The sequence below is a fragment of the Gymnoscopelus microlampas genome (assembly GCF_963454915.1).
Source record: "Gymnoscopelus microlampas genome assembly, chromosome: 3".
Taxonomy (NCBI): Eukaryota; Metazoa; Chordata; class Actinopteri; order Myctophiformes; family Myctophidae; genus Gymnoscopelus; species Gymnoscopelus microlampas.
In genome coordinates this window covers 21889329-22028031 of record NC_139940.1, presented here as the reverse complement: position 1 = coordinate 22028031, position 138703 = coordinate 21889329, and the positions used below count along the sequence as shown (strand labels likewise).

The 138703-nt window shown below is 40.6% G+C and overlaps 7 protein-coding genes across 12 annotated transcripts; 3 read left to right on the top strand and 4 right to left on the bottom strand.

The window, feature by feature from the left end:
• Positions 1 to 21845: 21845 nt before the first annotated feature.
• On the bottom strand, positions 21846 to 66700 carry crppa (CDP-L-ribitol pyrophosphorylase A). Of its 4 annotated transcripts, XR_014600435.1 has the most exons (12): positions 66457 to 66700; positions 65127 to 65403; positions 63040 to 63189; positions 60738 to 60842; positions 60406 to 60451; positions 58492 to 58589; positions 53430 to 53507; positions 53205 to 53297; positions 46876 to 47007; positions 25034 to 25597; positions 23496 to 23604; positions 21846 to 21872 (listed from the first exon to the last, which is right to left on the bottom strand). XR_014600435.1 is itself a non-coding variant. In XM_084052133.1 (10 exons), exons 1-10 carry the CDS (start codon positions 66690 to 66692, stop codon positions 25493 to 25495), a joined length of 1320 nt encoding a protein of 439 aa, XP_083908259.1. In that variant the 5' UTR covers positions 66693 to 66700; the 3' UTR covers positions 23686 to 25492. The 4 variants fall into 4 exon arrangements, 2 of the variants coding, with proteins under 2 accessions (XP_083908259.1, XP_083908260.1); XR_014600436.1 differs by lacking the exons at positions 21846 to 21872; positions 23496 to 23604 and adding an exon at positions 23686 to 23837 and having other exon boundaries at positions 24056 to 25597; XM_084052133.1 differs by lacking the exons at positions 21846 to 21872; positions 23496 to 23604 and having other exon boundaries at positions 23686 to 25597.
• An 838-nt stretch (positions 66701 to 67538) lies between these two features.
• sostdc1a (sclerostin domain containing 1a) lies at positions 67539 to 70948 on the bottom strand. 2 transcript variants are annotated; one of them, XM_084052997.1, is made up of 2 exons: positions 70556 to 70948; positions 67539 to 68702 (listed from the first exon to the last, which is right to left on the bottom strand). In XM_084052997.1, exons 1-2 carry the CDS (start codon positions 70791 to 70793, stop codon positions 68257 to 68259), a joined length of 684 nt encoding a protein of 227 aa, XP_083909123.1. In that variant the 5' UTR covers positions 70794 to 70948; the 3' UTR covers positions 67539 to 68256. The 2 variants fall into 2 exon arrangements, with proteins under 2 accessions (XP_083909123.1, XP_083909124.1); XM_084052998.1 differs by having other exon boundaries at positions 67539 to 68699.
• A 4819-nt stretch (positions 70949 to 75767) lies between these two features.
• ankmy2a (ankyrin repeat and MYND domain containing 2a) lies at positions 75768 to 87087 on the bottom strand. 2 transcript variants are annotated; one of them, XM_084052493.1, is made up of 10 exons: positions 86434 to 87087; positions 85973 to 86037; positions 84986 to 85124; positions 84027 to 84125; positions 83023 to 83183; positions 79759 to 79973; positions 79070 to 79205; positions 78775 to 78903; positions 78275 to 78404; positions 75768 to 76878 (listed from the first exon to the last, which is right to left on the bottom strand). In XM_084052493.1, exons 1-10 carry the CDS (start codon positions 86498 to 86500, stop codon positions 76757 to 76759), a joined length of 1263 nt encoding a protein of 420 aa, XP_083908619.1. In that variant the 5' UTR covers positions 86501 to 87087; the 3' UTR covers positions 75768 to 76756. The 2 variants fall into 2 exon arrangements, with proteins under 2 accessions (XP_083908619.1, XP_083908618.1); XM_084052492.1 differs by having other exon boundaries at positions 75768 to 76881; positions 86434 to 87082.
• Positions 87088 to 87530: 443 nt separating this feature from the next.
• On the top strand, positions 87531 to 90444 carry tspan13a (tetraspanin 13a). The gene is made up of 6 exons (XM_084053338.1): positions 87531 to 87669; positions 88419 to 88586; positions 89047 to 89127; positions 89799 to 89912; positions 90020 to 90136; positions 90338 to 90444. Exons 1-6 carry the CDS (start codon positions 87607 to 87609, stop codon positions 90410 to 90412), a joined length of 618 nt encoding a protein of 205 aa, XP_083909464.1. The 5' UTR covers positions 87531 to 87606; the 3' UTR covers positions 90413 to 90444.
• An 8193-nt stretch (positions 90445 to 98637) lies between these two features.
• Positions 98638 to 114822, bottom strand: bag6 (BCL2 associated athanogene 6). Its single transcript, XM_084051347.1, has 24 exons — positions 114654 to 114822; positions 113320 to 113407; positions 112658 to 112775; positions 112034 to 112248; positions 110805 to 110876; positions 110588 to 110710; positions 109852 to 110051; positions 109600 to 109729; positions 108786 to 108989; positions 108363 to 108585; positions 107606 to 108048; positions 107019 to 107091; positions 106533 to 106909; positions 105214 to 105487; positions 104490 to 104659; positions 103825 to 103878; positions 103592 to 103700; positions 102768 to 102892; positions 102093 to 102227; positions 101753 to 101809; positions 101430 to 101630; positions 100688 to 100795; positions 99814 to 99960; positions 98638 to 99293 (listed from the first exon to the last, which is right to left on the bottom strand). The coding sequence occupies exons 2-24, from the start codon at positions 113398 to 113400 to the stop codon at positions 99198 to 99200; spliced, it is 3735 nt and encodes a 1244-aa protein (XP_083907473.1). The 5' UTR covers positions 113401 to 113407; positions 114654 to 114822; the 3' UTR covers positions 98638 to 99197.
• Positions 114823 to 115254: 432 nt separating this feature from the next.
• glrx3 (glutaredoxin 3) lies at positions 115255 to 116897 on the top strand. The gene has a single exon (XM_084053352.1). The coding sequence runs from the start codon at positions 115301 to 115303 to the stop codon at positions 116288 to 116290; it is 990 nt and encodes a 329-aa protein (XP_083909478.1). The 5' UTR covers positions 115255 to 115300; the 3' UTR covers positions 116291 to 116897.
• Positions 116898 to 117206: 309 nt separating this feature from the next.
• On the top strand, positions 117207 to 123381 carry apom (apolipoprotein M; the record flags this gene model as incomplete). The annotated part of the gene is made up of 5 exons (XM_084052260.1): positions 117207 to 117278; positions 119230 to 119372; positions 119794 to 119864; positions 120173 to 120307; positions 123269 to 123381. The coding sequence occupies 5 exons, from the start codon at positions 117207 to 117209 to the stop codon at positions 123379 to 123381; spliced, it is 534 nt and encodes a 177-aa protein (XP_083908386.1).
• Between the last annotated feature and the right edge of the window lie 15322 nt (positions 123382 to 138703).

The following is a 138703-nucleotide window of genomic DNA, read 5'->3' as shown; positions in this document are numbered from 1 at the left end:
TTCAGGGGGATGTTACGGTAATATTTCCTGTTTCGAATTTATTAATAACATTTAAAAGAGAAATGCCCTAAAATTGTGTCTAATTTTTGATCCAATGACTTCAGTACATTCATACTGCAGTGTAATGCAAGTCACTAAGGAAACGGTTCAGCTCTTAGGTGGCCATTTTCTGTCGCTTTAATGGCCAAAGACAGCCAGAGTGAGATCATCATCTATAATGGGGGTGGTTGGAGCTGCCTTGTGGATAGCGTGATGGTTCCCCTCTGCCTTTAGCGTCGAGGCATTGGAGCCTGGGTAGACGTGTGTGATACTGTACAGGACCTAGCACCAAGGCAGACCACACCTCAAACAGCCCAGGGTCCCCCCACTAAAACCTCCATTTAATTCTGGACCTGGTACAACCACCAAAACCAAAAGGCCCCGGCTCCAGCCAGCCATGCACATTACCCAACAGCGCTAAGCCTGTTTCCTCCCAGACTAAATTTGTAAATGCCCTCCTCCATTTTACCCCCCTCACACACTTTGCTGCCTTCAAGGGTCTTGTGTGTGAATGGATGCCAGGCGTTGAGCGGCTCCAGACTCCCCTACTCCCCAATCTGTGAATGGGACCATTAGTGCTTTTATTTTTTCGATTGCCTCACCCCCCCACCCCGGCCCCCGAACCCATGCTATGCCTCCTGTTTCACAATGCAATTTGTTTCGAACGCCCACAAGTCGGGGTTCCGTCCAACAGCTTTGGAAGAACTCTGACCATATTGCATCACTTCAGCATCTCTCTGATGGTCCTGCCTAAACATGCTGTTTCAATAAGCCTAATAATTCTGAAGAGTGAAGTCAACCTTTTATGATTTAACGGCTTCCTTCTCTCTTTAGGTTCCTGGGGGTTTCTGGATGATTCCCAGAGGGTTGATTCCCTCTAGTTGCTGACTGTGTGTCGGACCAGCCTATAGGCACTCTGACTAACGTTAAGTCAGAGGGTTGGGGCTGGTGAAGCTCATTAACACTCAATTCAGACTCGGCACCATTGGTTTGATCTTGAGCAACTGTCATGCTATAGCACCATAGCTGTTCAATGACAACGTAACACTTAGAATGTGTTTGGTATGTGAGAGATTTGGAAGTTACCTTTTATAGTCACTGGACTTGGTTTTTTGTTATCTGTTGCTGAGCTCACAACTAAATCCGGCTTTTGTGTTGTTTTTCTGTAACCGTCTTTTGTTCGACACAGCTTTCTTGACCAGGAGCTGCTTGAAAAGGTGATCTGCAATCACACAGGGACTAATAAAAACATATCCATGGATGTATGAACTTTCCCCAAGCTGCAAATGACACCATGGCCCAAGCAGTCAGGTCTCAGGGCAGGCCGTTCTACTGAGACTGCACTCTTTTGCTGTCAGTGAAGCTCTCCACACCATGAGCCAAGGCCCCAAGGCGCTGCATCTCGCCTCTCACAGGTCACTGAGGTATGCAGGAGAACGCTGACCTCTGCTGGTGGGTGTTGAAAGGGGGTAGGGTGTGTAAGCACACAACATAAAATAGCAATACTGCTGTTGATCCCCACTGACCCAGCTAGCCTATGACTGATGTTGTACATGCTTGACCTCTGAGGTATGGCGGGTCATGATAATCTATCTGTCTCATTCAAATATTGAGGGGATGGACGGGACCGGAGACATACTTTATGTATCAATTTCATGTACGTTTAACTGTATGATTAAACGTGTCATAATTGATACCTTAAGAGAATCGGATCGTATTAGGGATCAGACAGATCAGAGCAAAATAATACCAATGACAGTCAGATTTTATTTATATTGTATTATAAGTCATTTTTTGAAGTGTTTGTTGAAATTCTAATACAATTCCTCTGATATTTATCCCTCTACAAATAGTTGCATCTCAGAACAGCTCCAGAGTCAAAGTTTATTGCTGCCTGGTGTCAGTCAGATTTAGCTCTTTGCCCAATAGAAACCCAGTGACCTCTGCATACTTTTCACTCAGCGAGGTCACTGGCTGGGCCTCCGGGGAGCTGTTGTGCGCTCCGTCTACTCTCACGCTGGGAAGAGGAGTTCCCAAGCATTTCCCCTACCATGGTCCAGAACAATCCCATGTCCACGTCAGGAGAAGACCAGTATCTGGCTTCAGCTGAAGCGTCCATAGTGTGGACATGACGCATGGCCAGAACAATAGGAGGATATAAAGGCACGCTGTACTGGGTGCAGAAATCCCCCTTTAACGAGGACAGGGTTAGGATGGGTTGTTATGAACGATGAACTGAACCTGTGCCGATTTCCTGTGTTTCATGTCTGGTGACACCAAACAGAGAGCTGCCGTGTTTGTTCTGTGCAGGACTGATTCATAATGGATTCATTCAGTATGTCACTAAATGAAATACAAAACGTTACCATGTTTTTAAAAAAAACAAAAAAAAACATGCCTATTGTCAAACATTATGTATGTTTTTTTTCTTCCATGGATGGCTGAAATATTATGTGTGAGGGAAGCTAGAGACTTCTGCTACATCCCATTGACATCTGTTGAAATCATAGTTGCATTTAAAGGCGACCCTACGCTGTCCTGTGTGTAGTAGTAGCCATGGTGACAGTGTGGTGTGTGCAGGACGTAGGGTTTGGTCCAAGACCGGCGGAATGGGAGAGGAGGTGGTGGGGGGTGGGCTTGGATGGGACGGACAGCATTCGGTTCCAGGGCTTTCCGAAACCTCCCAGGGGCTTCGTTAAAACAGAAGAAGAGGAGGAGGAGGTGGGACTTCCTGCTGGAAGGCTACAATCCACCCATGACCCCATAGAAACAGCAGCACACAGGAACTGACAATGCAGTGATGTAAATGTAAACCATGAAGATACATATTAAAGCCTGATTTATACTTTGTGATATGACTGTGTGGCATGCCAAAAAAATAGCAGATCTACTAGCTCACAATGCCTCGCTGTATCGTGAACGTCTAGATCTGCTATTTTTGGCACACGACACTGCCGTACAACAGAGTATCACCATAGAGGTTGAGGGGATCATTGCGATAGCCTCTTCAACCCTTTTTGTTCTCACTTCTTGCGAAAGATCAGAGTAAGTTATCATAATTCACTAGGGTATACGTACAGTACGTATCTCTGAAGGTTACCAGATGACTCAATATTCCTTCCAAGTGCTGGGAGGAGCATATCATTTTAGCTTCTCAAAGACTATCTCAGGAGTATAGGGCCGCCGACCTACAGTAACAAGTTCATGCTGCAGCTTAAAAGCAAAAGCGTATGTAACAAATAGCAAATGTGCAGAATATAACGCAAGATGTGACTACTGGGGAAAGAAACACAACACCAAGACACGATTTATAGATTCAAGAGAGTAAAGATAGGAACCAAAGGAGGTGTGAAGGTTGGGAAAGGCCAGCGGTGTGACAGTTACTTTAGCACCGTTAAGTCATTCAGCAGGAAACAATAGGGAGGTGTTCAGTGCGGGGGAGACAGAACAACCCCACTCAGGAAACAATGCGGTAGACAGACACTTGGATCCAAAAAAAATGTTTCCCACAAGAAACAATATTGCAGCTTCATACTGACAAAAATGCTCAGGCAGAACTAGTTTGAATTATAGAGCTGTGTTTTTGGAGATTTAGTCGATTTAGTAGAAAATATCCTACATTTGGATCTTGTGATGTCTGATGCACCAAATGACCAGAGCACCTTTCATAGGATAATTGTATGATATTCAAAAGGTCTAATAATAAGTCAATCTTGGTGTAAGATTCCAAAAATCAGACTACATATAAAACAAGTAAGCTATAAATGCAGGTTTTATTCTAATGTTGTCAGTAGGAATATTAATTTTAAGATTAAGTTATGAGAAGTTTGGTAGTTACCATTGATTACAAACAAGGCAATTTGGTTAAACAATATAACTGCAACTTTTATGACCCCAATCGACCAGACCTCAATCTACTCTTCATGTGGCTGTATTTGATTTTTGATGTGAATCTTCTTATTTATAATTTTTCATGTTGCAGCGTGTATAACATTTCCTGGTGCTGTTTGGTGTAGACCACATTGAAAATAATCATCTTTTGATGTTTTAATGTGTTTTGTTTTTATTGTGAATGTATGCAAAATACAATCCAACTAAACTGCTGAACAAATAAACACTGGACTCTGTTTAAAGTTTTATTTCGCACACTCTGTGATCCATAACATACAAATCAGAACTCTTTATACTGAAACCCCCCTGTGGTAACTCTTGTTTTTTCAACGTCCATCAGACAAAGCATTTATTATGCCGACTCTCCTGACCTGTAACATATTTCACTAACATGGAACCACTTTCAATTAGAGGAGAAAGCACACAAACAATTAAGAGGAAACCACCCCATTGCTCATTCTGACTCACAGCAGTGGCGGTACCGACGCTCATCATGATGCCATTTTCCTCTCTCTCTTCGATAAATAAACCTCATCAGAATCAGAATCATCTCACGCGCCAAGTACAATAAATGCATAGGAATGTCTTGGTGGCATAGGTGTATAGAGTCAAGACCTGATAACTTACATAGTGATACAGGAAATACATACACAAGTAGAACGGGTCCTCACACTGCAATAGGGCTTGTGCAAGATATAGACAGGAGACTGATACGTGTCAATCTACACACATAGATATATATTAATTTGACATTCAATGGCCAGGGATCCTGATGTAGGAGGATGGGAGATATTTCTGGTGGGTGGTGTAAATACTACCGTGCCTTTCTGCCAAGCAGTGATCAGGCAGAGCAGACATCTCCATTTTCATTCTTAATGAAGTGTACAGTATTAGACAACTTTGCCATGTTTACCTTACACCTGATTGACCTTTCATTGGAGGCTGATTACAATGTGATAATTACACAACACTGAGTAGGGAGTGGAACACACACACACACACACACACACACACACACACACACACACACACACACACACACACACACACACACACACACACACACACACACACACACACACACACACACACACACACACACACACACACACACACACACAGCGAGAAACAGAACACACATTTGAAGGCAAGAAAACACATACAAATACACGGACATGCACACTGGCATAAATACACAGATTCACAGTCTCAGTCTCACACCCACACAAACACTAACACATACATTCCTCTTATCCAGCTTGCATGTGGTGTGTTTACATGCCGCGGTCTGGCATGAGGTAGTCAAAGTGATCAGAAATTGGACTAACAAATGCCTGGGCCAAGCCGGAGAGTAAATAGGTAATAAATCTGTACCACATTAGTGGGACGTTTCACTGTAAACACATTTTAAAATCGAGTATTTGTGGCGTCTTGTGCTGATGGTAAGATTGCTGACATTCCTGGGGCTCTCCACAAGAAAGAGCTGTCGGAGAAACAGAGCTGTGAGTTTATGGGTTTGGTCCTTTTTTCCCCTTTTTATTTTTTTTTACAATGCTCGCCAGAGCATCTGGCGGCTTTAATCACAACGAATCCCAATTAGTCGAACAAGGAGAAATGGTAAAGAGACAAGGGAGGGCCTGCCTCAGAATTACATGTCACCCAGAGGAGACGGAGCAAGGTAGCCCTTCACCTGCGTTTCCTCTGCTTTTATTTGCTAATTAAAGTATCTCTGTTTGATCCCATGTTAATTTACTGTGTTGAGCTATTGGTTTCTTCAATATGGCAAGCAATTTTCACAATATTATTCATTATTATTTTTAATAGTGCTTTACAATGTGTAGTATAGATCACTGTTTCCCAAACAGTGGGTTGGGACCCATGTTTGGGTCACGGACCAATTTTTATGGGTTGCGAGCAAATATCCCTTTTTTATTCCTACATTTAAAAATGTATATATATTATTTCAAAAGATGTAAAAACATTTAAACAAAATCACAACCTTTCATCAATTAAAAACAATATTAAAAACAACATTGTATTAATTAAAAACAATTCTAAAAAAAATGTCAAAAGTAAAAATACAAATACATTTTAAGAAGTAGTGAAAATAGCAGATCTACAACCTCGCAATCTGGTCTGAGGCGACACGTTGTGAGCATGTAGATCTGCTATTTTCACTATAGTTTGGGTACCGGGCAAACGTAATTGTTTGGGTCTCGAGCTAAAAGTTTGCGGGAACCACTGGTATAGATAGTTCTGTGGGATTGAACGTTTGCGTTCCCAGTGGGTACAAAAGGTCACACCTAAAAACACCCACTGATCGTTTTACTGGTCAACACCGGGTTCGCTCTGCAGAGATGGAAAGAAGTCGGGGTTTCTCAGGGGGTCTGAAACTGATCTCTAGCCCTTGTAAAAGTTGCACACTTAACTGGACGCATGCAAGGTGAAATTGATCGTAGCATGAAGTGTGTGAAATAAATGCACAGCTCTTGGCCACCTGGAGGTCTCTGTGTGTGTGCAAGTGTGTGTATGTGTGTCTGTCAGTATTTCTGTGTGTGTGTGTGTGTGTGTGTCTGTCAGTATTTCTGTGTGTGTGTGTGTGTGTGTGTGTGTGTGTGTGTGTGTGTGCGCGTGCGTGCACGCGCCTGCGTGCGTGCGTGCGTACGTACGTGTGTGCAAATGTGTTCAACAGCAGACACCAAACTGCTAAGACACGGATCCCTTGTGTGTGGTGTGGGGTGATAAGTGCAATAACTCCTACGCGTCAAATTAGTAGTGCTTTTTTTAATGAGGCCCCCCATACACTACTATCAAAGCATTCACGACTGCAGACCTCATTATCAACTCAGAGAGCCCAGGGTTCAACTCCAAAGACAGAACCTAATATATCATATACAGTACTTAGACAGAGACCCCCCCCCCCACACACACACACACCCTTTTTGAAGAACGGGAACTAATCATAAAACGGCTTGATGACATAAAACAAAACCATTGGCTTTGACATGGAGGGAGAATTTAGCTCATTTAGGATTTTTTATATTATAATTTTTTTCAAAGGAGCCCGTTCAGAATTGATCCTGTGCTTTACACAGGATGTATGTCCAGCTTCACTCTCTGCACAACACTGCTGGATTTATTTCTGTGTCTACACAGCAGGACATAAATCATGCCCAGGCTCTCTTTCTTGCCCGCAACCCCCTCGTCTCTCTCTCTCTCTGAAGTCAAGAGCAAGGGATGTGGCCGCCTGCAGGACAGAGCCCTGTTCTCTCCCTCCTCCGGAAGAATTAGGTCCTCAGACATTACCACATTGTATTTTGCGGCGCTTAGTTTTTCAGAAGGGGGAACCACTCCTGGCTCCACCGTGGCCCCAGTCCTGCGGGCCTCGTGGGCCTCTTTCCTTCACTCTCTAATTAGATTAGCCGGGTCCCCAATCTGGCAACCCAGCACTCCAATCTGGCAACCCCCGGCTACCTTCGCGGCACCGTAATATCTGGTCGTAAGAGGAGGAAATGACCTAAATGTCGGTTAGCATGGTATTCTGTTACGCCCAATGGTGTGCTGACAAAACGACTTGGGTAATGGAGACGTTATAGAGGAAAGGGAGAGGGAGATTGTAGGAAAGGGAAAGAGAGGATTTACGGCCGAGCACTATGAAAAGTGCTGGGCAAACCTAACACACCGCAGCGTTGTGGCCGGGCAGCCATTTTGAGGGGGTGGCAGCTGAGAGAACCATCATGGGTCGGGTCAGCTCCAAGACAGCCAATTAGGAGCCCGGGGGCTGTTGCAGATCAATAAATCTCACCCGAGCATGGCACCACTCAGAGGCCTCAAGTTAATTTGCTATTTGGAAAAGCGAACGGGACCTCTCATTCAGGATGCATATACTGGAGTCACAGAAATACGACTGGCCTCACTCCCACTCTCTGTTCTACTCCCTTATTTTTCTTTACTGCAAAACTCTCGCGCAAGTGAAATTACAAGATCTTCTGTTGTCTGACCAGTAGGCAGTAAAATATCGCTGTGGCATCAGGAAAGGCTTCATCAAGGGAAGCCCGGGCCAACTGAAGAAGCCAAATTCGAGTTGAAGAGTTTGACCAGTTGTGCAGCATGAAAGCCTGTGTACTTTCAGTATAAACCAATTCAAGTCACAGACAGAGAGAGATGACCAGGCAATTGGAGAGGCGATACAACATAAAAACCCCTTGCAAAAGCCGTGGTTAAAGACTAAATGAAGAGTTCAGATGGCACAGAACTTCCCGCAGTGAAACACATGTGCGGACAAGGCTTGATCCAGCCGCACACTAAATTCCACAGCCAGCCATCTAGATGGGACGTGACAGTATAAAACAGAGGAGGACGTCTGGAGATTTCACTGACAGGAAGTGAGCGCTATGAGTGATTTGGCCTCATAAATCATCTCAGAGAAAGATCCAGGGATCTCCCAAAACCCGGGGAGATTTCTTCTCGTCCAACTGATGAGTCGGCCCTCGAAGGGTTATTGTCAGCTGTCGGGTGGAAACCTTGTATGTCCAAAAGCGTTGCTTTTCAGGAAATGAAGAAAAAAAATAACCCGTGTTCCAATGGATTCAGTGTAGTTATTATTTAGTCATAAGCTTCTTGTTAACATTGTTTAAATATTTATTAAACCCACAGACGTGGTTAAAGTGGTTAAGTCTAACCACTTTCACTTTCATTAAAGAAATATTCGAAAATAGCAAATATAGCAGATCTACAAGCTCACAGCGTGAGCTTGTACATCTGTAGAAAAAACACATAAAAAGTTAAAATATGGAGATACAAGGTTTCTGCCCAACAGTAACGGTATGCTCTCTGCACAGTGTGGTGCTGGAATAGATGGCTTGTGTGTGTGTGTGTGTGTGTGTGTGTGTGTGTGTGTGTGTGTGTGTGTGTGTGTGTGTGTGTGTGTTGCTCCTATGACACAAATCAAGATGTTATGGCAGACCATGATGACTAACTTACAGTTGTTGTGTTTGAGGTTTTGCTGTAGAGAAAATTGATACAATCCTTCAACGTGGTCCAGTGGGAGCACAGGTCCATAGCTCAGGCCTCGTGAAGGTTGTCCTGAATGGAGGATGAATGATCATGGGAAAGATCATCTGGGGAATTTGTCTGCACTGTGTGTGTGTGTGTGTGTGTGTGTGTGTGTGTGTGTGTGTGTGTGTGTGTGTGTGTGTGTGTGTGTGTGTGTGTGTGTGTGTGTGTGTGTCGTGTGTGTGTGTGTGTGTGTGTGTGTGTGTGTGTGTGTGTGTGCGTGCGTGTTGTATTTTCATTCTATTTCTGCACTGCACTAAAGTGCCCTTGGGTCATTATTCTGTATGTCTGCATTAATTGTGCAATAAATTGTTTGTGAAGTATAAAGTAAGCACTGTGTGTAAGTGTGTTTGTATGATTCCATGTGTGTGTGTGTGTGTGTGTGTGTGTGTGTGTGTGTGTGTGTGTGTGTGTGTGTGTGTGTGTGTGTGTGTGTGTGTGTGTGGTTGTGTTTACACCTGCAGGTACTTGTGTGGGTGCGTGGCATAATTCTCACATGTCTTCTCTCACCCACTGATGGTGGGCGTGATTGACTGGCATCTGAGGAGCAATGAAAATAGTCCACATAAGATTACAGCCAGTGGTGTGAAGTAACTAAGTACAATTACTCAAGTACTGTACTTCAGTACAATTTTTAGGTACTTTTACTTTACTGGAGTATTTCCATTTTTCAGTACTTTTACTTCTACTCCACTACAATTATTTGAAAACTTTAGTTACTAGTAACTTTGTAGATTTGGATTATTATTACAAAACATACATTGATACATTGTATGTTTTCAAAATGTATATATTTCATGGTTTCAAATATATACATTTTGGCTATTTGTAAATAGCCGATCTGCAAGCTCACAATGCGTCGCGATGCGATGCATTGTGAGATGTACAGTAGATCTGCTATTTTCAAAAGATTTTATACATTTGAAAACTTGTGAAACGGGACATTCTGCATAATAAGTACTTTGTACTTTTGGTAATTCAAGTGCATTTTGATACCAATACCAAATCCAGACTTTTACTTGTAACAGAGTATTTCTACATTGCAAGTAAAAATGTTAGTACTTTTTCCACCACTGCATACAGCCTCATGAAGCAGAGTCGTGATCTCAAGCGCTGTTGATTTTTCATGTGCAGATGAGCGTCATGGCTGTCAGCAGGGTTCGATTTGCTGGGGGGGATGGGGAGGGGATCCATGCCTCTGCTGTTGATATCCCCCTCTGGTCATTCATTTTTATCGCCTGTCGGGTTGTGTTTTATCCCTGCTTCTGGACAGACTGAATTAAGTACAGCACAGGCCTTTCCTTTTGGGAAATGTAGACTGTCTTATAGGTTTGATATCAAAGGGAAAAAAAGTTTAATACAAAAATGTATGTCAACCACATTAGCCCTGGTGTCACTATTTTGGGCAAATGTGTCAAAATGTGTCAGAATTTGTGGGCTTGTAGATGGGCTATATTAGCTATTTGTCGTACGATGAAGTAAACAGGGCTTAAGTGGTTAAGAAAATGTCCACCCCTCTGTTTTTTCTTTTTTTTTTACAAATCGAAACCCTGGCTGTCAGTAAGGAGCTCTTACAGGCATGCTGCAGCCAAATCCACAGCTGCTTCCAACTAAACCCCCTTTCTCTCTCACACACACGCTGACACGCACGCATGCATGCACACACGCAAACACACACTCCAAAGCACCTATCTATCCCTACAATATTCAGGTTTCTAGCTAGAATGATCCAAATCTATATATCATTCCAGTGAAGCCTTTTCTTTAAATAATGATTACATCCATTCTTCCCTAAATACGTTTACTCTGTGAGGATTCATGACTGTTGAGTTTTCTGTGATCACTGTCATATGGTTCTCACAGGTTGCATGTCCTATCATTTATACAGCCCACTATGGCATCATTGGATGTATGCATACACACAAACTTGCAGAAATGTACTGTATACGCACGCACGCACGCTTGCACACGCACACACAGTATACAGTATGAGTCATTTTCTCCATTCCCCACCTAAGATGAAGCTCCCATAGCACCCAGCCTGTCCAAACACAAATAATCAGCGTTGATGAGCGATAGGACTAACCAACCCACCATGGTAATTATAGATAATCGCTGGGCTTAATTTGGGCCAATTCACACCATTACTAAATTCACTATTACACATCACTGGCACGTGACGTACACACAGTTTGTAACTGTTGATGTTGTGGGAAGTGTGTGTGTGTGGGTGGGTGGGGGGGAACAGTATAACAAATGTCTCTAATGAAGCTGAAGCTCAGTCTTTCAATCTCACACTCTGTCCTGCCATTCCTCTGCATTTGACTACTATCCCGAAGTTTACCATTCAAGTACTGTACTCTACTGATTGTCTTGTCCTTGTGTCTTCTCTCATAATTATACTCTCATGTGCACAGGTCAGGGCAAGTTCCTGTCAGTTTCACCGGGAGGGTGTAATATATGCGGAGGAACACGCCATCCCTCCCAGTTGCGCTCCCTGACGACCAACCTGTAGGAGTCACTAGTGCAGCGACAGAGGTCGCCCTCCCTATCTGGCGTCCCACCCGCGAACATGGCCAATTGAGTTCGTTGGAGTGCCGGCCAAGCCGGAGGCACTGTGGAGATTTCAAACCACAGTCTCTACAAAGGCAGGAACTTTACCCCAGGGCTAACCAGATGGTTTATTGTCTGTTTATTGTTTTCCATGTTAGTGCAACAGACACAGTGTATTTGTTTCCTGCTGAGTTTGACAAGTCAAAGACTGAAGTGGAGGTCAGTATTTGCAGACCCAATTTTGACCACATATACATAAACGTAGAGTCTACGTTTATGTATTATGTGGTTGAAATTTACGGATACAGATGTTTACGGATATGGTACATTTGATACATATTTACGGAGATGTCGAAATGTACAGGAAAAAGACAGTTTTTCCCATAAATGGCCTTTTTTCTTTTTTTTTTTTACATCAATTGTTTGTTTATTTAGACGCAATGTTTAAAAGGTGTAAAAAAAGAACCTCACTGTGAGACATGCCAGGCATCGGTACTACTGGTACTACAAGCTGAACGAGCCACTGAGCAAGATTTTAAGAAGGATGAAAACAAAGAGGAATCAACGTCAAGTTTTAGCCAAGATTGACTCTATTGACTCTTCTAAAAGGTAATAAAATATTCAGCGATTTACTTCCTTGGCCAACTATCAGCATGCACAAGAAATGTGGTGCTGATCGTGTAATTGTTTACATTGGCCGTGACAGATTGACTGATGGGCGGACACAAAAACACACATACATTTTGGCGACATACATTTGGACGAACACTCTTCTGGACGGCTCGCCGCTTGGAGTCACGCTGTAAAAACACCATAGTATACTGTCATCAAATAATTCATTCAAAAAGTCATATGTGACTGTCATCATGGTTCTTTCCATGGTTTCAGGGTTTATAGTGCTCTGACGATGATTACAGTGACAAAATACCAAAAACATAATTGCTGTTCCTGTGAATAAAAACATGCAGCCAGATCCGTGAGCATGAGGTTTGTAAGATAGAGCTGCTGTACCCATAATAGCCACCCATAATAGCCACATGACAATACCCATAATAGCCACTGTAACTGACTGAGTTCTTCATTTGACTGCAATGATAATCAAAAGTCTAATGACCGTACAACCACATGCTATCATGAAAGATCCTCCTGAACTCATGAATTAGTTAACTACTAATTTGTACCAAAATATCTAACATCCTCAAATTAAGAAGGAACACTATTACAACACCACACAGGTACTGTAAGTACATATATTTAGTAACACATGATATGACAGTTAAATCCAATGTTAACACAACACCAAGATGCAGTGTTGTAGTCAAGTCACTGGATCTCAAGCCCAATTCAACTCTCAATTCCCTGGTGTTCAAGTCACCAAGCTATGCCAGAGTCAAAGTCACCAGTCCGTATCTGCGTCGATTTCCAAGTTGGGATCCAGTACTCCCCCCTCTGGTAGTCCAGGCCCTCGTCTTCAAGTTTGATAAGTAGGCCTTTTATGTCATGTTTATGACAGGTTGTGTAATGTCAAGTTGAAGACAGAGTTGCTATTTGCATTTTCACTCATACAGGTAGCCAATACTTTATGTATCACATCCACTTAAAATGACACTTTGATATTAGTCACATTACTGACACATTTCTTTAAGTGGATGCTCTCATTTAAGGGGTATTGCCCAACCGGCAGGGCGGAGTGTGCACTTGATTTAAAACTGACTGCTCTCACTCTAAATGCGTACTGGAATGTTTCTCAACCAATCAGACCAAGCAGTGTGTCAGGGAATTCTCACATTGTGATTTCCTGAATCTAAACTAGCTGTTGAAGCTCTCACCCTCAGTAGGTAAATCAGAGAGGTCGAATGTTTGATCGAAAAGGATGAGAAGCAGAGAAAGACAGTGAGATGTAAAGGTTAGGTAGAACAAAGGATGATTCAGAACAAGTGCTGGTAATTAGCAACATCGTATGCAAATGTAAGGATCAATAACTTTTCACTTATTATTGTAAACCTGTGATGTGACAATAAACCTGATTCTGATTCTTTTTGTTGGAATTATCTTCTAATTTGTTCAAATTTTTGTTAAGATTTTTCTGATGACTCACAAATGATTGTGAACTTTTACTGATGAATTAAATCCATTAATAATTATACATGTCATTTGTTGCCATTTGTACACCACAACTTTGGGATATACTGTAAATATGGGAGGCCTACTGTTTGTGTGAGTTGGGGGGCATGCTGGAGAGGGGAGTACTGGCAAGACCTTCAATTTATCCCCACTGAGAAGGACTGGAGGATAAGAATTAGGAAAGGATTACACTCCTGTTAATAAACAAATAATCAATGATCATTAGGTAAACCCTGTCCAAATTTGTGACTTGCTTAGAAGCTGGGTTTGGGAAAACGGAGAACTATTAATTCACTCTGACAGCCTTCTCAACAGCACCACCTCCAGCCATGAACAAACGTCTGGCAGTGCATGGGTGGGTGAATGGTTAGTGCGCCAACCATATGGTTGCCACATCTCCGGTCCGATTCCAGCCCAAGTCATGTGTTGCTCATCTTTCCCTCCCTACCCTCACTTCCGGTCTCTCTACACTCTCCCATCAAAACAAAGCAATAATTGCCAAACAAATAAACAGTCTGAACAACAAGGAAATGCCTGATTAAGTGAAGTGTCAATGTGAAACTCATGTGTTCAAATGGGATCTTACTTCATAAAGCATGTATGCATGTAAAAATGTTTTTTCAGGAAATTCTGTTACACCAACATTGTTTTTGTGATGCCCTGTTGTACTTGATATGTGAAGCATTATAACAATCGCTATTTGTCCAAAGGAAACAGACCATCACTGCACTAGTCAACATGCCCACAAGCCGCCTGTTTGTCAATGCTGAGTATCACCATATTATTTTTCAAAATACATGTACAATCCACTATGCCATGGTCTAGAGTGTTCGTGTCTGTGGCTAATGTCACAAACCACTGGACTGATCAGTGCCATATTTCTTATGCACGCTGCCAGTAGGCCAAGCACAGTACATCGAATACCAAATATTTGTCACATATTATGAACTTATTTTTTGTGTGAATATTTTTCACATTTTGTGAATTCATAATCTCAGTTCCGCCAACCTCAACATGATGTATGAGATTCACAGGGAAGCCACGCTGTTATTAGACCCCATCTCAGTGTCACTCACGCATTAACTGTTACGTTCCCATATCCTACAGGGACGCCATGTAGTGTTAAGAAAAACAACACAACATGAAAAAACACATTGAGATCTTATCGTGAAATACTGTCAGATGTTGCACACGCTTTATGGTTTTCGTTCCCATTACCCGGAAGGGGCTGCCCCATCAGCTGTTAATATTTTAACCCAGAGGGACTACGCTGGAATTGCAAGTTGGTTGTCTAACAGCTGGGCAACAGCTGATTGAGTAGGATAACTTTACCATAATTCAATGCTATTTCAAGGGGGAAATCCTGCTCTGTTAAAATATCAGAATGATGTCTGTTTTAATGTTTACATAATACAGAGCAACTGCGTTCATCAACTGCAGGTCTCCTCACTTAACTAACAATGAAAAGCTAAAGATTGAACAGGGAAGGCACGCCGTTAGACTCTGTTATTCTAATTTTGTCCAATTTAATCATTGGCAACTATCAGTGCCGATTTTATAGGGGGAAAGGTGGGTGGGGGATTTCACTCAGCTTTTAGTTTTTTGTCATCTTTATTTTTTTTTGTAATTTTGTATCTTTACATTTAGCCTAATTAACAAAATGATTGAATAAATGTAATTGTGATTTGAAGTAAAAGACAGGGTCAAGTAGTTCAAGTTCATACGGATTAGATTTTGGCATTTGGCATAGGCCTACAGTATGCAGTGGCATTACTGTAAATAGTTCTTGCCCCCTTCTGCTAGCAGAGGCTAAAATCGCAGATGCCAATTACCCCCCATGTGTACTGTGGTACCTATCACTGCTGTTGTCGGGAGAGTGTATACAACCACATGCCTCCACTGATACACACAGAGTTGACAGCCACTTCTTTTTTACGTGAATTTCACCAGGAGAGTGTAACATGGAGGTTCACAGTATCTTCCCCAGCTCCGTTCCCTGCTCAACAGGCACCCTGATCAATCAGTAGGAATCACTAGTGCAGTGACAAGGACACAGTGTCCTACCGGCTTCCCACCCACGAACACTGTGTTTATCGGAGCACCCAGCCAAGGCGGAGGCATCACTGCCAGGAATCCTAACCCTAAATGGTGGTGGGTGACTGATTTAGTCCAACACCACCTGGACCCCCCTTTGCATTTCTACACTTAATGATTCCTCTTTGATTTAGCCATGCTGTTATCTTACTAACACAAACTGACTACAATACATAGCAGGGGTTCAAACTGACAACCTGGTACAGGTGAACAGGTGTACAGTAGTACTTCATGGAAGTGCATTTAAAGTAGTTTTCTTTCCAGTCCTCTTGCTCAACTCTCCTTCCCACTGTTGAATGTGCTCTCGTAACCACTTCCGCACAATGATGCATGTGGACGAGACATCAATATATAACACACTTACTTTGCTAAAAGAGCTTCATGAATACATTTGACTTGATTTCACTCTGCTGAACAAAACCGTGATGCAGCCACAGTAAACGAAGGCAACTCTTCAGAACTTGCCACTCATCAGAGGGTTGCTCACCGCACAATTGTGGCTCACCACGGCACCACTATGGGCCCCCGGCCCTATTCACTCTGGACACTATGGGTACTGGGTTGAACCAGAACCAGGCATTATGTCATATGAAGCCACACACTGACTGACTGGATGGCTGCTTGACTGACTGAGTGATGGAGTCTCCATTTCCAGCAAGCTGTTTCAGGCCAGGCTGTCAGCTCAAGAGCCCACACGTCCTGCTGTGTCCCATTTATAAGGATAGACTCATGTGTGCAGACCAATGACAGCACAGGAGGGGAGAAAATGTGGAATTCATTTGGCCAGCACGAGTGGTCAGGTTTAGGGGACGAGAGAAACATGTGGGTTAGCAGGGGGGACCACACAATAGAAAATACAATAGAAGGTATTCTGCCAGGTTCCGTCCGTGTGGTATGGGAATGCTGCCTAAATCAACAGATTACTCCACACGGGAGAACAGGTCATTGATGACTTGTCCATCACCCTCCGTAGCTGACAAGCAGACAGCCGGCTCCCACACTAGTGTCCATAAAATCTTAACCAATTTCGATCACAAGTACAGTAACAGCATTCACTCTTGCCATCAAGACAGATGTATTGCGGTGCAGAAAACCTTCCTTACCAGTCTCTTTAACAGCTACCAGAAGACAGAGCTTGAATTAAGTAAGATGATATAGCCTACAGAGAAACACAGTTCACCTAAAATGGCAAAGTGAAACCCACAAGCCATTAATGTGACATTAACATCAGGTCTGCAGTTATAGGTTGTTTTCTTAGCGATTATTCTATCCATTATGTTTTGGTTAACTGAATAATCTCTTTTATATAATTTAAATCTTTCTATTTATATATATCTTTGAATCGACACAAACCATTCAAAATTATGATATTTTTTTTAATAGACTTTGATTACTCCGATTAACTGTTGCAGCCCTACTGGACTTAACAGTGCATTTATTACTGTACTTTGTTACTGTATTTAAAGACATACAAACAATATAGGATGTGTACGTCTGTGTATCGTGTGTTAGTGTATATATTCCGTAGAATGTCAGTACTAAAGTCTAGAAATAATGACTAATAATAATCGGGGACACACAAAAGAAATGCCACATTTGTTTAATAATGGACTGTGTCTACCCCTTGCACGCAAAGCTGAAGTGATAAGCAACTCAAAAATGTTGTTTCTCTAAAGCCCTTGAATATAGTATGGAAGACTGTGTTCATATGATAAGGTAACATTTCTATTCACACATCATACTGTATGTACTCCTGTAACTTTCACCTAAAGATACAATGTTTTTTCTAAATTGATTAATGTTAAAATCGTTTATTTAATATTTTTATAATTGATTGGTTTGATTATTGTAACAGTTGGAGTATGTTGCTCCCCCAAACCCCTATGATATTATAGGAGTTAGAACTTTATGCAAAGCACCTTCAAGCACAATAAGGGTTAGCACAATAGTAAAAACTGTTCTATTTGTAATACTTTTTATTAAGTGTGCCTACCATGTTAATGGTAGTGGCACACTTATTGAGATCCGCCATACTTATTAATACATATTCTATCACGCACCAAAAGTTTGCCGGAGCGTACAGGCCGCACGGTTTACACTACCGCAACAATATATACATCAAAACGTGCGGCCTGGTCGGGAATCGTGTGCTCGGAAGTTTCTCGCCGTTACGCGTTACCATGGCGACGTTATTAGCAAAAAACAGCGAAACTCCGCCCCTTTTGGCCGCACGTACCGCGCAAAACGCTTCTCCTCCCACACGGTTTACTCGTTAGTCGCAATGTATATATCAAAACGTGCGGGACGACCGTCCCACTTACCGCATTACTTTTTTCGCCGTTTCGCGTTACCACGCCCACGTTATTAGCAAAAACATGTAGCCGCGCCCCCTTTCAGTCCCAAATTCAGACTCATTCTGACTTGACTTACTCTTCATCATCATCCTCCATTCACACCCATGTTAACCATCATCATCCTCACTCCCCCATTCACTCCCATGTTAACGGTTACGGGGAGGGGGGGAAACCACCCAGAGACTCTAGGGCTCCTGCTATAATCCATGTGGCAGCTGTAACCACCAATGAGCTTCGTGTGTTGAAGCTCCGCCCCCTCTGCCTTCCTATTGGCCGAGCTTTAAATGGCCGTAACTTCTGTTTGCAGCATGGTACCGCCCCCAAACTTTGTCAAGGACTTTATTTTTTTACGAACTTTTTTTTTTTTTTCAATTTTTTTTTTTTCCGACATTTTTTTTTTTTTTTCTTAATTTTTTTTTCCCGAACTTTTTTTTTTCGATTTTTTTTTTTTTACACCAAAACACTTTTTGTAGGGTATGCAACTCGTTGGTCCAACCCGGACTTGGACCTCTTCACTTCCGGTTTGTAAAGTGCCCAAGATTATCTGAAACTTCGCCTACCCCCCCTAAATTGGGGTCTGCCAACACATCCGTCACAACAGGAAGTGGATATTTCACTTCCGGTTTTGAAAAGTGCCCAAAATGCTCCCAAACTTCGCCTACCCCCCCTAAATGAGGGACTGCGAACAATTGTATAATTGGCACTTTTTGCGTCAGACCTTCAGAAGTGGGCGAAACAAGCACTCAAACCATTTATTCACTTCCGGTTTCTGAAAATTTCCCTAAATGCTCCGACACTTTGCCTACCCCCCCTAAATGGGGGACTGCAAACAATAGTATAATGGGCACTTTCTGCGTCAGACCTTCAGAAGTGGGTGAAACAAGCACTCAAACCCATTTAAGTAATTGTTTATATATTTAAAAAAATTATTACATTTTTTTAAAATGTTGTTTTAGATTCTCATTTTTACCTTCAATTTTTCTGTTTTTTAATTTTCCTTTTTTGACTTTCGGTTTATTTTTCTTAAATTTTGAAACATTATTTTGCTGTTTTTTTCTTTACTTTTTTGGCCGCCCGAAGGGATCAAAATGCTACTCCTCCGACACGGTTCACAAAGCCCCGCCAATGTATACATCAAAACGTGCGGGACGACCGGCCCACTTACCGCATTACTTTTTACACCATTTCGCGGTACCATGGCGACAAAACCCCCAGCCAACGTAGGCACACTTAAATTTTCGTAGGAAATTTCTTTCTAGTTCCTCTTGATATACGTACATTTGGTTTTAATTATTATTATTTTTTTTCATTATTACTACTGTCGTGGAATTCTGGATCAATCAGTGAATTGATGAGGCGATAGGAGTCGAGGCAATATTCTAGGTGGTGATGGTTATGCTTTAATGTACATGATATCATGGGGAGAAGTACAATAACACTCGGTGGTCGGTGGTACGGTAGTTCTGCCAAGGAGCACAGGGTTCAGACAATAGTTATGCTAGCTGCTTCAAGGACAAGCTGAACCATAACAATACAGGCTGTAAGCAAAACAATAGCTATCAGGCCTAGTGGAGACATCTGTAGGCTCTTACAAGCTACCAAATATCATAATGCATTGTATTGTGGTGAAATCTCTCGAGGAGCAAGGCATCCCAAGCAAGGATGACTTTACAACAGTACACTTTACAACATTCTAGGTCTAATCAAGCACACGCGAGAGCAGGCAGCAGAATCAGCAAGAATCATGTAGTTCCTGGGTGCTTATATACCATCCTATCAAGCAGACAGGCTCAAATCTATTCTTACCTACCACTCACATAGTGCTTCAATATGAGCATCCTGCCTCCATCATCAGAATTCATGTTGCAGTCCTAATATGTCCAGTCTGTCCTCTCATCTCTATTTGAATCACAGACCTTTAGACACAAGTGTCATTGGCTGCTCATTGTGACATGTCCACAATCTAGACGCTAGTCTGTGTAGTCTATTGACCAACAAACAAATATGTGTATGTGTTTACTCAAATACATTCACACAATGTTCAATATCACCTCATAGTATAGAAACAGTGTTATATAAGTACTATACGTGATGGCAAAATATAAAAGTTAGATACTGTATATGCGTCCATAATAACAATATAGTATAATGAATAATTCTTCTGCACTACTAATACTGCTATGTCTGAGGAACCAAACAAAAATAAATGTTACTCTTATGTAGTAACTGTACACCTAACACTAAATAACACCTTGAAACTTTTCCAGTAACACTCGCGTGGATTCCAGATTCTCCAGGTTCAGAATGACTTCATTAGGTCACATTCCGAAACACCTTCCCTCCTGCATTCTTTTCCAACACTATTGTACTTGGTGCTCAACAGAATCCAGCATCCTGGCCGCACGGTCATTATATATTCTGTGCAACATGCTTTGGATGCTCTTCTGACCCCTTTCTATGTCTGTTTTGAAGTATCCAGGAAGTGTTTCTTGTGGCTATTGGTGTGTGAGGTTTGTTGGCAAGCATTCCTTCCTTTGTGCTTGAGACTTGGGGACCCTTTGGCCCCAGTGAACCCAAACGTGGTGATCCAAGTTTAGGGTATAGGCAGATAGACGTATCTGTGGGTGCACGAATGGACATTGTGCACACATCACAGACACACGAAACTTAAAGCTTTGGGAAGGCATGCACATACAGTACATATACAGCACTCTTACTTACATGGCTCAGGGGCAAAACAGCATCTAGGCCATAATCAGAGCTGTGGTTGGCTGGTGGCCAGGGTGACGACGTGCTGTCTGGGAATGGCAGACCTGCAGACAGCCATATACTGTGGTATCCGAGTTGGTTCCCCCTGTCAACCTTCAGTACCACTGGTGGTGCTAAACAAACCTGGCCTGTGGCTTAGAAGTTAGAGCAAAACCAACTCCACTCTGGGTCTCAGACAGGGTAGGCCCGCTGGCAACAAAAATTGGCACAACATTAGGGGCATTACACATTATTAGGTACATTGGTACAAATATATTTTTTGCACCATAATGGCGCTAGATACTAAGTCAAAGAGATGCCACTTTTTGTTCCGTTCATTTTTAATGACACTGACATAACTAGCCGCCAGTTCTGTTGTATTGGTCCCTAAGGTAAACATTTTCACCCCAAATAAATGAGAAGCAATTTGTGTAGTTTGCTGTCTCAAAGAAGGCTCAATACAGCCCTCTACTGGAGATAGAAAGCTAATACAACCGGACTGAGTAGGAGACTTCATGGCCATGCTGTCCAGCAGGTGTCCCCATACCCCTAGATTACAACAACATAACATATAACCCTTATAACTCCTTGGACAGATTCACTTAAAGTATGATTTCAATCACATAATTACCCACTCGAACACCAGCATCCATTTTCTGGGGGGAACAATAAGCCAACAATAGTTGTACAATCTCACAACGAGTCATGTTTCGACGGGCTGTGAGCTTGTAGATCGGCTATTTTTGGCAAGAGATTTTGTGTAGACGGGGGAAAAAAGCGGTCCAAGTACAGAGCAAACTTAGGTCAAAATCAAACATTGGTAACTCCTACAAGCAATGTAAGGAGTATGCTTTAATTATCCAATATCCATTTCAAAAATCTATTTAAAGAATCACCTCTCATCCCTTCCCAAGAATAAAGTAGTGGTTGTCACCCTGGAGGCAGGCCTCTATCAACACATGGAATTCCACTCATTTTGTGGAGGATGTTAAGATGCAGGAAACTGGAGATGCCCTGGAAGTGTGAGAAGTGAACACAAAGCAACTCGGGATGTTTGCCGCACACACTGGAATGTTTGGTGATCAACAACTAAAAAGATGCTTTGATGTATGAGGCTTTTTCATCACTCCCCCTGTGACATACAGTCCACAGTATCCGGAGGAGACACACACACACACACACACACACACACACACACACACACACACACACACACACACACACACACACACACACACACACACACACACACACACACACACACACACACACACACACACACACACAGCTATAGCTAAGAAGTGGGATAAGCCCTGATCACCTCTAATGACCTAGGCTCTCCGTTTATTTGACAGTTGGGGCTTTGCTTCAAAACATTTGACACAATAGCAGCACACACTATCGCCCAAAGCAGTGGTGCGCAAACTTGTGGGTCGTGACCCAAAGCTAGGTCATATACAGTAACTATTGGGCTGCATTAGAATGTCAATGTAATTGATTTCATTAGTCAAGTAAGAAAAAAAAGACTATATATTTTTTTTTGCAGTTTAAAGACTTTTAAACTGCAGCATTCAGTCATTTCTGCTGTATGTATTTAAACTGAATTTGCAGATAGCAACATTTGCTGTTCTAAATTTCTTTATGTACTTTTAAGAGCAGCCTTTCGGTGCCTTGAAAAACCTTACAAAAACAAACTGTTTTTGAGCAAAGAGTTCTCAGAGCAAAACTTGATCAAACATGTATCTTTTTTTATGGAGTCACTGGAGAAGAAAACCTCATGCCTTGTGACTATTTTTATTTAATATTTTTTGAGCATATAAATGCTAATGCCTTTTATCAATAAATTCTGCATTTTTTTTGGCAAATAGGTTTTTCTTTTCCTGATTCCAGCCTAGCAACTCTGTTCCCCCCATTACTGATGAAGTAATGAAAAACGATAATTTTAGGAATTATAGCTATAATCTTTGGGATTCATTTTATGTTAATGTTATCTCTTTCTTTAGCTTCAGGTTAAGGTTTGCATTCAAACAAATAATTGGCAAATATTTATCATGAGTAAATACAGCAGTGTATTGGGTGACGTGGATCAATATTTCTGGGTCATTGATGAACAAGCGTGTGTACACCCTTGGCCCAGGGCAGTGGTTCTGAAAGAGGAGTTCAAGGACCCCCAGGTGTCTTTGAGGGGGTTCCAAATGGACCCTTACAGGTTTTTAACTGAGAGTTATGGAAGTAATGAAATTAAAAAGTTTGACGACCAGTGGCCTAGGGTACTCTTTCACCTATCATCAGCCTATACACAGTAGCAAGAGTAAAGAAATGCCTCAGGGTCTCCTCATATTAGACCTACTTTACTAGAGGAAACAGGAGTCTTTTATCCTAAGCGCCTTCATTGAAAACTCCAGTGATGTGTGAGGTCTCAGATATTGGTCTGATGTTTTATGGGATTTTTTTTTGTCCTTTATTACAAAAGGTGACTGCCACAGTTTTCAGCCTGGGATATACATTATATACAGTAAAATCCTCAGTGTTAATTTAGCCATTCGTAAGTAACTGAGTGTACAAATGTAACCAAATGGACACTTAAGGTCCATTTAGTTACATTTGTACACTCTCAGTGTTAAACATTATACATACAGAATGAAGAGTCACAGTGCAAGTAGGGAGACAAGAGAAGCGATGGCTGTATGGGGATCCGTTTTGTCACTCCTTCTCCGGGTACAGGTTTGTATGAGCCCAAAATGATCTGCATGAGTTTTTGAATAGAACACATGATTCACGCAATAAAGTTAAAAGAGATGGAAAAGCATAACTTTATTGTCACTTTTTTAACATTTAAAATGAGTTGTTTACAGGACAAATTACCATAACAAGTTTGCTAACATCACTCTTCAAGAAAAGGTGTCATTCTCAGCATTTCACTAGGTCTAGTTTGGGACAACAACACAACATTCAGTAAGCCTAAGTTAAAAATCACACCTGTGTGAAGGTAGCGGCGCCTTTGATACATTTTGTCATCAATAAGTGTTTATAATGTGTTTATAGCCACGTGTCACGTGAAGCTTGACCAATCACTTTGTTGACGTGTCTGACCAATCAGAACGTTGACGCAAAAGCCAGGTATAGAGGGCTAATATCCGCTCTATACCTAAAGGTATAGAGCGGCTAGCGCCGCTAAAAACACATTACGGTAATACATACAGTGTTGTAAAGGTGCTCCAAACTAGACACACTAGCATGCTGAAAATGGGTTGTGAATTCAGTCAAGTTGAAATAATAACAATACTGCAACAAGGGGGGGTTCCACAGCGCGCCTCAAACCAGGTTCAGGCTGGTTTCAGGAGCAGGACACGCATAGCAAAAGGTAAAAATGGCACTGGAGCATCTCAGACAATTACGAGCCTATTCTTTATTATCAGTGTGCAAGAACAAGATGACGTTTCAATACGTCTTCTGTCAGGTCATGACCTGACGAAGATGTATTGACATCAACACTTTGTCTTATTCTTGTACTCCGATAATAACAATACTGCCTCATTAACTTGGCCTGTATCTATAGGTTGCAGGTACATGAAGGCTACATGAAACCCTAGGCCGATTTTGTAGTTTGTTGGGATGTACAGGTCAAATACTGCAGAACGGTAAAAGCATGGCTGGCTAATATGCAACACAGCTGCAGCTAAAACAAGCAAGAGCAATGTGTGTGCCAATGTGCAAGCAATAAGCACATAGATAGTAGTCAATAGGATTGTCAATGCTTGCACATTCACAAACCGAAATCTAACACAACCGTTATTCATTTTATTAGCTGCAGCTGCATTGCTTACACATCACGGTTTACAATAAGGTCAGCCTCATGCAGCCTTCCACTTTTTTACCCTTCTGTAGTTTTTAACCTGAACTGGAAAACAAAATCAGCCTAGGGGGTCAATAATAAGCATAAATCTTAAAGAAAAAAAAACTAGTTTGTGTGAAGCCTGACATCTAATTGTGAAAAGCAGGGTATTGAACTGGTGCTCTGCTATTGACTGGTGTTAGTGCCAGGTGATGTCACCCTCTATGAAGTTCAACAGATAGTGACATCAGTTGGCACCAACACCAGCCAATATAAGTACACTGCTTTCATCAATTACTGTAAATGTCAGTCTTCACACAGATTTATTGAATAGACATACCCTCCAAGTGGTGGTTGGTGCCAAAGTGCCTAGAGAGAACAAGCAAAAACCAGAGCTTTTATCTACTAGCATTTGACATTAAAAATAATCTGGGATTCTGTGTGTCATAATATCGTGATGGTTTTAATCACTTAAGCCTTATTTTATACTTTCAAGCATTGAAACATTGTCAAATCTGTCAAAAATAACAGAAGTACCAGATGTGCAAGCTCACAACGTGACACGATGTGAGCTTGTAGTTTGGCTATTTTCTCTATTTTTCTTTAAGAACATTGATATTATCGACACAATACAATATTATCGACACAATGTCAATATTGAGGTATTTGGTAAAAAAAATACATAGTGATATTTGATTTTGTCCATATCGCACAGCCCTAGGAATGGTCCAGCCAGCAGTGGGTCTACTCTGGGCTGGAGTGGACATCAGGGGCTTTTGTGGACGTGTGCTGGTTCTCCTCATGCCTGTAGCAGCTGTCCAACCAGGGCAGTGCTCCTGTCCCGGATCAAAGCCGATATGATTTCAGTAACCCTCCCCACTGACCGCTCCCAGCAATCAGCCTCCTGAGAGAGGGGAGGAAGAATGGAACAGAGGAGGCAGGAAAGAAAGAGAAAAGGGGAGAAAAAGCCCAAATCCAATATATATTTGAATGTACACCTATCAGTATTTACACAAAGGAAAGCTCACAGCGTATCAGAGGTGACATCATATACAATGTCCCTGTCTTGCCTTTCCTGAGTGGGTTTAATGAGCGGGTTTGTGGTTTCTATAAGTCTGCCTTACAGCTTACTACTCTAACCGTCTCTCATGCAACGAGTTGTTTTTGTATCATTATTTCTGCCTATGAAATTGCAGCAGCTTTCATTTTTAACACAATGCACTCTGATCAAATTTAATGGTAAGAATCACAAATTCTGATGTTATTCTATGGATACTTAAGTGAACAGACGGTCCGAGACGGAAGTAATTCTTGTAGAACGTGGAGGAACAACAATGCAGTTAAACCGGAGCACTTTCAGTTTTTTTTCTTATCTCTGCTGCTGAACTGCAGGTCCTGTTAATCTTGAGAGCTACAAAAGCCCCTGCATTCTTTGCAGTTTATGGTGCATGATATTAGACAGATATATGCAAAAACCACACATAAAGCCTAAAGGAGACCATACACTTTCTCATTTGCTCAGTCCCTTTGGTTTTTAGAAGCAAACTCTACTGTTGTGGTTGTTTTGCTTTTGTGATTTCTTTATGCCGTATCTCTTTTTTTCCTTGCTTTAATTCTCCCTAAACAGCGTGCACAATACTCTTTTAATGGTTTTCACTCCTCTAAGTTCACTCCTTAGGCTATGACGACTCCTTACTTTGATTTAGTTACTTGATGAGGCCTCAGAATGACCCGTTTTCCGTCTTTCAAAGACATTGTGGTGCTGACTTTGTTTTAACCACCAGAGGAGTTCGGCACATAGATTTATGTTTTATGCTCTACCTGGTCTTTTTCATAAATAGTTTTTAATAAGGCTTTTGACAAAGCTTTTGATGTTGAAACAAGCATGGAAAAAGGAAAGGAAAAAAGGAGTTTCATGACTCTAAATATTAAAATCTCTTGCATTATTGAAAAAATACATATCCAAGTAAAAAAAAAGAAAAAAGAAGAAATGTCTGGAAGAGATTTTGGTTTGTGCAATGGAACAAACTGTTTAGCATACCGTTAGTTCTGCATTTCACGTACCCCAGCCATTACACTCATGTGTCAACACTTAAGCAAGGTCTAATAGGATCGGGTCTGACTATATCATCTCAACAGAAGGAATCAAAACCCTTTGACACTCACTTTTTGGGTTCTCTAACCAGACTTTATCAGCAAACTCCTAGCAGACAAGTCGGGCAACTGGTTGGATTGTGAAAAAGATGAGCGAGCGACCAGCGTGGAATCAGGGCCCGACCGTGGTTAATGTGAGCTAGAGACCCACGATCCAGTACTCCTGGAGCACTCCTCACTAATCAGAACCAGTGGAGACGGAGTCAGATGACACAGATTTTCCACACCGACTGAGAGGGGATCCGAGGCAAACGCGCTGGAGGACAGATCAGTGACTCCGGCCTCTCATTGATTAAAGCAACACAGGGAGAGAAAAAGAAAAGAAAGCCATGATGGAATCAAAATATGATAGCTTTGAATGGACTCCAGAAATGTTCCGTGTCAGCATTTCCTGTACTTTTTTAATATGTTTTTAGATTTCTCAACTGGCCAGACATTTGAAGAATCAAACTAAAAGAAGAAAAAGAAATGATGTTGGGTGGGGGAAGCGGGTTATTTTCTGTTTTTCTTTTAGATGTACCCAAGTCATTGTTCTTTAGCTTAATTACTGGTACTGGGCTATGAGGTGATGGGCCAATACATCTGTAAGCAGTCAGCAGAATATGGCACATCGCAAACATCCCCCCCTTACAGGAACACACGTAGGTTCTTAAGTGATGGCGGGGTACAGTTGAGAGCTTTTAGTAAGGAATCAAAGCATTCTGGTCAATCTGGTTGCCTCTTTTCACGGCGTGCATCATAAGCAATCAGATCAAAGCATACCGTTGACTGTTATCTAAAGGCAATCAGGTCTTCACACGGAGGGTATTAAAATGTTACATGTGTGGATGCAACATGCGCTGTGGGGAATGGGGATAATGAACATAACTAAGACGATCAGCAGTCCATTACCACCCAGGCGTAATGATGTGGACCATGGGAAAGTCATGAGAACCTTGGGCTTATTGGAGACAGCTACAACCATCAACCCACAGCTAATGACTCTATCATAGAGGTCTGTTTTGTTATGGGTAGAACGGAAAAGAAACCAAAAAAAAAAAAAACAGGGAACAAAATATGCATGTGTGCGTTCACATACACAAATGTAAAAAAAAGAAGGCAAACCAACACAAGATCACCAAGGATGATCAAAGTTTTAAGCTTGTCTAAATCATAGATGTGAATTATTTCCACTCCAGATGTGTGATCTTTGAAATGTGGTTCATACTTCATACGACGATATTATTGAATCAAGTAGTTGCTTGCTCACTGGAACACATATACAATTTGAGCTGTTTATTGACTCTCAGCGCAGCTTTAAGTAGTCACAACTGTCACTCAAGAGTCTTCAAATGTGGGCGAGAAAGCGAGAAAGAAAAAAACAAGGCAAAAGGATATAGAATTACTTAAGTAACAACAAAGCCTGTGGACCCGGTGCATTTGCATATCTAACTGCTTTCAGGCTGAAATCTATCTCACTCAAGTGCGAGGAAATAGGGACCCCGATAATCGCCGCACAGCCATGAGCCACAATTCAGCCCGCTAAGTGGATGTTCTTGACAGACATGACAGGTACGTCTCTCTCGACCCGGCCTCTACCGCAGGGCCTCTCCGCCATTGGCAGAGGTGGCACTCCACTCCATTCACATCTCCCCTTTCAGCTGGGGACCATCCAGGAAGCATAAAGCAGTTTAACCCATTAAGACCGGGGACGCATCTGCGTCTCATTTTAAGATTTCTTTGGGCTATTCAGCAGATCTACAAGCTCATAGCGCCGCGCTACGAGCTTGTAGATCTGCTATTTTTGAAAAATCTTGAAAAAATATTTTCCAGATTGTTTTCAAAAAACTGTTGAGATTTAGATTTTTTTTTAAGAATCGCCTCAGGTCTTAATGGGTTAATAATGAGGAGCGCTCTGGCTCATTGTCATGGGCAGGCAAACACGCACGGGAAGGCAAGGCATGTGGGGACACACGCAAGAGCATGTGGACACGCACGCAGGCACACACGTAAGCATGACGTCTGCATGCAAGCATAATAAACACAAACAACAATATATCACTCCTGCTTGTGCACAGTCGTAAATATTACACATGCACTTGCGTGTGTGCTTGAGCACGTGAATGCAGTCCACACTATTGCATCAAGAGGCGCGCGCACGCACGCACGCACGCACACACACACACACACACACACACACACACACACACACACACACACACACACACACACACACACACACACACACACACACACACACACACACACACACACACACACACACACACACACACACGCACACGCACACACGCACACACACACACACACACATACACACACACACAGAGGGGGAATCTGATCCTGGAGGGATTTCCATGTCTCAAGAGCTCCATCAGAGTCAAAGTCTATAAGAAGTCCTCCAGGGCCGAGATGGTTTTCCACCGTCTGTCTCTTTTCCAGAGTGGTTAAGAGACGGTGTAAACAGTGAGGGAGAATTTAACTGAGACAAACGTTCAACGTAGCTGTGTATGGCAGTGGACAGGCAGTGAATACAAATCTAAAAGAAATGATTATTTGAGGTTTTGGGAGGAAAGCTGATTGGTATCGTTATTATTCACCTGTCCACAGCGAGGAGTCGCTCTACACGAGTGCCAAAGCACAGAAATCTCCTCTGTGCCAAAAAAGCTTTAAGTGCTCTCTGACTCAGCAGGAGGGCATGAGGGGAAACGGGTCAATTTTACGAGATTCACTCACCGTTTCATTTTGCCATTATTAGACATGAGGGGAGCTCACTTTCCACTTCAGAATGATGAACTGCCACAAATCCTCACTTAAAGGATTTCCCCGGCCAAACGTATCATCATTTATTCACATTAGTGGAAGGACTGTCACCAGTAATGTATGCCACAGTAAAATGGGAGCGCAGCACATTTACATTCTGAAATGTGACACTTTTTTCCGCTGACAGAATAAGCCTCTGCTACATCGATTACCAACACATTCAATCTATCAGTCGCCTATATGACATTAACATGGTTTGTCTTGACAAATTTCACTTTTCAAATACAGGATCTGTCATCAACAACAATGTCTGAACTGTATAAAGGGACAAATACCAGCAGTGTGTGCACACTGGGTATGTGGTCCTTGAAGTAAATGATCTAATATCTTGCATTGACGTAGAACTAACACAATACATAAACAATCATATCATAAAATCACTCAAAGGAATATGCGCTCAATCACTTCCACATGCATGCAGTCGCACACACACACACACACATGCAGCCGCTGCGCACAGGCTTGTTATTCCAAACTTCTGCCTTAAGTTTACGGAATGGAACTTCAATCATTAGGTTCTATTTTTGCTTACTTTTTGAAGGGAGGATTTTGACAAGCTGAAAGGCGACAGGTCTTTGAAACACAGAGGAGAGGGTAGCTAGGAATAAAGCATCAGACCACACAATAAGCAATCCCCAAACTAAATCTACTCTTAAATGCCACAGATGCAATCAACCTTTCCATCTAAAAGCAGCTTGTACCAACTCCACTGCCACACAAGAAGGGCCTGCTTTGAAGCTAGAGAATTCAGGCAATTAGGAGTTTTAACAGTGACAATTTGCACGCCTCTGTCATTCTCCCTAGATCCAGAGCCCCCGAGGACTGCTGCTACTGAGGGCTTCCACTTCTGTTCCCTTCATGAAGTGCCAAGGGCACTGGGTTCCTGAGCGAAAAACAACTCATGGAAAAGCTTGGCCTAGTGCCCACACCATGAGCACTGGAAAGAGTTGTTAGAATCACACCAGCTACCATAACCAAAGTGGCCAAGAACGTTAGAAAATTTTATCACCTCCTTTCATCATCCAAATGGCTTATTGTCATTGTATTTTATCCCTCTGACAAATGTTTGGGACATGAGTGTGCTACCAATGATGGCCGCATAGCATACACCACTTGAGGGCAGTATCATTACTGGCATGACAGCCATACAGCATTCTCCGTTATAGACGAGAGAGAGAACACCACCACCACCACCTAAAATGAACTTTACGTAACTTCTCACTTTTATTGATTCGGCTACCTTGAAAACAGTGAAGAAATATTTCAGAAAGCTCTCCCCAGATGACCTGTGCAATGCATCCCAGTGATTCAATAGGCCTTAAAAACACGGTGTGCTTTGGTTTGAGAGAGGATTGTATTTCAGGGTTTCTGACAGCGTGTCCCAGAGTGGGTATTGTGGTCCTGCCGCCCTCGCTCCCGTAGTGTCTCGATGTGGACAGGCAGTAGCTAGGGGGCTTAACTGAGAAGAGAGAAGGTAGCAGGTCCAATTACTGGCCGGTCCAAGGGCCTGATTAGAGCGCCAAACCTAACACCACTGGGGTCCTATGGAGCCTCTTCCAAAGGACTGGGCAAATTGCTGGTTGATAAACGGAAAGTATAAAGCAAGGGCAGCGAAGCAGGGGTGGGGGTCTATATCAAGCGGAATTGAATAAATCACAGGAAGGTCAGAGACTTCAACCAAAGGGCTAGTGCTCAACTGATCAAACTTTGCTAACCACCCTGTTCTGGGAAGAACATTCTGCAAAAATTGCAGCTCTACAAGGGTTTAGTAGTGGATAAGTTGCAAAAGGTAGAGTGGAGATTACAGATGTATGAGAAGAACGAGATACTGTAGGAAGATGCCATTTTCACGTTCCTATTACTAAGCTTTTAGACTAAATTGCCTTCTCCAGAGCATACATTTGAGCTTAGATAAAACAAAACCTCAGCAATAAATACAAAATAATACAAGGATGGATCCTGTATGAGAGTGTAGCATAAGAAAGTGAAAATTGATGATGAGATGACAGCGACAAAACCCTGTATTTCCTACGTCTTTTGGAAGAAGTGTCTTCAGGGAATAACTTTTTATTGACTAGTGTAGAAGTATTCAGTGTCGCTGCCTGAACGTCTGTATTTTAGATATCGTTGTCATTCCCAATCTGTCTCACTTCATTTGAAAAGGATTGTAAATATAGGAAAAATGAAAAAGTATTGGTGCTTTACAATCCCACTCCACTTTTGTGTGCAACTGTGACTCCTCTCAGACTTTCCAGCCGTGGAAAAACAGACACACACACACGCGTATTGATAAGTGCTTTTCAGACCCCATCGACACAAGTTACTGCCACATAATCCGGTCACGGTACATTGAGAAAAGCTTTCAACATAACTTTCCAAAATATCCTGTCTAGGGGCTTCTCCTGGATGAACAAAAAGTGTGTTAGTTAAAGCATAATGTGTGACTTATCTTTTCTGTCTCGCCTCTTTAGTAAAGGCAAACCTTCTGTAAGAATGGGACACAGAAATAGGCAAACAATGGGAAAAGAAAATAGAGGGAGCCTGTATTTCCACTAGATCCTTTCAGTACGAATACTCAATTAGCTCTGGTGAGTGATGGCTTTGTTTGAATCGGTCCCACCGACAGACATATCTCTAAACACTAACCAGAACAATGGAGCTTCGGTTATGGAGTTATGAAGGCGTTAAGGCATGGGATGGATTTTTTTCACATGAATATACTGTACCCCACATAGAGTGACGCAGCCCCACATCCACACGTACTACAAATACATACACATACCCCCCACACACAAAATCAGTAATGCCTCGCTTATCACTCTACAGCACTTCATTAATCAGGTAAACAAAATACAGTCTGAGTCTGTATCGCAGGGCTTCTGAGGTCAGGTGCAGTCGGTGCAGGTACAGGAATATTCCCACAGAGACACCCACCAGCACCGTGACACACCCTGGATTTGAACTGCACACATCCTGGTCATGGATTAGTACCCTCACTTCCATTTCTTAACACAAGCAGGAGAGTGTAATCACTGGCATATCTCCCGTGAGCCAAACATACAAACATAGGGTGAAACACTGTGTTTTTATGCTGCTGTCAAAATAACGACTCACAGCAGACTAAACATTAAAGGAGTATGCCGGCCGTGTGGCCCGACGGATGTAGTGTGCGAATAAGAGAGGATTGGAGGAGCCGCGGAAATCATTTTCACGTGGGGCTTCATGAAGACACAGCAGAAGTGTGCGATTCATTTTAAGACATGAACTGCAGGACCAGTTTTAAGGACTCACGCACTGAAACCTGGTTGTTTATGACATTCTAATCTTCTAATCACTGCACTTTCAAGAGGGTCCATCAGGGAGGTTTTCTATTTATTTATTTTCTACTTTATTTTGGCACATGTTACAAGCAGATTCAACTTTTTTCTTTTTACAGAACAGGATCGACCAAACAAGCTTGTGTTGATTTCCCACTCTGGTATTATGCATGGCATGGTGTGCCATTCCACAGGGATTACCCACAACCCTAAGACAAGCATGTGTACAGAGAGGTCCCCTGCAAATGAAAGCACCGGCAGAGCTGAAAGGTGAACACTACAAAAACAGTCCTTGATGAAGCTTGTAAACTAAAAAAGTAATCCCTGCAGAGCTGTGCTCCCCACAACATAGCTCAAGAGGTGGAAACTCAAACCACGACTACTGTGGGTGGTCACAGACAACTCAAATCCAAGTGGTAAAACAAACACACATACGCATACATGCGCTTTGACGTTATTTTGTGTGATTGAGTGTTTACAAACTAATTGCACGGATCTGGATCACATTAAGCATCTATACGAATACATCCTCTTGTTTGTAACAGTTGCCTCTCCGTATGTCATTTTCCAATTGGGTGTAAGGGCCCGGAGTCAAGTCATATCAGCCCGATGAGCTTTCTTGCTGGTCTTTTTAATCTAAGAAATCAAAGCTGAGTAAACACACTGCTTTGGTATGCGCAAGTCTTCGAGCCAAGCTCCAGCGGTTGAGTTTCACACATACCGACACACATCTGGCGTACTCTAGGCGCGTAAGATCAAGCTTGATATCCTGCACATGTTGTGGCAGTGCGAGTCTCTCCCAAGGCTCTGACCTTAACACCCTACAAATACATCACTAAGGAGGGAGGCCAATTCCTGTGCTTCTGTCTGTATGGAGATGTCAAGACTCCACCAAGGGAACCCCGGTTACCTCATTCCCTCTTTCCAGCATAATCTTCAATAATAAAGTTTAAAGACGATAATTCGAGAACAAAGAGGAAAAATTAGGCAGATAACGGAAAAATGCCGTGTGAATTGTGGAGGGTGGATATTGGTATCGTAAATCTAAGCGCAGTGGATCTAGTCAAGATAGGCCGACACCACGTCTGATGTCGTTAGGGTTGGTTTCTGCAATGTTTTTATTCTCTTATCTTCGGTTCATTCAACAATGACGTATTTCAAAGCAGTGGCCCCACAATGTCAAGGTAGTCGCAACTAAAATGAAGCTTGACCCGTGAATTGGACAGGACAGGAGGAGTATCATTTAAGCAGAGAAGTCACATTTGTAGCAATAACATCTTATGAGCAAAATAAGAGTTTGCTTTCTCTTAGCGGAGATAATGCGTCATATCTACAAGTTGGCCTGTCAACATATAGTACTCCAATCACATCACAGAAACTAATACCAGGGACTCAGTGGAGGGTAATCGTTAGTTTGGGAAAAGTTTGGAGTGTGCTTAAACCACAGACAGCAGTCAACTCTGATCTCCCTCCACCTCAGCCAGGGTGCATCTCGATGGGTGTCACAGCAAGAGCTTCACGAGGCCGTGTACGGTTTCACCTGTCTGCCATTTGGAGCTAGATCTAAACAGGTAGAAGAGAATAGACCTATAGAGCCCTCTCCTTTTCTCCCTCCCTCTTCTCTTTTTCTCTCTCTCTCTCTTTTCTTCCCGACTGGCTAATCTCTTCTCAGGTGTAGAATTCCTGGTCTGGGCTCTTTAAGGAGGAGGAAACACAGGGTTGGGTAAACATCAGGGCTCTCACTGCAGGGATTACAACACCCATATATCACAGTGACAACCCTCCTTTCACTGGCTGACAAGTCGCCAGAGCGATATGCAAGGGTACCGTGGGGGAAGGTGGGGGATCCGGTGACACTTCCTATCGCAGCACAAGCCATTGATAGTGAATACCATCACCGCGCTCACACAGGTCATGTCGGCTCCTCATATGAGAACACTGTCCACACGCTCTCTCTCTCATCATCACCAGACCTCTGCCGACATTACACACTGGGTGTGTGGTTTTCAGACAGTATAGCAGCCTGGCGGTTGGACCGCGGGCATCTTCGGCATGAAAGAATAACACGTTTGGAAAATGCATTTTGATCACATGTCGTCTCACAAAAGGCTGCCGCTCATTGTCCGTGACGGCAATTTACTCTGCTCTGTCTCTGTAACTTAAGTAAACACTCAAGCTGTGTGTGCGGCACCTCAACTGTTGATGGGTGTTGCTGTGAATTATGTGAAACCGCAGTCATGGCTCATTTGAGAGGAACAACTTTTTAGTCCAACAAGGAATTGCTAAAGATCAATGAGGTGGACCATTTTCCTTACTTCACTCCAGATGATTTCATGTGCAATTTCGTGTGTGCATAAAACCTTTGATGTAGAAATTTTAAATTCCATTAAGCATCACTTGAAATAATACGAGAAAAAATATAAGAAATATATACAGTGGATTTTCAAAGTGGATGTAAAATACATAAGATTTTAGCTTTCAAACCATCCTTTGTATCTGAGACACTTTTAATCAGCCTAATTCTGTCTTCATGTTGCCCAGAATTAACACAGCATTCCATAGAATGAATAGTTTCAACAGCACTGGGTGGGTCTTCTACACCGTTAGTGTGATGCATAATGGAAGTGATTATATGATCACCCATGTTGTTCTTTTAGGTCCTCTCTCATGGTTGTACACTTGACCAGAACCAGATGAACGGAATTTGAAATAATTTAGAGAGGAATGAGAGCTAGTGTTTTTTAACTGGTCTAATTCAGTTACCTCATACTTAAAACATGTTCTCACTGTGTCTTGATTAATTGAATACATAGGACCACAATGGAAACAAGCCCTCAGGGCTTTTTGTGTTATCCTTTTAGCATCATTGTATAATTGTACCACTGTATGTTTATTCTAAAAATCCCATCACTTTATTGTATCTTCTGAGGGCCTAATCAAACTTTTGTAAAACACATCCAATAACAATGTCTGGATGATTACTGAAAAATAATGAATTATTTTTTAAACTGGAAATGGTATAAAAAGGGTACTTAAATGCGGGGTAAGTGTTTGTTTGTTTGTTTGTTTGTATGTGTATGGATGAAATTGGTGACCCATCTGTACATTTATGTTGTTTATTAAAGAACTGGAGAGATGGGGAGAGTAGACCCTGTTAGTGAACAATCCCTACAGCAATTATTATCAGAATATAAAGCATTAACCTTTTAAACAGTTTTAAAAACCAAAAAATATCACTTAACATCAATGATTCTCAAAATGACAACTTTAATTGAGCATGTTTTATCTCTATTTAGGACAATCACTTGACACAGTCTTTTGTAGAATGGTATGAAATGTGAATTCTGGGATTGGAATTTGTATCTAAAGAAAATTATATTTAAGAGATTCTAACCCCTTATGAACGGGTACAAAGGGAGAGCATACTGTATATATCCTACATACATCCTGTAGTAATGGTAGTAGTACTTGTACTTGCTCCAACATTATTTCAATCCTGATAAGAGCCCCAGTCAGTCAAAGTCTTTGCAATAACAAAGCTTTCACTGTGAATATACACATCACATTGTACTGTCAAGTTATCTTAACAAAAGTGACTGGAGAGCAAAGGCAGGCATCATAATGATTTCTTTTTTTTACCCTTCATGTCATCACAGACTCTTGGAAGCCATGTTTCTTGATGATCCATAGCGGAAAAACATCAGTTGCAGAGAATAGGTGAATATCCTGAGGATGAGGAATTTGATCTTGGCAAAAGTTACACTCACAGATGTCAATGGAAAAATCAAATAAGTTCACTACAAGAGACAAGGTTGTTCTTATTATGGTAGTCGAGACCGTATTTACAAGACTTTGTATAGTGATTCTTATCACATGACAGTGTTCTTACAACAAAAATGGCTTTCCGTAACTGGCAAAGAAAAAAAAGGAAGTAAAGAAAATATTATTGGAAATTGTTATCTCAGCCAGACTGAAGGCCAGGGGCGGAGATTATGCTTTCACCCTTGTTTGTGTGTGTGTGTCTGTGTTCTCACATATCTTGTAAACTACTGGACCAATCAGCTCCAAGCTTTTTGTGCATGCTGCCAGTCGTACAAGGCACACCACCAACAATTTCCAATCCATCAACGACAATTATGTTATTTAACATTTTTGTGAATGCATTAAAGTAATACTAGGTAACTTTTTCAACAAAACTAAAGTTAAATTGTATATCTTTTGTGAGTGGCAAATGTTTTCAACACCCACTCCATGAATTTCACCCCCGAAAGCCTTTTCTATTATAATTTCTATTGAAAAGGTGGCTCGGTGAGCCTTTCCTGCGAAAATGACGTCATACGGCCGGAAAACGGAAACGCACCGGTTTCCTGTTTGGCCAGGAACTACCGCACCGGTTTCCTGTTTGGCCAGGAACTACCGCGCTAATAACAATAAGGAATCTCACACTGTTTTTAAGAGATTGTAGGATTTGAAGATCGAAAAACAACAGAAAAAGAAAACACAGCTCACGGTAACTAAAGCTCCACTGGCTAAGAGAAACGATCCACAGATAGTATAAAACAATTAAAAGAACGCTTTTTGAAACGCTTCCGTCTTCCGGTTAACGGCCTGCAGTGACGGTAATGACCAGTAGAGGCTGCTAAAAATCGTTATTTGTGGACCTGCATTGTATTACTTTAACTCAGATCTACTGTCCTTCCAGGCTATAGAGGATATAATGTCGGAAAGGCTATGGAGTGGAACTAGCCCACCCACACAGTGAACAATACAATGTACAGTACAAAGACAAACACACACACACATAGAGACTACAGTATGACGTGTGCGCATGTGAACACCCACCCCCGCACAGACATCGAGACATTATCCTCCACGTTAGTTGAATAGCTGGTCAAATATTAGCCTATCCCAAATAATCCTCAGCCTCACCCGCCTACTATGAGCGACGGTAGACAGTATAGCCTTAAGAACCAAAGGATCCATTCCCGAGCCATGAGGCCCATAGCAGGTCAGGAGCCTATCTTCTGTTTCTGTAGCGTGAGGCAGCTTGATGTACATCCCTGGGCCGTGATGTACAAGTATACCCTCTGGACATGACTCTAGTATGTCGCAGGGACTAAAACCAACCCTTGACGCCGAGTGCCAAGCAGGGACTTTGGCCAGGGATTGAACCCCCAACCTCCCAATCTCAGGACAGACACTCTAGACCCAAGACCACTGAGCTAGTGCATCAGACAGTTTTAAGTAAAACTGCCACACACACACACACACACACACACACACACACACACACACACACACACACACACACACACACACACACACACACACACACACACACACACACACACACACACACACACACACACACACACACACACACACACACACATTATGTCACAAATGTGCCATTCTGATTGGCCAAGACTTGTCAAGTGGAGGTACATTAATTCTCTATAGCCCTGCTAATGTCAGGTGTTTTTTGATAGCGTTATCTCCTAGTTCCTTTGAGAAAAAACAAAAAGAGATAGAATTTTTATTTTATTTTATTTTTTACAGACGTCAAAAGAAGTCATTGGCGGTGTGGGCTTACTGAAAACAGCTGTCAAAAGACGAAGAAGTCATTGGCAGTGAATGAGTTAAATGCATTGCACTTATTTTAAGTTGCTCTTGATAAAATCACCAGCTGAATATCTAAAATATAAAACTCTCTTGAGTCTTAAAAAATCCTAAAATAAGGCTTGGGGATTCTATGGGATATGTCTGTGACTTCAGTCAGTTAAGGAATGTGAAAAACTCTCCTTAAACCAAAGAGACAAGAATGGCTAGTGATGTCATCAAGATGTGCAGACTGGAACTGCTCCATAGAAAGTGGTTTGTCAGACTGTCTTAGGGATTTACACAATGTCTGTTAGATTTTTTTACATCCAATAGAGATCTCTAATGCATTGGTGATGACAGTTCTTAAGAAAATGATGTAATCAAATTCCCATAAGATCCTCACGGATGCTCTCTAACTTTCATGTTCCATAAGTTCCTTTCATCTTCAATGTACATTAGTGTCACATAATGCTTTACAAATCAATGAAACAGTGGCCACAATGGCCACATTGTTTATACTTAAACAATCTGAAGAAGGCGTAACAAAAACATTTATATAAATGATGGACCACAGTGAAACTCCTTGTTAACAGAAAACAATGCACGGCATTATAACAAAAATGTTTCTATGTCTGTGTTTGGCTCCTTGGGGAATTATGAGATGTTTTGAGACATCAAAACAGGAAAATTTTGTTTTTGTTTTGAGGGAACAGAAAATATAACCCAGAGTTTCTGACCACTGTGCAACCACAATGTATCAGTCTACCTACTACTAATCAAGTTACAAACAATAACATCCTGTCACGGCTGTTACAGCTCGTGTCCTATAGAGATGCACACTCACACGCACACATGCTGCGTAGACACTTTCATTCATAATTCAATTAAGCCAGCTTGGCGATGTCCGAGTTGTATTGTTTGCATTTAGGCCTGTCACAATTATTACATAATAACATGATCGCAATTATTTGAGCTTACAGCAATTATGTTGCAAAATCGTTGAAATCGTTCCCATTCATCTGTAAAAACAGCTGGGAGAAATTAACAACAACAAAAACATGTTGATAATCTTTCAGAAATTGCTGATCTAGTTCACAATGCGTTGCAATATATCTGGATACAATTAATAACTATATTGCCTGTTTTGGCCATAGTACATTATTCATTTTGATTATTGGTACCGGTCATTATCAGTGATTTATTTGTATATTTCAGTAATAGCCTAGGCTTTGCATATTTCAGTAATTTGTCAAATCTGCCCTATGCAATTTTTATTATGCTCCAATGTTCAATGCCAAAAACACACTTAAATAATTCATTGCTATTATTGGTATGACAATTAATCATCAACTAAAATGTCATGATCATGACAGCCCTAGTTAGCAAAGCATTATTTCACATTATCATCATTACTTCTGTTTGGTAATGTCAGGAGGACCGCTGACAAAGTGTTAAGATTGTTCTATGGTGGGTCATAGTGTACAACGAATGTATTTTTAAAATAAGACACAGGGATAGTAATTGTATTATACATTTCAATTTCTTGTGAAAAGTATTTAGCAAGAAAACCATGTGTTTGTCACCTGTTTCTCCTCTGCAAAACCGTAAAGGAGGGTGCCATTGGCTTATGAAAAGGGTTACCCCGTTCCCAGAGTTATCTCCATCATATTCATCTCCAGTGGGCTAAATTATTAAAGACTACGGTAATCAAAGTCTATTTTCTTAGGACTCATCTGAAATAAAGGAGGAAGGTTTTTGTGCCATAACCATTCGGCCAACCTTACACATCCCCTGTAATGGAAAAACTGAGTATTTTTTACATCGATTTTCTTTTTCTATTAAAAAAGAAAACCAATCGTGTGTCACCTGTTTCTCCTCTGCGATAGCCTACTTGTGCTCCTCTGTTTAGAACTGGAACTGCCGAAACCGTACAGGACGGTGCCATTGGCTCATGAAAAGGGTTACCTCGTTCCCAGTTTATGTCCATCTCACGAGGAGATAAAGCCTGTAAATGAACTACTGTCTAAATTGTCTAACCAGAAAGTACAGATAGTACAGGCTACATGTTGCCCAGCCTATCAGAACCCCGGGAACCCTCGTTCCCGGGGGATGGGGCCAAGTATGGTAGAGTTGGCTGGGTGTTTTTTTTTTGTCAATGAGCTAGGGCTGCACAATTCATTGAAAATAACAACACATTGTGATTTTATGGATCAGAATAATGTAATTGTTATACTTGGCAATTAATTCAAGCATCTTATTTGGTCAGCTGTTGCATCCTTCCCTCGTCTCCATTCCCTTATCTATCACTCCATTACACAATGGTTAATAACCAGAACATAGTACAGCCCAGCATCTCCCTATCCATCAGGCTCACAGAAGCACAATAATATCAAGAGGTTTTACAGACCAACTGGCCAAAAATAAGGCATTGGTAACCACAATCAGCAACAAAGGTATAAAGGACATTATTAAAGAAATAATCAATATCATGAATTGTTATTGATAACCCTGATTATAATATTAAGCAAAATAATCATGATTACCATTGCAGCCATAATGGTGCGGCCTTAAAATGGTCAATGCTATTTGAATTGCATTTTGAGTAATTAGGCTACTTTACTAAAACGAGTTTTGGTATGTAATTTTGGTACGTAATTAAATTGTAAATGTTTGGACATTTTGTGAACGATGTACTTTGGGCTAACTGATTATTAAACACTAATCAAATTATTTAGGACCCATCGATTAAAGGAGTAATACCTTGTTGAAACAGAGACAACAGTTAAAGAGGTATTGCCTGGTGCAGAGCTGAGGCTGTTCTTTGTTTTTCAGTTTTTGCTTTTAGTTATTTCTTTTATATGTTTTGTGCCATAACCATTCAGCCAACCTTAGACATCCTCTGTAATGGAAAATGTTGTATTTTTATATTAACCTCATCTGTTTTTTTTATTACAAAAGAAACATGCATCAAATTAATGTTTACGTTGTGAAAACATATTTGTATGTATACGTATGCATATTATATATACACACACACACACACACACACACATACACACACACACACACACACACACACACATATATATGTATACATACATACAATTTTTTTTTCACAACTTAAACATACATTTTATATATATATATATATATATATATATATATAGCTTGACAAAGGAAGTGTTGGCAACAATCTTGACGTGTACTGTATGAGGGAAGCCATCTGGGAAGAATTATCCTCATTATAACAAAACCTAACAGAGTGATTTATGCGAGGCCTTATTCTGCTGTTCCACTATCTCATAACGATAAGCATTTTATCATGCTGAAACACATAATCTCTGTCCACTCCCTTCCCCTTTTCTCTCATAAGAGTTGGGGCAGGATGACTAATTAACAACATTAGTCTCCATAATTCAGAGGAAAGCTCTGGCATGCTCGCTATTGAAGACTGAGACCAACATCCGATCGTCAGCACAATCAGACTCACATGCGAACCAGCGGTGTCTTGGCATGCCTCACCATCGACAATATGAGGTACCTCGTTTTAATAGATGACATGTTGACATCAAGTCCAAGTCAACTGACCACTGTTATGATTGGGAATCTGTCTTCAGTTCATCATTTTCTTTTCCACGCCGACCACTGGCACTAAAGACAAAGCCACTTCAAAAGTCCTCATGTTTTACTGCATGATTGCTTAACTAATACTTGCTTATCTAATGGGCTGGTAACTATTCTACGGTGGCTCATTGCTGCCATGTGAGATTTTTCAATGAGCCACCGTACTATTCGGGTTAGAGGCAGTCAATTTGATTCTACTCTAAAATGTTCAAGGAAGCATCGTCTGTTTTACTCTTGCAGGACAGATGGTATAAATGTTGGCAGAGGGGCTAAAAAAAATGCCGACCTCTGTATCAAACTAACCAGGTGTTGATTTGACCACTTGAGCCCCATCTCAAAAATAGCATAAATTGATGATCTACAAACTCAGAAGGTGTTTTCGCCTACAATGACATGCCCAAAATAGGGACGCCGCAAAGAATGAATTGCACCCCAAACTGTGCTGCCAAACAAATGGCTTATTAGGGCTCCAGTGCCATTCGCACGTACTTAAGGTAAAATGCATAACATTTGGCCCCTTTCTTTTTTCTTAGGTATTTTAATGCTTTATTCAGATAGATACAATGAGGAAAGGAAATGTGGACAGAGAGCAGGGGAGTGACGTGCAGACTTGGATTGAACCTGACTCGCTCTCGGGCATTAGAGCTTATGCTCCATTTGGCCCCTTTCCATGCAAATGAGCCTTATAGCAGAAAACGTCCAAGTTACAATCACCAGTGCTAATAACCACACAGTTAGAGTGAAAATTATTAGTGGCTTCAGACAGTTGGGGGCTTCAAGCCCAGACTTTCCAGTTTCCAGTGATAATGGCAGCAGTGATTTTATCCAGGGCGACAAATTTTTTTGTACATGCCTGCGTGCAATAAAATGCACAAATGCTGTCATAGTATTCAGCAGTGGTGGAAAAAATACTCGCATCTTTTACTTAAGTAAAAGTATCAATACTACAGTGTAGAAATACTCTGTTACAAGTAAAAGTCCGGTAATCAAAATTGACTTGAGTAAAAGTACAAAAGTATTGGCATCAAAATATACTTAAAGGGTTAGTTCAGACTTTTTTAGCATTTTCTGTAGGAAATACTTACCATTAATGAAGTGGTTGCAAAGGTATTAATTGATTGCCCGAGTCCCATGGTCAGAGTTATGGTCCGTTTCTGATAAATATGAAGTAGTTCCGGTAGATTAGTAGATTTGGTGGGTGCCGCTCAATAAAAATAAATTAATTAAAAAAATTAGCGTCATTTGTTTTGTTGACCTATTTCTACCATATAGAGCAGGTTTCGTTCAATTTCGACCCCTCTGTCACATGGTACTATTTTTTGTGTCATATATTTTGTGCGTGAGTAGGCTTCCGCGGCGCAGTGATTCTGGACACAAACATTAGTACCATGTGACAGAGGGGTCGAAATTGAACAAAACCTGCTCTATATGGTAGAAATACAGTAGGTCAACAATACAAATGACGCATTTTTTAAAAATTGATTTATTTTTAATGAGCGGCCCCCACCAAATCTACTAATCTACCGGAACTGCTTCATATTTATCAGAAACGGACCATAACTCTGACCACGGGACTCGGGCAATCAATTAATACCTTTGCAACCACTTCATTAATGGTAAGTATTTCCTAGTACAAATACTAAAAAAATCTGAACTAACCCTTTAAAGTACCAAAAGTAAAAGTACTCATTGTGCAGAATGTCCCATTTCACAAGTTCATCATGTATAAACATCTTTTGAAAATAGCAGATCTACAAGCTCATTGTGAGCTTGTAGATCAGCTATTTTCAAATGGCCAAAATATATATAGGGCTGAAGTGGTTAACAAATGTTTTGTGATAATAATCTATATCTGCAAAGTAACTAGTAACTAAAGCTGTCAAATAATTGCAGTGGGGTAAAAGTACAATATTTGCCACTGAGAAGTATTGGAGTAGAAGTAAAACTACTGAAAATGGGAAATACTCCAGTAAAGTAAAAAATCCTCAAAAGTGTACTTAAGTACAGTACTTGAGTAAATGTACTTAGTTACTTTACACCACTGGTATTCAGTCACAACACACATGATGAGTAACATATTCTTAGGCCAGTGGTTCCCACAGTGGGAAGGGGTCCTTAGGGGGGTTCCAGGTGGTCCCTAGTAAAACGATTGATAGTTAGGAACCAAAAGGAACCTCACAGGTCTGTAATGCTGACAATGTACAAACTGTACACTGTCTGTAATGCTGACAATGTACAAACTGTACACTTGAGATTAAAAGGTTTGAGAACCACTATTCTTAGGCTACTGATGTCTAGGACTAAAGAGGAATGTGTGTATACTATATGTTTTATTTGCCATGTGTATAAAGGAGGCCTATTCATTCTATAACGGAGAGAGTGTGCACATGGGTCTGTTAATGGCTATAATCAGAAACCTGACAATGTATATGTATTTTCCTTTTTCTTTTTTTTATTGTGTGGTGTTGTATATTTGTGATATGGATCTTTCTGGGTCTGAAATAAAGATTGAATTGAAATACAAACGTACTGAAACTTTTTTAATTTGATGTTTGGCACTCGCCGGTACCACTACTGATTTTACACAAAGTATAGGACAATTCTAAGTAGAAGCCACATCAGCGTAATGCCTTCCCACATGTTTCCAAACACATGCACATTTGAGTCATACCAAAGAACAAATTCTGATGACATTTGACAAAATAAATGATTAATGCCACTATGTGGGTGGAAATGTTCTTGGGTAGCCTACAATTTAATATGAAATCTTATTTTGTGAATTAGGTAGAATTTGTGGGCTTTAATCTTCTGTTTATTAATGCTCCCCACTTATTCTGTAGTGATTCATTTTAGCCTCTACAGCTGTATGTAGCGGTTAATCACTGTATCCAACTTTTAAACTCAGCTGACAGTTCGCTCCAAATCAAATCCATCATTATGCTTTGGCATTGCCCATTTGCAGCCTTTGCTAGGCCTACATAAACGCCTCTGCACCAGCTCCACAAAGTCCTCAGTGACAGTCGAAGAAGTCAGCACACAAATAAATAGTGCGGTGCAAAGCCACCATTTACATTTTGCTACATGGATAATTGCAATCAGACGCAAAACAAGGACAAATTGCACTCAGCTGCAAACCTTTATGGGTGTGTCTGCGCTGTTATATCATTAGTGCAATAATTTTCATGAATCGGCCCTTGAGACGAGGCAGATAGCAGGTGCAAGTGATGTGCAATTTATGGCACTATCAGCGGCCGTAATGCATTCTTTGTGAATTCACCCCTGAGAGTGTAAAACTGTACCCAAATGGTCCCTCGCTGTTAAGGGTTCATTAACAGAGGATTTTACTGTGTAGAAGCCTTTCGTTGCCTTTGACAGTTAAGTATTATTAACTGATTTGTGAAGTGATGGGGTCGCCAGCCAGGGACATTCCTTTGTCACAATGTTCCAGAGAGTCATCTAAATAAATCATGAGTGATGGCTTACTTACACCAACAACAAACATTCATCTTTCCTCAACAGTGCACTGGCCTGAGAAATCAGTGATTTGACTGCCTTAATAGCATGCAATAGCAGTAGCATGCATCCAGACATCTTCTATTGAGCATGATGAATTATTCCACATTATATAATCCAGTAATTACTGAATATTCAGTTATGGATTTCAGGTCAAGCACATCATCCTTGACAATTCCAGCATAGACTTGGCGGCTCGCCTCAAACACCCTGCAGACGGTTCCCATGACACAAACTTAACCATCCATGTGGTTTGGGCCTACACTTGAAGGTTGAAACAATGTGTGGGTGTGGAATTAAATGGCTTTTTAAACTAATTCACCTCTAGTGACCATTCATCACCCCCTTTATTCATTTTAACCCATTCAAACCGGGAAAGCGGTCATTTTAGATTTTTGCGTTGGCTATTCAAAAAATAGCAGATATACAAGCTCACAGCGCGCGCTGCAAGCTTGAACATCTGCTATTTTTGAACATTTTCAGCCAAATATTTAAAGTGTGAGAACTACTGGTTTAGAAAGCATTTGTAGAATCGGCCTCAGGTTATAATGGGTTAAACAATAGCGAGAAACACATAATAGCAGAAGACTTAAAAGTTGATACTCTGACACCCTCATCACATGGCAAACATTCATGTGCGCGCGTACGCGCGCACACACACACACACACACACACACACACACACACACACACACACACACACACACACACACACACACACACACACACACACACACACACACACACACACACACACACACACACACAGGTGATAAAAGACAACAACCTTGCCTGAAGCCAAAGCATGTGACAAGGCTTTGGCACAAGAGACTTAAAGGGGAAATCCACCCATTTTCAATATTTTACAACAAATTACAACATGATGACTCATCATGTTGTAATTTGCAATGTTAAACCCAAAATCAATCCTCCAGTTCAAGGCAACACAGAAAGGGGGGAACTTTTTTCTTATTTCCACACAACTCCTTTATGCTATATTAATGACATAGTTAAATATTGAAAATGGGTGGATTTCCCCTTTAAAAGACATTTCCCGTTCTGTTTTGTTTGGCTTGTACCAAACGCACATTCCAGGGAAACATCAAATTCGTTTAAGCAATATATTGGCAAAACAAGGCAGGGAGGGGCTTACCTTTGAGTGATGAAGCTGGATACCATAGAGGAGAATGTTTTGGATCTTGGCTGCTGAGGCCAGTTCCATGATCACTGCTGGCTCTACTGTCCTTTCGCTGACTGACGGGTCATCAGAATGATCCAAAAGCACCTATCAAAACACCCCGCCCCGCACCCAATCAGATGACGCTCGCCAATAATGGGGATCTTACAATGAGAATGATTATGCCTTTTTGGAGTAATTGCTGCTCATTGTTCAAGTGGCTGCTTAAACGTGTTGCAACTCAATAGGCCTGTTTATTTAAGGTGCTAGTCAGAGAAGATTTAGGAAGTCGCTGTGTGAGGGTAAACATTGTTTGGATGATGCACAGTCCTGGCAAAGGTTTGTAATTACACTCATTCATATGTAAAATTTCAGGGCCTCTGGGGTTTATTTTTGTAGATATTTCTGAATTAAAAAGTGAGCCCAGTGACTCACATTACTGTGAGTCATTATTATGTAAAAGAGAATCCACTGCTGAACTCTTTTACATAATAGTGGCTTAAATGCGTGTTAAATGTGTGTGCGCGCGCAGAAAATGTCATGCAGCATTACTAGATAAAACCCCTGATTTATTTTAGCTAGGCTAGATTTTCATTAAAGCTCAGAAAGAAAACACACACACACACACACACACACACACACACACACACACACACACACACACACACACACACGGTGGCAGTGACAAGTACATAATTAAATGTGTCTAGACATTTAAACCTCAACTTATTATTCAATCAGAGAAACTCCACTGTCATCGGCAGCTGGCTTAACATGAAGATGCATTATTCATTACAACAGGTGTCGCTTATCTTGAGGTTAAATTCAGTTGGCTTGTGTTCCCAAGACCTCGTCATGCATAAGAATCAGAACTATTTTAAAGCAAAAATGAAACTTTGGTCCAAGTTTGTAGTTACCTGACACAGGCAGTGTGGACAATATTATTAGTATATGCTATATACATTTTGAAATATTTAACTTTATTTTTTTAAACTGGAAGTCAATGGCGATTAAATGGGACTGAAACCCTGCCCAAATATGGAGTCATACTTCATAGATATGTCACGGATGACTGATGACAGGCTGGCCACATGAGGTTCAAGATCCACATGGAATCCACACAGTTATTAGACCATGTCTTGTTTTACAGCAACAAACTACTTCACTTTATATATAGACATATCCAGACCTAAACATATCCAGACCTAAGCTTCCCAGTGGAACCAATGCCTTCTACTGTTAACCACTGATCTGATCCACTGAAGGTTTGAGGTTAAGTGTTTTCTCAAGGCCGCCCGGATGGTAGTTAATAAGTGAGGGCTCAGGGATACTGTTTCTCCTTCACTTTCTCTGCAGCACCGTGATTTCCCTAGTCAGTCTGAGATTTACACTGGTGGCCTGTCAGCCATAACCCTGCTTGTCTGACCTCTGGAGACAGTCACCTACTCTTAACACCTTCCCTAAACTCTTTCTACTGATTATCCCCATGAGACCAATCCAGACCAGACTGCTGACTCAGCCTACGGTACACAGAAAATCCTCAGTGTTAATTTAACTCTGAGAGTATTTGTAAACTGTGAGACTGTGAGAGAGCTACAAATAGATAAAATAACACAGAGGATTTTACCATGTATGATAAATAATCTGTAACCGACGCCACCCAAGCCCTCTGATACATTTATTTTCACCGTGGAAATTTAGGGATTTCCTGATGTTTCATGTCTGCTCATTCTCACGCCTCCCCCAGCTTGTACTGATAGCTTAGTCCCTCAACCTGTTGAAGAAGTCTTACAGTGAGAGTTGTGAGAAATCAAGACATGCAACACATGCTTTTGTTCTCGTGTGGCAGAGAGTCAATCCTTTCCAAATGTGGCCTGAACCCTCAGTGTGTGTGTGTGTGTGTGTGTGTGTGTGTGTGTGTGTGTGTGTGTGTGTGTGTGTGTGTGTGTGTGTGTGTGTGTGTGTGTGTGTGTGTGTGTGTGTGTGTGTGTGTGCGTGTGTGCGTGTGTGCGCGTGTGTGTGTGTGTGTGTGCGTGTGTGTGCGTGCGTGTTTGTTTTCTTTCTGAGCTTTAATGAAATTCTAGCGTAGCTAAAATAAATCAAGTCATGGGTTTTATCTAGTAATGCTGCATGACATTTTCTGCGATTACAAGGCTTATTTTGCCTATTGCCCAGCATCATTTTGGCAGTCACAAAGCACCGTAGGTGACAAGGTCATATTCGAATTTAAATATTGGTCCAAAGAAAATGTTTCTTTTGGTTTGATTTAACCACTTAAACCCTCTTGGGCCGACCCCGATACCTGAATGATTACGGCGCATACCACATGGGTTTGATTCCTGGCCAGCCAGACCATTTTCTGCATGTCACTCCCCTGCTCTCTCACTGTGTTTCCACCAGTTTCTCTACACCGTAACTGTCAACAAAGGCTCAAAAAAATCCCCCAAAACACACCAAAGAAAATAAAAAATAAAACTAATGATATACTTGACCGGGGCTATGGTACTGTAGGTTTGCTCCTTTTTTCCCTACACAATATCTCTTTGGGGAAAATAGAATGTTCGCACCAGAATAGAGATGCTAGGGTTCATATGGTTAATCAGGTTTTTTTTGTTGTCCTTCAAGCGCCATGTTGCCGTGCGGCTCAGCAAATGCGTCACTTTTTTTTAGTTGCTTGAAAATCTGTTCCTTTTGGCAAACGATGCACGACAAAGCATAATTTAGGCTTTAGTGTGGCTGAGCTGTGGTGGTCCCCTGGGAGGCATAGGGTTTCTAAGTAGCGACTAAGCTCCTCAAGGGACCCGAGGTGGACTATAGGTGACGTTTTTACGAGCGGAAAATAAAGGTCGACTGACCGTGTAGTGCATGTACCTCGAGGAAACTGGATCTGTCTTGTGCCAGATGTCTGTATTCATAAACATGCAACGAAAGTTCATTCAAAGTGTGGGAAATGATAGCGAGGTATGCTCAACAGTGTCTTAACCCATTCAATCTGAGAACGCATCTGTGTCATTTTAGATTTGAGCTATAACCATTATTCTTTACTTTGGCTATTCAAAAATAGAAGATCTACAAGCTCATAGCGTGGCACCGAGTGCCACGCTATGAGCTTGTAGATCTGCTATTTTTTTTAAAGCTTGAACATTTTGTGCAAATCTTTGAATATATACATTTTTACAGCAAACATTTGTAACTCAAGTCTTTGCTTCTGGAGGGTCCCTGGAACATTTTTTTTTTACAAAATATGTTCGCTTATATATATATATTCAAAGATGCACACATTTTCAAGATTTTTCAAAAATAGCAGAAATAGCAGATCTACAAGCTTGTTTTGAATAGCCAAAGAAATCTAAAATGACACAGACAGATGCGTTTCCGGATTGAATGGGTTAACCGCATGAACCCGTCCCTATTCTGGGGCAAACATTTGGTGAAAATAGCATATCTACAACCTTGTATATTGGCAATTTTTGGCAAAGATATCTGGTGTAGAAGGAAAAAGCAGAGGGCCTACATAGACCCCTGGGGGACTCCTGGGAAAAAGCTTATACAGTCTAATAACCATTTCATCCATTGAAAACGTGAGAGCGTATACCCACGACCACAATTTCTTTTTTTATTATTACAAAATGTACATCTGAATGAATGCATTAGGGTATTTATGTATAACGGGTATTTGAATTGTATGGGGTCAAACTGCTGAAATGGTTACAAGTTCACAAAATAGAGAGATGCTGAAATAAGACATGCAAAATGTCAGTGGACAATCTTTCTAACTAGTGTTTCTAATTAGTGTCCTTTGTTCCAGTGAATGGAAATTTTAATGCCACATTCTAGACAATGTGTGCTTCCAATTGTGTGGCAACAGTTTGTGGAAGGCCGCTTCCTGTTACAGAATGACAATCGCCCCATACCCCCACGCTCACCCAAACAGAAATTAGTAAAAAGAAAAAAGGTGAGAACTTGACTGGCCTGCTCAGAGCCCTGAACGTAAACCCTATCCAACGCCTTTGGAATGAATTGGAACGCCAAATGTGAGCCAGGACTAACTGCCCAAAATCAGTGTCTGACCAAATGCACCATTTGACCTCATTAACCCATTAAGGCCTGAGGTTCCGATTCTACAAAATGTCTTCTTAATCTTAAGAGTTAAAAAAAACATATCTTACTATATCAGTGGTGCTCAAACATTTTCATGTCAAGGACCCCCAAAATGATATGTATTTGGCCGCCAAACCCCATTTAAAAATATTTTGTTCCAGGGACCCTCAGAAGCAAAGATTTTAGTTAAAAATGTTTGCTTAAAAATATATATATAATATATATTTTTTTTTAAGCAAACATTTTTAACTCAAATCTATTCAAAGATTTGCATACATTTTTGTGCGAAAAAAGATTTTTCAAAAATAGCCAAAGTATAAAATAATGGTTTAACCCATTAAGACCTGAAGCCGATTCTACATGTCTCCTAAATCTCAACAGTATTCTGAAAAACGTATGTTTCTATATCAGTGGTGCTCAATCTTGGCGCCCAAGTGGAGCCTACTATGTAACTCGGCTCGGCTTGTGACTCTGTCTGTGTGTGTGCAGTATGTGTGCAGCCGCGCCCCCATGTGACTCACGCTCTCATTGGCTCGCGCCCCCATGTGACTCGAAACTCTGTGACTGAAATATAGCAGCTGCACTACCTGTGTGCAGCCGCCAGAGTGCGCCAGAGTGCACTACTACAGTATGGCTGAAATATAGCAGCAACAGTCAAGCTGCGTTCGCTTCCAGCGTTCGCGCGTCTTACTTGTATGTATAAAAATATATATATTCAAAGATTTGCACACATTTTCACGATTTTTCAAAAATAGTCTCGTGCCACACTATGAGCTTGTATATCTGCTATTTTTGAATAGCCAAAGTGTAAAATAATGCTTTTTAGCTCAAATCTAAAAATGACACAGTTCCAGGTCTTAATGGGTTAAGTGGTTACACAGATGCATTCCCTGTTTTAATGGGTTAATACTCTTGTTGCCAAATGGAAGCAAATCTTAATTGTTGCTGCAAATCAAACAATTGTCTAGATATAGACTATCATTGCAGTTGTACCAATACGATTTCCTTTCACTGGAATAAAAGGGCACTAAATAGAGACACCAATTAGAAAGGGTGTGGCTCTGTCATTTGGTGCATAATTCCTTTACTGTCTGTGTACTGTAGGTATAGAGATAACAGTAAACCATTTTTTCCCTTTTTTTTTATCTCTCTAGTTGTATTTTGTACATGTAATAATGGTGGTGAAAATCAATCATTTAGCTGGGGACCCCTTGGAACCCCCTGAAGGACCCATGGGGATACCGGACCCCACATTGAGAACCACTGATATCATGCACATGTACTGTAAATGTTTTTATGCCAACAGGATAGAGAGGAGTTTCTCCAATGGACGGTTCTGAATCCGAGTGCATGTGTGGGTTCAGGGCTTGAATGAAAAGCTAGCACAGCTAACTCAAATCCAAGGCAGAGTTGGAGTAATTCTACATGGTATTTACAGTGATTAAATTGCGGTTAGAAATCATTGGAGACACTACCTGGAGTGGCCTCCCCAGACTGTCTTTATCTTATTATCCAGTATAACTTTTCCTACGTATTTATTTTCAGTTCAAATGTGATATTAAACTTCACAACATTGCTGTGTGGAAGATACTGGCATTGCCTGGCTACTGTGACTCCCAACGTCAGAGCATTCCATGTTCTCCACAGGCTTAGTTCTAACCTTACACCAACATGGCCGACTCACAGCAAAGCAAAGGAAAGTCAGGGACGGGGAGAAGGAGGGTAAAGTGTCAATGGTGGGGTGTAAGATGCTGTTGGTCAAGTGAATTCATGTGTGGCTTTCATGTAGGGTTGCAATAATATATCTAACTAACCGATTTAATTGATGAAAAATAATCGATTTTCATAAATAATGAAAATAGCAGATCTACAGAATCACAATCACACGTAGATCAGCTATTTTTGGTACTGTTCTCTTCATCAAAGTATAAAGTAAGGCTAATCAGGCTTAAGATTTAGCTGATTATAAAACATCTATTAGAATTGTATCGCATCGATTTGTTGATCTAAAAGTCAAAAGTGTTTTTCAATGATTTGATTAAGGGTGCGTTCGGAAATACAGCACTGAGCGCACTGGCCAATACAAACTAATAGGCGAGTGCGCTCCAGTGCGCAATTTCCGAACGCACCCTACTTGAAAAAAATAATCGATACGAAAACTATTGATAGTCGCAGACCTACTTAGATGCATTGTGTGAACTCACCCAAATGACAACCACTGGGTAGAGGAGGGCTTGATTCATCTCCTCCAAAGATCTCACTACGGCCTCCACCTGAGATATGGAATGACAGCTCACCTGCATAGATCAAAAGGGAGGGAGGTGTATGCTATAAAATGAAAAATAACTGGGACAAAAAAAGCCCACTACAAACGTCTACATACTTAATGTGCAGATCTTGAGGAAAACATCATTAAATTCAAAACTCACAGAAATCTGAATGAAGTTCCACTGGTTTGCCAGATGCCTGATGTTCTGTCCTGTCATGTCTGGGATAACATTCAGCTCCTGTAAGGTGGAGGATTCATATATTAAAAACAGGACTTTCTTAGCACATATTCTGCAGGTCACAGCCTCCCGTGTAAAGAAAATGGAATCATGTGGCCAGCATGTGACATCAGTCATCTATGCAGTTTTCAGCCTGATCAGAGCACACTTGATTCCATTATTAAATATTTTAAATATTTCAGTATACAAGTAAGTAAGTAAGTAAGTAAGTATAAAACATATGTGGCCTACTGGCAGTGTGCACAATACATTTGGTGCTGTGGTTTGAAAGATTATCTCCCGACACACAAACAGAGGTTTAAAACAGGTATTACAGTACCAAAGTCCTAATGAATATAATACAAAACAAATTACAATGAATTAAAATGATTACTTTTGGAAGTATTCACATCCAAGAGATAAAACGATAAAAGAAGGCTTGATTGATTGATTGATTGATTGATTGATTAGGCAAAAAATGTAAAACACCAGTTACATTTAAAATACTTTGTCTAAAAGGTCCGTTCATAAAAGTCCTTGAGGTCCTTGGTTTTCAATTCATAGACAAAAGGCTGTTGTTTTTTAGTGTTTCACATGTATGTACCTAACCAGTGCATCTAAGTGACAAATAAAGTGAACCTGAATATCATAAAATCGTAGGTGCTTGACAGAAGAACACGTTAAAATACATGATTCCACAAACTGGATCACAGCTCTGAGGAACAGCTAAGATGTTCAAAACATCACCTTGGTGGAAATACATTAACTTAACTTTGGGAGCATGGTCCAGTGAGCGGCCTCTACCTAATTAATCTCATGCTATGAACAAACACACATGAAGATTTAACCATTATTATAACCCCACGCCATGATGACTGATATTCAAGATTGCACAAAACAGGGCAGATCACCATGGACATTTGGCACACATTATCTTGTAGTGTGCAGCGGTTTAGGATTCAGATCTGTAGCCTTCCATTGGAGCCTTGGCCTATGGACAAATCGGAATGTGATCCTGTAGTTTGTGATGGCCAATCCTTGCTTGTCGGGCAAGTTGTGTGCACCTCTATGATGGAGTGTGCTTGTCAACAACTGTAATCTGTGAAAATGTGTGACGTCAAGTTCTTTCACAGTCTTACAAAAATCCTCTGGTGTGTTCAACGCTTTATGTGGAGTTGTATGACTTCTGGGCTTGAGGGTCAACGGCCTTCTGCATTTTGTTTCTCTCACGTATTCAATCATTTAGCTCAGAAGCAGACCCACCTGCTTTCCCGTCATAAATCAATTTCTGATTAGAGGGAAATCTAAATACATATCAGAGGCTCATAGCAGGGGAGGGGGGAGGGGGGTTGTTAGAAAAGAAATGACCATCTTTTGTGAAATCTTTATACTTCTGAACTGGCAAAAAAAAGGTCTATAAGTATGCAGAAGCTGGGAAAAGAAATCCTACACAAGCCAAGTAAAATTTCATTATACTGCAAATTGAGTCAAAGATCAGCATGCGGCCAAAGATTGTAAAAGCTTTCTTTGCTTCCAAGATGAGGACACTTTAGCTCGTAATTGTTCCATTCAGATTGTGCCCTGGCATACACGTAACGCCAGGCAACTGGATAGCACGCCATGTCCATTCCACGTCTGTCTTTGTTGTTTTGCCTGTAATTACTCCCCAGTACTAACATTTCACACACACAGGACATAAACACAGAAACAAACATCTACCGTCTGAGTTTGACATTAACATACAGTTTGTTTTAGCCATTAAAATAACAAAGGAAATTGGAAATATGAAATGGTTATGGAAAACATATGTGGGGGGTTAATTGGTCTTGAAAGATAAATGCCTATGGCTTCACGAGAGAAAAACATTTCTGTCCAAAATGTCGATTTACAAGATTTTAAAATGTTGACGTGATCTAAACCAGGTTGGGCATGAAATCCCAGAGTGGGACTGTTTATTTAAATTTAGGTACGGCCTGGGGAGCCAAGACGACAGAAACTCAAGGACCGACTGGCTCTCGGAACAGAAAAGAAACAATCTTTCAGTATTCAGCGCTGTGATAAAATCATACTAGTATGAATTTTAAATGTGTTTAGCTTTCAGAAAAAGGGAGGCAGAGATTATATCGCAGTACGCCCCGTATGACTTGGAGCGGTTCTAATTCAGAACTGTGCGGTTAAAAAATACATTGTTATTGAAATAACAAGAAGAACAAGAAAACATATTTTACATTTGATTATGTTTTTGCTTCATTAGATTGGACACAGCAGATCGGGTGAAAAAGGACAGCAAAGAGAGGTGATGGTATGTGACAGCCATGGGTCAGATTCAAACCAAAATATCATGTGTTAAATCATGTGCAACTCTGTATGAGATTCAATATCTAAGTAGACCGACTAGTTCAGTGGTTCTCAAACATTTTCATGTCAAGTGAATTGATTTTGATGCTATACAACCTGGTGGTCCCCGGACCCCACGTCGAAATCACCCTGTGTTGCCATCGGGGTGGTAAACAAACACCAAACACCAGCCAAATGCTGGTAAATGTTGAGTGACAGTTACGTTCATCTACTCTAGTAGACGCTTTGGCAGGTTATGGAATCTGGAAGATCAGCCACTGCGGCTGTTGGACAAAAACATCAGCTTCCTGGCCTGGTTGCCATTCAACAATACGTCTTGCCGGCTGTCCAAATGACAGATCCTCTTATAGGCTGAGGTTAATCGTTAAAAAAACTAAGTAACTAGATACATGTGTTTGAGGATTCCCTTTCATCTGGACATAATATGTGATTGCTATCATATATCAAGCTCAAAGGATTAGTGATAAGGCAGGGCTTGAAGAGGAGGTTATTTGGCCAGTCGTTATCAAATCCTCCCTTCCTCTGTGCATGTCTTTATGTGCTCATAAAGCATGCACTCGTCCCGAGTTTTGCCTTTGTTCAAAATGCACTGCAGCCAGAATGCATCATTGTAACTGGGCCAAGTAAGGGTAGGATAGTGTCAAATTGTGAAAACATGCCTATCACTGACAATGTCATCCACTTGCACATCCAGACCTCAATGTTGAACTTAAAAACAGCACACAGACGTTAGGACTTGATATTGCCAAAGTAATCACATTGTAATTATTTTTGGGACAACTTAGTGATAACAATATCAACAGGGATAAACTCATGCTACACAGAATTTTCCACATTATGTCTTTCTCAGTAAAATGTTTGAAAAATTGATGTGGTTGCGCTCAGTTATTTTTTTTCTTTTTTTAATTTGCAGACCAGAGGTTCTTCGAGAAAAACATGATACCGTGTTGCATCAGCAAATTTAAAAACAAAGCTAATGTAAAGCCTCTTGTGACATGAAATAGTCATCATTATTGTGGTTTGATATATTTTCAATGTATGCAGCCCTAAAAGGCAAACCCTTGTTTTGTTGCTTCAATTTCCATTCTCTGGTCACATCCTGCTGAAACAATCCCCTAATATTTATATATACACACACGCAATCACGCACACGCACACACACACAGCCAAATCCTCCACCTGCATACACACGACACCGTATTCAAACCATTCCACCCAGCTTGGGCAGCCCTACCTCGCTTATCCCTCCTGTATTGGATTTAATGGCACAAGGACAAAGCTAATTCCTCATCTTCCGCTTCTTCCACTCTCCTTTCATCTCCCCTCCCTTCCTCCCGCTTCCCCAGACCCCTGAAAAGGATGTAACTGGGCCCAGACACGTGCACACCGGAAAACACGGCCCCGACAGCCACCTGAGCACAGGGCGGGAATGGTTCCAATCAGCCGCTCCAAGGAGGCCGCCAACGGACACCAATCCGTCTCTGGGGCCCAGTCCAGCATTGAGACAGCAAGATCCGTACGTATGACACCCGCTGATGAAGGACTTGGAGCGGGTTGAAAGGAGGATGAGATGTTCGGTTCGTGGCGAAACATGGAAACAACGTAATGCGGCATGCTTTGTCACCGCCCCCCCGCACCCCACCCTCTGTCAACAGCTACACCCGGGGAGTATGTTTACATTAGGATTACATTAGTAAACACATCTTCGTACACATAACGCCCCGTGGAGCTGATATGAGAGCCTGGGGTCATTAATGAAAGTTTGTAACAGACAGTGGCTCAGGAGGTACAGTAGAGCGGCCGCACATTGTAAAGCTCTTTGTATAAAGTCGCTACAGAAATGTAGACCGTTTACTACTTGAATCAGAGTGAAGCCCGTCAACGGAATGCAACATAGAGACGCCACAGGAGGAATAGGCCTGTTAAATAACATGGCTTATTCTCCATACTGTACGTCTTGTTGAAATATTACGCATGCTAAAATGTCGTATAATAGAAAGAGGACTTGTTGTCCATAGGTGTAGATTATGTTGGACAGTATGGGAAAATGGGAGCTCATCATCTCTGACTGGGCTGTGGAGGAGGGGTTTGGGGTTGGGGTGGGGGACAGTCATCACTAAACACTCAATTAATCAAGGGAATTCCCATGGCACAGCACAGATGAGTGCCATCTGCTTTCCCTCATGCAGGGGAGTGAGAGGTGAAGGTTGAGGGGGAGTGGAAGAAGCAAGGGAGGAGAAGGAGAAGGAGAAGTAGGAGGATCGAGGCTAAGAGAAGGAAGAGTGCATGGATGTCCCAGACAGGCTCCATTAGAGGTCTGACCGCAGATAGCAAGTCTCACCACCAGGCCACCCAAGTGGCGTGCACATGCACAGTGAAATCCTCAAAGTTAATTTAACTCTGAGACCCTTTTGGGTCAGTTTTTACACTCTCAAGAGTTAAATTAACAGTAGTATTTAACAGAGTATTTCGCTGCGGGAGATCGGAGGTAGAGAATCGAAGACAGGGGGATGAGGGGGACGTAGTGCACATATGGTGAACTCATGAGAAGCTTTTAGCAATCTTGTCATCATCATTATCATCAATATAATCGACATAACATCATCACGGTCATCATCACAATCATTGTGGTCGTCATGCTACCTACCGTGTCCAAAGCTCCCAAAGTCTTGTGCAGTGCATTGGTCAGAGTCGTAGCCTGCACGGACCCACCTGTGATAACACAGGCCAACCGGGACAGAGACTCTGAAGGAAAGGAACAGATGAACGGTTGGCTGCAAACCATTAGCATGCCATTAGGAAGCCATGTTAATTATCATATCAACAACAGGAGCATTCATTGTGCACAGACACAACTTTGATTAATTTGTGCAAATGAAACGACTGATATTAAGGTGTGTAAACATGCATACCCCATACCAGAGAAATATAGGTTTCACATGTGTTTCACTATATAAACTGGCCAATGAAATACAGTATGTTTGCACATATAGTACCAAACATGAAACCCAAAGACAAGTTTTAAAAGAATGGGCTTCAGGTGCTCAACAGTAAAGGACAGTATACTTTAAGTAAAAACTTTTTACCTTGTCACTTCAGACAGGCAACCCAAAGAAAGACGACAAAGCGCTCATTAAGTCTGCACGTTTCTTGCACGGGTGACTGACTGACATTTAGACAAAATCTCTGACTCTGAGGAAGTCTTACTTTGGGTAATCTGTTTTAAGTGCCCAGGTAAAAGGCTTTTATCTTTGAACATACATTACACAATTTTGTATGGAATTACTTTGACAATTCTTTGGACGTTTTCTTTAAACTCTCTCATCTTTCTCTCTCTCTCTCTCTCTCTCTCATACCTCTCTCTTTTTGTGTGTGTGTGTGTGTGTGTGTGTGTGTGTGTGTGTGTGCGTGCGCATGCATGTTTAATTATATACAATTTGTAAATTGTCTGTAAAAGCACACGTCACAAACATCAAACACACGTCCCTGCTTCTCATGACTGATATTGTCCTTCTAATGAATGAATTAATGAATAAATTAAGATTCTGCACAGCACAGCACAGCCACCAAGGAATGGAATAGTCTAACCCCATCCCTCAAAAAATGCAGTTCGCTGGGCTCATTTAAAACAGCCCTAAAAACTCATCTTTCTGGAGGCCTAAAGAGGAGCTAGTACCAGTTTCCCTGTAGACAGACGACCCCCCCCTCCCCCTTTTTTTGTACATTTTTTTTATTTCCTCATGCTCTTTTTTTGTATATATTTTTCATTTTCTCATGCTTTTTTTCCCCTTTTTTTGTATATATTTTTTATTTTCTCATGCTTTTTTTTTGTACATAGTGGTATTTTTTTTTTCTCTGTATTTTTATGTTGATTTTGAACTGTTTGGTTGCTACTATATATGTCTATGAAATTAATTCAAGGACCCCAACGGAAACAAGCCCGCAAGGACTTTTTTGGCCGGACCTTTTAGACAAAAGCATTATAAATGTAACTGTGTTGTTTTACATTATTTTGCCTAATAATAACATTTTCAATCGATCAATCAATTCTCTAACATTAAATGACAAGAATTTCTTTGCCATGTATTCAAGGCAGACAATGAATTCATTCACCAACCAAACTCTGGGCATAATCATTGTGCACTTCATGTCATCATCAAGTAGGTCATTTTGGGTCCAGGTGCTCACAGAGGTAAAATACAGGACTGTGTTTATGTGCATTTCTCTAACTGTGCAGTCTGTCTTGTCCTGACTTGTTCAAAGTAGCATTCATAGACTGCATACGCCCATCTCATTCTAACCAACTTAAACAATACTACAAAGCAGGCTTCCTTGGAATACAATGATCAGATCATCTATTGGTTCACTGTAGTCTATTCAACTAAATTCTAACCCTGTCTCAAAAGAGACAAAAAGATTCTCACATTGCTCATTTCTGACCATTTAACCTGTCTGAGACGCACTAGCCTTCATTCATGTAGTCATGTACTTCATGTCTGCAACTATATACTGTATAGACACTATAGTGTGATGTAATGGTAAAATGTATAAAGGAACATACCTTTGATAATGGACTCTGCAGCAGCCAGATCTCGTTTGTAGGTCACCTAGAGGACAAATCAGCTTGGTTTAACATTACATTCCTAGTTCGGACACAGCGTGCAGAAAACTGCAATACATGTGCTTTCAAACTAAAACTAATACGAAGGGGAAAAAAACAAGTGTTGATATAACTTTAAACACATGGGTTTGTGCTCTTCAGCTGTCACTCATAACTTTTGACATGTGAGCTTTCTTTGTGCCTGTATGATAAACCAGTAATGAGCATACAGCTGTGCTAGGACAATGACACCAGATACCCTGTCCCCAAAACGGAGCCCCGGGCTAGCTCACCTTCCATAGTGCTGCTGGGCCCTCGATGAGCTTGGCATTGGTGCCACAGTATTGCAAAGCCAGATGGAGGCACTCAGTGCCAAACTCAAAGTCTGATTCATTGCACTGAAGGACAGGAGACAAGAGACATTGACAAAAGTTGACAATAAGAACCACATCCACATAGTTTCAAAAATGTTGTATTGGAAAGGACAAATAAAATGGCATTAGGCGAGGGAACCGCTGAATGTGACAACGGTTTATTAAGAGGGCTTACACCAGGGAGATGGAGGAAAACTTGTCTGGAGTCAGATTGCCCTTATTTAAAGATCACATGGACGTATGGATTGAGGCGATGAGCTCATAGGGTTTAAGATACTGTCAGAACTACAAAGGCAAATCACACTACCTGAAGGATTAGATATAGCCAGGGTAATATTTTATTGGGCTATAAAAGAGTGGGGGTATTTTCTTTTCTCAGGGACCATGAAATGAGCAAGAGAAATTATGGGAGATATATGGTCTTCCTCCTGTGGTAATTTAAGCTTAAGTATTTTCTCCTCATACAAAAGCGCTCACTGGGACTGGATTAAGTGTCTTCTCCTTTGTCTTTTCAGCCCTAAGTTCTAACCAGACTCAATGGATGTCAAGCTGCATAGGTGCAGCTCTGCAGATTTTTCATGAACATGTCCTACAGTGCTAACCTGACAGACACCTTACACTTTCCCCATTTTTGACAGACTGAAGAGGGGAGAAGTAATGGGGAGAAGGGGGCATGTTCTCAGTGCACCCTACGCCTCCCTTTCTCACACCACCGTTTACTGAAACATCTCCACAAATTTGTCTTAATTTTAGTAACTTGACTTGTCTTGACACCAACCGCAGAATGAAGTTGAGCTCATTTTCTGAAAATGCCAAAACCAACATGGCTCCTAAGTAATCTGAAATCAGCATGTTCCAAGAATAAAAATAACTGCAGACAAAGGCGGCTCCAATTGGAGGCATACTTTAGCTCTTAGCTCAAGGCTGCCTGTGTCCCTCAAAAACACTTGCATCGATGTCACCATCTCCAAGTCAAGGTTGAAACAGCTAAGCACTTAAGTATCTGAAAAATAAATAGGGCAAGATTCCGCACCAAAGGATTCATGCTACATCATCCGGCATTGGCTAGTCAAAGCCTATCAATAACGAAGTCCCCAGTCTTATTAAGATACAAATCAATGCATTTAGTTTGCAGCACTAGAGAGATGGTTTTCAATTGTCCAGGTATCCATGTTAAATCATCTCTATTTCACCGTAAGGTCCATGTTCTTTACCGAGTTAAGACTTTGCTCACTTTTGTTCAGCAGACCAACTTGCTACAGTGTGCCAAAGTATATTAATGTGTCATTTCTTTCCCAGACATAATCGAGGCATAGTGAAAATGATAGCACCCATACCGCAAACTCTTCAGCGTGAAACCCTGCAGGTTCTGGCACATCTGCTGAACAATGAAGAACTGTAAAGCCTGCTATGATGTATGAGAACCATAGAGTCCTTTGTCATAGGGACAGTGTGCGGCACTATTATTTTCCAAGCATAAATCTCAATCAATCTGTCATTTCATACGATTGGAGAGACCTTTTAAAGTAATTATTTGACACCGAGCGTTAGCACTACAAACCCGCAGGAATGGCGCTCGATTTGTACATACTGTAGTATTATGTACTCTGTTTTCTTTCTCCCTGTCAGTAAGTGAAGATCACTTTGCTGGCATGGGTATCAATGTTGCGGTATCGACTTTAGGAACCAAATGTTCAATAAACCGCTCCGCCGTTAAACATCTTTAAAGAGTAATGTCCAAAATATTCGGGAAGCCTCTTCGCATAGCACCGCCAATATTCCAAAATGGCAACGTGGCGGATTCCATGCATCACTTCTGTCAGAATAGTTTATTAAAACCGAGCTCGTAAAGTGTAGGCTTAAGAAAGAATACAAATGTACACAAGGGGATGTTAAAAACACCACCCAGTGAATATGTACTAAGCTTAATTATCCAAGCTATATAATTAGTGAAAGACAACTGTGTTGGTATTTCCCACATTAGTTTATGTGCTACGCTTGTGGTAACCAGGAATCTGGTAAGCCATCATTGTGGCTTCGTCAATTATTTTTATTCTTAACTAAAGAAATATTCAGACAGAACACAAGCATTAGAAACATTAAAACACATTGCACCCTTGAGGACATTCTTTACTGTGATTATGCATATGACAGTGAGGTCAAGTAGCCATAATCACAACAAAGAAAAAAATATTGCTTTATTAAAAGGAGTATACTGTACCCTTTGATAGGCCTGATAGATTATGTCATATAGGAATCCTTGGGGCATCTCACTGGCCCGGTACTTCCCTCTCTCCAGGGAGTGGTCCAGGTAGCCCTCCGATGTAGTGGCTATCACCGTTGACACAAGAGGTCGGATAGCTCCCGCTGCCTTGTGAAAATAAGGAGGAATTAGGTGAAGTCATTTTACAAAACCATTACTGATGGATGGATGGAGTGAGATACCCATACAGCCAGATTGATAGATAGCCCTCGATAATTATCAAATTGTCCATGATCCTAACAAATTAACCAACACAGCTTCGAAATTCTTAACAAACAACATTTGTGTAATAATATTTTCATCTGACCATGGCGCATAATTCTGCAGGGCCAAACGTAAACACAGCCAGTGAGGTGGTGTGGGCAAAGTGTCTCACACAATGAAAAGAAAGCAAACACTGTGCTCTGTGTGTTACACTGCGTTGTGAAAATCTAAATTCATCTGCTGATCTTTGGTGGAGAAGGCCATTCTATCATGGATGGGGAATACTGGCAAGATAATGAAGACCAGACGCGGTGCTGTGAGTTTGTTACACATCACATACACAGACGCGCACATAGGGAGGGCCTCAGAGACACACCATAAATGTTTGCCGCTTGTCAAAGAGCCATGGTTTTACTCGCAACCTTCTATGCATTCAATGTTTTCTCACGTCTTTTAGTGGGGTTCAGCCTATGAATCATTTTGAAACTAATCTGTGTCTCTTCTTCAGGGCAGCTATGAGAGCTTCCCAAATGGCTTCCATCTATCTTCCATGGATTAAAAGCAACCTTTGGGAGCAATGGATGTCACTCAGATACAACAACCAATATAAAGATACTCTATCATCAGAGCTGCATCAGAGCTGCAAGGAACATGGTTTGTCTATTGTCTGACTAGACTGGGACTGAATCGCTTTTACCATGTTGCATTATATCCAGTCTAGAGCCCGCCTACTTTAAAAAACAAACAAAAAAAACAATTCCAGTTTGTGCCACAGTGTTATTGTTTTGACCAAGATGTAATGTTATGAATCCGGGAAGTATCTTAAATCACCTCATGGAATACGCTTTTGTTATAGTGTTGGTGACTAGTGCGACTAAGCTAGCCTGGCATTGGCCAGACTGATCAAGGTTTTTGTGAACCTACGTCTGGCTGGCCAGTGCCAGGCTAAGACTAGGCTACTCTAGTCGGCATTTATTTGGGGGAACAATAACACTGCGGCATAAAACAGAATATGAATTTTTGGAGTAGGCAGGCTCTAGACTGGATCTCACTGGTTAAATTCCAAGTATTTGCAAATGTACTTGGAAAATAACTCGACAACTAAAAGGACACAATTGTTTGATTTAATTTTGAATAGAAACCAGGCTTTCCACAGATACTGCAGAACGCCTGCAGTGACATGAGGTTGTCTGACTGCTGTTATTTTGACCTTGCTTGTATGTAGGAATTTAAGTTTACTTTGATTGTTATACTTGTCATCATCACAAGTCAATCAATCTGGGAACCCATTCGATGAAAAATATGTTTTTGCCTCTCAGGGTACCACCTAATTTTGTGTGTAGAGACAGGAACTTGGTTTGGCCCCTCCCCTTTCATAGTCCACTTTTTCTCAGGTGCTTCTGTGTTTATTCCGACTAACACCAACATTACATATTTACGGCTGACAGAATCTGCTGTAACGACTAACGAGAAACTGTCTTCAGAGATTACTCTCAATAAATAAATACCTAATATGTAATAAGTAGTCTAATCAAATAATCAGTTTAGAGAAAACATTATGTTTGCTATTTACAACTATAAAATGGGAATGCTTGATTTTGCTTTGCTGGGCAAAATTCAAGATCTCTGTCTGCGTACACCAGCTCATCTTGTGATGAGCATTAACAGCATGTTTAACTATATTTTCTGATTTTACCATAATGCTAATGGTCCACACATTCATCACATTGATGAATCAAATACATGACAGATTAATAAATTATTTAAATAGTCAGTTGCAGCCCTGAGAGACACACAAGTTAAAAAAGACTGAAATGCAAACACATGCAGATTAGACCCACCCCTTGTTCTTTGGCAGCCATGGCTATCTTGCAGAGTAAATCCTCCTCCACAAATGGCCTTACAGCATCATGAATGATAACCACCTTTGGTTTGAGAGGAGCCATTCCATCCTCGCCCTCACTCAGGGCATGGATACCACTGAATATGGACCTGTGGCGCGTGGAACCGCCTTGCACAACTCTGATCTTCCTGTGTTGAAAGCGCTGTACGATGTCCATCATCAGATCCATGCTTTCTTTGGCAACCACTACAACAATGCTTTTGATCCATGACACCCTGTCAAACAGACACAGTGCATTCAACAACCTCAGCAGTGTAATAATGTGATAATTCCAGTGGTGCGGTGGGGAGAATAGTAGGCTTATGCAGACCCAACTGTTTAGTACACACACACATATACACACATATATATAGATAGAGAGAGAGGGAGGGAGAGAGAGAGGGGTGTGTGTATGTGTGTGTGTGTGTGTGTGTGTGTGTGTGTGTGTGTGTGTGTGTGTGTGTGTGTGTGTGTGTGTGTGTGTGTGTGTGAGAGTGCGTGTGTCTGACTGTACCTCATGCTGTTTACATTTCTGACTAATAAAGTATTCTATCAATCACATAGTAGTCATACTATTCTTAGGAGGATGTTGCCCATTTTTATATTATTAGTAGTGACTTCAAACTATGTATTGGCGTAATTACGTGACATAACTGAGTTAACACTTTTATCTAGTGGTGAAAGAAGTACTCAGATATTTGACTTGAGTAAAAGTAGCAATACCACAATATAAAAATACTCTGTTACAAGTACAAGGTCTTTGTTCAAAATGTTACTTGAGTAAAAAAGTACAAAAGTATTGGCATCAAAATATACTTACCAAAAGTTAAAGTACTAAAATGTTTGATAGCCTATGTATAAAATTGGGCTGAAATGGTTTATTATGTCTTATAATATAATCATTTCTATCTGCAAAGTAATTCAAGTTTTCAAATAATTGCAGTACAGTAAAAGTACAATATTTGCCTCTGAGATGTAGTGGAGTAGAAGTAAATATATTGAAAATTAGAAATACTCCAGTACAGTAAAAAAAAAAAATACCTAAAAAATAGTACTTAAGTACAGTACTTGAGTACGTGTACTTTGTTACTTTCCACCACCACCACTGGACTGCATGAATGATGTATCACTGGTTGAACCAGTGCGCATTAGACAGAAGCTAGCCAACTAGGCCGGGGGGAATGTGAATGGTATTTGATAGTGAATTTCGTCAGTACTGTATGTATGAGTTCATTATAATGAAGCGGAAACATTGCAGATGAATGACACTAACAACAATGCCAGCCTACCTTTCGAAGGCTTGAATAGTGTAGCTGATAAGCGGCCTATTATTGAGAAGCGTGCAGAACTGTTTAGGTGTCGCCAGCCCTGTTCTCAGCCCGCTGCCACCGGCTGGAAGCACCACGGCGACCGAGAAATCTATGCAGCGTCCCCCCGCCTTACGACCGCACGGCCCGGCCGCGTAGCCCGGGAAAAGCCCCGGCTTGTTATCGGGCCTATCCCTGTCACCGCTATCTTCGTGCATGATGGCAAATCCCCAATCCATCCGTTTGGAACTACGCAGAGGTTTGAAGCAGTGTTGCCAGGTTGTGTGAGAGAGATAAGCAACCAGGTCCATGAAAACAAGCCCAAAAGAAGCGACTAGGCTACGGCTATTTGAAAATAGCCGATCTACGATCTGCTATTTTCAAAAAAAGATTCTGGGAATTTTGGAATATTTTTTGAAACATTTTTAACAACAGAAATCTGATACGGGGGTCCCACTCCCTGGCACACATATTTTTTGATGGGGGGCCCACGGTCAAATACATATTAATCTGGGGGGGGTCCTTGCCATGAAAATGTTTGAGAACCACTTGTTTAAACAACATTAGGAAACAAGCAACTGCACTTTAGAAACGATCCCCAAAAACCCGCAACTTTACAGAAACATAAGCCCAAAGTCGCTTATAATAAGCGGACATGGCAACATTGAGTCAGAGCTGTCGCTGAAATGTGGGCGGAGTCGAACAGGATAATGCATGTCAACAGCCGCTACACGTGGTAAGGCCACTGTCCCAGTCCTCAGGTTATATTTTATATTTCCATATTCTATTTTTTTATTTTTTATAATTTCTTCATAGACTTGTTTTCATGACATATATATATGTGTGTGTGTGTGTGTGTGTGTGTGTGTGTGTGTGTGTGTGTGTGTGTGTGTGTGTGTGTGTGTGTGTGTATATTATATATATATATATATATATATATATATATATATATATATATATATATATATATATATATATATATATATATATATATATATATATATATATATATATATATATATATGCCTCAGTGATAAAGTCTGACAGCCAGTATCAACAATACGTGTAAGAAGATGATTTTATTTCATATGAATAGGCTACATTACAACATTGAGCAGTGACAAAGCTTTTCATGAAAGCACTTTGTTTATGCCATTATGTTGACAATTAAACATACAACACAGCTTATAAAATGTTGCCATAAGAAATATATTACATCATACATCTTATATAGTAAAATCTTATACACATAATCATACTTCATAAGACAAGTAACAATTTGATAGGATATATACAGGTATTTAGACTATTTACATATTTCTGGTGTTTTAGATGTTTCTTTTCATGCCATGTATGCCTATACAAGAAGCTATAAATTACAGTCTGTATATAAAAGTTAAGGAAGTTATGAATACATTGGCTACATATTGGACAAGTAGGGGTGGCTTGATATTTGTATAAAAACTATAACTTCATTGTTGTTGACACGGCACAACTTAAGCCATTATATCTTAAGCAGTGTGAACTACAACAGCGGGAAAAGTTCTCAGAATGTCCTTTTGGCTTCTCCGCTGCAGCAAGGCACAAGCTGCCTGTGAATCAAGTTCCAGTCACATTGAGAGATAATCCACAACTAGAGTCGCTAGGGTACTATGTGACTGCAGTCTCTGCAAGTTCTCAGTAATGTCTCTGCACCAATGTCGCCAAGAATGATCATTCCTGCACAGCCACTGTGCATGGTAATTAAAATAATTCTGACATTGACTCCTTGTCCTCAAGATCTCAGGGTTCAGCCTCATGCCAGTTCTCATTAAGCCTGTTTTTTCCCAGCCTTCTCTTGCTTTTAGACTTGTGCCTGTGGAGAATCTGGGGCTGGGACGGGGCAGATTCCTCAAACTTGTTGCCCGATTCATTGTGCTGTCTTGAGTATCTCTTGCACTTGCAGGAAGTGACCACAGTGATTTTGTACGTTCTCGTGCTGCCATCCTGGCACTGCAGCTGGATGCGCTGGGTGCGTGTCTTGTCATTGACACACCGCCAATCTTGGCTGTTCCGCCGATTCCAGAACTTTCTGCCATAGCCACCACCGATCCAGTTAGGAAGCATCTGAGCAGGAAGGCACTCGCCAGCACACACTAGCTCCTTTATGGGGTTGATGCTGGTACACTGGCCATCAGAGATGTACTTAGTGGACCTCAGTTCTCTGCATCCGATTTGCCCCCGCTCTGCTGGAAGAACACATTGGAAATGATGAGAAACTAAAGCAATGTGTCTTGACAATATATACCTACTGAATGATATGGTTATTATGGAACCATTTCCAGCCACATGGCACATTTGCGCCTCTTTCAATTTGACTGTAAGTAGTAAGAGCATTTATTGATACATATTGCACAACTTGTCTAAATCCTGATGACTCCTTTTGAAGTTTCTGGCACACAACTAGCAACCTACTATATAACTCACTTGTTGCGGAAATTGTGTGTTTCCTCTGGACGAGAGGAAAGCCTTTGGCATTCCAAACTTTGTCAATGGAGCAGGGCTTTATAGGATTATCTCTGAGCAACCGGTAATACTATCAGCATTGTTCTGCTGCAGGCTACAACTCTCACCCCCTCCTAGCACTGTAATCCAAACCTGGGTCCATTCACACTGTGCCATACACTTTGGTGACAATCCCCCCCCCCTCTCTATGACAGTGTTTGATGAATGAAAATGGCAGGGAAGAAGCTCTCTTTTCTTTCCTTCATGCTCATTGCTACTGAGAGAGCTCAGGTCAAACAGAGCCACAATCGCATGCTTCTCGTGCACATGGAGCACACCTGAATTTACTGCACTGACACATGAGCGCTCCTCAAATACTGCCTTTTGCCTCTTAGACTCTCATCCCTATACCGCCCTATGGAAGCCTGCCAGGGAGGTGTGCATTACACATCTGTGGATCAAGCTTTCACCTCATCTCACTTGACTGTGGCCATGTAGCCTATAATGGTCTTTTGATGGTTTAACAATTTCATGAACAAAAGTAGTGAATTCACCCATGCAGGGTTTAAGTTATGAAGTCGGCAGCTATAGCTCCTCCTGTGTTACACATTTGTATGTGTCAAATGTTAGGCTATATATGGAGTATGGACAGCTATTGTTTGGAGCATATGCCACATTTTGTTTTATAATAGCCAAATTCCTCTGAATGTATGCTGTTTTCACTCATTCTAAAAATCCCCATCAGACAATTGATCACAAGCATGAACATCACTGTCCATCCTGTAGGCTACTGCCAATCACAGCAAAGCCAAATAGCCTCCTCCGTACCACGGTGTCGCTGACCAATCAACGCCTGCGCCTCGCAATTCTTTTTGGCAAGGGACACCGTGTGATGGAGTATACTATTAGCAGCCTATACATTAAGCTTCATATTATGCAGTGATGGAAGAGGTACTCATGTGTTTCACTTAAGTAAAAGTATCAATACTGCAATGATATACAAGTAGAAGTCCCGTATAAATGTACTTGAGTAAAAGTACAAAAGTAATCGGCATCAAAATATACTTAAAGTACCAAAAGTAAAAGTACTCATTGTGCTGAATGTTGTCGCATTTCAAGTTCAAAACGTACATAAAAGATCTGCTATTTTCAAATGGCCGAAAAAATATATAGGGCTGTCGGGCCCTATATATACTAAGTGGTTAGTGTGTTTTTTTTGGGGTTTTTTTTTTCAAATAATTGTAGTGGAGTAAAGGTACAACAGATTTGCCTTTGATATGTAGTGGAGTAGAAGCAAAAGTACTGAAAATTCGAAATACTCCAGTAAAGTAAAAAATACCAGTAAATGTATTTAGTTACTTTACGCAACTGCCAGTGCCTACATTAAGCTTCCTATATTAAAACCGTGGTTCTCAAAGTGGGATCCAGGGACCATCTGGGTTCCTTGGGTTACAGGTCTTTAACTCTGAGAGTGTACAAATGGAACCAAATGGACCCTTACATGTCTTTAACTCTGAGAGTTGTGGGGGTCCTTGAAATGAAAAGGTTTGAGAACCACTGTGTTTAAAACATGAATGAATGGGAACGTTGCGCTCACCAGCTCTGTCGTGCGCAGTGTTGCCGATCAGTCCTCTCCCACCGTTCCTCGCACGGTTCAGTGAGACGTTGCTTGGAGCAGCAGCAGCAGCAGCAGCATCATGCTGCAGCGGTGATGCGCTCACTGTGTGAGAGGAGAGGATCTCTGTAGCATCGTTCTTCAAGGCTTGGCAACTCCTCAGAAGAATGGAAAACACAAAGAAGAAGACATTGCAGGACTCGAACGCGTTCAAGTGCATGGTGGTCGGTTCTGATGGGTGGGTATTGAGTCCGGTTATATCAGGTAAAGTCGTTACACCGATGTTGTTGTCGTGTGCAAAAAGTGAACTGCATGGATGGATGTGTTTGCCTTGTTGCTTTATATAGCGAGTCCAGCCTCCCGTCCCTGGCAGCTGCTCAGGTGCACCCAGTGCAGAGGAGAGGAGAGCCACTGGTTGGTGGCTGGCCGTTTACTGGATGGTTGTCATCCCCGCCCACGATTTGAACTCTGGAAACCCATCCTCATCCTGCTCTCTTCTGATGTCTGGAGTGGGTCGATCACTCATCATCATCGATGATGGGATTAAGTGTGGGTTGATTAATTACACCTTCATTATCATCTTGGACGATTATTAAGTGTGAATGACGCTTTGCTTGATAAGATATGACCTAGATAATTTGTAGGCAGAGGTGGAAAAAGTGCTAATTTGTTTTTAATCTAAGTAAAAGTATCAATGCCACAACGCAGAAGTCCAGTATTTAAAATGTATTTGAGTAAAATTGCGGCTATTGGCATCAAAATATCCCATTTAACAAGTGTAATATGCATACAAATATTTTGAAAATGTTCAAATCTCCGAAGTAGGCTATATATAGGCCTAAGGCTAAAGTGGTTAATGCACTATACCTATGCCTATACCTTTTATTGGTCACAACTATGTAATGTATTGCTGCTGTTTTAAGAAAATAGAGCATATTGTTTGCATAGTGTACAAATTACCCAAAAAACCTGCAAAAAAACAAAAACAAAACTGCAAATGCATGTTTTGTAATAATAATCTAAATCTTCAAAGTAGCTAGTAACTAGCTTTCAAATAATTGTATTGGAGTAAAAGTACAATATTTGCCTCTGAGATGTAGTTGTAGTTGATGTAAAAGTATTGAAATTTGGAAATACTCCATGTACTTTCCAACACTTAGTAGGCCTATGTATTTTAAGTTTAAGTTTTTTTTTTTTTTTTTTAACACCAATTGAATACATTTCACTTTCTTATCACCTTAAGTAGGCATTCCCCAAGGATTATGTATTAATGCCAACTGGATGCAGAAATTAAGGGTGATGTTTTTGCAAAACCTTGGGATTCTGGTGCAAAAGGGAGCAGCATTTGTAAACAGAAATAGACTCCAGGGCAAGACAGCCATAGAAAAATTAACGTGAATAGAAATACAGATGTAGCAATTCTCCAGAAGAATAAAAGACGAGGAAAAAAATAAGAGAAAAAAAACGATATTTGGGCTTACTGAAATGTCTAAATCCAGACAGCACAAGCACAATTCTAAATGAGTTTAATGTAGTTCAGATTCTTATTATTTTAGTTTAGAAAACTGTGAATAATACATTACAAGATATAATGTATTATTTGATGCTGAGAATGATCTTAGTGATTGCTCTGAACACCTAGTTTTAAGAGAAGATTGCTCTGTAATAAAATTGGGCTTTTAGTGACTCCTACTATTCTTGATATGAATGAAAAGTGTCCAGGTGGTGGAGGACCTCCTCAGGGACCCCCTCACACCACACCTTCCTCTGGTTTGGGATCACATTCCATGTTGAGTAGACTTAACCACTTAAACCCCCCTAGACACAGTAAACTGGACCGGAGTTGGCTCAGTACTTGGACCACTACCCCAAATCTCTTCACCCCAAAATGAATATGGATGCTGGGGTTCAAGTGGTTCACTTCTTTTGTGCTTTTTGATCTGTGTTGTCCATCTTGTTTCGTTCTCTCCCCAGGATCATGGAGCTCTGGAGACAGTTCATCTGTTGTCCACATTTGGAACGTATATCACAGAGAGGTTATCTGGTCATCCATCCATCTTTTTCTTTCTTCCTTTCTTTTTTCATTGTCCAGAATCATGTTCATCCAGTTACACGTTCACGACTGAACGTCAGCAGTTGGGAGTTATGCCGCAAGCTTAATGTTATACTTTGTTGCACAATGTTGTCACTCACCAGATGTTTTCAAGAAGTATAAATTAGGGCATAAATTAGTCTGCCCTTGCAGACTAATATATATATTTTTAAATCCCAGCTTCTCTAAGCATCACCTTAAAGAAGTCTCTGCTCTACTACTTTAATACTTCTACTTCCCCCAGTCATTCCACATTGCAGCACTTGAATCAACACATGAAGCAAATTAAAAGTTGCAATTACCCAAATCTTTTCTAGAGATGACAGCTATTTTTTCTTTTTTAATGTTCTTTTTTTGGGTGCCTTTTACCCGCTTTTACTCCCCAATTTCCTCGTTATGCCAGGCTATACATTGGTGCACAGCATAATCCTCACAATGTGTATTTTGGCCTCAGAACAGACCTGTTTGTTTTCTCATTTGCTATTCCCCACGTTCTGACTTGCCTTTTCCATCTGCTTGTCGAATTCAAGACTGAAAGGTGATATAGTTTGTGTATAATTTGCTGTCTTTCTCTATCATTCTCTCTCTCTCCATACCTCTCAATCTCTGTCTCTGTCTAAAATGTCTGTCTAAAATGTGCCTAGACTAACTGGAGTCTTTGTGTGTCTTCTGTACAAAATAAGGAGATATATAATTACTTTTGTGGGTAACATTCAATCCAGGCTTGTCTTACTGATTTGAAAAGAGGCGTCATACACAGACACTAATTGTTGAACATGTGAATGAAATATGATATGGGGATCACGCCTCCCACGGTGCTATTATCATATGAGCACATTTGGACTGTGGTCTCTCTCAGCGGCAGATATACATGTGACAATGACATTTGTTGTTGTTGTTTTTCCTTTGTTCTTGAAGGTGTTCCGGAAAGGAATCATTCCCCCCCGTTTCAACATGAAAAGAAAAGAAAATGAAAGAAAACAAAAGACAACAAAAGGAGAGGGAAGCAAAGAATAGAAAAAGAGCCAATACTTCCAAGAAGACTATTAACACATTGACACCTGGAGTTTCCTCATAAATGAATGCGGCATAGTAAATATGAGACGGCTCACTGTTGTGCTCCTATTATGAAAAGAAAGGAAAGCTGATCTAGTTCCTCTTGTCATACAGACTGAGGGGCAGAGTCACACAGGAGTGGAGTCTAACCCCTATGGGAAATGAAGAGGTCATGAGTTAATAGCATATTGACAAGCAGCATGGCAGGAGTGTGTACACATTCTCAGGAAGTACCCACATGCTGTAATGGTGGGGTGGGGCAAGGGGATACTAGAGGGACACAACAGGAATGCATAACACCTGGAACAAAGCCAAGAAAGAAAGGTCATGGCTGCACAGAGCTTGGAAAAGAGCCAGTGTGTGATGCAGACAATGGATGTATATGCAGGTCATGTCTGTCTCTCTCATGGTCGCTGCTCCTCTGGGTTTAATTCATCTGTAACTTATAAATAGACCTATTTTATAAAAAGCACATTCCATTATCTTTAAATTCTTGAGAGGCTAAAATCAAAATAGCCTGCACGTGCATTAGAACAGAACTACAGTATAATTATGACGAAATATGACCTACAATATCTACATTATGATGAAATATGATTATATTATTTGAAAAAAGAAGGTATATTGACAGCACACATATGTGCAACTCAACAGCAGCATAAGTTATCACAGGGGTTATCCATGTTTAGCCATCAATTCTAGTGAAAGTATGCCCCCTTGTGGATAAATATTATATTTATGACGTTCTCAGCTGCTGTTTGACTGAACTTTTCCTTCACATCAGTGAGTCAAATAATGGCCATTGGCAACAAAAAACAAACAAACAAAAATATACAGTTATTACACAAGGTCAGTCTGAGGACGAGATATCACTAATTCAGTGTCAAGTGGGCCAACTCCAATATGTGTCAAGTGATGACATGAATTCAAGTCTTGATGCTCTCATTATCAACTTAGGGACACAATTTTCTATATTTGTAGAGATTGGCGTAACTGTCCAAGATCACTGGCAATGCACAATGTAAATTCTGTTATCTGGATATTCCTTTTCAGGGTGCCTGGAATAAAATGTTGCTTTCTCCTGGCTGTCTTGACTAGCCGTTTGAGTAATCTATTAAGAGGATAAATGGCATGATAAATGGCATGCAGAAAGCTACATGTGAAATTGGTAGTGCATTGGTATTTAATTCCAGACGACTGTCCCCTAAGAAAACCTGTCAGCAAGCAAGTTATTGTACCTGAAAGGATCTGACCAGATGAGACCCTGAATCCCACTATGAGAAGCATTTCACCATGAACTAGGAAATTCTTCCAAGCAGTAATCAAAAGCAGCTCAGTGGTAAGCAACAACCATTCTGCCACAGGATGCCCTAGCACAGTTTCAGGTGTTCAGTCACCCACTCCCATGCAGTTCCCTTCAAAAACCCATGTGAAATGAATTTAGAGGTCAAATGTAAACACGGAACACTGCCTGCAGCTCTCCTAATGTTCAGACATAGGTAAATAAGAAGAATGTGTGTATTATTAAGACAAGTCTTAAAGAGTTCTCATTGTGAGAACAGTTACTTGATAACCAATCTTGCATCCATTTATTATCAATCCTGCACTTTACCTGACAACTTATCCTGCGACTACTTGAAATAAATACTGCAATTGATACATAACTTACTTTAGTAGGCTTATATATAATTTCGTATATATATATATATATATATATATATATATATATATATATATATATATATATATATATTATTTTTTTTTTTTAACAAATGAGTTAAGTAAAAAATAGTTTTGGTCCTAAATAGATATACTTTTACAGCTTTCCTTGTGTATTGTAATGTACTCTGTTGTTTTTGTGTGGGGACTGCAGATTAAAATGGCATCATTGCTAAGTCTGTTGTACTTACATTGCTATGTATTGATCAGTAGCTAATACATGGTGCAATGTCTAATGAAACAAATACAATAAAACTTTAAAAAAATAATGAAAGCAGTCCAATTTGAGTGCAACAGTGTTAACTATTACTCAAACAGAAATTATATCTTGAGGAGGTTGGTCTTTATTTAATTGTACTGAAACCACAAATTCTGTAACATACCTGGAAACCTAAATACAATCTAAGGTGAAGGGTTGGTTACTCCACCTTTAATTGATAAGATCAGAATGATGAAGGCCACATGCCAAAACGTGTTGGTTCTGATCTGACAAATGAAGTTGTCCCCAATACTACCAAGTGTGGTGGAAATCCTTGGATCCTATTTCCTGCACAATAACTAATTCCATGCACCTTGCAACTGGGTGTGCCAAGTTGTGCCAGAACTCATCCTCAGCTATTGGTTATTTTACCTCAAATATTCTCTGCCCATAAACGCCAGGCCCTTTCAGACATTCACATTCTAAGACGAGGTTGCTGTCATGACATAAAAGAAAAGCGTTGATAATTCTATGGCAAAGCAAACTTATGCAGTATATAATATACAACTACCCATTTAAACATGGCTTCTTTACAAACTACTACACAATGGTTGGGTTTCTTAAGGCAGAATTACACTTCAAGGATGTGAAGAAGTAAATATTACTACACTTCATCAGATCACACGTGCCCTGAAATTCTTCCAAATACTTTTTAAAATACATACACACAATTGGTTTACAGATCTTTCACGTACAAAAAAAACCAAAAACATAATATATATTATGAAATATATATATATATATATATACAGTATATAATATGTATATATACTAAAAAAATACAAGTTGACACATTTTTCAAACCCTTAACTCTGTGCATTAGTGTTTTTGTTTCATTTTACTTTGGTGGCAATGTCAGGACATTGATCAATAAGACTGCCATTTCCCAATGGACTATTCCAGGAGTGTGCGGGTTCTTTTCACCCTTTACACTGTGTCACAGTGAGGGTTTTAGTCTCATGGACAGTTGGCTTCTATACGACTTTGAAGGAAAGAAAGTTGGGAATTGGCCACAGTGTTGTTCTCTTTTCTTATGCATTCGCATACACTCTGCTCCTCAGTTGTCAGAGGCTGGGATGGCAGCAGGGCTGGGGGTCTCCTCTGCTGGGGGCTGGGGGTCTGAGGAATCCACCGACAAGTTCTGGATGGATTCTGTGGCCCCTTGCACCGCTAGGCTTTCTTCTGAATGAACAAATGAATGAACAAACATTTCAACAAGAATGTCAAACCATTGATCTGAGGAAGGTTATTACCCTTTCATTCTCCTCCAAAGACAGGCTGCAATGCTCTCTATTATTCACATGATGACAGATACGTATAAAGGGAGTTTTACTGCAGGTAGGCTTGGGGTTTTACAGGCGATCAAAACCTCTGATATAAATAAATGAATAATTAAAATCGGATCAAATGTTTACATTTAAGCCAATTTAGTGACTTTAAGTTAAATGTAATACATTTCAAGGACCTGCAGACACCCCATATTTTACAGATTTGACCATGAAACAGACAAATATCATATTTGGCTGTTTTCACGTCAAGTGTGCAAAACCAAGTTAACTCTTTGCCTGCCATGGATGCGTTAACACGTCTAATTCTGCAAAGGCTTTCCCTCAAAACTCATTGTTTTGATGAGTTTTTGTTTTCAGTGGTTTTCCACTAGATGGCGCTGTTACCTATCCTATGAATGATGCTTTCACTGCCTGATGACGACAGACACAGAAATAACATCATTTAAAAAAATAAAAGCTCATTTACTTCCCGTTTATTTCCAGTGAAATGGCCATATCTCTGCTAGATCCTGCTTTACGGCAAAACAAGCCTCATTGAAACGGCCATAGCTCTTGAATGGAGGATCGCGACCAAGCCTTTTTTACCCCCTATACTACGACAACCCTGTGCGTGTAATGAGACGATCTTTGTGAGGACGGTGGTCACGGATAAATGGCAAACGGTAAATGGTGCATTTATATAGCGCCTTTATCCAAAGCGCTTTACATAGATTGTGCATTACATTCACCCATTCACACACACATGCATACACCGATGGCAGAGGAAACCATGTAAGGCACCAACCTGCTCATCAGGAGCAACTGGGGGTTCAGTGTCTTTCAAGGACACTTCGACACTAACTCTGGGGGAGCGCCCCAGCCCGGGATCGAACTGGGAACCTTCAGGTTTCCAGTTCACTCTACCCGGCCCCTCTACCCCTAAGCCACTGCCGCCCCTAATAATATAATATTCCATGATTTTTCAAAGGTGCAGTAAAATAGATGTGGTTCAATGATATGATGATCAGAACATGAATGACTACCAACTAACCAGTTATGACCACATAAAATCAGCTTCTGTCAACTATAAAGGTCCTTACACACCGGGGCGATTTTTTCGTGCGAATAATGCGTTTTTTTTTAAAACCTTATAAAGTCAATGGCTCCGTACATGGAGCGAAAAAGCGAAAAAGCGAAGCGAAAAAGCGTATTTTAATTATTCGGAACGAGTCAGAATTTTGCGTATATTCGCTATATTCGCCGGTATGTAAGGACCTTTAAGGTGACAAAGTCCTAATATACAATACCTTTGCTGAGCTGCTCTCTGAGCTTTGCTGATTCTGCCTCTTGTGTCATTCTCTGCTCCAGGAGCGCCTTGCAGACCTTCTTATGGGTGAACCAGTGCATTTTCTGGCAAGATTGGTCACAGTATATCACCTGGAGAGTGGAGACGAACAAAAAGAAAGTGTTAGCTGCACGCGTTGTAAGCTTATATCTTTGGTGCGTCACACTGGCGCACAGCCAAGTATAAATCACCCTCAAGATATTTTAACAGGCGCAGCATTTCGGTCGCAAGACCTTTCTCAGGAAAGATTCTTGGCTACAAGTGAAGACGTGAAGGGATTCTGTTCTTTTTTTATTTTTTTTATTTAACTCAGAAAAAAGGGTGTCCAATATGTGCATTCCATAGAGTGCTCCAATAGCGTTTTGCCTCTCTGGCGTTTGTTGCCACCATACAGAAATATGTTGTGTACAATGTATGAGAGCAGACGTAGCATTGATACAGTAGTACGTGTTTGAGACATACCATTTTACAGACGGAGCATCTCTTCTCAGCCCCCTTTTCACCACACGAAGTGCAGAACTCTGAGTCCATGAAGCCCACCTGGCCTGTGATAGCCTGGGTCAGGACTGAGATAGCTGTGGGGTCATTGCCCTGCAAGGACAGAAAAAACAGCTGCGTCTTAACCAGTAGATTACACGTTTGCACTAATGTAACGCCCATGTGTGTCTCAGAAGAATAAATCATGGATCCGAATGTTAATTGAATTGCTCTGAAAGAAGAAAAATAAAACCTAATCATTTTTAAAAGAAAGACTCACAATCTCCACAGGGGCAATACTCCGCACCAGCTGCTGCAGTAGAGTGGCATCAGAGTAGGGGAATTTGCGAATGCACTCTCTGACAAACTTCTCCTGGAACACTGGGAAGCCATCACTCTCCCGGCCCTTTAACAAACTGTGACATAGGAAATAAAAAGGCTGCATTTTATAATGATTTTATGTTGTGTTGACAGAACAAAATAATAATTACAATTAACCGTGTAGAAGGGCCGGCAGTGGCTCAGGAGGTAGAGTGGAAGGTTCCCAGTTCGATCCCCAGCTCCCCTGAGTTAGTTTCGAAGTATCCATGAGTGTGTGTGAATGGGTGAATGCAATGCACTTTGTAAAGTGCTTTGGATAAAGGCACTATAGACCAATTAATTGTTTACTAACATTGAGACTGGATGCGCAGGTGATTGTTTCACGCAATCAATTTCCAACCTGTTGTTTCGGGGTGCGCTAGTTTCAGCACATCCCAAGCCCCTCTTGTGTGTTGGCTAGTGAGGCGCGTCCTAGCGAGACCTGATAGAATGGGTTTCATTTAGCGCATACTGGTTGCACGCATACTGGTTCTTATCAGTGTGACGTCGTCTGTTAAGGGGTCTATATAAATGCACCATTTCGATGTTAATGTGATAAATAATTACACAATACAACATTCTTCAGTGTCAAACACACACATGTTCTACCTCTTGATGAGCCCATCCAGCTTGTCTTCACGTTCCTTGAGGAAGGAGGAGCATTTGCCCAGCACGCAGCTGATGAAGTGCATCTTCAAGGCCAGCACCTCGTTCATGTCATGCTGTTTGACACATTTCTCACAGATGAGCTCCATCACTCTCCGACACTTCTCCAGAGCCTCCACCTCTGCCAGCACTGGGTTCTCACTCACTAGCAACACCATCTGGGTTGGAGAAGATGATCAGAGCCAGGATCAACAAAAACGCCAAATAACAGTAAATGCTATAGCCTCACTGATATATTGAATTTAAAAATATTATCTACTATGTCAAGTTAATGAAGTTATGGGTGTGTGTGTACTCTATCTCTGTCTGTCTGTGTACCCAGATCTTCAGAAATTTGCCCCATACCCAAATTCTCTAAATTTAGGTATGGTTTCAGTCCGATCTGAGTCCGACGGACTTCCATCATAAAGTTAAATATAACTCTGACAATATGAAAAATATGTAAAACATTAGTACTATGATGTACTAAGTTGGCTGGAAAATTGCACCAAAACATTGGCACTGGCCCGGATGGCTGGCGTAACCGTCTGGGCATCTAGGCTGGCAATCCTGATAGCCTGATAGCGTGTCGCGGGTTCGACTCCCTAGGCTGACATTTCCTGTCAGCCTGCCCTACCGTCCTGTCAAATAAAGGCATAAAAGCCCAAAAATGATTTGCGAATGCACACTTAAATAAAAAAAAAAACGTTTGGCACTGATCGGTTCAGCAGTTTGTGAGAATAGCTCCAGACACACAGACAGACCCTCTTGGAGATGGCTAGCATGAACAGACCCATGCCGTAAAAACATATACTATATGATATATTGTATTAGCTGGAGGATATATTAGTCAGGTTCTATTAAACACATAAACGTGTTTGGCAACTACGGCTTGTAGGGGATTTTTGCAGAGCCGGAGACTGCAATGTCAGAACTGCACAGAATAAAGAAGGCGCTGGAGCAACCTCGGAGCCTTTTACTTTAATAACAGGGTGCAAGGCGAAAGAAAATCGTTTCGATGTCAGATTACATCTTCGTCAGATGACCTGACGAAGATGTCAACCAAATATTTAGCGGTTGGATGCAGAGCAGCAAAAGAAAGCGATAAGTAACAAACGGTATGAGGAAGAAAAGGAGAAACAGGTTATCACGGGGCAGCCCCTATAACACAGTATCAAAGTCCTGACGTCATTCCGTAATCCCCTTGGATCACGGAAGTATTTTTTTCTATTGAATAGGGTCATCTTAGCATCGTGTCATATATAAACTGTGTTCCAAAACAAATCAGCCCGGCGATTCTCTCAGATATGTGACTCACGTCTGTGTTGGAGAAAATGTATTTAATATATTTACTTAAATTAAATAAATTAGTACTTTTTCACCGTCAGTTGATGCTTCATGTTATATCCATATGAGTAAATCACCAGGCTTATTTGGAACAGTGTTCTAATACCACGATGATAGATAGACCACCGAAGTCTGATGTAATTTACACATCCTTGGCTTGTCTACCTGGTTCGCGGTTTTCCACCCCCATTCTGAATCCCATAGACATCTTTAATATCGCGTCAAATAAGAACTGTGTTCCAAAAATAAACAAGTGACCCCGGCGGTTTGACTCTTATGGATATGAAGCATCAACTGACGGTGAGAAAACGATAATGTTACTTCCGCCGAATTAGTTACATTTTCGCCAGAAACAGACTGTATCAAATATAAGTGACTGACTATCATAAACGATACAGAACCTCCTCCCTGACAATATCGCCGAGACGGTTTGTTTATTTTTGGACCACAATTCTTATATGAGACGATTTTATGATGACCCAATGTTATTCTCCATAGCGAAATTACTTTACGAACCTGGGGATGAACGAGTGACGTCAGGACTTCGGTGGTCTATTGAGACATTATGGTATTTTCAAAGGAAACAATTACTCTGTGACCCAGGGTGATAGCGGCCAAAGTCTGACAGTGATGTCAGAGTTTGGTTCTCTATACATGCATCCTTCTTTTGCTCACACATAAACAAACAACACTTAAATAATATAGCAAACAGTCACACCAACCAGTCACTTCCATGCCGGCTTGATGGTCATCAATTGGAAGCAGCTGGGTAGCTGTGTGTGTGCAGTGCATAGAGTTGAAAATAATAGAGAGGGCACGCGAAATCCCCTCCCATCCACTTGCATTGAGTTGCTCACCCAGTGCATGAAGCGAATTCACCCCTTCTTCCGGGTTGGAAAGTGTGATGGGCGTAGCCTATTTGGGGCCACTGTGATACGTTCTGCGTCACAGAAGTGACACGTTTTACGTCACAGAGGTGCGCGGCCCCATGGGCAAGCTTGTGAGTCGAGCCCATTGGTCGAAACCGTTTTCGCTCGTACATGTTGGCACTTTGCATTGAAAAAACTGGGTGGCAATGGGGTGGCATTTCATTAACTTAATAGCAAAATGGCCATCGTGTGAATATGGTCTATAGGGCATGGGCTGCCCCGTGACACATGTATTTAAGGGTGTCTATTGATAGTATTACCCAATGTTAATTCAAATGTTTTAACAGTCTGAGCAAACACTCAAACCCGCTGAGCATTACTGCTAAGCAACAACTTGTACAATTGTGGCCACCTTGGCACCACCTGTCCAACCCCTTAGACCATGAGGAGTTCTTATTCAAAGAATATAATTACAAGTCATTGCGGTTAAATACTTTTAATAAAATGTTGACTAAAATTAGCTACTAGATTTTGACATGATGGTGTTCACAAACATTTTAAATTGTTTATGCCTACTTAAAGAGCAAAAGTAATAAATCCTGATACTACAAAATAACATATCACAGATTTTAGAAACAAACTGACAACTTTTAGCACAAAACCATATAATGGACTAGAGAAGCATGCCTCTCACTTGAGGATATGACATAGATCATATTTGTTGTAGTTTACAGGCCTACATTTCTTACTGTAAATGCAAACTTGTATTGTAGTTGAAAGGCCAACAGGCACCAGTGTGTGGCAGCCTGAATTCACACCAACAGTGTTGCGATTGTGAACTTGTGACGCTGCTGGTTTCAGCATCAATTAAACATGTAGGATGTGTTTGTGTGCCAGTGACACACAACCCTGTCATTTATTGCGCTGCGGCTATTTCTTGTGCGTGAACCAGAGAAGTGTGTGACTACGATAGCGCACGAGCCGCGCAGCTTAGATGGAACATTGGTCTTACCTTGACAGGGTTGAGGTTGGTGTTCATGATGATCTTATGGAGGGGCCCAGCCAGCTTGGGAGGCAGCTTGGGCTCTTTCTCCAGCCCCTGGGACTTGGTGTAATAGTCTAGTTTCGCCCGAGAGAAGAAGTTGTTGATCACGGTAACACAGTCGTGCTGCCCTGATGAGAGAGAAGATAGTTAAGACGCATGCATAAAACTAGGTGCTAAAATGAATGAGAAAGGGCCTATTCTCTTCAATTCCATTCTACTCTTATTCTACATGTGGAGTACTGGATAAGGAACGGCCATTATTAACCTTTCAGGGCTTTTCCTGGCTACTAAACTCAAGGTGAAAAAGGTTACCTTGAGTAATAAGTTCTTGGGCTGAGCACACATAGGATCTTCACAACTAATACCAACATGCAACATCGCCTCATTTGTTTCCTTGAACAAGGTTTCTTAACGAGTTCTAGCATTGCCTTTCTCTTTGCTTAAAGGGGTATGCTCCACATTTTCAAATTAAACTTTCTGGAGCCGTTCATTTAGAACCGTCATCACGTTAGTTTAGAACCCAAATAAGGGCTTCTACGTCACCCACGGATGTTCCATATATCCGGACCAATGAATGAGTAATTGCTAGGCAAGTAAATCTTAGCTAGTTTACATAGATATAATATACAAATATATAAATACATAATATAACTCAATTAGCTGAAAAATCTCTAACAACTGTTAATTTTATATTCAAGACATGCCATTTCAACTTGAGGTAAAATTCCCCATTGAAGTGTATGAGGCTGCCTAGAGGGCGGGTCAGAGAGTACATCGACCATACGTCACTGATCACATGACCCCAAAAACGTATTCACCGGTTCTAGGGAACCATTATCTTATTTCCACACAACATGTCAAAGGTTGTTAAAAATTAGCAGCATTCCCATTTAAGGCTCCAAAGAGGGTGTGGTCCTACACACCACTGACTGTGAGTGTGTGCATAGGCAATACTGTTCAGAGTGACATACCTACAAAAGCAGCCATCTGAGAAGCAGTCCTCCCAACTGAGTTCACCACGTCTGTCTCCGCCCCCGCATCCAACATCATCCATGTGATGTCAGTTTTACCTGAAGGCACAGAAGGGCAGGGAAGTTACAACACACACACCCAATCCATTGGCTCTTATCGTGTAAAATAAGTATTTGGTCCAAAAATGCCAAAAATATTACGGTTATGCTTACTCTTACAAAAAGCTCAAGCATTACATCAGCATTACATTATTATTTTATACACACACATACCAAACTCTATAGCATTTATAAGGCAAATAGTATTTAAAGTGGTCTTTTTTGGTTTAAACAAAGTTTTTTGTTAAGAATGTACATTTTGTTCAGTAACTGGGTTCTTCCCATCTCTCCAGCTCTTTAGTAAACAGATAATACAATATCAGGTGGGATACCAATTTCATCCATAGAGAACCCCACAAAGATAATCAGCTTCAATTTCATAGTGTTCCAATTCTAATTTTGTCTGCTAACCCTAACCCAGTTCAGAAACCCGCCTACCAGTGACATCATCATTAGGCAGGTTTTTTTTTTTTGTATCAACACGAGAACAATGGCCTCCGTTATAGCATGCCAACTTTCCAGGAAGAGAAAGCCTGCCGTTTCTATTGGCTTGGATTTCTCATTGATGATGTCACTGGTATGCAGGTTTCCAAACTGTCCACAACCCTCCTCTGAGACACAGAGTGAGTAGACAAAAATGGTCTGTACATCTAGTTTTTTAATATTGTGAATTTGTGATGATATTGAATGTTTTGGTGCCATGTTGATGGATTTAATACCTAGGACCTCAATGGAAACAAGACCGCAAGGACTTTTTTGTTGTTATCCTTTTAGTGTTATTAGACAAATATGTCTAATAAAATATTCAATCAATCAATCAAACCATACCATCATGACAACAACAACAACAACAACAGTACCTGATAGGCCAGCGAACATTAGCGCTGTGTATCCATGCTCATGTTCATTACAGTTCACATCAGCTCCATGTTGCAGGAGCAGTCTACACATGTCTGCCTTTCCCTTATAGGCAGCATGCATGAGAGGCGTCATTCCATACTGTGGAGGAGACCCAATAGCTGTCATTAAAACTGTGCACGTTAAATAACAGCATTTGCACGAAACAAGCACAGGCTCACAAAAAAGTAGACATTACAGAATGTATTATGCTTAATGGAACTTATGGAAAAATGGAACACGCATCCAAAGTAAACTCTGAGAAATGTCCGGCTAGTGGAAGAATAAACATTAGGTTAACTCATTAAGACCAAGTGCAGATTGCTATGGTCAGACTCAAGTCTACTTATTTAATTTTTCCATTATTTCTCTACCCTTACATGTGCCTATTCTATGTTTCATATATTCGAGATATTATTATTATTCATGCTGTTAATACTATAAGATGTGAATTTCCCCACAGCAATCAAAAAAGTTCTGTCTGTCTATCTATCCATCCATCACATGCAAACACTACTTTTCTATAGGGTTGGCTTTATGGAAATTAGCCATCTTGTTTTACAGAGTATTGTGACAAGCCATATAGCCATTTCATTGTAGACTAAGGTTTCTACAGGATTATGCTGTGGCATAACAAATTTACATGGTTGAGTTAACACCTGATTTTGACAGGCATTAGACTGACAGACCCAACACATAAGGACCTCCTCTAAAGCCCTTCTGTCTCTTGGCTACCCCCTTTTTCTCACACAAAGCCGTTGCTATCATCCTTATAAAAACATTGTAACAACATCACCAGACTGCATTAAATGCTCACAACAATAAGTCAGGCAGACAACCCAAGTGTGGGCAATACTGTGGACGAGGGGAGTCTTCCAAGATGACATATAGAGCAAACTGACATGTTTTCTGTAGCCTAAATGTATAGACTATAGAGATGATCTTTTTACCTCATCCAAGCAGTTGACTCTGACATCTTTACAGCCCAGGAGTCTTGAGGCCTCTTGAACATTCCCTGAGACAAACAATATAAATTATTGTCGCATGCCATGCATACACATTCAAGTGTTCAAGTGTTTGACATCAATCTGCCAGTGGCACCTGCTTATCAAAGGAGTACAACTGTACAGCCAATGAAATATATTGAAATATACACAGATGACGTTGTTCAACATTGGCATTTAGCTAGCCTTGGATCAAGGCTATCATAGATGTATTTTTATCGAGTCTGACGTTTACTTTGGTGTCATGCAAAATGTATACAATACATCTATGATAGCCTTGATCCAAGGCTAGCATTTAGCCAGGTTATCTCCAAGACAGTGAATGGGGGAGGTCACTGGTCACAGATGGGGCTAGCTAGTTTCTTAATAGATCTATGCAGCCACTAGCATTAGCAAAAGAGGCTTACCTGCAGTAATGACCTGAAACAATTCCTTTTCGGAGGCGGATAAGTCTCCCTTCTTTGGAGCAGACATGGTGGTTATAACTACGTACAGCCTAGGAGACTATGACAGCGCGAAAGACAAGAAGCAATCCAAATTAAACGTTAAATGTGTTTTGTTGTGTGCACACTACAGTGGTAGCGAGAAGCTCATGTTCGAAGCGCAGCAGGCATTCGTTCGGTCTGTACCATCATTTAAAGGGGTGACACAGTTATCCCAGTGACTTCAAACACCTCTCAATCATCAAACAGGACTCATCTTACAATGTTAATAATTCAAAATCTTAGTGTAAATATATAGATATGATTCATTCTAAAATAATACAGTTAAGCACTTTTTTAAACTTTAGCGCTCATAATAGCCCCCCCCTCTCATTTGTAATTTTAGTTCCTTCCACGGAAGTCTGGAAAGTTCAGTTGATTTGACGAGTGATCAATTTTCTTTGCAAGTTGCTGATCCGGCCTGGGTTTGGAGCGGATACGGAAACAATGCTTGCATTTATGTGTTTATGCAAATGACCGGATACGGTAGGCGGGCTCTTGACCGGATCAGAGCACTGAGTAGTTACAGAAACCAAGGCTTTTCCACAGCCTGGTGACGCGAGGTTACAAGTTGCACAGCACAGTCGAGAAATCACGCATGCACTGATACACATTGCGTAGACTGCATCTTTTTGTGCAGTCCACGTACGTACGTTATTCCAAATAACTTAGTAGCGTATTCGGTGAAACATTAACATGATGCAGTATACAAATAGCCGGTGTATGCATTTATACTAGGCTGCGGCCCACGGAATGGATGTTTGAAACACTAACAATAAAGCTACAAATGGGTTAAATTAAATGAACACAGATCATTTTACAGTGTAGATTCCAAAACATGTATACTATTATAAAAAGAGGTCCCATGCAAAAAAAAAGGCTCCGTTTGGACCTCTGGTGGGCCCCGGACCAGACCTTGAGAAACAGTAGACGTAAGCGACGCTTTGAGGTAACTGTCCAATCAGCGTGCAGCAACGCCCCATGGATTATATACACCTGTTGCCAACACAATGTGCGCACTCCGCTCCATCAGTCTAAAAAGTGAGTTGAGTCAGTGAGCATCTAGCAGCTGGAGTCAAAGCTTCCCAACGAACGACAATGGTTTGTGTTGGATACACTTGCACCAGGAATTCTCTGTGTGCTCTCAACATATTGTATGTTGTAAGTAAACTTCAATTTTGTAGCCTTTACATGTGTTAGACGCCTGAAGCATTGTTCTATCACCTGAAATGTAGGTGACAGACAGGTGAAACGGGGGGCGTCAAATTAACTATTCGATCAGCTTGAGACTGAGTGGTATCGTATGACGTATGTGATCAGGATGCTCAGGCATTGGGAGGGTTGAATAATAAGGCGGCGGGTGTGTATTTTATTAGTTTGCCAAATATTTAACTTGGAAGGTAAATGTTTCAGACTATAGAGACTACATGTGCCTGCCGCAAGCCATATGGTGTATTGAAATAAATTGGCGCTTTGAGAGTTTTCTTTACTTTTTAAATAGCTTCATCAGATTTTTTTTCATCACCCACGTTCAGTGGTGTAAAGTAATATGTACATTTACTTAAGAACAATGTTGAGGTATTTTTAATTTACTGGAGTATTTCCAATTTTCAGTACTTTTACTTCTACTCCAGTACATCTCAGAGGCAAATATTGTACTTTTACTCTACTACAATTATTTGATAAGTTTAGTTTCTAGTTACATTTCAACCTTTTGAAAATCCGTCGCCATGCACTGTGAGCTAGTAGATCTGCTATTTTATACATTTGAAAACTTGTGAAATGGATGCATGATGAGTACTTTCTACTTTTGGTAGAAAGTACATTTATACATTGCAGTATTGATACTTTTACTTGAGTAAAAATGTGTACTTTTTATCCACCACTGCCCACATTGTTTTTTGTCTCAGATGGTCAGCCTGCTGCTGATTGGAGTGGCAGCGTGGGGGAAATGGTTCGGTCTTGTGTCCAGCATCAGGGTGGTGGCAGGGGTTCTTGGAGTGGGCACCTTCCTGTTTCTGGTCGCCTTCGTGGGCCTCTGTGGTGCTCTGAATCACCACCAAGTCCTGCTATTTTTCGTATCCTTCATCTTGTTTACCCAGGTTGTTTGTGTAGGAGCACATTAAGCAGCAAGTCATTATGCTTTACTCATTCGTTTGCAAAAGACTAGTCTAATAGAGTATAGTTTTAACCACTTTGTGCCAGCACCGTTCAGACTGAGGTCTAAAGTCTGGTAACCAAAATGATTTGCTTATTCACATGTGCCACTAATGTAACATAGCAGCAGGACGTTTTAATTTGTTGTATTCCAGGACTTAATTGTATTGTCCTTAAGGCTTGGAATACAAAAATAAATCTCCTCTACTTGTCTCCTTAGCTTGCATTGCATGCTTATTTGTTATTCTGTGTTACATAGATAATCATTAGGATGTAACACAGAACAACAGGACTCTTGATATTATTATAGGGTGCTATCATGGCTCTCACCTTCTGACCCTTGTACTCTTCTTTTTTTTTATTGTACTTAACTGAGCCTAGTACATGATTGTCCTGTTCATGGTGTTTGTAGTGCAGTTTTCTGTATCCTGCGCTTGTCTGACTCTCAATAAAGAGCAACAGGTACGTATGTATTCTCAATCAATATATGAATTTCAAATAATAAATAAAGTCTTAGTGTCTTCCACTAATTTATCGGTACCCTTGCAGAGGGTGTTTGGATACACTGATTTAGATGTTGTTTCGCAGATGGGTTGTGAATATTCGGCTGTTAAATACATGTTGTTTCTGTCATTTGTTTAAACCCAGGTATGTGTGTGTATAGTCTAGATTTGTGATCATAACTGAAGAAAAGTTTGGGCTATTGAAAAAAAACATTTAAACGTTTTTTCCCCAGAAGAGATTGACAACATATGTTTACCCTTAGGATATGCACTTGGATGGCTACTTGCCTGATTTTTAACCTCAATCCTCTTCTGTTGTGAAAATCTGACTGAATACAATTTCCCAGTGTCTTGAGAGATCACCATCAAAGGCTCAGGTAAAACTACCAGCCTATGTAAAACGTGTCATCAGGTGGGGAGCAGACATGCGTTGTGTACGCTGGCTGAGTTTTTCCAGAGCTTACGGTCAAGAGACACAATGTATTGTGAAGTTTTTGTCCAAATTTTCACTTCCTCACAATGGGAATGATAGGATCCAGGTTAAAGAAATCAGGCAAGTAGCCCTTTTTAAATGAGTGCTTAAGTTTATTATTATTTAGTCTTTCCTCTTTGATTTTTGTTCATCCATAGGACCGCCTCTTGGAGACTGGATGGAACAGATCATTGAGCACCCAGAGAGATGTGGAGAAGACACTTGACTGCTGTGGCTTTACTCATGTAGACTATAATGGCACATGTGCTGCTGTAAGTTCCCAATGGGTCATTTGTTTTTGTCATCCGCAGCAACTTGACCTCAAGTAACACATAGATGCTTACAATGGCTGAATTTCTAACTTGATTTCCTTCTGTAGACTTGTTTCCACAACAGCCAGCCCTCTTGTGCCAACTGTTCAGTAACCATCGAGAAGTATGCTGGGGCGGTTTTACAGTTTGCGGGCGGAGTTGGGCTCTTCTTTAGTTTTACAGAGGTGAGTAAACTGCCACGTTGACAAAGCGAACTGTGTTTTAGTGCGAAACATCACTGGTGGTGTACTCATGAAAAAAGTTGTTGATCAAATAAGTGTTGATTAGCATAGTAGCATTAGCGGTTTATAATGTTTTGTGCTGGTAGTTATACAGAGATATTTCCATGCACTCTTAACATGAGGATTCTCTACACATTGTTTCAGATGCTGGGAGTTTGGCTTACTCACAGATACAGAAATATGAAGGATCCTCGTTCGAACCCTCAGGCCTTTCTGTGACATTTAAGGTCTTAATAAACCAAATCTTGCAATTCTGTGTAATTGATATTTTTGTACTCTAAATCATACACTTTTTTATGAGTCTTAAGTGCTGCTAATTGTTTATCAGTTAAGTAATTTGTGATTGACTCTGAACGGCCTCTCTCAAATTTGACAACTACCACTTTAAATCCTAATCTGACTCCAAGTGATAGACTGCTTGTATGCTAACCCACACACACCTTATGCAAATAGAGTGCAGAGAAGATCATGTTTCAGGATTAGCTCTGGACTCGTTCAAAGCTGTGCTTGCATTTTGTAACCACACAGTGGTGTCTTTTGTTTTAAGACAGTGCATTTGTGTAATGGGTATCACAGAGATGCAAACCCAGCTTCCACAGCATTTTACTCAACATTGTACTACACCGTAAAATCTTCAGTGTATTAATGTAACAGAGTTAAATTAACACAGGATTTTTTTTACCGTGTAGAGTTCAATGCAGTAGTAGAGACTCAGTCACTTAAGGAAATGGGCCGTATTTAAAAACAAGCAGTAGTTGTTGATTGTTTTGGATATGTGCAATCATACAGCATCTGACATTTTTTTGTATTGGCTAAAGGCTTCATTAATGCTGCATGTCTACACACTAGGAAAGGGTTAAGACTGCTTAAGTCTGATAACTTTCTTTATTCTCAACCATGGACTTTCAAGAGCGTACTACTTGTTGCAGACGCCTGACATCTCCAAATATCAGATGTAGCTTCATGGTTCAGAACCATTACAGAGCAGTGTTTTGACACAGAACCAGTCAGTGCCACACAAGACTCTCATTCCTTTTAACCAAACAGGAAGGCAACCAGGAACTACACTTTGTTTAAATTCCTGAATAGCTAATGACTCTGATGATGGTCTGACCTGTTTTCCAAGGCATATTCAAGACATTGTTGAGTCTGACTCTGGAAAACTGTGTTTAAACAAGTTTCATTTGTTAAATATGTGTTTATATTCTTAACATTACTTATTTTTAACTTCACTGTCCAAAAAATGTCATGTGGCACAAACAAATGTTTGTAAATAAATATATATCCCTACTATCATTTTAAATTAAATCTATGACAAGTGTTCCTTACAGAGCCTAACATATTGGTTGTGTTTTATATTTACAATAATTTGAGATTATTGCATTCCAGGGAACAGGTATATTTAGTATCTTTAGCATTCAATGTTATATTTATTTCTTTAAATTTAAAGATACATATATAAATGAATGCTTTCATCATAGTAGCTATTAACTTTAGATATCAAACAGCCTTGAATGCACTGATCTTTTTACATAAAAACACAACTATACAGTTATCAGTTTAGTAAATATGGTATTACTGTAATACCAAATATCACCACAAGGTGGTGCTTCCCTTTGGTGGAAATGGCAAGACATGCCATCTCCGGTTTATGTGATGTAGGTGGAAGTCTTTAGGAGAGCAGAAGCAGGCTGGAGTCAATTGATTCCAATGGGAGAGTGAATGTGAACACAGCCTCTGAACCATTCTTAAGCCCCATGGTCACTGAACTAAATATTGGACCCGATCATCACAAGCCACAATATTTACAAGGTTTTCATACTAAAATGGCTTTTTTTAGAGACACGAATTAGGAGAAAATCAACTTTGTTATTGACCTTCATCGCTAAAAGGCCCTGTTACAATATTGAGTAGAAACAGGAGCACATCTAGCATTAGACTGAATAATACTTGTGTTTGTGGGGGGACTTTTATGGGTTTCTTAAAAGCATCTTGCCAATAACCGTGCACTTTAAAACATGTAAAGCATTTATTTTCTTTAATTAAATACACAAATGCATATCCACATGACGTTGTCAGACAGGGGGAGGGTGGGATGGTCGGGGGAGAAGCAAACCACGCCTACTTAAGAGACCATTTGTAGGGTTTGTGTACTATTTCACCTCTAGTGGCTCCAATTGGGATGGTATATCTTTCTATATTAACAATCTTTCATTGCACTAGAGTTGAGAGTTGTGCCATGTAATTGTGATCTGGTCTGTGTACAAGACTCATCAGTAATTAATTGGTTTAGGTCATGTTGTCAGTTTTCTGTTCTGCTCATGTTTGATTAGTTAATATAGTGCCATGGAGGTGTGGCATTGTATGGTCAATGTTCAATTGTTCTGTAAAATAAAGCACTGCAGAAGTTTTGAAATCTGTTTCTTCTGTGTTAATACCAATGGATGACACCAACCCGCAATATGCAAAACTTTGATGGGCCTAGAGAGCATGGAAATATAATTTTCAATCATCATCAATTATGGTGCCTTTTAGAATTAAAAAATATATATTTAGGTGTTGCCCTTTTTGTGATGAGTAATACATAGGCCCATTCTGTTACATCACAACCATGATGTATTCATTCAATTATGTTAATTGATGCTTCACGATAGGAGTAATTTGCTATATTTACAGGTGTGTGTGCATGCATCAATAGCATAGACATTTTGAGATTCAGTCAGCAATTAGTTTCCAAATCCAAGCATCTGGTTATGCTAGCACAATGTTTGGTTGTTGAACAGAATTTATTCTACTTTAGCCAATATATTTTATCCTGACATGAAAATGAAAAGCAGAATCTCTGGCACAGCTGTAATATTTCAGAAGCACCTTTCCGTAGCTTTTACACTACATTGATGAGACACAGAATCAACAGGAATCACAGTATTATAAATGCATTTCCTAATACATATTCCAATTCAAGGCTACCAATATATGCTCTGTTTTTATTTCAACTTTAAAAATTGCACTATAAATCAAGTGTGAGGTGGGGTCCTGATATAAGAATGTTTGAGACCCCCTGCCCTAGCCTATAAACTTACCATGGCACCAAAATCCATCAGAGACATTTTTGAACTGCTTCAACACCTTTGAATATACTAGGGATTCTGAAAACCCAACAGAGAGGATTTCAGAACATCTCTGATCAACCACAAGGCCAGAATTGGCCAAAAAGCTCATGAGCACTTCCTCAAAGCCAAGGCCTCAACAGTTTGGCATTGATTTGGAATGAAAAACACAGCCTTATCAGAGTCCATCAATCCTTTCATCCTATCACTGTCCCTAACCTTATCACCACTTTGAACTGTCTCCGCTCTATTAATGGTTTCGATGAGGGAATGCAGGCAGATCTGTACTAAAATTAGAGTAAGACGACACCCAGTTCTTAGACCTCTTTCCTGTGAGTCTAAGTCATTACTATGACCATTTAATAATAGCTTGAGAATAGTTTGAAATCCTTCTGGTATCTTGTGATACTGCAGCCTCTGTAACAAATATGCCCAATTCGGTGTCCCTGGATTTAATTTCAGTCTAATTGCTAGAGTAGGACTTTTGCTGACTTTTGCTTTCTCAAAAGCTTCAATGCAAGCTTGGATATGATGATGTGGCCTATGTTGGCCTGGGTTTTGAAGATGATCTATAACACTGTGCATTGTGTGCAATCTCTCAGCAAGAATCAATGCCAAAATCTCATAGTCACAGTTGAACACCTGTACTCGCTGTAGCAGACCTTTGCAGTAACTGTGGTCAACAGATGCAGAAGAATCCATAATGAATGATTCACTGAAAATAGAAGTGACTGCCTTGGTATTGAGGAGCTTGTTGAAAAATATTTGAAGATAGTCAAGGAGTTGGTGTGTGAAATGTTGGTAGAATTTGACAGGCAAGCCATCTGGGTGTGGTTCATTTGAATCACAAAGTAACAGTATGGCTGTCAGAATTTCTTTCTTTGAAATCCCCTCAACTAAAACATCATTTAGAATGCAATGTATTTCCTCAAATTTCCCCCTGTTGTGCAGATTGTCCAAGAACTCCAGGAGGTCTGTCTTCTGACTTTGCTGTGGTGCAAGGGGAACCCCTTCATTCATTAAGGTTGAACCTATAGGAAAAGCACAATCAGTGTTTCAGGCAAAAACATTTAAATGTAAATCTGATAGAAGCAAATTGTATTTATGCCAACTACAGAACGAATGTTACAATTTGTGCAAACATACACAAGCTCAAATGTGTTCATTTTTGTATTACCTCCATATTCTGTCTGCTCCTGCAAAACCATCAATCTATGAGCTGTTCCATCTGACACATGTTTTGCTATGGCAGCAGAAAATGTTGCATCTTGCTTGATCCTTTTACATTCGGTTTGTTCTCCTCTTCTAATTGTTTCACAACTGACAGCTTCAATGCTCAGTCTTGCCTTCAAGCAAGGCCATATGTCTGTTTTTCTCTCTATGACCCTTCTTGAGAAGTTTTGGATTGTTGCTGAAAGGTGTGCAACACTGTTCTCCTGCTCTAATAAAGTCTTGTTAAATTGCCACCTGCTATTATCTATTTGGATCTTTATTGAAATGGGGGCATGGTCAGAAATATAGTCTTGCCTGCCTGCATGTTGAGGTCTGTCATGAATTTTGCACTCTCTCACCCTGGACAAGACCTCTATCGGGATAAAGAAATAATCCAGTCTGAATTTTTTGAGTCATCAAAGTAAGTGAAGCATTTTGCATCTGGGTAAAGACTTCGCCATGCGTCAACCAACTTGGCCTTTTCTAAAAATAACCTCAGTGATTTTAGCATATCTATGTGAGAACAATTTTTTATATCTGAAGTCTTATCAAAATGTGTCTCAAGGACAGTGTTGAAGTCTCCTCCTATTATCAAATTGCCAGATGTTGGATGTGTGAAAGAGATGTCACTGTTCCCAACAAAGTCAATCTTCTCATCTTTTGGGTTATAGATGTTAATAAAAACAAACTCTTCCCCTGAAATTGTGCAAGATATGACTATGTACCTTCCTTTGGCATCCTCAGAAATCGTGACCCCTTCCACACCCACATTGTTTCTGATCAGCACCCCAACCCCACGGCTGTTGGCTTTGTACAATGTGAAGATTTCACAACTGTAATCCGTTCTCAATTTGTGGTCAACAGTCAAAGTAGATAGGATGTTGTCTTTGTTTGGACCAATATGAGTCTCCTGAAGAAACACTATATCAGCTTGCAGGGATTTAAGGTGATTTAACACTGCTGTCCTTTTCTTTGGAAATCCATTTACATTCCATGACAATATGGTCACAGTTCTTCCTCCTTCACATCCCATTTCATTGACAGTGGACATATCCAGGATTATTACCAAACATTAGCATCAAGTAATGGGAAGGTCTAAACTAAAGAAGAAAGGAGAGATACAATTCAGCAAACATAATCACAGGGTATATTAGATTAATCTGTAAGAAAAGTTTTGTTTAATAAATGCAAAAGATTACAGGCTGTAACAAATAGGCTACTACAAGACTAGAATTGATAAATAACTCACTTACCTCAGGCTACTATGGCTGAAGTCAAATTACACTGTACATTCAGTCATTCATATATGGTTTCCTTGCATACATTTGCATGTTGTCGTCATGGTGCATTCATGATCACTGTATGTCCGTGTCCAATCGTTTCGTGACATGGTGTGGCAGATACGTTTTATGTACTGCTCCAAAAAATAAAAGGGAACACTTTGATCCCTTAATTCTTTTGAGTTTTTTTGTTAGCAGTATGTACACAGTTCATGAAAAAACTCAAAAGAATTAAGGGATCAAAGTGTTCCCTTTATTTTTTTGAGCAGTATATTTTGTCAGTCAAAACATCCTTAGTGAGGACCTAGATCACAGGCTAGAGGAACAGGATTGGTCCGACTTTCTAGACAGCACACAGGTAGATGAATCTTGGCTTAGTTTCAAAACCAAATTCATTGAAATTTTGGACAGTGTGGCTCCCATGAAAACCATCAGGGTCAAAACCCGCTCGGTAGCATGGACGAATTCGGACATCCTTACTGCCATGAAAGTCAGAAACAAAAAGTGTTCTGGAAATGCTTTAACAAAGGTCTCGAATCCCACTTAGCAAAACTCAAAAAAAGAGAGAAACATGCTAAGAAACAAGGTTAATGGCATGCTCCTGTTAGCAGAAAAAAAAGCTACCTCGATGACAAAATTGAGGAAAATCAAAATAAACCACGAGAGCTTTGGAAGCTATTCAACAACAACTAGGCTGCAGCAAGAAATTGAAAACCAGGTTTGCAAACACAAACCTCAAGGTGAATGACACTACAACAAAACGGGAAGTGAGTAAAATCCTCAATATATTCTTTACGACCGTAGCCTCAGATCTGGTTGAAAAACTACCCCCTCACTCTGGGTGCTATGGTAAAGAGTATGTTGACTCATTTTACGAAAAACAAGGTGTACGCAAAGATGATTTGAAACTGTCCCCTGTGACAACAATGAGGTGTTTGAAAAATTTAGTGCACTTCATCAACACAGAGCCACAGGCCTCGACAATAATAATCCTGGATATGTCCACTGTCAATGAAATGGGATGTGAAGGAGGAAGAACTGTGACCATATTGCCATGGAATGTAAATGGATTTCCAAAGAAAAGGACAGCAGTGTTAAATCACCTTAAATCCCTGCAAGCTGATATAGTGTTTCTTCAGGAGACTCATATTGGTCCAAACAAAGACAACATCCTATCTACTTCGACTGTTGACTACAAATTGAGAACGGATTACAGCTGTGAAATCTTCACATTATACAAAGCCAACAGCTTCGATCCACTAGGCTCCGCTCGCCTCCATCATACAGGGACGGGTCCCTAATGACTTCAAAAAAGCAAGGGTGACCCCTCTGTACAAAAAAGGAAACCAATTAGACCCTGGCAACTACCGCCCTATTTCTATTCTTAGCTCCATCTCGAAAGTCATGGAAATAGTCTAAAGATAGTCTAAAGAACAAGTCGATAAGTATCTTGCCGAGAAAAATCTAATTTACAATTTCCAATCTGGTTTCAGAACAAACCACTCCACTGACACATGCCTTCTCTATTTGAACGACTATCAAACAAGATGTCGACAATGGCAAATATTGCGGCATGGTCATGCTGGACCTCCAGAAGGCCTTTGACACCGTTAATTACCTAATTATGATCAATAAGCTCAAAGCAATAGGTTTTGATGATACGTCGGTGAACTGGAGATCCTACCTGGAAGTAGTCCATGAGCCAGAGCCCCAAAATTGAGCAATGATTATCGAAAGAGTGGGCAAAACCAAACCTATATTAAATTGTTCATAGAGTCGATACGAGGTAAATAAATATATGATAACCTTTCCACAGGAGCAGCTTTTTCATGGTTATCACACATTTTGTTATTTTCCCCATATGTACATGACAGGTGAAAAAAATACAAAATTTAAAAAAGAGTTATCATAATGAAACTTCCTGAGTTGATTACTTACATAAAGACAATGATTTATCGTATTACAAGTTTTCTGAAATTGTATATTCAAATATGCAAATTAGGCATTTAGTCCATGAGCCAGAGCCCCAAAATTGTGCCAGATATTGAATATTCCCTCGTTAAAAACCTTTGACTCCAACAGCTTAACAAAATGAAATAAGTATGTTGACTCTGGCTTTGTCCAATGTTGATTCTGGAAAGGTATGCAAATTTGGGCCTATTTTCCTAATGCCTAATTTGCATAGGCATATACCTGTAATGTGACAATGACGTTGACTAAGTGAAGTACATTGAACCAGATTTGTTAAGTTAAAGAAGCTTGCGACACACATTTGGTGGTAGTGAAACTCAATACCGCCCTCATCTGGCAGGTCAGGTTAGGTTCTCCAGTCTCTCCAACAAAATACATTTTCAGGTGGGATGACAATTTCTACCAATCAGGAGAGTACTCATTTATCAGCTTCAATTTTAGTGTTCCAGTTCCAATTTTGTCTGCTCATTACTTTGCGTGATGACCTCCAGTTTCACTTGTTTAATCTGTGTTCTGTATTAAAATTAGTATCACGACCCACATTATATCATCTCTTTTTGGATTTTTCTGTGTTGGCGACAATGTATATACTGACAATATTTAATTTCCAGACTAGCAGCCAGCTACGTAGGTTTCAACTACTTTTCTTTCCAGTAGGGACTTATTTACTTGATTGTACAGGTGAAATATTTGGAATATCTGACCGGTCTTCCTAGTTCCCTTTTTTGAAAAATACAAATGAAGGGAGATGGTACGAAAAATGATTTCACCCCTTTTTTTTCTTTACACCTGTATACCTAATGACGTTGACCAAGTGAAGTACATTGAACCAATATAATATGTACTATATGATAAAGTAGAATAATGTTGTGTATATCAACATTTTTATTAAGCCCACTGTACATTCATGTACCAAACAGCATTTTATTACATGTAATTATACTCTTGACATGAAAGGTATCAAGAGATGAAGGCAAAAATAAGAGCCAAATAATTATGAACCAGGCTAATTAACAGGGCAAGACAAGGAACAGGAAGCAAAAGAAGTACATTCGTGAAAACACAAATGCATTCATACAAATACAATGTACTGATACAAATGTATCCTGAAGGAAATAAAATGACCAGGTTTAGTGAAAACGTATTTGAAAATTATTTAAGGAACATGATCTCAGCGAGAGATGGGCCAAAATAAAGAAATAAACACAAACCAATAAATAGGCACTAGGAGAGTAGTCACATATTAGCCAGAGGCAATTAATCTCAAGGTGATAATTGATCAAAAGACTATGAAGACAGTTATTAGGTTTTGGTAGTGAAGCTGCATTGAATGGTAATCAACAGAAATACAAAGAGCAGGGTGAAGTAGAGTGCTTGCAGGTTAATTATGAGTGTCAGATTTGTTAAGTTATCAATTGTGCAATAAAGACGTTATGAGTCTGATGAGAAGGCTTTGTGTGCGTTGGGGAACTGCTGAGAGCTGAAATTGGGGTCGTCCCTCACTCGCTTCTTGAGATCTGCTTTAACCTAAGAGGACAAAGCAATAACTATTATCACTCCATACACGACTGCTGTGAGAACTGAGGTGATGGAAGAGCTTTAAATCGAGCCCAAAAGGTTGAGCCTGACCCAAGCCCGACAAAATTAATGTTATTGATTAATGATAAAGTAGGGTATGTTTCTAGGGCTCCTACTGGTTCTACCGATTGAAGACCCGCCCTCACTGCGGTTGCAGCCAATAGCAGTCGTTTCCGGTTTCATTTCAGGACCAGAACTTCAAAGTTAGGCAGATTTCAATTTGCCGAAAAAGTGTCTTCAAAACGGTCTGTAGAAACCAATGGGGCTCCCTTTGTCCATTCATTTTACAGTCTATGATTTCAACAAATGTTTTTTTTTAAAGAAAAAAACTGTTTTGGACGTACAAGGTTTCCACCCGACAGCGATGATATTTTGAAGAGTAACCTATAGTTACATTCGGTAGTTACATTTTTAAAGTAGTTTGCCCAACACTGGATTCAAATGATGAAATGTTAAAATATTCAACTACCTGTTCTGCATAGGCCTCCTGGATCTCATGGTCCTCTAGCTCCTCCTGCAGTCTGTCAGGAGCAGTAACAGGTTTCACTCCTGCTGTCCTGGCTGCCTGACTCACTGCGTCAGAGAGGGAGAGGAGGGCTCCACTTCCCTGTCCTGTCTGAAAAACAAACAAACGCACAGTAAGTCAGTGGTTCTCAACCATCTTCATGTCAAGGACTTGAAGATGATATGTATACAATTGATATGTATTTGGTAGCGGACCCCCATCTGAAAAGTGTTTGTAACGGGGACCCCCATAAGGGAAGCTTTGTGTTGTTAAAAAAAAATCTAAATTATTCCACATTTTTACAAGATTTTTCAAAAATAGATTGTATTTGTAAGGCATCACAACGCTAGCCTTGCGTAGCCAGACTATATCACTGCGTGGATACTGGATATGAGTCTGGTGCTTCTATGAGGAAGTTTCTTTTCCAAGGGGGCGGTATCAAAACAATGGCTCGACGCAATTGGTTAGACCTACAACCAACTACCAATTACAGTCTCACATATTTGAATACTGGGCCCTGATTGGTCACCCCAGACTTCGGGAGCAGGAAATGGATTCACAATGGAGCGGTGCCAGACCCAAATCGGCGAGGGCAAATTTATTTTTGCACTGGCAGATCCGTCTGGCCCCAGGCTATCACAACGCATAGCAATGTGAGCTTGTATATCGGCTATTTTTGAGTAGCCGTTGTACAAAAGTGGTTAAAATGATTTTCATGCTATATTAACACATTTTGCTGGGGAGCCCCTGGAACCCCCTCATGGGCCCCACTTTGAGAATCACTGGTGTAGGTCAGCTGAGGGTGAGGCAGGTACATACAATTGTGTCTAATAATTACCTTCCTTCGCTTGGCAGGCATGCCGTGCAAATAGGCGTCAGACAATGGAGGCTGGGCCTTCATCTTCCTCTGGGTGATCAGGTCACATCTGATAATGGGCACCCACTCCTACAATCATAGAAGAATGACAACCATCATGGCTCACCAGGGATAATTTTAGTACATTTATTTTCAGCAGTGAAACACAACTCCACTAGATGCAATATGTGTTATGTGCAAGCTGAGATGCATTGACCATCTTCTATTACAGTTGCTCAGAGCAGAGGCAGGTCATGTCAGACCAGAAAGTACATTTTGGACTGACAGTCCAGCTTATCCCTTTAAGACCGGGAACGCATCGGTGTCATTTTAAGATTTCATTGGCTATTCAAAAATAGCAGATCTACAAGCTCATATAAATCGTGAAGATTTGTGCAAAAAATTGAATATATATCTTTTAAAGCGAAAATTTGTAAAATATGTTGTTCTAGGCACTTCCAGAAGCAAATATTTGAGTTACAAATGTTTGCTTTAAAAAAATATATACTCAAAGATTTGCACAACCTTTCATGATTTTTCTAAAATAGCAGATCTACAAGCTCATAGCGTGGCACTCGGTGCCGCGCTTTAAGCTTGTATATCTGCTATTTTTGAATAGGCATAGAAATCTAAAATGACAGAGATGTGTTCCCGGATTGAATGCGTTAAACATGGTCACAGCTGAAAACCACATTGTGAACAAAGAGCAGTAAAGGGTTCTTACAGGAGGCACAGCAGCTGTCCAGGCGTCTGAGTCTCTGACAGACTCCTCCCTCCCTCCCTCGGCCCCCGCCGCAGCCATGGCGCCGCCCAATGGCGCGGCTCCTCCCGAGGCCCCCGCGTCTCCTGGCAACGCCACCGTTTCCCGCGATGACATGGCCTCCTCGGCTGTGGCGGCTGGAGCCGGAGAGCGGGTGTCCTCCATCTGGGACGAAGAAAAGCACAACGAAATGAGCACACCAAGACAAATCTAAAGTTGCTACTTATCTACTTATTTAACTGACTGGTTTCAGGATGGAGGGCAGTGGACGACGACACGGTGCTTACCTTTACACTTTGTGCCCGTTCAGGCTCTGGCGTATCGCTCGCAGAAGACTGGTCTCGCTGTGAAAGGATATCATGCAATATTTATTTGCCATTTCAGACCAGTTGTCTAATGTAACAGGATCTGTGGCTGCCATGGGACAATGTAAACGGGTATGCTTTTCCTCTCACAGTGTGGCATGTTATGTGGGTGTTTCTGTTGCATTTTGCAAAACAGATGCATTATCTAAGAGATAAAAGGAATACAACAGACAGACAGAGAGATACATAGATAGACACACAGACAGATAGGGAAACCAATCTCTGCATTTTGAATGTGTGAGTGAGGTTGTATGAGTGTTACCTGTGTGGGGACTATGTATGTCTGGATCTGCTCCTGTGTGATTGGGATGTGCTCCAAGATGACCTGCAGCCGCATGGTCATCATGCTGGTCATCCAGTTAATCAGACTGGGGCTCATGTCACTCGACATCCTCCTCTGGAATGACAAGAGGGCAGCAGTAGGACATCAAGCTCTAATGTTTCCCTCGAAAATCTACCAAACATCTATCAACAAGTTGGCGTATAAATCAATTGATTTGCTAAGTGACAGATGGTCCTGATTGATGACATCGAATGAAAACAAATTGTGCTTTGAGGCTGACTGACAGAAGAGCATTTAAAATATGTATTATTGTCAATTCTAAAAGGTCCTTACACAATGGGGGCGGGGTTCTTGTGGAATTAATTCCCCGGAAAATACAATACATGTTCTTGAGCTGTTCATGAGCTTCCTCACCGTGAATAAAGGTATCAACCTGTATGAATGAGGCCTCAACTACATGAATAGGTTATATGAATATGTTTAATGCAAAATATTTGCCTGCAAGTATTTCGCATTTTAGTATTATTTATTCATCACACCCCCAGTGTGTAAAGGCCCTGAGAGTGGAGAGGACAAGAACAGAGAGACAGAGGGAGCAGTTGTCAAGAATAAAGCGAGTGAGGAGTGAGAATGAGTATGTTTGAGTGTACGGACTATGCGGTGGTTGATGACTGCAGTGAGGGCAGCCTGGTCTCCTCTCAGGCAGTACAGGTTGAGGGCCAGACACTCAAACAGAGCTTGGTTGCACATCTGCAGCAACCGGAGCCCAAACGACTGATCTGTGTGAAACAAACACAAATGCTAACATTAGCATGAAGAAAGAGTTAATAATAGTTCCTCTAGTTCTCATTCACAGCACATTATACTTCTTTTGCTTTGTTGTTCCTTATGTTCATCTGCAATCTGCAATAATACTGGGAGACAAACAAAATATCCCTCCCTAAAGCTGCCTTATATGCTTGTCACAGAGTTTCTGTGACAACCATTGTTGTTCTTCATTTAGAACAATAGCATAACACTACAGCCAAACTAGGGCTGGGCAATATTACTTCAAACCAATATCACGATAACATCAAACATTTGCCTCCAATACAATTAATGAACGATAAAAAAAGATCTACAAGCTCACAGCGTCACATCATGACGTGTTGTGAGCTTGTAGATCGTCTATTTCCTCTATTTTTGTACAGCACTATTGTACAACAAAGTATTATACAGGGTTAAGTGGTTAATAAGACATTTGAATGAGTCGATTGAAAACAATCTATTATCATTTTTTCATGATGATTCGTTGATATATACGAGAAAGAAAAAACAATTGAAAAAACCTTGCTTCTCGATTAAAAGTCTAAATTGGTTCTAAATATCGTTTTCGATATACTTTCGGTTAATTGCCCAGCCCTACTGCCACCTCTTTTCCAAGCCCAAACACCAAGATTGAGACAACACAACGTTTTCTACTGAGGCCCAGTGTTTACCGGTACAGCGTAGAATATGCGTAGCGATGCGTGTCAGCTGCTGTCTGAAAAAGGCCATGTTGGTCTGTGTGACATCAACGCCCTCCAACACAGTGACTGAAGACTCTCTCTGATGGAGATAAGAGAAGATGAACGTATGTTAAAATTTCACACCTTCACAGGTTTTATGCTTAATTCATACTCCATCGTACGATGAAGTAAAGTTCAAGAGTTTAGTATTGCAGGAGACTTACAAAGCTTTCAGTGATGTCCTCCTCCAGTTCATTGACGAGTGTGTCAGCAGCAGCCTAAGTGTGAAAATAGAGATGGGGTTTATGGGGGTTTGGGGTGGACAGATCAACAGAGGAAAGAAGTAACTCAGGCCTGATATTAATGCAACTGGGTTTTGTACAATAGGTGGTAGGGCTGGGCGATATGACACGTTTTTTTTCCAAACTTCAATTAAAAAAAAAATCAGATCTACAAGCTCACGTGTTGCATCCAGATGCATTGTGAGCTTGTAGATTGGCTATTTTTGCATGCCACCATTGTACAACAAAGTATAATACAGGGCATAGGTGGTTAATCAGATTCTCGGTCAATTATAAAATATCTATTAGACATTTGTTTTGGTCGATTCATTGATATATACTGTAAGGAGAAAACATTTATCCAAAAAGACCTTGCTTCTATGAGTTATAAGTCGGTTACTGGTTTTCAGTTAACCCATTAAGACCTGGAACGCATCTGTGTCACTTTAGATTTCTTTGGCTATTTTTGAAAAATCTTGAACATTTTTTTAAAAGTTTTTTTTCAAAATCCTGTTAGGATTTAGAAAACATTTTTAAGAATCGCCTCAGGTCTTAATGGGTCAAACAGCTGAGTTGAACAGCACTACTAGGTGGAGAGTGATACTGACAGCTATGTTCTGGTCGGTGGGCTCCCTGCCATTGAGGTAGTTCTGGGTGAAGAACTGGGCCAGCTGGGGCTGGATGCGGCCCAGGGGCTGGTGCTGACCATGGAGCAGCATCACCAGGTCTGACATGGTGAACGTCTGACACACCAATGTCAGCAACTCGCTGAAGAAACCTGAGGAGGGAGGGAAGAGGTTTGTGGATATCAATACCCCCAATATGAGTAAAGAGTGCCTTCATTTTCATATTTTTTGTTTTCTCCAATGGCCAACACAAGTGCACGTCCCAACTGCAAAACGATTCGATATACGATACAAAGTCAAACGATACGATATTTTGCTGTTTGCATATCGATATAGTCAACAGGGATGAGAGGATAGCAGGACCAAAACAAAATAAGAACAAGAATAAGGAACAGAATTGCAACTGAACAGTACTGTCTCAGAGTGGAAATAAAAAAGTGTCTCTTTAGCAAAAGCAGATAATTACTGTATTTACATTTGATACACTACACCAGATGTCTACATAATATTTTCACATATTAAAAAACATGGATAACATTTGGGAAAGCGGAAAACCAAGAACGGGGAAGTCTTCAGTTGCAAATTAGCACAGTGGGAAGGAAAGGGGGGAGGTTCTAAACATGAGACCAAAAGACAAAGAAAATGAACAGGAAAATGAGGACAATGAGCAACAAAATGCAGAACATTAGATTTGAATAATTCTGACCTCCAGGTCCTCCAGCAGGATCCTCAGGGCTGACAAAGATGTTGGAGTTTTGTGAGAGCCTCTGCATGAACTGGGCGATACTTTCTGTATCATTCTGGGCCTGGCCCAGTGAGCCCATCATGGTGGTGAGGACGCCCCGGACAATGCCTGTAAACAGCTCTGGGTTGAGGGCCTCTGCATCTGTGGGGGCATTAGGACCAGGGGTGGTTCCTGTGGGGGGTACAGGTGTGGAGCCTGGGGCGGAAGGGGGAGGGGTGAAGACAGGCTGGGATGCCTGGAAGTGAAAAGGATATGAAAAGTTCTTCATTAACCACTTTCAACCTGGCGTCCCTATTTTTGGCTTGTCATTATATAAAAAAAACTATCGTCAAAAATAGGCGCTCTACAAGTTCACAACATGTCACATCGCGACGTGTTGTGAGCTTGTAGATCAGCCATTATTGCTGTTTGTCATACAAGTAAGTAGGGGTGTAACGATACATTTTAATAGCGATACGATACATCACGATACATGGTTGACGATACGATACATGGACGATATTGGTTCATTCATGGCGATACAATACGATACGATTCAATGATTTAAAATCAATACAGTAACTATTTAGCAAAAAAAAAATCTATATAGTGCAGGTTTTTAAGGGTAAAATGTATTATGATGGATATAAATAAGTAAAGTAAACACAGTGATTCTCTGGCAAATATATGGACATTGTATTTGAACACGGACAAACCCGCACCTTGACATGAACACAGAGATTACACACATTTATCGATAAACCAAGTGTAGTGATATGGAATGGAAAAGTAATTAAACCCCTCTCTTTTTTTTCCTTAAAATTGCTAAATACAACACACAAGTTAGTATCAATAAAATCGATTATTTGCATTGCAAAACGATTCGATACGATACAAAGTCAAACGATACGATATTTTGCTGTTTGCATATCGATATAGTAGATTGTTGAAAATTCAAAACTATTTTTTGATGCAGTTACTATGTCGTTACACCTCTACAAGTAAGTATACAGGTGGTTATGTAAATAGTTTATGCCAAAGTTAGTATGTGCTGGTATTGAGCGTACAAGCAATTGTTGAACGATTTTTTAACAGCATTTGTTTTTGCTTTATTTTTAAGCTTCAATTTAACTTGACCCATCTGTGTTCTGTTGACAAGGTCACCACATGCAAGCTGTGTAACATAACACTGCTTTAATGAGCAAAAAAGCACAAAACATTATGCAAGCATACACACAAGCTAATGTCAATTTAGTGGGATCAGGCCGTACAGATTACACACCTATCAATGTACCACTGACCTGCTGCATAAACTCAGACACTCCCTGGATGAAGGCCGGAACACCAGATGTGGTGACCGTGATAGACGGGGCCCCACCAGGCCCCATACCCGCCATGCCTCCTGCAGCAGTGCCTCCAAGTAGTGACCCGAGGAGCTGGCTGAGCTCTGGGGGCAACCCCTGGGGCAGAGGCTGGGGCTGTGGCTGAGGCTGGTTGGGTGTAGCCTCAGCTTGGCCTGGTGGAGCAGAGGAATCTGAGGAGGGTGGAGGACCCTGGCCTCCGGTGGAAGTGGAAGACGAGAAGGAAAAGGAGTGCGGGGAAGACGAGGATGAGGATGTTGAGTAAGATGATGATGAAGATGTTGTGTGAGTGTGAGAGGAGGTGACTGTTTGTCCAGCTGTGAAGATAAAGGAGTGGTATATTCATTATGACTTGTGACTTTATCTCTTCTGACTTATTGCTGCTACTGGATCCCATCATCCTATCTTACAATTGCACTTGCTTACCCATCTGGCCTGGCACCAGAAGCTGTCCAACCAGTCCACTAATCATTTGGTTGAGGGCAGCGGGGTTGAAGGCCTGTGGGAAAAGACAGTGGATTATTTCCAGTCTTAAGGTCATGACACACCAAGCAAGTCTGCTTGGTGTGTCCTGATTATTACAGACTGCATCGGGAAATCAGATTGGGAGACGCCGGTGTTAAATATGTCAAAAGTTGCATCTGCACACACTGCACAGACTACAGCTGACTATCAGTTGATTGTGATGTTCTGTGCTTTCAGGAGAGGAAATAAATCTACCATAATCAGCGAATACATGAATGAATTACATTATATCATTAAGTTATTCCAGGAAAAAGACTACAGACTCTGTAATTAATAATGTAATGAACAGCTCTTTGAGTTGTTTAACACCCCTGCAGTGTGCATGGTTTTACGATAATTGTTTGTCTGCAACACTGACATTAAACATGACTTTCATCCACCAGAAGTGAGTGCATGCCATAAAATGACTAGAAAAGTGAGCTCCACTGAGCCACTTTTCCCAGCCGCTCCGTTGGCGGAGATGACAAATAACAACAAACAATGCCCACCTGTCCTGGCTGCTGGCCTGGCATGGCAGCCCTCACATTGATTGTGGCTCCCCGGGTTCCGAAGGCCGGAGGGGGCATGCCAGGTGCAAACGCCGGGCGCGTGAACACCACCCTGGCCTGAGGCTGCGGGCTGGTATAGGGAGGTGGGGGTGGGGCGGTGTGGGGGCTGGTATAGGGGGGTGGTGGTGGGGCGGTAGGGGTTGTGGTGGGGGTGTTGGGCCCGGTGGTGGTGGTGGAGGAGGTGGCCGTAGAGGTGGACCCAGGAGGGGTGGGCTGGGGTGGGCCAGGTTGGCTGGTGACGGGTGCGTTGGCATAGCTGACCGCCATGGCAGCAGCATACTGGTTGATCTGCTGCATGACGTTTCGCATGAACTCTGGGGTTGGCTCAAGAGGAGGTGGGGGAGGGGCCTGTTGTCCTGCCGTTGGAGGGTTAGCACCAGGGCCTGCAAGCCAACAACCACAAAGGTTTAAGCTCCTCTCAGCAGTTATGACTAATCTCTGCAATGCATCACACTCAAAATTACAGAGCCACCATTCAACAACAACAAAAAAGATTTTAGTTTTATACTTTAAATGAATTCTAAGCCATTTTCCCTCTTTGGATCAAGCTTTTTGCAGCAATATATTAAAGAACACAGTGTGGTGGTATAGCAAAGACCAAAAATTCAGTTCCAATGGGATGCCACAGGGCAAGTTAATGACAAACTGCTTGGTATTAGTGGAGCATTCAATCAGTGGCGGGTAGGGGACAACACACCGTCCGCGTTCATCTGCATCATGACCACCGGTACTGTCTGGTGGCTGATCCTGATGACCCGGGGGCCAGCGTGTCCCTGTCCAGCCTGCTGATTGGACGAAGGAGTCTGTGGGGGAGAGGTCTGTCCCTGACCTGCCTGCTCTGACTGGCTGGCTGGCTGAGCGGGCGGTGCCTGTCCCTCATTGCCATTGGGTGCCATAGTCACCGTGGCACCCAGGTTGACCTGTTGGTAATGTTCAGAGAATGTCACTCTGCAATCAGCAAAAACATGAATTCCACAAAAACTATAGCGGAACTATAGTTGAAAGTAATTGCTTACAAAAACAAATATAGCTCATGTGGATGTACAACATCCACATGAGCTACAACTCCATCTTCTATGTTGTTCTAAGTTTTCCATACCCGCATAAGAACTTCACTTACATGCAGTGGGATGTGGTGGTGGTGCACAGATCCAGGCATAGTGACTGGGCTAGTATAGTGGGACATGGGCCGGACCACATGTAAATGGCGGGGGGTTGGGCTCAGTAGGTTGCAGCGCAGGTCACTCAGAGCTACCAGAGCATTTCCAAGAAGACGGAGTGACTCCCCCACCAGGTTAAGAATACGCTGGTCCTCCTCTCTCTCCTGTGTAGGATATGAAATCTTGTTAATTGACTTTCTGAGCACCTCTGAAATACAGTATATCGAACATGAAAACCCCATTTATACCCAACGTTAAATATATGGATATACAGAAAGAGGCCTCAGACCTGAGGGAGTGCGAGGGGACATAATAGAGTACTGAAGTCCGACGTCAAAAAACACACGATCCATTCAAAACTTTACTCATTATGGTTATGAAGCATCAACTGATGAAATTAATTCAATTCCAAATGCCCCCCCACCCCAAAATTCATTTGACACTTTGGATGAGGGCACACTTTGGATCTCTCATTTTCAGAGCATTTTTATTTTAATGATCAATCAATATATTGTGTTAGGGCTTGGATCAATGGAACTAACGTAGTATACTTTAAGTTTCTATTTAACTGTATTACAATTAAAAAGCATTTTCTTTAAGGTTTTAAAGAAAAAAATATCATTTTTTTAATATTAAAGTTATTTTATCATTAAAATATTTAAGTTTTTTAGTAATATTGGGGCACACTTGCAATATCCTACCGGCTCAACAGTGAGCCCTAATCTACAGGTTGTGAATCGCTAGTGAATGAGTCTATGGCAGAACAAAGCTTACCGTATTATTGTATTCAGCAGTGGTGGCTGTCTCCAGGATGGTATGGGCTCTCTGGATAAAGGGCTGTAGCCTCTCCTCCACTCTCCTCAGCTCAGACAACATCTCAACTAGCTCAGCTGGGCTAGGATGACTATAGGATGAAGAAAGGAGTTCATTTAAAAAGGGGAATCAGGAACTCAAAAAAAAATATATAATGCTGACAAAGATAACTATCGTAATTCACATCACCATTATAAATCTGGGGTGTCTTACTTGGGTCCAGCATGGGGTGCCGGTCCCTCGGACTGGGCAGAGGACGTGGGGAGAGGAGGAGGAGTGGAAGGAGGTGGGGAGGTGTCCATAGGCTGAGCAGAGGGAGAGGGAGTGGAGTTGGTGGATGAGGAGGAGGGACCAGGGGGAGGAGCAGCAGGAGTTGAATCTGGTTGGGCAGATGCATCACTGGGCGGCTGACCCTGAAAATATCAGATGTACGGTCAATTTAAGAAGTTGGCCTCATGTGCTTTTTACCCAGTTATGAGTAGGGCTGTCACGATTACAAATTTAAGTTGACGATTAATTGTCACTCAAATAATTGCAATTAATGATTTAATTGTGTGTTTGGCCATTGAATATTGGGACATATGAATACAAATTACATTTCTGTTTGCCTTTTAGGCTCCGTAATAAAAAAAATTGCACAGGGCAGATATGAAAAATAACTTAAATATACAAAGAAATTATTGACATATTTAATAATTTTATACATGTAAAATAGCAGAAATAGCTGATCTACAAGCTTACAACGTGACGCGTTGTAAGCTTGTAGATCCGCTATTTCTGCTTTTTTATATATTTTAAAAAGTGTGAACATTTTTCAACATGGAGACGATTATGACGATTATGCAAAAATAATTGCGATTATCTCAAATAATTGCGATTGGACGATTATGTAATAATTGTGATTGTGACAGGCCTAGTTGTGAGTCTCTTGAAACAACTGAGCTCTTACCTCCATTCTCTGGATGAGGGTAGTAGTGTCTCTAAGCAGGTTCTCGGCCAATAGCAGCCTCAGTCTGGGCTCACTCTGCACTGACTGGTCCACATCGATGTGTACATTCATGGAGCCGTTAGTCTGAGAAACACAAGACAATAAATAATACTTCAACAACAAAGTGGCTAATGGGACGAGGGCGTTTCCGAACACGCAGCGTGGCTCAGCCACTTACCCCAGTGCTGGTTGTGACTCTGGCGTTCCTGGCATTGTCTCCCATGCCTGACACCATCTGCTGAACGGACATCTGAATGGAGGGGATAACAGCATAGATTTCATGCTCCTTCTATAATTGTGGCTGTCCTGACACAAGGTAACATACATGAACACATAAGAAAAAGGTAGAGTCCACACACTGTTAAGCTTGTTCCCACTGTGCTTAATGTCAAACAATAATTGTTTTAATCTTTTTAGAGTAGAGATGCACCAAATAATTGAACAGACAAAATGATTTGGCCGAAAATAAACCGAACAGCAATGGCAATAATATAATCACCCAATGTGAATGTGGGAGTGGCTGGCGCTGTAAAGACGAGACAGACCTCCTGTCTATCATGTGATCAGCAGTAGGCTACTTGTAGATTAATAGAATCATCGAGATGTATTTTTTTTTATATATAATAATTTACAAAATGTCTTATATCAATGGATTGACACAAATAAATTCAAATAGATTTTTTATAATCGACTAAGTCGATTAGTCAGATTGTGATTAACCACTTAACCCTGTATTATATTTCATTGTACAAGACGAGAGACGAGACAGACCTCCTGTCTATCATGTGATCAGCAGTAGGCTACTATCCCTCTCTATGAGCCCCCCTTCCCCTCCGCTGGCTATGTGTATTTACATTTAGTCATACTGTATGACGGTGTCGTGCACTGAATATATATATCTACAAACTCACAACGGGTCGCGACTCACGATCATCTGAAGGGAGTCCCTCTCAGTAAAAAACACCAGACCAATAAGTACGCTACTGGTGCAAATGTCTCAACTTGTTGTCTTTCTTTCCTCTTCTCCAAATGTCTTTGTTCTGTCTCTATTTATCATCCCCCTTCCACATTAGGTTTGTTTACCTGGTTCACTAGTTCCTATCCATTTCTGTTTCTGTCAAGTGTAAATTATCTTTTTCATATAATCAATATTATGAAGTTTGCAACTTTGTCCCTTGTGTGTTCCGAGTAGTGTATAGGGCATAGTCACTCTTACCTACTATAGGCTATTTACTCATACATAACATTTCCATAAAAATGCATTCTACAGATCTTTAAAATGAATATTAAAACTGCGCAGACAGTACTATATAGTATATGTCTATCTTTCATCACATGCTCTTAGCTATATAACAGCAAAAAAAAGGGGGGAAAAAGCTGATGAAATATACTACCCAACAGCCATACCTGCATTTGCTGAGGATCCATGATATTAACAGGGAGGTTGAAGGTGCCCAGCATGACATAGCTATTGGCATTGCGGTCATGTGGATGTCCTTGGGAGGTTCCCTGGGTAGATGAGGAGGCTCCGCTGTCAGCCGAGCTGCCTCCTGACCCTGAGCCGGGCTGGGAAGGCGGAGGTGGCGCCCGCTCCACAAGGTGAATCACCTTTCCAGCCACATCTGGAAGCACAGCAGAGAAATAAGCCAATGGATGCACTAGTCGGACAATCCTGTCCAATAGGCCAACTTGTAATTTTCAGAGTTTGACAATAAAACAGCTGTGAAAAGGCTCCAAATGGTTCTCAGCTGTAAGCAAAGCTCATACTGTTTGGAGGAGGGTCAGGGTCATAGTCCTTTATCAAACTGCTTATAAGGCTATAGGCCTAATGCGCGTCCCTGTTTTTCATATGGTAAACCATATACCAGATGTAGTAGTATCACCGTTTAATTTGGCTCTTTATCAATGTTTTAGGTTGCATTATGCTTCACTAAAGAGGAAATTGATATTTTCACAATTCTGAAAACTGCTACATTACATACAGAGAAATACCATGTTCTGCTTTGTTTTCAATGCTACTGCATTACTTACTATAGTCTGCCAGGGTCCTTTCATCTTGTAAGACTCTGCCCTGATAGATCAACCTCTGTTTATCCACAGGAATCCCCACTGAAGGTGCGATGTGTTCCTTGAATTCTTTCACTGTCAACTGAGGCAGGTCAGATAAAACAAAAAAATCACTTTGGATTAGGGCTGGGCAATTGATCGAAAATATATCGAAACCGATATTTAGATAACTGACTTTTGTAGATTAATAGAATCATCGAGATGCATTTTTTAAAATATATAATAATTTACAAAATGTCTTATATCAACGGATTGACACAAATACATTCGAATAGATTTTTCATAATCGACTAAATCGATTAGTCAGATTGTGATTAACCACTTAACCCTGTATTATATTTAATTGTACAATGGTGGTATAAAAAATGTAGCAAATCTACAAGCTCAAAACGTGTCGTGTCGCGAAGCGAGGCGTTGTGAGTTTGTAGATCGGCTATTTTATAATCGTTCTTTAATTGTAAATCGAGGCAAAAGTTTCGCCCAGCGATACTTTGGATGAAAGCTAACTGAAAGTACACTGCATTTAATTTAAATACGATTCACAATGCTCCTGTTACGACAAAACAAAAGCATACAGCTAAATAACCAAATGTCAATAATAAGGACAAGGAGAATGTAATATTTACCTGACCACGTACGGTGTAGCTTCTGCTTTGAGAGTCTAATGTTTTGACTGTCACCTCTATGTCACCAGTTTGTTCTTCCATGGTAAATCTGTGTCATTACAGAAAGGGAAGGGTTAAAAGGTGAAATGCATGCACACAGCAGCTCCTCTTAAACTTGGTCACATCCATGACCTGCACCAGTAGTATATGTCGCCCTACCTAGAAGATTGTGATATGCAGTTATTATGCACCACCATTACCTCACTAAAAAGTAAAGAGACCAACCAAAACCCTAAATAGATGCTATTCTTAAATAAATATGTAATAAAATTAGGGTGAAATTAGGGATGTAATCAAATGGTCATTGGTCAGCATAGTTTGCCATGCAGAATACAGTCACATGCCCAACATTTTGGCTTATAATAACGTACAATTCAATGAGTATTACGCTAACTTTATTAATAAACCAACACATCGGGGAGCATAAAACGATCAGAAATTAGCTGCTATAATGATGCTTCAATCAGACGAACAAAGGTCAGTGAGTTCGGCAGCTAATGAAAAGTAACGTTAGCCAGTTAGCAGCTAGGCTAGGTGTGATAATGTGTCTAACGCCGAGTAGATATCGACAGCTGCAATACTGTGGCGCATCATACACGATAACTTCCAGTGTGGGATATATATACTGTATATATACAGTCATTTGCTGTGATGTTTCTATCAAGGTGTGTAATTATGAACATTTCACCACGGACAGCTAGCTACAGTTAGCATCTAGCTAGCAGAGCACCCACTGAGGTTTGTAAAAAATTGTAACGACGGTATCAATGTTGCCAGATTTTGAGAGAGAAATAAGCAACCAGGTCTACGAAAACAAGCTCAAAGGACGCGACTAGGCCCCATGAGCACTTTAAACCAGCTATTTGGGAATAGCCGATTTCGACGCGTGTGACTGTGAGATCTGCCATTCTCAAAATAAATCTTAAAATAAAATGTGGAATATTTGGAAACATTATAACAACACAAATAGGCTACATGTTAATTAAGGAGGTCCATGATGACATGAACAAATTTGTGAACCACTGGTTTAAATAATGATTACAACATTTGGAAGCCAGCCCAAATAAGCAACTATACTATAGAAACAAGCCCAAAAAAACTACAAACTGCCAATATTTTCAAGCAACTTCACAGAAAAACAAGCCCAACGTCGCTTATAATAAGCAGACATGGCAACGCTGGTTACGACGGTAGTGTAAAGGCTACATTATGAAAGCTAAGCGATTAGCTAGAAAGACAATATGTCGAGTCCAACAGACAGGTGTGGATTTTGCGGTGTGTTTGTTAACAGTTACCTTGAAAGTCAAGCAATCTTTCTTCAACTTATTCAACGTAATATGCGGCTGTTTATCCCCAGTGCCATGCAAATTAAGTTCCTGGTACTGAGCTCTGGTACTTGCTAAAAAGACGTAGCTGTCTGTGAGCTAAGCTGACTGAGCTTGGGGCGGTTGTTGTTTTTTTCGCGTTGCCACGCCGCAATTAGTTACCTATCGAATTGTGTGACACCAGAGGCCGCTGTTATTTTGAATCATGGCTATGGTTTGGATAGTAGTGTCCAGGAGCTAATCTCTCAAACCACCACTGGACCGATCAGCACCAAACACAATTTATTTTGTGTTTTTATTTTTATTATCATAAATTATTATTTTTGGGATCAGGCTGAAACTTTGCCCAAATTTGGAGTAATACGTCATAGAAATGTCATAGACTACTGACGTCATATATTTCTATATTCACAATATATTTATAACAGTAATGTTATTATTTATAATTGACGAAGTTACCTTCAGTCGTTTTTTTGTACATTTGCACAAGCTAAAGTGACCCTCGGGCGTGACATATTTTAATAGGTCGCCAATTTCCTTGTAACAGTATGTATGCATGTAACAGCCCGGATGTGACGTCTGAAGAACACGGGAAGCGTTCGAAGAGCTCGAGGAAAATGGCGAATCTCGTGGAGGCGACGTCTCAGCAGCAGTTTGAAGACTACTTAGCCAAAGCTGGAAAGTGCCTGACCGTGGTCCACTTCCAGGCAGAATGGGCCCCGCAGTGCGCGCAGATGAACGAGGTGATGGCGGAGCTGGCCAAGGAACACACGCACACCACCTTCATCAAGCTGGAGGCTGAGTCCGTGCCGGAGGTCTCCGAGAAGTACGAGATTGCGTCAGTCCCGACGTTCCTCCTGTTCAAGTCGGGAGAGAAGGTCGACCGCCTCGATGGCGCACACGCTCCGGAGCTGACTAAGAAGATCCAGCGGCTGGCCGTGTCGGGGGGTCCGCAGGAGGGCGGACAGGGTCAGGGGGCCCCCGTGGATGACATGAACCAGCGGCTGCAGAAGCTGATCAACGCGGCGCCGTGCATGCTCTTCATGAAGGGCTCCCCGCAGGAGCCTCGCTGCGGCTTCAGCCGACAGATCGTGGCGCTGCTGAAGGAGCACAACGTCCAGTTCAGCAGCTTCGACATCCTGTCCGACGAGGAGGTCCGCCAGGCGTTGAAGACCTTCTCGAACTGGCCCACCTACCCTCAGTTCTACGCCAACGGAGAGCTGCTGGGGGGGCTGGACATAGTGAAGGAGCTGGCCGAGACCGGAGAACTGGAGAACACATGTCCCAAGACTGTCACCCTGGAGCACCGGCTGAAGAGTTTGATCAACCAGGGTCCGGTTATGCTGTTCATGAAAGGCAACAAGGAGGCGGCGAAGTGCGGCTTCAGCAGGCAGACATTGGAGATTTTGAATAACGCAGGGGTCCCTTACGACACGTTTGATATTCTGCAAGACGAAGAGGTGCGTCAGGGTCTCAAGACATATTCCAACTGGCCGACCTTCCCTCAGCTCTATGTGAAAGGAGAACTGATTGGAGGACTGGACATAATGAAGGAGCTGAAGGAGAGTGGAGATCTAGTGTCCGTGTTGAAGGGGGAATCTAATTAGATCTGCCATGCCAAACGAAGAATGAATAAGCTACAACACATGTTCAGAGATGCCTCTTCCACTAATAAAGCACTGCTAAATAACCAGGAAATTATATAGAATCAGCCCTGCAGGAAGATTACCTGGTCAACGAATTCTATGCACTTAATTAATCAGCTTCTAATAAAAACGTGTACATTACTAAAACACGATTACATTTCAGAGTTCCCTTCAAGCCTACTGAACAATCTTAATATTGGCCAAATTAAGCCTACTTTAACCCCTGCCTTTCTTTCTCTGGTAAAACGTTCAGTAGGATAGACGTTGAATAATATTTTTATTTTATTTTATTACATCTCTTCTGATGAAGTATTCAGGATGATCCATTGACCAAATGGTCCGGCTCTTGTGTGCCACCATACCAACTGTAACACATGGCCCAGTGCCCACTCTGTCTAGCTCCTGTGTCATTGGTTTACAATTCTAACAGACTGTAGAATGGTCTAAACCTGCATATATATATATATACAGTGTAAGGACCTATTCTGGTTACATACTTAGCATCAATACAACAAGTCTCTCCTGTTGATCACCTAGAAGAGATATAAAATAAAAACATCTCATTCAATGTTGTAGACTTTGTCTCTTTATTCTGTCTACCTAAATGAAATGTAAGAGCTGCCACAAAATGATTAATTATAATGCATCCATTGCATGGTGATTACCATGACTTTACTACTTGTAATGGATGTTTCAGCATACAGTGTATGAGTATCCTGACATTTAGAATAAATGAACGCCTAGCATTGGTAACCGTTAAGCAAAATTTTGCAGATGATTCCAATGAAGCCTCCTAAACTATGTACTGTGAAAGGTTACTTAAGAGTACTTTTTCTTCACAACTGAAATAAACGTATGTAGGGTTGTACTTAACACTATGAGGCTGAGAGCCAGGCACAGCCCTCAGGATGTTTTCTGCTACCCTTGCGCCCCACTATTATTTCCTACAGTAGACCATGGGCCATCACAATTTGATCACAAGGGTCCCAAAGTCCCTGAATTTTATGACCATATAAAATTAAAGGTAGGGTAAGTGATTTACTTTGGTTAAAATAAGTGTTATTATTAAACAGCTCTTTATTAAACAGAAAAAAAATGCATTTTCAGTGCTCTCTCCTGATTGGCTTAAATGTTGTCACCTACCTGAAAATGTACAATATTCTGTTTACTTAAGAGCTGGAGAGACCCCTGTGACCGAACAAACGCTCTGTAGCAATGTTTACTATAAGAATATAGTATGTTAACCTTTTTAACAACACAAATATTACAAAAAAAGATCACTTACCCTACCTTTAAGTATCATTACAACATAGGATACTTGCGAACAAAAGTATATTTTCCTAAGCAATGTTCATAAGTTGTTTTTTTTGTTTAAAAGTTGCACATTAAAAAAGTTAAAGCTCTATACTGTATTCTGATTGTAATAATTATAGAGTGTATGTTCATTAACGGTCTCCCCACCTCACTGGCTCTTCAGTAAACAAATAGTTAACCAATTGGATACCAATTTTATCCATTCAAGAGAGAGAGAGAGAACGCCACAACATGAATTTATCTGCTTCAATTGTATAGTGTTTCAGAACCAATTTCATCTACTCATTCTTATCCTGTATCCTGTGTAAGTTTTATCCTGACTGGATAGAATTGCCATCCTGACCTGAAAGTGTATTTTCTCTTTACTAAAGAGCTGGAGAGACCCACAAACACTATAGCAACGATTGCTATTGGAATGTAGAGCTATATTTAACAATTATAAATAAAAGAAACACTACCTTTAATGATTGCCAGACTGACTTATTGAGTATGTAAACAGAGTAAACCCATGTCAATCGATTAACGTTGCCCTGTCTTTCATAGAGCTTATTGTGCCTGTACAGTGCCACTGTTCATTATTGTCACCCGTATGTATAGTAAATTATTCAGAATCAGTATGCATTGAACAAACATTAAGTTTGTAATGTGTTTATTCAAGAAGTCAATAACGAAGAGAACATTATCGTCATCAAATGCCCACAAACCTCAAGGACGGTGTGTTCATTTGGAATTTTGTAAATGATTACCTACTGTATGCCCACTCTCTTTAAAAGTGACATCCTGGGATATTACTCAAATCTAACTGAATGTGCCCTGACTTACGTTCTTAGGCTACAACAATGTTGAATGAAACATTGTCATTAATTTTCAATGTGTTTAGTTTATTATCACAATCTCTGCCCTGCTCCACTCCAGTCAGTTTGTCTGCCAGCAATTTAACTACTCAAAAGGTAAGATGCAAAATCACATTTTGATTTAGATTAAATTTTTTTTAGTTAAATTTAATTTAGTATTTTTTGTGGCTTTTTGGTCATGATCAGAAATCAATAGTAGAAAGATGTTGGGGCAAAGATTCATCCCACTGATTTCAGGTGTACTCTTAGCTTTTATTCACTGCTTTGCTGTAAGTAGAGGGCATTCAACCTTTAGCATGTTTCGGTGTAAGTGATTTGTAATGTAATTTCTTTTATTTCTTTTACGAAAAAATATCACAATACATTAAATATTTAGAACATAAATGTATTGTTTATTATATAAATATTAGCCATTTAGGCACTGAAAGTTCAGGCACTGTATAGCTGTGTGTGTGTGTGTGTGTGTGTGTGTGTGTGTGTGTGTGTGTGTGTGTGTGTGTGTGTGTGTGTGTGTGTGTGTGTGTGTGTGTGTGTGTGTGTGTGTGTGTGTGTGTGTGTGTGTGTGTGTGTTATCCTTGCACTCCATTTAGTGACTGCCTGTTATAAAATATGAATTCAAGCTTTAATGCTGTTCATTCCAGTATTAGTAGTAGTTACTACTGTACAAATATTCTCTCCCTCTCCATTATCCAATCTCTATCTTTCTCTCTGTGTGCTGTTTTTTTCCACCAGTATATGGGGAAATGGTACTTTATAGCAGCGGTCGGTTACAGAGAGGCTGATATCCAGATGTTCAGGCCGATGGACAGTACTGTGTTTATGGCAGAGGAGATGTCAGTCAAAGGCACTCTGCTGCTAACTGGAGCCATACATATGTGAGACAATATACCTACTGTTCTAATAGACATGAACAAATTATGCAGCATGCCAACATCAAAGTTCACAAGATGAAAAGAAGGATCCTCTTTATTAACACAACCAAAACAATATTATGTTTGTGTGCAGATCTTGGCACTTAGCGTGTAACTATTGTCTGAACAGGTAACCTAATAACAACAGTACAGTTTGAATATTTAAGATGGGAGAGCTGTCTGTTTTTATGTGAGAAAGAAGTACATCCTCACTTCTTACACTTACTGATTTACTTTATAATCTTCATGTTTGAAAGCTGCTTTTCAGAAACTCAGTTTTGCTATCATATTATGTGGAAGCAATTTTTTTGTTGTTGTATGTAAGAACAGGTACATTTATATTTGTTTATCCAAATACTATTCAATGTGTCCCTTTTGATTTTAGTGGAGATAAGTGTCACAATGCCACATGGACTTATCATATTCATCCTGGGAGAGATGACATGGAACTGGAAGGTAATTAACAATAGCTAAAATAGCTGCATTAACAGTAACCTATAACACACGCACGCACGCACGCACGCACGCACGCACGCACGCACGCACGCACGCACGCACGCACGCACGCACGCACGCACGCACGCACGCACGCACGCACGCACGCACGCACGCACGCACGCACACACACACACACACACACACACACACACACACACACACACACACACACACACACACACACACACACACACACACACACACACACACACACACACACACACACACACACACACACAATTCCCACTTTGTTGGTGTTGATCCAGGGAGTCCTTTGCGGCGGACCCTGGTGTGGAGCGGGGAAGGGTTGAACTGCTCCCAGTGCATCATTCTCCAGGATATAGAGCCTCCGAGGAATGAGAAGGAGTCTGAAGATGCCCTCAGCAGACTAATGCTCTATGGTTGGTCATTCATCTTCATTATACTTTGACCCACATGACATAGTGCTGTGATCTGGATTCTCTCTACTTGAGAGCTTTATTAAGGGTATGGGACAATAGTAGAGCTTGAAGGTGACGTGTGTAAAAGATATGAACCCACATTGTCTTGAATTAATATAAATACAGCTGTGCTTCCGCCTAATACGCTACAGCCCAAAGATGCTTTTACCAGCCAATTAGAATATTATATGTAATATACAATAGAATGTATACACATTACACAATATACCCTGATAGAGCACACAGTAGAACAGCATAAGAGGCATTTACCTGGAGATTGTCAGTCAAACTGTGCCCTTACTGAACTGTTCTTCCTTATAGCTCGTCAGAGTGATGTGGATCCTGAGGTGGTGAAAACATTTCAGAAAGAATATGCTTGTCTTGGAATGGATGCGTTCGTCAGGCTACCTCAACAAAAGTTTTGCAGATAGATGTCAATGCTCACATCTATACCCACTTAGGTATTTGCAACGATTTCTTTGTTTCTTTCACTTTGGTGGTCTTTTTAATCCTACATTTTGCTTTGTCATTATTTTTTATCTCACTCATCTCCACAATGCATTGCAGGATTTTCATTGCAGGAATTTCCTTTAACTTCATTTTTTTAACCTTCTGTTCACTGGAACCCACCACAATTCTAGGAAACTTCTTCACTAATGTTTACTGCAGCTTCCTTCTCTGTAATGAAAGAAATGAAGGTAATACATTCTGTCAAGCACATTCTAAAATACTGAAATATTATATTCCAGATATTTGTAATTACCTTTACCACTTATCACAATGCAAACCTTTATACAGTGTACGTCATTCTTAAAACAATACGTTCTTGAGCAAACTACTGTCAATTTGTACTATGAGTACAATTCATACAGCTATTGAAATACAGCATATACATAAGAAACACACATAACAGTAGAACAGCATAGCTAACAATAGAGACCAACTGAATCATTGTTCTAAGAAATAAAATGGCCATGTGAAGACCTGAGGTATAATATGCTGAATGATGAATTATATTAGCTCTGAATGCATTAACATGTCTGTCACCTGAACTAAAGGGGGTGGGTGGCTGGGAGGTGCAACCATGAGGTTCAGACTTGAGACTTTAGATTTGAGTCATGAACATGTGGATTTGTGGCTTGACGTGGACTCTTGCTGTGAGACTTTACTAATACAAATGGACTGTTTGGTGACATTGGTGAAAGTAACAACAGGACGGTAATGTGTGGGTGGGTGTACAACGGGTGTGATGCTGCAGGCATGTTCCCCAAAACTGCAGTAGATAAAGAAAAATAAACACCGGTGGGATGGTGAAGAATGTGTTTGAACAAGTGGTAAATGATTGCTGGCTGATTTGAATATGTCGTTCAATCGATAATTCAAACATTATTTTTAACTAACGTGTAGGAGAGACTCGAGTCACTTGTAGCATGGAGTTATTTGTACAGCCCAATTTTGCCAGGTAAAACAAATGTTAAAGTCATACTGTGTAACATTTTCAATGAAACAATAGTTATTTATATAATCTTTGACTGTTATGTTGCACAATTCAACATTTTTGTTTTTACAACTTTTTAAACACTATTAAATTCTATTTTCAAAAACTATGTATATGTAATTATGTATCGGAACTGAAATGTTACACAGTATGATTTAAAGATTAATGTCACTCACTTGGTACATGCTTTGTTGGAATCCATGTAATAATGAAAATCCGCTAGGCCTACTGTACATTCACCATCCTCATTGTGACTGTATACATGAAAGAGTATTCTGTGGTACTAAATATTTCCATCTTCAGTATATTTTGGATAATTCTGACAGTAGTACAAAATACAATGGTCAGCAGAGTCAGTGGCAGTCATGGATGTGTAGGTGCTATTGTGCTTAGCTAACACTTCATGTGCCTTGGCTGACACCTTGGGGTCAATTTAGTTATAACATGTCACAATTGACCCCACTCATGTGTTCCAATTCACCCTGTAGGCCTACTCTGTCAACAGCATAAAACTAGATCACAAAAATTCAACTGTATGAACACAATGAGAAATAGGTCTGTGTTGAACTAGACTGACTTTTGGGAGGGCAAATGACCTAAAAAAACTCCACGTGTGCCTGGTCCAGAGGATTAGATAAAAGTGAAATGAACCCCCCAAACAACAAATAAGAATCAGTTCCTCAAACCTCACCACCTCACCACCTCACTGACTCAAATGCCAGAACAATATTTGCAAATTAACAGTTTGTATAGCGCCAAGGATAAATACACACCAAAGTCAATTCACCCATGTATTGTATTTAATCAGAGTCAGCATGAATTGAGTTAGTACGTTGATGTTCAGGAATTCATTCGTTTGGAATGTGTTTATCCAATAAATAAGTTAAACATCAAGGACAATGTGTTTGTCATTTTTGTTGATCATTAGCTGAAGTTTCTCTTTAAAAGTGACATCCAATGGTATTACACAAATTGAAGAGAATGTGTGCTGATGATTAACTAAGGTTAATTAATTAAGGTGCATTCCATTCAGGATTAGGCTATGCTTCAACTATGTCATAATGTCATATACAGTATTTGTCATGTGCTTAGTTTATTATCTCAACATTTGTTATTTTCCACTCCAGTTCTGTTGTCTGTCACATATATTTTTCATATATTATATTTTCATGTGCTGTGAATAGAAGGCATAAATCTGTCAGGAAGTTCATGGAGACTCATTGATTTATTTGACAGCTTTCCTGACCTGCATTTGGCTTTTCTGCCCTCAAAGAAATGAGAACATGGCCTTGTCCCTAAAATGATGAAATTTCAGGCCTGGTTGGTAGTTATTGCAACTTGTGAGGTCATTGTTTCATCATGTTTACTTCCTCTCCCCTCCATTATCCAGACTCTTTAACTTTTTCTCTGTCTCTGTTTTTCAGTATATGGGGAAGTGATACTTGTGGTCAGTTACAAAGAGACTGACCTTGTGGCCCAAACATCAGGGGCTCCTCTGCGCCAACTGAGACCTATTGTTCTAAAGCCCAACCCTTAATTTAAGAAGCTGAACCAAAAAGACCCAATTTTATGAACGGGCAAAGTAGGCAACTACCTAGGGCCCAGAGCAATAAGGAGCCCACAGGGGCTCATTCAACATGGTCAGAAGCACCTGATGGGATGTTCTGCCAAGGTAGGTCCGAGGCCTCTGGACCTACAGTAAGGACAACTGGTTGTTGATGGCACATGGCTGATCATTACAGTAAGGCCTTATATACAGTATATAAATGTTCTAGGCTTTAAAGCACCCTAGATTGTGTCATTATCTAACTGTTACATAGGTCCTTTACTTTAGGTAAAAGGTCCCCTGTCTCTTTTGCACTGCACAAATTGTAAATGGACGGCATTTGTAAAGAGCCTTTTTCCAAAGCACTTTACAATATATTTCACATTCACCCATTCACTCACAATCACACACTGTCTGACAGTGACGATGGAGGAAGCCATGCAAGGCAACCTGCTCATCAGGATCAGTTAGCAGTGTCTTGCTCAAGCTCACTTCGACATGCAGCCAGCCAGGAGTGGATCTTAACCAGGAAAGCTACCGACTACAAGATGGCAGCTCTACCTCCTGAGCCACTGTTTTGTGTTATTCATTTTGGCTGTTTTAACACATTTTGTCTTGACAAAGTCTATCACAATGTTATGTTCTGCCTTTGGCTAATACAACCTAAAAATATATATATTTGTCTCATTAATGGAAATACAAAAGTTGCATAAACGCTTTTTTCAACAAACAAATAGGCTATACTGCATATTGGTCAGATACAAATAAAATAATTACCTATACCTAAAAAATGTATTCATTTTAATTGATATATTATTGTATTAATGCATTCATAATGTATTATAACATGATTCTTTATTTCTTTTAGGTCATACACCGGTCACTGAGCGGCATGCATTTGTGCAAATTAAGAAAAGTTATGGATAATTTCTCAGTAATTTTTCGGTCACTGAGCAGCATTCATTTGTGCGAATTGATAAAAGTTGTGAATAATGTTTGAGTACATGAAGTTAACCCAGAGGGCATTCTGTCAGAAAGCCTCATTTGATTGGTTTGGCTTCCGACCAATGAAGAATTATGTCAATAAATGGATTCTTGTCAGGGTGGGGGGTCTCCAAGTATAATTATTTTGGGGGTCGTGGCCTGAAAAGGTTGATCACCACTGGCCTAGGGCACCACTTTTTTTTCCCCCTTTTTCTTTTCTGGAGGGTTTTCATTTCTTTAACCACAAAGTATTGGGTGCTAATTTAAATATGTTTATACGTTATACATTATACATTTTTGCTTTATACATTAGAATCTGCAGCTGCAAGATGACACTATTATACATTAGGCTAGGTGATTTCTCAGTCATGTACTGTAGGATGTTAAAGCTGCAACCTGTAAGTGTCATGTTTCACTAACTGTCCAAATATTGACTTTAGTCAACCGTATAGACTGCTTCCAGCAAGCATATGGCAATGGCGGTTCAGCCTATACAACCCTAGGCAAAATTTAAGCCACCCCATTTGACAAGATGTAACATTTTGAAAAAAACAGAGAAGCCGGTGAGTTAGTTTCATGTGTTTATCTCTGTAACTACAGTATGAGCAACATACAAACCAGAGACGTACAAACTGCTTAGTCATAGATAGTCATCAGAACATAACAGCACTGTCATAGGCCAAAGTCAAACAGGGAGATGCAAAATGCAAGTGCACAACACAAGTTTGCAGGGGAAATGCACGACACGCGTGGTTCATGAGGGTTCGTGTGGGTGGTGGGGGCCGGGGGCACCCACAGTAAAATATTTTGAGCGTGAATTCTCCCACCTCAGAAACCATATCATGTTTGTGACGGATATGCATCAAAGTTTCTGTCGCCTTCATATAGAGGGGGGGACCGGGCTGTGGGGGCAGAATATAATTTCAGTGGTAGACGGGGAATCCCCGTAATGCCACTGCTGTGCTGATATAGCGTCCCGATCACAATAAAGGAAGTATAAAAGCAGGACAATACCTCCTCCATGGGTTTCTACTACAGTTTTTCATTGGAATTTTTGTTTTTTGGACAAATTAAGAAAATTTGCTCTGTAGCAAACAAAGATATTTTTTGAACCAGGCATGCAATTAATACGTTTAAAAAGGACACGGTTCAAACATAATGGTTGGGATATTAACAGGTGTAATTTATGTCAGAGTAAAAAGTGAAGATCTCTCTGGCTCATGTTCACCACAGACCTTGTTTTCTGCATAGCTCGAGAGAGAAAAAAAGCATTACAAATCTAGCAAGGAACCCATCACTCCTGGGTTTTAGGACTGAATGAACTGAATAAATATGCTGATTTAACAGTATTGGTTAGAGGTGTTCACAAACCACCATTGAAATACATTCAGATGGGTAGTGTTACATTTAAAAAGATAATTATGAGCTGTGGAGATATGGGAATTAGAGTCTAAAATAAGATAATGAAAATTCATTCATGAGACATGTTGGGGAAAGGAGGGCAACATCAAATCCAATCAACTTACCATGTCAGTGCTATCACATATCACCTGGCTGCTATTACAGTCAAATACAGTTTGCTGTCATCTGCACCTTTGAGTGACAAATTGATTTGTTGATACAAGCACTTCATTAGAGAAGACATGAAATGTCAACATTTTGGCCTACCTGCCAATGCTACATTTAACCCTGGTGTCCCTATTTTGGTCTTGAATAGGCAAAACTTGTCAAAACATTTCAAGAAATGAATTTTTTAAAACAATAGCAGATCTACTCACAACGCATCACAATGCAAATTTGGAAAATAGGGCCTACGGTTAAGAGACAGCATTATGCATGAATATAAGACAAAAAATAAGCTTAGCAGCTCACTGGCCCTTTTAACCTCAGCTCTGACAAGCATTCAAGACTGGTTTATAGATTCATGTCTGCTCTTGAATGCCAAAAAGACAGTCTGCATGGCCTTCTCCAAAAGACCAGTTGTGTTGGAGTCCTCAAGTGTGTTTCTGGGTGGGGAGGAACTTGAACTTGTCCCAGAGTTCAAGTACCTCGGAGTCCTATTAGACTCAACCCTAACTTTAAAAAAAACAAATACGATTAAATTCAACCTTCAAAATGTAAAACAAATTAGACCCTTCCTGACAGTTGGAGCTGCCAGATCTTATCTTCACTGTATGACCCTATCACACATTGAATACTGTTTTACAAACTGGTCTTGCACAGGCGTGACTATTCTCGAACCCATAGAACAGCTCTACAAGAGTGCGCTCAAAGTGTTTGACAGGAAGCCTCACTCATATCATCATTGTAACATCCTCCGGAGGCTAAATGTTTTTAGCTTTGATAACTTTAACATTTTCAAACAGGTTGGGGTCATATACAAGACCCTTCATGGTCTGTGCCGGCCCCCTCTAAGTGAATTCATTAAACAGAAGCCTTATAGGGGAATCAGTACCAGAGCAACCACTCGAGGAGATTGCGAGGAGAAGTGCCGCACTGGCAAACAACATTCGGTCAAAATGTCCTCTCAATACAGGGTTGTGTAGCATGGAATGGCCTTCCTCTGCGTATAAGGGATTGTGCTACATTTCCATCTTTTAAATTCAATCTGAAAAGATGGTTGCTTGAAAACCAAAGCTGCAACCATTTGTGATCTTGTTTTAGGTTTATTTTTATTCTGTGTTCCCTATGTAATGTTATGTAAATGTATTCCACTGTTTGTCTATCTGTTTTCTGATTTTATGTTTCTTGTGAGGACTGCAGATGAAAACTAGCATCTTTGCGGAGTATTTACGTCCATGTGACGTCCATTAATATGCATTGTCCTGTCCAAATAAACAAATAAAGTAAGTAAAGTAAAGGCCTGAGAAAGCACAGAGAACAGAACACCCATTGTTGTGTCAGTTGGAAAATTGATCCTAACCGCCTGGTCTTGCCTATTTCTTGTTTCAAAATTCCTCTTTTGATATACAGTGCCAAAGCAGATGAAAGACTTTGTATAGAAAACAGCTCTACACAGGCAGAAAACACCAGATGTTTACGAGTACAGTTTAATTGATAAGTGGTAAATGGTTTAATCATTTTTGTAAAAAGAGAAAGACTTTTGTCATATTGCACCATCCTGTACCATTTTGAAAATTCAATTAAAAAAAAATGAATAGAAAGACGATGAGGGAGGTTCACAAAACCCATCTCTCCACTATGATCAAAGTTTAGATGACCTTTAATATCATACATGGACCTCTAAAATAAGTAATTGAATTCCACTATGTTGGGGGTGGCTGTGTGTGTGTGTGTGTGTGTGTGTGTGTGTGTGTGTGTGTGTGTGTGTGTGTGTGTGTGTGTGTGTGTGTGTGTGTGTGTGTGTGTGTGTGTGTGTGTGTGTGTGTGTGTGTGTGTGTGTGTGGGGGGGGGGGTTATGTTATGTGTCAGAAAGCCAATGGCTACTTCTCCTTTCATGAGTTTCATAGTTCAACTTGTACTTTAGGGAAGTTGAACTATAGGGCCTAAAATGCCTTGTTTGTTTCTTGTTGCTTTGAGTGGGGACAGCACCCAATCTGCAACGTCTCTTTCTCCTCACTTTCGTGTTGCATGTGTGTGTCTAAAAGAGTGGGTGACATTTAAGATGTCCAGGAAAGCACAGGCTGGTTGAATGGGGATGTCCCATGGACTGTGAAACCAAGAATATATAGGAAAGTGAAATAGAAATGTACTTTCACTCCCTACGAGCTCACACTATTTTCAAACCAAAGAATATCAAGTATTCACTTTTCATCTATTGAAGATTATTTCATCACTCACATCCACAATAAAAGACGTCTTAATGTGCTGGACCGGGCAAAAAAGTCAACACACTTGTTCAAGTGCTCCCAAATAATTGTAACTTTAAAATGACCATCTAACCATACTGGTTCTGGATCAATTAACTTTTTAGCACTCTTGACGTGTTTAAGAACTGGGACAACACAATTATGCCTGAGCATTTACATAATCACTGTAAAGTATTTGAAAATACATCCTGTAGTTCTTAAAGGATGGATGAAATTAGTATTTGCCCACTACTTCTGGATGAATATCACATTCACAATATGTTTGAAAGATTCAAACTGTAATCTATGTTAGATATGCTCACATAAACATTGTCTGTAATTTAACTAGATGAAATATAGGCACTGTGGATATATTCTTAAATGATCAGAATTCAAAATGTAAGGTCTGTTTTATGCATTTGAATGGAAATATAACTTTCACTCTTCATCATAATAATCATGGTTTGGTCCCCTTTAGTTTGGGTATTTCCAAGTACATTTGCATATACCTGGTATTCGTCCTCTGCATTTACCCATCCTAACTATTAGTAACAGAGGGTGCTATTAATACAGCACCCGAGGAATGGTTGGGGATCAGTATGACACACTTTGACACTAAGCCTTGATCGAACCATAGAATTTCAAATTCCCAGACGGCCACACTAATTACTAGCTCACAGTATTTTAAAAATAATTATATAGTACAGTACAAATGTTACATGATTAATCACCATATCAGTCTTATTTGTCATACATCCTATAGATAAACCATTTTCATAATCCCTTTAAACACAAAAACAATATGCAGTCATGCAGTGGTGTGTTCTAGGTTTTTTTGGAGGGTATACGATAATTATTCCCTGCACGACATGTGCGGGTATAGGCTATACGCTTGCGTGTGGTCAATGGATGAAGTGGCTAGTAGACGGTATACACTTTTTTTTTAAATGTCAGTGTGTACGCCTGTGTGTGTGTGTGTGTGTGTGTGTGTGTGTGTGTGTGTGTGTGTGTGTGTGTGTGTGTGTGTGTGTGTGTGTGTGTGTGTGTGTGTGTGTGTGTGTGTGTGTGTGTGTGTGTGTGTGTGTGCGTGCGTGCGTGCGTGCGTGCGTGCGTGCGTGCGTGCGTGCGTGCGTGCGTGCGTGCGTGCGTGCGTGCGTGCGTGCGTGCGTGCGTGCGTGCGTGCGTGCGTGCGTGCGTGCGTGCGTGCGTGCGTGCGTGCGTGTGTGCGTCTGCTTCCAATACAGATACATGTGAGACATTTCTGAATTTCTTCATCAATAAAATTAACAACATAAGATAAGATCACTCATCTCATCTCCACTCTCTGACCTTTCAGAGACATCATTCAGCAACTGTCTGAGGTGGTCTCACATGTAAAACCCACCAACTGTCCCTCAGACTTTATTCCATCATAGCTTTTGAAATAGGTTTACCGTTTATGTCACCATTTGCCACTTGCCAGCTCATTCTGGCCATAATAAATAGCTGTTTAACAACTGCAGGTTTCAACCTCCAGGTTTAGAGACGGGTGCAGGTACAACGGGTACTTGTACATACAGAAAATGCACTTAAGGTGATTAGTAGTTTTCGTTCCCTACCTATGTTGAATGCATTTATTGTAAGTCGCTTTGGATAAAAGCGTCTGCTAAATGACTGTAATGTACTGTAATGTAATAAAATTCTGATAGTATTCCCCTTCCGAATGGGTTTTTAACCAAAACTTTCTCCAACACAGACATGGGAGGGGCCAGCATGGAATGATCCTGGTTAACTCCAATAAAAATCAGTTGCAAATAAGACCACCACTTTCTAGTTGTTATCACAATATTGAGGAACCGAAATCAAGCCACATTTTCTATTGTGTACTGCTATGAGATGTAACAAACACATTCTTGAATCTGGCATCATCACAGCACAAATGCACGTTTAGGGATGAAGAGAAAGTCCCCATGCTTGTCATATTTGTATGCAAACACACTGACCTACAAACACGGGGAAACACAAACCGCCTACTATACAATACCATGTCAATGTGGGAGCTTGCCACGGATATGTATCTAGAGAATGATCTATTGGACTTCATTCAGTTTCACAAACCCTTTCCCCTGTTCATTATCTATTGCTGAGATTCTTGATGGAACTAAATCCCACTGATAGAAAGCCGTTTCTAGTTTTCACCGAATAAACTATATCAGCATCAGACATGTGCTGCACCTAGTTTATACAACTGCATCCTTTTGGTTTCATCAGTCCAATAAAGGTTTCACTGACATTCTCAAGATGGTTTCTATGTGACCACAGGATGTCTATACTATGAAGATCATATTTGGAGTAACCTACATTGTTTGTTCCCTCCCTCTTCCCTTTCCAACCACGACTCAACAAAACCATCTCATCTATATTATAAGCCTGTGTTTAAGGGAAAACCCTGGTAAAGTACATTATAGAATTACTTGCGAAAACACACAGCAGCCAGAGGTATTTGGACAGTGACAACACCACACACCAGGTGAGTTGAGGCTAGATTCACTTCATTTTCATTCACATAACATTTTAGGTAATTTAAAAATATATTGTTGGGTATTGGTGTACATTTAGTTTTAGACATTAACCTAAAGTTCATAGTGGCTGTATTAGAATGTGTGAATAATTGCTACATTGATTGATTGGTTTGTTGGGTCATCCATTCATTGGTGATATTCGTATGCATATAGGGGCTTAGTTGATTGAATACTAATAAAGTAAGTAAGTTTGCAAAAAAAAGCAATCAATGTTTAAGAGCATAATAGGATTCAATGTTGTAGTTTGTCTTGCATACAGTTATTCTACAGTACATTTCCTAAACAATCTTGAAATTACTTTGGTCATACCTGATTAGTCAACAACAAAGTTTTCTTATTACAAATAATAATATTATAACTGGCTCCTTTCTTTGCCACCATTCCCATCACAACCTCTCAGCCTCTCTTTAGGACCTACTACAGTATATACAGTATATACTGTTCAAAAAGAGCATTGTTGTAAAGTGGATAACATTTTAAAAGCTTGCATTCAAATAATTGTGTTGTAAATGTTTGTATTTGATATGTTGATTGGCAAAATGACCTGTGAACAATTTCAATCACACACACCGACATATTTCAAACAGAAATAGCACATACAAGCCACACTGTGGTTGAAAAGGGAAATCACCCACACCTCCAGTAGGTGAATTTCCAGCGAAGAGGAGGTAGACGGCGATGTGGTCTGAACTTATGTGAGTGAGAGTGTCATTCTCTTACTCACACATTTGTCTGTGTAGGTTCTACTAGGTGCATGTACATATAGCAGATGGTCATATCCAGCAACTTACAAAGTGCAAGATCGGAGCATGTGGGATGAGCCTTATCAGCAAAAGACAGGGTAGGTAAATGTAAGGCAATAGAGTGCAAAAATCAATTAACTGCAATAATTAATTAAGACATCAGGTAAAACAAATCTAATTAAAATCTGCCAAAATAGCATGCTATCCAAATAACATGCTTAACATTCGTGGACAAGCAAACAGTAGCCTATACATCTATCTAAAACATAGCATGTGTGAGCAAGTAAGCAACATAAATCTGCATAGTATAACTGGCATCTATGAAAATAGGCAACAATAAGTGGTACTGGAAATAAGTGAGGGTAGGGGTGAGGTAGGCTAGGGTCTGAAGAGGTGATTCTGGTAAATGTACTGCATATAGGCCAAATACACTTGACTCCTGATGGCTCATAATCCTCATTTTGGGAGACTGTTTTGCTGACTGTCAATTTATGTACAAAATATATATATTTTTACTGACAATTGAGAATTGACCCTGCTAGACTATAGTGAATTCTACAGCAGTAGACATCTGTAGTATATTATGTTTATGTTTATGTTTATGTTTATGTTTGTGCCCAGGATGGGGGGACAGTCAAGGTCCTCTAGATACCGATGGCTGTGGTTGTGGTGTGGCATCCTCACCGTGGCTGTGGTGACTATGGCTGCAGTTCTCACTTTAAGCTCAACCAACAAGGTATGCACATCTATCGTGGTATATTCAGATCAGTGGTAAGGTTTAATTTAGACTGTAATAAACAACCATTTATGGCTTGTTATTGTTCTGAACTGAAAAAAAGAGGGTACGTCATTTTCATAAAGCAAAGTAATCGTACGACAAAGTATAAATCCTTATTAGTCAAAATGTGATCTGTCAACAATGACTAATGATCACCTGTTTGTAACCAGCGAAGTGATGTCCACTGGATTAATCATGCTCACTAAAATAATCAGAATAGTTCAAGTTAATTTTGATTAATTCTATAGAACATGATATTAATTAGCTGTTTAAGCCTTAATACATTAACTCTGGATTAAAAAAAACAATATTGTCATCATTTACATGATTATTGTAATCATGTGAATGATTACAGAAAAGTATCAACAATTTCACAAGCAGAATGTCATTTTTCTTTTAAACGGCGTAGTCTGTCTTTTGCCCCAATAGCCTTTGATTTGATTTACAATATATGCTTTTCCCCTAATACATTTAATGGTATGCAATTATAATTCACTGTAATGGATGGATAGAAGCTGCTCACTGACAGGGCACATTTAATCTAATTTGAATGCCTCTAGGTGGCAGCATCCCCCTGATGCTGAGGTCTTCTAATTAGATTACAGCGATCTCATCACATTTCTGACTTTAAACTGATGATGAGGAGGATGATGATGATGATGATGATGATGTAGAGGAAAAAGAGAAGGTGATTATGATCCCAAAGTGATGCTTTGACTTCCATTTTTCAAGGATGGCTCCTCTACACATATACCAGAAAACGACACAACTCCGGGTATGTATTAGGCCAATTAGTACTGTACAGTACCAGTGTTGTTGTTATGGTTACATTTATCATGACATTGTTGAAAATAATCAGTTTTCCATTTTTTTTGCCTGTATTAAATTGGTTATATAAAGGCGTTTGAATGGTATTGCCAATAATATATAAAATTAAAAGTGACAGGAACACATCTAACTTGAAGCTGTTTTGTTTGCAGCCACAGTTGCACACTTTAAATCAGATGGTAAGTACAACATTTTTATTCTTAAAACCCTTTACGATCCCTCGATATGAGAAATCTATAAGAAGTTAATGAATGATTTATTGTGACGTGAGCTATAACTATCATGTCTACGAGCACCAGACTTTTCAAAACAGATATGTCAGTCAGACAACTCAACTCAGTAAAAAAAAACACATTTACCTGAAGGTGAATGTGGATTGAATTTGCCAGGACAATAGTGAACTTCCCTCAGGGGAAATCTAGAATCAGAGGTGAATGCTGGGGGAAGGAGGTGGAGGTGATGAAATGCTGGAAAGGTAATCAGCAGTAATAATTGTACGGCAATGCTCGCAATCTGAGCAGTGGAGCAGTGGCATAGCAGAGTGAGAGTGACCAATTGCATTCTACAGCTTACCCCTTTAAGACCAGGAACACATCTGTATGTCATTTTTAGATTTCTTTGCCAATTCAAAAATAGCAGATATACAAGCTCATAGCGTGGCACCGAGTGGCACGCTACGAGCTTGTAGATCTGTTTTTTTTTTTTTTTATCATGAAAATGTGTGCAAATCTTGAATATATATATTTTTGAAGCGAACATTTGTAAGTCAAATCTTTGCTTCTGAGGATTCAAATGTCTTCTAAATCCTTTTTTTGGGGGAAAAATGTATGTTGCTATAATCAGTGGTTCTCAAACGTTTTCATGTCAAGGACCCCCAAAATGATATGTATTTGGCAGCGGACCCCCATCTCAAAATATGTTGCTCCAGGGACCCCCCAGAAGCAAAGATTTGAGTTAAACATGTACCGGTATCTATATATTCAAAGATTTGAACACATTTTCACAATAGTTTTTTCAAAAATAGCAGATCTACAAGCTCATAGCGCGGCACTCAATGAGCTTGTATATCTGCTAATTTTGAATAGCCAAAGAAATCTTTAAATGACACAGATGCGTTCCCGGATTGAATGGGTTACATAGATCACCTTATTACAAAATGATGTAGTTGGATGTGTGTTGCAGTGAAAATAATGCATAATGTGTCTACTCAACTCAACTCAAAGTTTATTTATCAAGCACAGCTCGAGTTGTCTCCTTGAACCGAGTTGCAGAATTCACTCCATGCAGTGAAAGGTACAAATGGGAGAACTGATGTGTGAAGTGGTGTTCTGTACACAATATCAGTGCAGGAATAAAAAACAAGGTTTGTGTTCCAGGTCCTCCACTCTCCTACATCCAGCTAACTTTGAGTAAGTATACTTCATTTAATGGTCTGGTATGCTGTTTACACTTCTCTCTTGTGTGATTCAGATGTTCTGTTAATTTCAAGCTGCTAATTGATATCCCTTCCTCTGTTGTCAACAATTTAGACATTTAGCAAATAGCCATTGTGTTCGTTTCCCTGTTTTAGGTGTAGCTACTAGCTATTGTGTTTGAGTTATTACTGTAGATGTAGATGACAGGAGTGGATAGGGTATGATAGAAGGTGTGATGATGGCCTGACCTCCCAAAAATGACTATTTAAATCTTGCAAGCCTAAAGTCTAATGTATGATTTACACATCACATCATATTGTTAACTTGAAAATCTGTTATTTTCCGGGAGCGACAAAGTCATGCTTTATCTAAAGCTGTACTTAAGGGTGATATTAAGTGATGTACTTGTTTTGTTATACACAAACTATATGTGCTTAATGTTACACAATGCATGTATTCACGCACTCAGGCACACACGGTCACACACACACACACGGTCTCACACACACACACACACACACACACACACACACACACACACACACACACACACACACACACACACACACACACACACAAATAAGGAAGATAAGACACAGTCCTGTCATGTTTCCATTATTGTATTGTTCCTCCTACTTCACTGTCTTTTTCCTGTGTGAAGTGGGTTCCAAGAACCACAACAAACCCAAAGCTGAGCTGCAAATACAGCGAGGTGTAATTACCCACAGCCCACAGAGACAAAAAGAGTTTGCTAAGAGCTGCTCGTTCACACTTTGCATGACTATGTTGCTCCACAGAACTAAAAATGTGTCGAAGAGAGTGTGGGACGAAGTGTACAACTCTTTATTGATGTCTTCAAATAAACCTGATTTGAACCTGTGTAGGAGTGTACAGTGTTCAAGGTGTTATGATGAGATGACTGGTAATGGATAATGTGATAATTCTAGCCTGTAGTACTTGCCCTAGCCTTGACGACCTTGCAGACATATGCAAAGGTTAAAATGTAATTTAGATTAGTTATTTAGACAGATGCCAGGTTCATTTGTTGACCTGGCATCCTACAGTTTGTATAATTTCAATGTGCAGATTATTTCTTTTTTTGATATTATACTGTTTAGACTGATGCTATAGATTCTTGGTTTACCTATGATCCTAGATGACTATCTTTCTGCATTTGATGTATTAACTCATGTTTATTATGCTTACTGTAAATCCCTCTGGATTAAGAGCGTCTGCCAAATGCCTAAATTGTAAATTGTAATGAAACAACAGCTTAAAGCGGGGAGGCCTCTTTATGCCATTTCCTAAAACTCTCTGTGGTGAACTTAAGTAGGCTTTCATCATGATACATGTCATATCACTGAAGTATACTTTGAATATAGGTTTGCTTAATCACCTGCTTTCATCCTGTCTCAGATGGACACTCATGGCAGACCGATGTTCTTGGTGCCTTCGAGCCCTACTCCCTCATCCTCCAGAACAACTCCATCCATTGCAGAAGGGACGGTGTTTACTTCTTCTATGCTTATGTCACCTTCTTCAAGATTCCAACTGAGGCAGAGCATCAAAACATGAAGAAAAAAACAGTCACTCTTTATGGAAATGGTGTTCACAAAAGTGAGAGGGTGCTGTTTGAGGGTGTCTATTCTAATGAGGGAGAGGGTACAGTGTCAATGGCCAAGATGGTGAGGCTCCAGGATGGTGATAGTGTCCGATTAGATATCACAAACAAGTATCGAGCTGACGCACGAAATACATATTGGGGTGCCTATCAAATCTAAATCAACAAAGGCAGTCACTGGCCCTCTGCATTGAACAAGAAACAGCAGCATTTGCAGTTATGTATTCCAACTGAATATCCTTGTGGAAAAGTGTGTGGAGTTTTGCGGGCATTGTGAACAATTAAGCTATATTCAGATTCATGTAAATTGTTTTGCTGTTTAGGTTCAGAATTATTTTAACTGTTATTTGATTGTGTAATTTATTAATTGTGATTCATGTGGAGAGTATACAAATGACTAATAAGAAATACTTTCTGTATAGGAAAAGCTTAACATACAACTGTTAAAAAGCCACTGACCACACAGTGGTGCACTGGCGCCACCATCCCCCAACACAAATACATAAACTGTTAAATGTTTTGCATACAATACATGCTATTATTTTAACATTGCATCGCATAGTCTTTACAAACACTTTTTATTCAGATTTGTGCTTGTGTATTATACTGTACATGTATTTGGTCTAGTTATCCCAAATTATTTTGTTTTTATCATTTTATTTTAGTGCATTGACTCAGATTCGGATATTGCAGATATTAAATCCATTGTACCTGCGATGACAATAAAAGCTTTGCAAGAATATATCGCCAATGACTTTTTTTTTTTTTTTTATCCCACGATTTTGTAACCCCTATATTTTTCACCCAGTGCCAATGCCTAAGCGTGTAATCCTGGGCACTACCTTCCCTCTGCCAACCTAGGGAGGCCAGGGCCGAGCTCATGCCTCCTTCAATGCATGAGAGCCAACTGACCTTCTTATCACCTGACAGGGGAGAGTTTCCCTGGTTGGACGTAGCGCGTGGAAGGAACACGTTATTCCAACCAGTTCCCTTCCCCTCCATCAGGCGCCCCGGCTGGCCAGGGGGAGGCAGTATTAGTGACCAGGATTACTGCATGTTTTTTGTGAGGGTACCTACCCTAGGAGACACGGGGAGAACATGCAAACTCCACACAGAAAGGCCCTTTCGCCAACCCCACCTAGGGTGTGAGCTTCCAATGACTTTCAAGACCTTGACAGCGCTAACATAAAAAAAAACATTTCTGAATGCATTTGCCTAAGGTCTATGCATCCAATCTGTGTAAAACTACAACCGCGGTTTACTGCAAGTTACATTTAATTAGGCTTTATGTCTTGCAGGCACTAGCAACAAGCACAAGACAGGAAACCACATTTGGTGCAATATTAGTCACTGTGGCTCCAACATCCTTGCTCTCATTGCTCCATCAGACGGGGACTGTTTGAACTTAACCACTTCAACCCCATACAGTATGGGTAACCTGAGTCCCTCAGGGCTCAATACTAGTGTCTTTTCTGTTTTGTTTGACGCTGAAAATAGCAGATCGACAATCTGGGGTTTAAGTAGTTAAAGCACCCTCTGTATAAGTAAGTAACATAACATTGTGTATTGTTTTGTCCCAGGGGTATGTTGTTCCTCTCAAGCTAGAAACATAAGGACAGGAACTATTGAAAGCTGAATGTATGTGTATCTATAGCTATTTGTATCCTCTTTGCAAAACAGTTAGTGAAAAGTGTCCCATAAATCCATTTAATTTGACTTCAAATGACTATGAGATCAACCAAGACAATTAAATCCTAGGAGCTTCAATTTCATGTTTTGAGAATGACATCAGTTTTCAACCCTCAGATCTTACTATGCATGCAGCACAAATGCAGTTTTGTTTTATATTGTTTTCCTTTGTTTCCCATTAATTTCTACCTCCTGGAAAACACATTTATTGTGCAATCCGAGGTAATGAGTCAAATTAATGATGCTATAGTCTTCTCTTGCAGTTATTTAACTTCTGAGGCACAACTATTGAAAAGTACCACCACCATACTGACCTGATTAAGATCCTGTGAGATCGAAACGTTGTTGCTAATTAAAGTAAATCCTTTTCCTGGAGAATGGTGTGTGGGCTCTACCTCCTTTCAAGGACCACCACCCTAACACAAAAAAGTGACCGATTGCAGGGTTTGACCTTGTATTCGGAGCCATCCAATCATGTTCCAGGATTCATTTTGGTTTTTAATGGTGGACGGAAAATGTTGGCATTCCTAAACCATCTTGAATGTCGACATTTCTGGACCAAAAATACATTTATGGACTTATTGTCAAGTACTATTTGCAATTTCTACATGAACAATGGATTTCTATTTTCTATCCTATCAGTATGCAACTCGGAAGGCGCTGAGTCGGCTATGCAGTCAGAGCACCGCTTGCTGCAGGCACTCGCTCGGCTATCGCCTCGCTAAAGGTCAATTTATGCTTTGAGCAACAAGAATGACACACTTACGTGTCTCACAATGTTCTGCGTTTTGAGCATTGATACCGTCTGCAACTCACTGGCAGCTTACCAGAAAATGTAAACAAGGAAGTGAATGTATAGTCTTGTGCATCTCCGTGGTAACCGAG

What these genes read in the sequence shown, in the direction of transcription:
- ankmy2a (XM_084052492.1), bottom strand. Translation starts at nt 86,500, where the DNA reads ATGTCTGCTCCAAAGAAGGGAGACTTATCCGCCTCCGAAAAGGAATTG. An exon ending in GTATTGCCCCTGTGGAGATT is followed by an intron (nt 78,904 to 79,069) that starts GTGAGTCTTTCT and finishes CTGTCCTTGCAG; the next exon opens with GGCAATGACCCCACAGCTAT. An exon ending in CAGAGAGCAGCTCAGCAAAG is followed by an intron (nt 76,882 to 78,274) that starts GTATTGTATATT and finishes TTGTTCATTCAG; the next exon opens with AAGAAAGCCTAGCGGTGCAA.
- bag6 (XM_084051347.1), bottom strand. Translation starts at nt 113,400, where the DNA reads ATGGAAGAACAAACTGGTGACATAGAGGTGACAGTCAAAACATTAGAC. An exon ending in GCTACACCGTACGTGGTCAG is followed by an intron (nt 112,776 to 113,319) that starts GTAAATATTACA and finishes GACCTGCCTCAG; the next exon opens with TTGACAGTGAAAGAATTCAA. An exon ending in TCCTGCTGGAGGACCTGGAG is followed by an intron (nt 104,660 to 105,213) that starts GTCAGAATTATT and finishes CTCCCTCCTCAG; the next exon opens with GTTTCTTCAGCGAGTTGCTG.
- crppa (XM_084052133.1), bottom strand. Translation starts at nt 66,692, where the DNA reads ATGCACGAAGATAGCGGTGACAGGGATAGGCCCGATAACAAGCCGGGG. An exon ending in TGGCTGCCAAAGAACAAGGG is followed by an intron (nt 63,190 to 65,126) that starts GTGGGTCTAATC and finishes TATTTTCACAAG; the next exon opens with GCAGCGGGAGCTATCCGACC. An exon ending in TCTATCAGGCCTATCAAAGG is followed by an intron (nt 60,843 to 63,039) that starts GTACAGTATACT and finishes CCTGTCCTTCAG; the next exon opens with TGCAATGAATCAGACTTTGA.
- glrx3 (XM_084053352.1), top strand. Translation starts at nt 115,301, where the DNA reads ATGGCGAATCTCGTGGAGGCGACGTCTCAGCAGCAGTTTGAAGACTAC.
- sostdc1a (XM_084052997.1), bottom strand. Translation starts at nt 70,793, where the DNA reads ATGCACTTGAACGCGTTCGAGTCCTGCAATGTCTTCTTCTTTGTGTTT. An exon ending in CACTGCGCACGACAGAGCTG is followed by an intron (nt 68,703 to 70,555) that starts GTGAGCGCAACG and finishes GTGTTCTTCCAG; the next exon opens with CAGAGCGGGGGCAAATCGGA.
- tspan13a (XM_084053338.1), top strand. Translation starts at nt 87,607, where the DNA reads ATGGTTTGTGTTGGATACACTTGCACCAGGAATTCTCTGTGTGCTCTC. An exon ending in ACCAAGTCCTGCTATTTTTC is followed by an intron (nt 88,587 to 89,046) that starts GTATCCTTCATC and finishes AACTGAGCCTAG; the next exon opens with TACATGATTGTCCTGTTCAT. An exon ending in ATAATGGCACATGTGCTGCT is followed by an intron (nt 89,913 to 90,019) that starts GTAAGTTCCCAA and finishes TTCCTTCTGTAG; the next exon opens with ACTTGTTTCCACAACAGCCA.